This window comes from Teleopsis dalmanni, chromosome X, assembly GCF_002237135.1.
Source record: "Teleopsis dalmanni isolate 2A chromosome X, ASM223713v2, whole genome shotgun sequence".
NCBI lineage: Eukaryota > Metazoa > Arthropoda > Insecta > Diptera > Diopsidae > Teleopsis > Teleopsis dalmanni.
The window spans coordinates 13,533,407-13,677,585 of NC_051848.1; the positions used below are offsets into that span (position 1 = coordinate 13,533,407).

At 31.2% G+C, this 144,179-nt stretch overlaps 9 protein-coding genes, 2 long non-coding RNA genes and 3 other non-coding genes across 17 annotated transcripts; 10 read left to right on the forward strand and 4 right to left on the reverse strand.

Moving 5' to 3' along the window:
- Positions 1-4,141: 4,141 nt before the first annotated feature.
- Positions 4,142-47,962, reverse strand: LOC119690186 (DNA ligase 1). 2 transcript variants are annotated; one of them, XM_038105192.1, is made up of 9 exons: positions 47,771-47,962; positions 47,621-47,703; positions 13,139-13,289; positions 9,335-9,469; positions 9,045-9,235; positions 4,984-5,151; positions 4,857-4,920; positions 4,484-4,786; positions 4,142-4,411 (listed from the first exon to the last, which is right to left on the reverse strand). In XM_038105192.1, the coding sequence occupies exons 1-9, from the start codon at positions 47,834-47,836 to the stop codon at positions 4,271-4,273; spliced, it is 1,302 nt and encodes a 433-aa protein (XP_037961120.1). In that variant the 5' UTR covers positions 47,837-47,962; the 3' UTR covers positions 4,142-4,270. The 2 variants fall into 2 exon arrangements, with proteins under 2 accessions (XP_037961120.1, XP_037961121.1); XM_038105193.1 differs by lacking the exons at positions 47,621-47,703; positions 47,771-47,962 and adding an exon at positions 13,470-13,536.
- On the forward strand, positions 26,415-26,885 carry LOC119690187. Its single transcript, XR_005253569.1, has 2 exons — positions 26,415-26,508; positions 26,638-26,885. It is a non-coding gene; the product is annotated as an uncharacterized LOC119690187 (long non-coding RNA).
- A 4,274-nt stretch (positions 47,963-52,236) lies between the features above and the next one.
- On the forward strand, positions 52,237-53,070 carry LOC119661920. The gene is made up of 3 exons (XM_038071435.1): positions 52,237-52,383; positions 52,448-52,767; positions 52,826-53,070. The coding sequence occupies exons 1-3, from the start codon at positions 52,374-52,376 to the stop codon at positions 52,958-52,960; spliced, it is 465 nt and encodes a 154-aa protein (XP_037927363.1). The 5' UTR covers positions 52,237-52,373; the 3' UTR covers positions 52,961-53,070.
- Positions 53,071-56,426: 3,356 nt separating this feature from the next.
- On the forward strand, positions 56,427-58,070 carry LOC119662122 (adult cuticle protein 1-like). Its single transcript, XM_038071677.1, has 2 exons — positions 56,427-56,532; positions 57,289-58,070. Exons 1-2 carry the CDS (start codon positions 56,527-56,529, stop codon positions 57,613-57,615), a joined length of 333 nt encoding a protein of 110 aa, XP_037927605.1. The 5' UTR covers positions 56,427-56,526; the 3' UTR covers positions 57,616-58,070.
- A 1,241-nt stretch (positions 58,071-59,311) lies between these two features.
- Positions 59,312-59,494, reverse strand: Trnas-gga. Its single transcript has 2 exons — positions 59,458-59,494; positions 59,312-59,346 (listed from the first exon to the last, which is right to left on the reverse strand). It is a non-coding gene; the product is annotated as a tRNA-Ser (tRNA).
- A 3,528-nt stretch (positions 59,495-63,022) lies between these two features.
- LOC119662398 lies at positions 63,023-65,861 on the forward strand. Of its 3 annotated transcripts, none has more exons than XR_005250770.1 (4): positions 63,023-63,527; positions 64,943-65,605; positions 65,667-65,761; positions 65,816-65,861. It is a non-coding gene; the product is annotated as an uncharacterized LOC119662398 (long non-coding RNA). The 3 variants fall into 3 exon arrangements; XR_005250771.1 differs by lacking the exon at positions 63,023-63,527 and having other exon boundaries at positions 64,833-65,199; positions 65,252-65,605; XR_005250769.1 differs by lacking the exon at positions 63,023-63,527 and having other exon boundaries at positions 64,833-65,605.
- An 8,218-nt stretch (positions 65,862-74,079) lies between these two features.
- On the forward strand, positions 74,080-74,686 carry LOC119689593 (adult-specific cuticular protein ACP-20-like). The gene is made up of 2 exons (XM_038104459.1): positions 74,080-74,169; positions 74,252-74,686. Exons 1-2 carry the CDS (start codon positions 74,164-74,166, stop codon positions 74,549-74,551), a joined length of 306 nt encoding a protein of 101 aa, XP_037960387.1. The 5' UTR covers positions 74,080-74,163; the 3' UTR covers positions 74,552-74,686.
- A 3,058-nt stretch (positions 74,687-77,744) lies between these two features.
- Positions 77,745-80,991, forward strand: LOC119661930 (cytosol aminopeptidase-like). The gene is made up of 9 exons (XM_038071446.1): positions 77,745-77,945; positions 78,000-78,118; positions 78,184-78,319; positions 78,849-79,354; positions 79,418-79,637; positions 79,694-79,943; positions 80,368-80,441; positions 80,513-80,714; positions 80,776-80,991. Exons 1-8 carry the CDS (start codon positions 77,817-77,819, stop codon positions 80,684-80,686), a joined length of 1,608 nt encoding a protein of 535 aa, XP_037927374.1. The 5' UTR covers positions 77,745-77,816; the 3' UTR covers positions 80,687-80,714; positions 80,776-80,991.
- A 4,762-nt stretch (positions 80,992-85,753) lies between these two features.
- Positions 85,754-85,914, reverse strand: Trnas-gga. Its single transcript has 2 exons — positions 85,878-85,914; positions 85,754-85,788 (listed from the first exon to the last, which is right to left on the reverse strand). It is a non-coding gene; the product is annotated as a tRNA-Ser (tRNA).
- Positions 85,915-87,746: 1,832 nt separating this feature from the next.
- Trnas-gga lies at positions 87,747-87,912 on the reverse strand. Its single transcript has 2 exons — positions 87,876-87,912; positions 87,747-87,781 (listed from the first exon to the last, which is right to left on the reverse strand). It is a non-coding gene; the product is annotated as a tRNA-Ser (tRNA).
- Positions 87,913-89,465: 1,553 nt separating this feature from the next.
- On the forward strand, positions 89,466-92,712 carry LOC119689394 (cytosol aminopeptidase-like). Its single transcript, XM_038104217.1, has 9 exons — positions 89,466-89,666; positions 89,721-89,839; positions 89,905-90,040; positions 90,570-91,075; positions 91,139-91,358; positions 91,415-91,664; positions 92,089-92,162; positions 92,234-92,435; positions 92,497-92,712. Exons 1-8 carry the CDS (start codon positions 89,538-89,540, stop codon positions 92,405-92,407), a joined length of 1,608 nt encoding a protein of 535 aa, XP_037960145.1. The 5' UTR covers positions 89,466-89,537; the 3' UTR covers positions 92,408-92,435; positions 92,497-92,712.
- A 20,862-nt stretch (positions 92,713-113,574) lies between these two features.
- Positions 113,575-114,764, forward strand: LOC119662329 (cuticle protein 16.5-like). The gene is made up of 2 exons (XM_038071930.1): positions 113,575-113,685; positions 113,759-114,764. The coding sequence occupies exons 1-2, from the start codon at positions 113,680-113,682 to the stop codon at positions 114,305-114,307; spliced, it is 555 nt and encodes a 184-aa protein (XP_037927858.1). The 5' UTR covers positions 113,575-113,679; the 3' UTR covers positions 114,308-114,764.
- Positions 114,765-128,418: 13,654 nt separating this feature from the next.
- Positions 128,419-129,384, forward strand: LOC119689157 (adult cuticle protein 1-like). Its single transcript, XM_038103920.1, has 2 exons — positions 128,419-128,530; positions 128,603-129,384. Exons 1-2 carry the CDS (start codon positions 128,525-128,527, stop codon positions 129,017-129,019), a joined length of 423 nt encoding a protein of 140 aa, XP_037959848.1. The 5' UTR covers positions 128,419-128,524; the 3' UTR covers positions 129,020-129,384.
- Positions 129,385-134,905: 5,521 nt separating this feature from the next.
- LOC119690038 (adult cuticle protein 1-like) lies at positions 134,906-135,772 on the forward strand. Its single transcript, XM_038105020.1, has 2 exons — positions 134,906-135,025; positions 135,103-135,772. Exons 1-2 carry the CDS (start codon positions 134,906-134,908, stop codon positions 135,538-135,540), a joined length of 558 nt encoding a protein of 185 aa, XP_037960948.1. The 3' UTR covers positions 135,541-135,772.
- Positions 135,773-144,179: the final 8,407 nt, after the last annotated feature.

A 144,179-nucleotide genomic window follows, 5' to 3' on the forward strand; every position in this document is an offset into this window, starting at 1 on the left:
GTAACAACTTTTGAGGTGAATTAACAAGTGGTTACTAGATACGCCTTCTCACTTTTAGTTTCATTACTTATCGATTTGATTTTTGCTACCTCAATGACTATACTGACCCGACACAAAAAATTCAATATTGCTTAAAGAAGCGAATACTGAAATCAAATATCCGTAACCCACTTTACCCCATTTAAACTGTCTTGAGCCCACTTTAACCCATTATTAGCATAAATGTAAATATTTGTACAGTCAATAGTAGCAACGACCTGACATTAAGGATGGGCGTTTGCTATTGGAAGAGCAAATAGTTTAACTGTTATATTATTTAACCAAACAAATACGTATACTGCCTAGCCACAAATTCGTTTAGGGTGGCGTTTAGGGTAGCGAAGTGAAGAGGAATAGCAGGAATAATGTTGTGGGTAGGCTCAATAGCGAATTCGCTTTTTTTTGCTACTGACAACACATGTCCTAGTTTTCATGCTTGGAGGGGCAAACTGATTAATATGTATAAAAAATATGTACATTTGGGCTCATATTGAAATTTGTCAAGTGCCAATTCTGAGGTTTGAAATTTGAATTTCAATTCCGATATCGGGCTGAGTGCAGTGGTATTTATAGATTTTGCACAACTTGTTTGGATACGCGTCTAATATGTATTATTACACTGTTTAGGATGTGTGATTTGGCCTATCGAATTTTATTTTGTTAATATTAAATATTTCAGCTATATTTGGCATAACTCATGTGTGCATGCCACTAGAAGTTTGAATATTAAATAGTTCATTGTCAATGAGTTTGAAATATTTTAGCATATTTTTAGTGGTATTACATACAATCCAATATGATTTTTGTTTGGAGGATGTAAAATTGATTAGATATTGTGGTTTTGGAATTAGGCCGCATTATAACCTTAGCCCTGAAGCCGTAGGTATTCAAATAATAAAGTGCTTGTACCATCACACAATACACACCTCAATCAACAATGGCTGGAAGATAACATTACGCTTCATACTTTACGAGACTTCTTGGTCACTACTAAATTTATATTTGATGTGTTATATAACGAATTCCGGATAATTTTTGAGATGAGCTACTATAGCTCCATGCAATCCATATAAAAAATAATCTTTTTAATCTTTTAATGCAATAATAATTTTTTACTGTTTATTAAATGAATTGGGTATCATTTTCCAAACTAAACAAATTTGTAGATAACTCAAATTGGTCTTTTAAATCTTTATAGTCTTTAGTCCATAAATATCATTAATATATAGGGTTGAGCGATTGAAGTGTTACCTATTCAAACGAGATATGGTCGTTTTTTTGTGTGAAATTGCTTTGATTCAAATTATAAGAATTTGTGTAAGTAATCAAAATTTCAGAATCCATTCACTCTAGCTCGATGTGGTCACCTTTAGCCTTGACTATGGCCTTCAAACGGTAAAACAATGAGTGGCATACTTCAAGTTTGTGATCTTTCGGTATTTGGCCCATTCCTGAATAATAACTGTCTTCATACTAGCATATTTTTTTAATCCTCAACTTGCTCTCCAAAATGGTCCAGATGGAATAGTCCATTGGATTTGCATCTGACGAATTCGAAAGCTATTATGTGGACGAAATGAAGTGTGGAACATAATTTTATAATCATTCTTGGTTCATACGGACTTTATGAGACCGAGACCGGTGCCGAGTCTTGTTGGAACGTCCATGGTCCACGATTGAAATGTTTGTGTGCCCATGACTTTAAAGTAACTTCAAAAATCGTAACAACTCCCTTACTCTTTCGAATCTAACTTTTTCTTCCTTTGGTTTAAAATCTTGTGCCTTTCGGAACTTGTATGGCTTATTTTGGAATATGTGTTTTATGCTTCGCTGGGATATTTTCAGTCCTCTGACCATTTGATTACCACTACGACGTAAATTTCATTTAAGGCGGGGCTTCAGTTTTCGAACCATTTCAGTTGATGTTCATCAGGTCTACTAAAAACACTTCTAGAAACACCTTTATTGTAAGGTATAAAATATATTTTTAAAACTGTACCATGCGCAAACTATCTGATGGATAGTTTATATAAATAAAATGTGCTTGTAATTTAACGTTGTCAGAATGAAATGAAATATTTTGTCTTGATTAATTTTATAATTTTTTTTTAAATTCTTTTTTTGCTTCACCCAACAGTAAAGCAATAAATAAATTAATTGTAGTATTTTATAATAAAAGATAAATTTTGGTAGGGTATACGTCAATAATCAATAAAGTTATTATCTGTAAAAACAGGAGAAGAAGAATTGCCACAGTAAACAATTACTTCATTCTTAATTATATATTAAGGTTTATATAGCTAAACCATTTTAGAAAGTTTAATTGCAAATATTATCTGCACTTCAGCCCGTATTTAGTGATGACGTAATGCTGTGTTCAATCTCAAATAGTAATAATTTTATTTGCTTACGTGCATGTAAATCCACTTCAATTGCAATTTCAATATACAAAGTATCTACGAACTCAAAGCAAATAAGTCATTTCACTTAATAGATACATTCGACGTCAGTATGTAAAGGAGATATGAAATTCACCCTCTCAACTTTTTGTGTCGTATGAAGACCATACTCTAGTGTCCATAATTACACGTTGTTCCACATCGTTCCACCCATCAATCAACGGGTTTTTATTATAATAATCAACGATTTAATTAAAATCGTTTATCTAATGTTAATTAAGTTTTAAACGCTTTAGCGGCTGTCAGTTTATCGAAGAGTTATCAATAAATCGGCTGTTTATTTTGCATATCGATCAAGATATTTGTACAAAAATTATGCGCTTCACATTTTTGATATAATATTTATTTTGTAGGGGTAAAATATATATTCAAGTCAGTAAGAATGTTATATATTTCACTAACTTGCGATTGCAATATTGGTTTATATATATTTTTTTAGTTCAAGAGATAAATTAATTTTTGCTGTCTGAATTGTAATAATAAAATGATGAAAAACGTCTAATATAAGGCAGGAAGTGTTTATTCATGTAAATGAAAGCATTACTTGCTTTTACACTAGCTGGTATAGCTGAAGAAATAGCAATATAAGTAAAGTTGATAAAAGATTTCCTAATAATTCAAGTTACTCCTTAACACCTCGGTACTTTATCGAATTGGGTGCGTTATAATTAGACTGACTCTTACTATCATAGATGAGTACTAAATTAATTTCTATACTTAAAAAACTGTGTACTGAGATTAATACATGAAGTATGTATGTAAAAGTTTTTGTTTACTCTTAGATAACATAAGAAATGGCTCCAAAGTTAATCTTTTGTGCTGCTACAGACCCTAATCGAACAGAAGACATCCCTCTCTTCGAATGAAAGCCAAAATATAGCAGCCGTTGTTGGAAGGGGAAAGTAATTCACGACCCAGTGATCTCCAGTAGCCCAGATCAAGGCTGGAGAGTTACAAAGAATATTACTCTTCTATCTCTATTTTTCCAGACAGACCCATTTTGTTAAGATGACAACGCAGTCCGTGGTGACCCGTTAAATATCCCACTAGTAACTTCAATTCCGTTCTGCTGAGGAAGGATACCTTACCGTAATTGTAAGAAAGAACCACTTTAGCCTGACGGTTAGTCATAGATAGTCTTTAATAGAAAAAATTCAGATTTACTTTCGAATAGGAATACATTTGTACAAAGAGTATCAGTAAAAACTCATATAATTTTTGATATAACATTCTCCGTTATTTTAGATTCTACTTGCAGTAGTAATTGAAGATAATGTAATTTAGATAATAACACCATAGAAAGTTAAGTTTTAGTATTTCATGTCATTATTTAAAACCGCTGATATATCATTTAAGTATTTGTCAAACAAATACACTCGATGTAATAGGCTATTACATAAATTAATTGCGAAAATATATATTTATATTAGGACTTTCAAAGGCTATTATATTCATAGCTTTGTATAGCTACAATCTACAATCTGTAAGCAGCGTTTAAGACTATCATGACTATATAATACTATATATATCAAGTTTGATTGAATTCGAAAACCTACGATTCTCTAAAAATATCTGCTGGTTTAAAAATTTATATTTTCAATTTTTTTAAAATAGATACCAAAAATAATTAAATTTATAAGCTATTGGTTTCGTGAATTATATATTTTGTATTCATTAAAGAACATATAAAATTTTGTACAATAATTTTGTGCTTCTTAGTCATGGTCAAAATTTTGCTAAATAATCATAACATTTGTATTAAAATATAAGGTTTAATAGGATTCAGCTGAACTCTCTTCCTCTTCGACCTCTTCCTCTTCCTCCTCCTCATGTTCTTCCTCACCTTGATCCTCTTCAACAGGACGATCACCTAATATGATTTCCTCTGCAAGCTGATAAAGTTCATTAATATTCTAGAAAAAAGAAAAACGAAAATTTAAAATATTAAATGTTGTATTTTAAATATTTAAGTTCTGTGAACTTACTCTAGCTTGGCGCAATTTTGTTATTTTCACTTCTTCATAACGTAAATCCTCATATTGGGCGCGTGAAATAATAAAACCTCTTTTAATGTCTTGCGATATTTCGTCATCTAACATTTCTGCATGTGCACGAACTGACTCACTGAGAGTGCTACCCTCATCCTCTTCAAAATCATCTGACATAATTGTTTCATCTGAGTCACCAGGGTATCTACCACGTCCCATCATTGCACCATCTGGACCGGAAAGCCTATACCCACCCTCGCCATGCCTACCCATTTCAAATATTTTAGAACGACTCGTATCCTAAAATAAGACCAACAACAAAAATGCATCTATTTAAGATGATTATCCAAATTTTAATAATAATATTTACGCTAAGTTGATCTCCTAGTGCAGCAGCTGCTTTCGCAGCACGCTCTGCACGTAATTTTTCCTTTCTGAAATTTTATAAAGTTGGATTTAGTCATTCCTTGAAAATTGATCTACTAAAACCTGCTTACCTGGCCGCAATGATGTTGCGTAAGTCCTTCGGATCTGAATTGAATTGTTTCGAAACAATGTTTTCACGCGCTTTCATTTTCGCTCGCTCAGACTCTAAATAATCCTTGAGATCCAGTTCACAAGGCCGCCAATTTGCGGCTGATCTGCCATGGGGACTATAAATGTAACTAAAAACACAAAAAAAAGTATTTAGTATATATTTTCTAATTTTAAAATGATACAGATTTAGATTAAATCAGTTTTTTGTCAATTTGTTGGCTTGAATTCGACAGGAAAATTGAATCTTGCATTGCATTGTATACTTAGTAAAAAATAGTATTAAGATAAAATATTAAGAATATATATCAGATAACAGCAATGCTATAAGCGTTTCATTATACATTATTAGTACCATTGAATATTATAAAGCTCTTCCTAAATATTATATAGTGCAGAAAACCTATATCTACTTGAATTAACATCTGTCAGGATTCGAAAGTTTTTACTAATATTGATTATTAATCCGCTTTTTGGAATATACTCCGTAGTTGAAGTTGTTGAACACATATTATTGATTGTTTGTTTAAAGATAACCACATGAAGATATTTGGCAAACAACTGTAACAGCTTTTATATTAGAATATACCCGTCTTATCTTAAAAAGCACAAGTAACTAGATTGCCGTGTGGTGAGTGGAAAGTAGTATCTTCCACAAATTATGTAGAGGCACAATAGTGGAACATTTTTATCCATAATCGATAGGGTTGTTTCGAAAGCTGATATAGCTGCTTTACTCTTTCTTTATTTTTTTTATATCTCCATATATTTTAAGGACCGTAATGAAACACGTAAGGGATTTTAAAAGTTGTGCTTGAAATCATCAATTTTGTTGATAAATTTTTGTGAATTTGAGAATTTCCACAAATACTGACGAATCTATAGCGATTTAAAGTAAAAAGGTACCTCTCTCTCATCCAAAACTTAAAAACTCTAAATAGAACGATTCTAAAAACATTCACATGTCCTCGCAACGCAATTTTCTTTAAGTTTACATTTGATTTATCGCAAGCTTAAGAGTAACTCCATGTGTATCTTTAATTTAAAATAAATTCCAAAAAAAAATGATTTTTTTATAAAAATAAAAGAAAGAAATTTCTTTTGACAGCAGAAAAACAGAAATATTTTTATGAAAACTGTAGATGAGCTACTTCCTTGTAGGTCGGTCGGGCTTTACATACTCATATTTAAAGAAGTTTTAATTATTTGCATAATTAGTAGAGCATTTTTCTAAATATGCAGAGTTTATTAATAAATTTATGGGACTCACACGCTCATACACAGGATGTGTAATGCAGTGATATAAGGAGATGTTTGTCTAATATTAACAACATCCTTAACAATTTTAGCTAAAAAATCAACAACGCATTAAAAGAGATTGATGTGCATATTTATGAGATGCAAATAGCTGTCATCACTGCGTGGAGCTGTCATCCCTTATCCCTCGGCCGTTTTATAATTCTTTAATGCTCTGAAATGTATTTTATGTACTCCGCTGGAATCACGTGCCAAACGCCTTTAACGCATCTTTGAAGTTTATTATGCTCAGTTCAGTCAGTTCGGAACAAAGGAATAAAAAATTATGTGATGGGAAATGGAAAACAGAAATCGCGTTAAGAGCAGAAAGCTTGGAAAAATTTAATTAATTTTTATGTTTTCTGTGTTAGGCAAAACTCACACCAATAATAAAACAGAATGCAACAAGAATTGATAAGTTTAATAAGCTGGTCTAAAAGTCAGAAGAAGAAGTGGAACCTAAGACTGATAGCGTTCCTTGTCAACTCATTCAGTTGCTAATCTTAAAATATGTACATATCAATCCATAAAAAACTACAACATTTTCAATGGTCAAACCTAACAGGAGTATGTAACGAGGGACTATAAGTGCTTTCAGAGTAGATGCAAGTCTTTGTCGGAAAGAAAAAAATACAGTTCAACTTCCATAACTCTAAGCACCATTTTGCAAAGAAAAGGCTCGATTAATGGAGATTTCGAAGTAGAGAATTTTTTCATTTTTTTTTATTTTTGAAAGAAACTAGAATTACATTTTAAGATATTTATTTATTTATTTGAAATCAAATACAGCACAGAAGTTATAGTGAAGTAAAATATGCAGAAATAAGGGGTTTGGAATTTTATTTTCTTTTTGACTTATAGAATGCCACATTCCTACATTCCCATTGCCACGTGATAATATTTTTATTCGAGTTATGGAAGTTTGACTGTATTTCATTATTACAGAAAACTTCATATGTGGTTCAGGTTACTTACAGTTTAATACTTACAATATTTAAATAAAAAATTTACGGCAGCTCGGCTTTAATTATTAAGTTTAAATGCCAGAAAAAGAAACAAAAATTCACCAAGAATTATAAACTATTTATGGACACAACTCTTACTAATCATTAGTCCACTCTTAGTTGGTAAGATGTTTGTCTAACTGATGTTAAGCTATTGGATATTGTCCTACTCGTCCAATTGGGGTATACCAGAAACATTGTGTAATGTGTGAAGCTCAAATAAGTAAAGAGACAACTCTGAAGCTTGAGATTTTAACCAGGGCATCGAACTGGAACCGAACCGAAATCCGAAAAAAGCCGATATTTTTGTCGGAACTAAAACTGGAACCGAGCCGATATATTTTTTTGTCTTGCACCGAAACGAAAACCGGAACGGAAAAATTCCGGTTCGATGCCCTGATTTTAACCTATTAAGTAAATAAACAAACTATACCTCACTAGTGAATTTGTTTTTTAACGTACTAAAAACTAATAATAAAAAATAAATAATAATAAAAAACTTTACTTCTTCTGTGTAAATGTACAATCTTCTTAAGAACGAGAGCCTAGGTCATTGAGCAGCGAAGACTATTTCGAAAGAGGCAGCAACTTGATTTGTGCTTAATAAAAAATAATCTCTATTATCATTAAATTAATGTAAAACGTTGAGATAAATGGAAATAAATCGGAATGGGTGGGTTAATTTTATAGATTTGTTAGTTTTGTTGTTGTTTTATTATTTTTAACTTATTCTCGTACTTCGATATACAGAATACTAATATAAAGTTTATACTTCTCATCAGCTCAAGTGAATGTTTCAATGGAAAATATGTTGTTAAGAAACATTATGTGATATTTACTTTAAGCCCAATATAAGACTATTAATTTTTTAGTCAAATTTTATATATTTGCTAATTCCGTTCTTACTTTTGATCTCTTCTAACTTCTGTTTTGATAATAATTGTCTATTTTGTTGGATAATTAAGTTTTATTAATCGCTCCTATAAGTATGCAATCGCAATTTTATTTGTGTTATACAGATGTTACATATATAATACATATATGAAGTTTATACTTCTCAGTAACTTAAAAGAAATGTCTTACTAAAGTCTTGAAGTTAATGCATTGGAGCATGAAAGTATTTTAATGTAAAATATATTATATGAAATAATTTGCTGTATTGACATTTAATCCAAATATTCTTATGTCTGTTTTGAAATCTAACAATATTATTATATATATATGTATAGAGAGAGAGAGGGAGAATGTGTTAAAACCACGGTTGCCACTTATGGTACTTTAGTACCAAAATTGGTACTTTTTTTTTCGTTTGGTACTCATGTTCAAAAATGGTACATTTTTGACGACCCAACTTTATTGTGGATATTTCCAATTAATTTTTTTTATAAATGCAACTTTGCACTATTTTACATTTTGTTCATTTATAACACTATGAAAAACACAGAACGAAAAAACAAAAAGGACCTTTTTTTTACAGAAATTGTACCTTTTTAAACCAATTTTGGTACAGGAAAAAATTTTCAAGTGGCAACCGTGGTTAAAACTTAGGAAATTGATGTATAGGAGAACTTTAGGAACACGCTCTTATAAATATAAAATAGAAAGAAAGAAATGTAAGTGGGATATAACACGCTGTATTATAAATTATTATCGGATAAAAATTAATAATTTCTTTCTAGAACTAAATTTTTTTCAATACTGTTGTTTAGTTATATATTATGTACCGTAATAAATCCATTCCCCTTTCATCATTTTCACGTTGATATTGTTCCTCCAACATTTTTTCATTATTTATGCGATTCATAACTTTTTCTTCCCGTTGCTTTTCCTCGATGTCACGAATCTGACGTTCGCGCTCCCAATATAGCGTGGCCTGTCTCAGACGAATGGCATTTTTCTCCTTTGTGGTTTTCATCTGTAAAGATGTAAGTTACAATATAATATAAAAGATATTCGAAAGAAATTAAAAAAATATTAAACACTTCGACAAAATAAAAAAAAACTTCGTATTTACTTTTGAGCGTTGGAATAATATCTCCTGTTCAACTTCTCTGTTAACCACAAAAATAGGATCATGAAAGAGCTCCCTTGGCACTTCATTCGATTTACCCTCAATGATAAGCAAACGTTCACGCTCAATTTCTCTTTGCTGAAAAATGTGTTTGATTAATTATTAACAAAAATTAGTTTAGATATTATTAATTATCGCAAATAGTTGTAAAGTTTTCCAAGACTAAAAGTTTACGTCTAGATATTGCAGTTTTGATATCAACAGATTATTTTAAGGCAATGGCGTAGGTATGATTGATTGGTTGTAAGTCTCAACTTCTAATTCAATTTCTTTCCACAAAAAATGACCCATTAACATTTACATTTCTAAAACAGTGAGCAAGAGATCGATTGTTAGGTTGACTGTGTGGCATGTTGCCCCATCCTGTTGAAACCAAATGCCATCAGTGTCAACTTCCTTGGTTTGAGATGCCGACGGATTACAATCCTCACTACAGAGTTCTCGATTTCGATACATTGACTACTACGAGACGATGTGTGTATTTCCTGAAACTTAAATGCGACAAATTTGCTTATTGCTTATAGACTTCGAGGAGAAAATGAACTTTATGCAGCGAATGGTCATACAATTTCAGCTCTTGAAATAATTGAACTTTGTACGAGTTTATACCAAAGTCTTTATGTAAAATTCTCTTCAAGGAGAAGATAATTTTCAAGAGAATTTCAAGAGAGAAATTCAAGAGAATTTGTTGACAACAAGGATGAGTAGATGTTGATGTCAAACTTCGAGCAGCAGCAGCAATATTTTTAGTTTTATTCTATAACGATCCACGTTCACATACTTACTTCACAAATTCATCAACACATTTTGTTGATGGTACCTCCTTTTTATATTATTTGTAAAGTAAGTTTTTTTATAGCCTAAGTGAAAGACACAACCCTTTGGAGATATATCTTTCATATGTTCCATTTTTGGTTAAACGGAACTTGTATGGCTTTACCTTGAGCTCATTTTGGGATATGTGTCGGATGCTTCGGTGAGATATATTCAGTTATTTGACCATTTCATTACCACTACGACGTGGATTTCATTTACGTTGAGGCCAAACCATTTCAGGTGATGTTGTTTTTTTTTTTCGTCCACCACCACAACTTTTGGCAACGCTGCCTGTACTATAATATCGATTTATGGCACGATAAATAATCATTTTATTTCAGTCATTTATAACGCAATCACACTATAATGTTTGAATTTCATTTCTAATAACTTTTATTATATAAAACTTAAACGTAAATGCTTGTGGTAGCTTATAAATGACAAACATCTGTCATTCGTATGAATTTGACGTAGTTGGCAATATCAGTTGAATAGACACTAGTATACCTGTGTGTAATTGGTAACACTTCAATTGCTTAACCCTGTATATATCAAGAACTAACTCATGCAAATCAAAGTAATTTATTAGTGCTATCGGAATAAAATGGCACATATAATTTGTAGCGCTACGGACTAGTCGGTGTTCACAATTTGAATTGTGTAACTCACCGACTGAGTAACTCATCTAATGATTGCTTACCAACTGCATGCCGAAATATTCTAAATTGTTATCGAATGTGACATTAAAAGTGTCATATCAATTTGAAGTCATTTGGAAATCGAAGCCGAAGTCGAAGCAGACCAAAATACTTTCGCACGGATTACGTTCCCAAATGTTTCCATTATTGTTTGCTCATAGATTATTTTGATAAATTACTTTGGATATTAGCCAATTTTTAAATTTCTATCAGGCAGCATAAATATTTTCCACAGACAAACAAACGAGCTCAGGTCGCCTTGAATTTGACAGGTGAGGGTATGTATGACTATTGGGTTAATCTGGATCTAAGTAGCTCTGCTCAACCTGGTGTGACCTTTTACAATTTTTAAGAATATTATAATTTTTTCTTGTTATTGCCGCTGTTTCAAGGTGTTTACATTAACAACTCAATTCAATCAGGTAACGAAAGATTGGAGTTGGGTTACCGCTGAAGAGCTTTCATGTTTGCTTTACATTTGAAAAGCTAAAATCAAATTTTGTTTATAATTTTATGAAGGGTCACATTTCAATTTTATCAACAATGGCATAGCTTATGTGTTTGTTAGCATGCCAAGAAGTTATCAGTATCAATTGACACGGGGCGTGACATCTGCGCTAGTTACCTTGAGTGCAGTAGTTGCATTAGCTGTATTAGGGTTTGCTCTAAGAGACAAGGTGAAGTTTATGGTTTGTTTAAATTGCATTCAAGTACAAGTGTTTCACAGATATATAAACAAAATACTTTTATTTTGCATAAACCAGTATTTAAATATTGTGGTTTCTGCGTTTAAAAGTCAATCTAATAAGTTATCTCTACAATCATGTACGTAAGAGACAATGGTGTTATTTTAAATGATTTTCAAAATTGTTTGAAAAATGAGACTTAATATCAAAAAATATGGAAAATAAGCCGAAAATCGGAAAGATAACAGTTTTTATTGAAGAAGTACACAAGTGCGTAGATAAAATGAGCGGCCTTCATCATGCCTATGAATTTATCTTAAAATATTATTTTCTATTTATTTTATTTATTTACAGAAAGAAGGAATATTTAAGGTTAAAACTCCATTTCTAAGCTTTCAATTACTTTCAATTTACAATTCATATGTACATATTAAATATTCACACATGCTTGGGATTATTGGGTTGTAATCTGACTGCTACATTTTGAGAAACTATTTTATCTTTTACGTTATCTCTGGTAGTGACAACAGATATGGTTCTTTCTTTATAACAACAACTTTATACTGAGAGTAATTGTTTCTGTAGCCTGATTTTAAATGAGCAACCCAGTCGATTAGTTTAAAGTAGTACATCTAGCAGATAACAAAAATATAAAACTACGATAGATAATGCATTAATATAGGTTAGACGGAAATCGACTACACTTAACTGATCTTATTAAAGTCTAAGTGTTGATCAAGGTTTGGGCTAATGTTATTTATACTAAGTTAGGTTAGGTTATACCGATTATCACTAGGGGATCCAATTCGAACTGTTGGCCCATTGTGTTACCGTGTAGTGAAGAAGATCAAGAGCTCATGGTTATAAAGCCATGTCCTCAGTATAGTATACAATGACAATACTCGGACTGGAAATTAGCATCGAAAAAATAGATATAAAAAGTATTGATGAGAGGCACGGAGACTCAGTCTTCTGGTATGGTTTCTTAGTCTACAGTGACCTGTAAGTAAACGACTAAATGATTAATACCTCTGCGGGGCATCTTAGTGAAATTATTGGATTCATTTATTTTTCTGGGTAGCTCGTAATATATGTATTATTCATTGGAATCCTAAACACACCACTTTCACAAATTAGTTTAACTTGTGGATTGTATAATTCATTTTGTATTTCAAATAAAATGAATTTAAAAATCTGAAATTAATTGTGTAAGACTTAATCATAACTAAAGCTAAATCATAAAAGATATAAAGTATTGAACTATTTTTATAATTCAACTATTTTTAAAACTGTAACATAACTCTCTGTGAAGGTTTACTTATATAAATAATGATAGCAAGTAAATTGGTCATTTCCTTAATGGACCAGTATTTTTCTTTTTTTAATCTATTGCTGCTTTGAAGGCACTTGCTCGAATTGTGAACTTTGTTAAAAAAGGTCACTAGCGTATTGTTTTCCCTTGCTTAATTGAAGGAATTAAACGTCTCCCATTCATTTTTTACTTCACAAATACTTAATCTTTCGCCCTTTAAATAAAATTTACTCACCTCACGTGTTTTGATGCGTTTTTCCAACTGGTTCCTGTAGTCCTCGTCGATGCGGTCACGCAGGGTACGCATATATTCACGATCGGTCAGGCGCACAATGTTGGTGCCCATTAGCCGCTCCAGGATTGTGGTAATGCGGGGCAAATTAAAACTGTAAAAATAAATCACAAATGTTAAGTGTAAAATTATGAACACTGCAAACGTCACAACTAAGAATGCTTAGCATTAAAACTTTTATTACAACGAATTTTTTAAAGAAAATATCTAATTTTTGTATTAGGCGTTATTTTGTGTTAGACAGACGAAGGACTTTCACTGAGTCTAAAATTACCTCTTTTCGCATTTATATTTTTCTCTTGGAATTGTCACACAACCGCTTGTAACTCTGGGAAACGAATAAATATGAGTTAACAGTGCAGCGTGTATAAGTTTGGTTACCAAAAAGGATAGCAGCACTTAGAAGGCTGCCGGCTCGGAATGGAATTATAAATATTTGCATATTTTATTACCAATTTTTTTGAATATATGAGTACGTTTAGTGTTTGCACTGTGACAAGTTTGTTCACTTATACGGATTTTAAGGGTGCCGTTGCGCTTATACATGAGAACCCAGAAATAACATACTATAAAGTGGTTTTTTCTGTGTAAATTCCGAGATGGTGTTATTTGACATTAAAGCTTGTTCAGTGCTTAATCTAAATTCACATCATATTAATCATGGAGGAAGAATTTGAAGAAATTGTTAAGTTTTACGTAAACTCTTGCTAACCCTCCTCTTTGTTATAAGTAAGTTTCTTTAATAAACCAATCCTACTTTATTTTACATGTTATATTTTTTAAATGGTTGTTGCTGAAGATGACGTTAAAATCGGAAAAGACAGTCTGCAATTGGAAGTTGTGTGAGTGTGAAAGCAAATTGGTGGAGTGATAGATATGGATAGATATGATTAGGATATTTATATGAAGTATAATCCAACATACTACACTACTACATACTACTTGTTCAGCAATAAACGATTAAATCACAGCACGATGGTAAATTGTGATTTAAGGTTCTTTAATGATTGCTGTTTATGCTTGAAATTCCTTAAGTTAAATAAAGTTAACTTCCGTTACGTGTATATATTATATATAGTATAAGCTTCAGCCAGGCAGTTGCTCCACAATTTAAGGTGGTGCCACCCGCCAGATAATGCAATTTAAAAAAATTTCAGTACTTAGTATGTGCTCTCTAACTTCCTAAATGGAAATACATAAAGATCTGAAGACTGAAGCACATTTTTAACGTTATATAATGAAACGCCTCACATATATGCAGTAGTTAGCATAGGATGTTACTAAAAAAATCGCCATGAGTAGTAATGACTCAGTGATAAGCAAAATTTATGTGTTCTATATTTGTTAACATATCTTCATCATAATTAGGAACTTTAGGTTACATCTAATTAGGATCCTCTATTTATTTCATAAATAGAGTTGGTGTATGTTAGGGCGATGATCTGTATAAAAATTATTATGTGTTTTTTCGTGTATATAATGTCTCACTCCGATACTGTTCTATATCTGATCAATCGCTTTTTAGGGCAATCTTATTTGTAGTAAATGTTTATATTGGAAAGAATTAAAATTATGAAATTAAGAACATAATGCAAAATATAATGCCACTAAACTGGAGATAATTAAAAATGAGTAATCTGGTCTTGAAAAATCTATTGTGGTGAATGAACTTTTATATTGTCAAGTGATTTTTAATTATATCAAATTTAAAATTCGATTAAACATTTGATTTGATTAACGAGAATACATGTATCGCTATGAACTTTGTATTATTTTTGAAACATTCAAAGGTTCGCCACAGATACATTCAAGTATTACAAAAAGATTACTTGTTTCCTAAATTATTGCCATTAAAATGTTTTCTATTTGGTTTTCTTAATTTTATTAAAAACAAAATAAGTCTTCTACGTCTTTCCCTCACTAGGCAGGCATTCTCACTGCAAATTTGTGCTTCTTGCTCCTAACCGTAAGAAGTGATTAATCATCATAAATAGAAAATGTACTCAAAACGTTTCGTGTGGTTAAATAGAAAATTTGTATGCTTACATCCATAAATTTTATGTCCGTACAAGTACGAAGTACAGCTCGCGTACTCGCAGACCTTGAATATATTGGGAAAGACTAAATGATTTGCTAGCACATGTAACGATACTTACTTCTGCACCATAATTGTTATTAAGTCGGACAAGTATCTTGGCACATAAAATAGGGAAATGAGGTAGTTTCTGTTGTGACGCCAAGTTCAATGAAGTTCAATGCGAGTATATGGCACGACTTGTGCAGAAAATCTCAGGAATAATACATCAAAATGCTAGTTTATTAATACAATCCATTAAAAGCAATTTTATGAAAGAAACGGTAACTATATTCTAATCATATATATATATTTAAGATTTACAAACATTTAATAAAATGTATAATACATTTTAACTGAATTTGGAACTTCAAATTAAGAAATAGTTAGGTAAGAAAGCAAAATTGTCTGCTAATAGTTACGACACGAAGTTTCATGTAATAATTATCTCTATAACTATTTTTAAATCTTCAGTTATTTTTTCATATTAGTATTGATTGATTAACAACTCGCATCAAAGTAACCTTAATAACGCTTTTCCTTGATTTCTTTTCCAGGCTCATCTGTGATTTATGCCTACCTAATCTCTACTCTTATATATCAATAAATATGTTCAATACGTATGCTTCCTCTGACGGTCGTTTTTAATATATTTTTTTGTCGTTATTAATACGATTTGATAAACCTACGCTTAATTATATTTTGGTGTACCATACACCTGTGATCATTGTATACATCACTTTAACGTGAGAAAGTGAAGATCTGACGAAGTTAGACTATGTCGTGTGTAGTGTGTATTTAATATATAAGACTACATACTGGTGGCATGATACCACAAACTACGGCTTAACATATGATCTCTATAATTATATTCTTTCTTTGATTTCCGTTTCAAGAGAAAATTATGTTACACATTTGCAAATTGTGTCCCTAATAGTTTCTATTAAAAATGATTATTATTCACCACATATCTGGATTGATTTGTATGATTTATGCCTAAATATCACCTAGATAATCATAATTCTTCGTCGGGTCTTTAGACTGATACTGTTGTTATGTATATGCATAAACTTATTGCCAGCTTTAAAGATAATATTAAGAACATATTTACTAACAGTTAGCAAACTGTTTAATATATAGTAAAACAAAAATTATTCAATATATAATAAAATAAAAGTTAGAATCACTAAAGAAATTGTTAGCTAAGAGTACAAGATGCAGAGAAGTGATTCCAAACAATAATATAACGAGTATCTGGCTGCCATAAATAAATATATATATATATATGTAATTATTACAAAAAATCTTTTGTATAACTTTTCTATTATTATTTCTTTTAAAACAAACCATTTTTTTGCCGAACCTCGTAGCGGCTGAATACTGATTTTAATTTGTTTTTGGAATTATGTATATATATTATGTATATAAGTTAATATATTATATTTTTATTTAAAAAATAAAAAACATTTAATTTTTATTTTTCTAAAACGGTATTACTTTATTAACTGAAGTTATCGCTACAACGGTTGAAGCTTAACTCTATTCTGGATTAAAAATCTTAACAATATATTTCAATCTTTAATCTCTTTGAATTTCCCAGCTATAAGTGTCACTTAATAGCTTGACATCTGCGGACCATGATGTTAGATGAACATCATTTGATGTTCAGTGTTTTTTAATGAAGTGTCACTCTTTGCTTATCTACTAATTGATATATGTTGGTATATCCATATGCATTAAATATTATATTTATATTTATAGGCAAGATCGGCTTTTGGACCAATATCAGTGCCTGATATTGAGATATAACTGGAATATTAAATGCAGTGACTTAACTTATGAACTCATGTAACCTTCACATAGCATACTGGAGTAATCCTCCATTAAAGCTTTCTATTACGTCGGTGTTGACGGACAGTAATTTCTTTATTAGCTTCTTGTGCACTTAAATCATTTTTATTGGATGCTTTATGCTATGCACTTTAATAGAATTCTTCTTTTTTTTGTGTTTGCTGAACACGAAAGCGTACGAACGTACGAGGAGAGGAGAGGAAGAAAGACATAAAGTTAAAGTCGAAAAGCTGAACCAGAGCTATCGCATTACTCATATACGAGCGCACAAGACACGTTGTTTGTGTTTGTTGTTCTTGTCGTTGTTCTTTTCGTTGCTGTTTTTGTTGGTGGTATTGTTTTCTTACTGCGGACGTGGGCGCATTCACATACACCTTTCCGCTGCTATAAATCTTGTTCGCTTTCATTTGGATTTAACCTTTAAGCGCAGCAAACGGAAGCTACTTTTTAATTACGACTTTCTCAATTTGATGCGTGGTTATTGCATTTCCGTTTCATTGACATTGAGATATGCACATACACATTCACATTCGCATTCGCATATGCGCATGTAAGTGTGTGTATGTGCATGTGCGTTTGTTTTGTTTTTGTTTGTTTGTGTGTAGTTAGTTTTGTGTAGGCCTTGGCAAGTGCAAGGCTAACAATTGCGCCCATGTGGGCCACATGTCAATATTGACTTATGTCCGAGAACTTTAATTATGCAAAAATCATAAATTGCAGCTGCAGACTTGTTTTATGGTTTTGCTCGCTGCCGTCAAGGCAAACGTCAGAACGTTAGAACGGTTAGCAATAAACTTCTAATATATTCCTTCAATTTAATATATTTTCATTTTGAAATTTCAATTAAATAAGAATGAAAAAATTAAACCAATTAAAATGTGTTTAATTTTAATTAGTAGCTCACGAATAAAGTCGACTAAGTTGGCCATTGCTGTCCTTAATTATTTTTTTTTTATTTTTTTATTAGTTTTTGTTTACATATGAAAATGCACACTGCCTTCGATGCGGAATCGTATACTCCCTTCAGCCAAGGATAAAGAAAAATAACTTTTATGCATCTAAACATTTTGTTATTTGAAATTTGCTTGACATAAATTCCATGACAACAACAACAAAAGCAAATCATAACATATTTTCCACGGCACTGTTTAATGTTTTACTTAAAGCTACAGAGTGGGTGGAGTAAATATTTCTCCCTTCTCCTTTGTTCTGTATATTACATAGAAATGATTCCAATTCCAGTTAGTTTTCATTGTTTTTCCTGTCCGACACACAGTTTCTCTGAAAAGTGAGATGTGAATATGCAAAGAAACCGATATATAAGTAAAAACAACAACAGCAACAACTTCTGATTTATTACTGTTAAAATGACACATACACATGCACACACAAACTCGTTTTCATCTGTTTGCCCTACGCACGATTTATGCATTATTCGATGTTCGATGTATTCGGCAAACGTCAAATTGAACAAAAAGTTTGACAGTAAATGTCAAATTCGATTTTTAAGCAACAATTATTCACCAATAGAATCCTTTAAAGAGTAACAACTTGACTTATATGTGGTCATTTATAAATTATTATGTGTATAACTCGTTGGTTTTTTTTTGTTTTTTTTTATTGTTGCGGCAAGGAGGCGTGGAATGCTTACGTACTGCCCACAATCCGGCACCCCGGAAAGTGTATGCCCAACTTGCACGGACTAAACTACTCCCCTTCATTACTAGAGCCCTTGTCCTACCCCGGACTACGTTAGTATTACTACGAGGTAGGATCCCTCATAGTTATTAAGACTTCCATGCCTTCATCTTGATGTATCCTTGCCTTTATCTTGGTGTGATATATCTGGTTACTCCAGCTATCTTCCGTCAAGGTCTACTTTCATCAGTCTCAGTTCTTTTCAGCAAACATTTTATCTAAAGTGGTTAATGTTAGTTCACCTTAACCACTTTTCACCTGAGAAAGGCATTGAAGGTTAATTAATCAATATTTAGGGAACATTAGTTCGTTATAATAACTTCAAACACGTTTCGATATAATTTAGGTATTTACAGATCTGCAACATTTATTTGCTATAAGGTCAATTATTTAAAAAAATATATAATTTTTAAATATATTTGCTAATCATTATTTTCGATAATGAATACTACGACAATGTAATCTGTTCGAAATGAATCCACATATTTAGGGCAACATTTCTATTTCTTCCGTAAAAGGAGAAGGACGTTCTCTAACGTATTAGATATCTTTAAAATGTGTAGTATAGGTAAGGACTTCATTAGGTCTTTTATCACCTACTGCTGTCGAATGTTATTGCCTTCATTCGAATAATTTAAAACCACATATTATCCTTGTAAATATGTACAATTATGTACAGTTATGTACAACTTGTTTCTACAACTTTATTTTTTCTAACAGTTGAAAATGTTGAAGGACTAATTATGGACTAATTCTGATATAAATATGAACTAATTCTGATATAATTTTAATGAACATGCCACTGGTAATCTACATTAGATGCCATATTTCTTCTCGGAAAACATTTTGTTGAATATTTAGAATGAGGTATAATGTGAGAGAAAGTTTTTCTGAACTACTCTAAAAACTGCAGTTGTATGCATAATTATACTAAAATTTTTTTTCTGTTTAATTAACATTCCAGAATAAATCATGTAGCGCATCAAGACAGTAAAAGTCTTATATCCTCCACTTAGAATCGGGTTTATCAAAAATACTTAATCTCATCTGCACAAGGCTTCTTCGAATACTAGTTGAACTTTCAATTGATAAAGGAATATATTGGGCCAATGATTTGGAAAATATGTGTTCAGAACTGGGTTTTCAATAACCAGTTTTCGGAGTATGGATCTTAAATTATTACACAATAATATTATAACTTTATATAAACGGAGTAATTACGATTTCTCTATCTCAAATGCTAAATCGGGATCTCATGACATCTACCCACAGCTGCAATATGATATTATGTGTACTTTTTATTACGAAAACACACATATCGTTATTCGCAGTTTTGTCGTTCCATCACCATATATATATAACATATCGAACTATAATAGTTCTAGAAAATTGAATCCGGTTGTTGGCAAAATTATGTGCTTTGAGAATGGTGTTTTGACTAATTTCATTAACAATACATAACATTTTTAAAATGATAAATCTTATGAATATATTATACCACTCTTGTACGAGTAAGGAATATATTAAAACTAAATTGCATACTCAATAATAATAATATTAAAAATTATAATTTTAAAGTTTTTTAGTGGTGTAAAAAAGATGTAAAGGTTTAAGGGTAAACATAGAGCCTTCCTCATCCCGGTATTTGTATCATCAGTATCATCACTGACTGCAAATAAACAGAAGTAAGTGCTTCATATTATCATTCTTCTATTTCGAAAGTTTCGCTATCTAATTGAATTTAATAAACAGAACTTCTCTTAACCTTTTTGTGATGAAAGAAATTTTATTGTCCACCTCCAGAGTGTCAACAGTTGCCGTTTACAATTCGATATGCTAACAAGCAAAAGAGGTGGCCACTGCAGCTACATCCTAAGTGCAATAAGAATTATTAAGTACAATATTGTTTAATTTTTTGGTTTTGGTGTCAATGTACGCCTATTAGTGGCGTCCTAAGCCTATTAGTGTTACAGTCAGTGATGCCACACTTTATTTATTTGCTCATTTCTTAGCACCGATAAAATCGAAAATAAAACCAAAAAAATTTGTTAAATAGTAAAAAATAAAAAATAGAAAACAGAAATAATTTCAGTTCAGAATTCAACGCCCCTAAAACTTTTTAACAAAAATCTATTTTCTTGTCTATTGTTTTCTGTTTTCCTGGATTTATTTCGCATATTTTTACGCCATTCTTGTGAAAATTTTATTTGCTTTTTAAATCCTTCAGCGGAAAGTGTAGGCGCAGATAATAACTTTGACGTGTCGCCTCAACAATCAACGATGCTGATTTTGATAGATTCGTCCTAATAAGGGTTAGGGACATGACTGCGGCGCGAGCTGTTCGGGTACGGCGCAAACACTGGGTTGCTTTAATGCTTCGTCAAAGTGAATATGCAGGAAAAATACTGAAAAAACAGAAGATCTCACAGATACTTTTTAATCAGCTTTGTAAAATAAAATTTTGTTGGCTTTACTTTGGCGCAGTTTAGTCTTCCTCTTCTTTACTGCTTAAAAGGATTTCCTTTTAGTCAATGCAGTAAAGTTGTAGATTTGTTCGAAAATGGATGGCGATTAAAATTGATTATTTATAGAAATATTTTTTTGTACTTTAAATTGTCGACGATGGTTCTACGTGTTAATTATTTTATTTTTAAGTGGAAGAGATAGAAAATGATTTATTAGGTTAGAGCTAGTGAAATTAAAATATCTGACGCTAATTGGTTACTGTTGATAATAGTTACGAAAGTCTTTAAAGAGTTATATATCATATTTTTGATATCACTTTTCGTAAAATAAATTCATTTCAACTGAAAAATATATAAATTTTAAAATTTACATGAAGGGAAATTTGGGCATTCTTTATTTAGATAGAATACTTTCTGTTCGGTTAAGGATGTATTGCGTTACAAATGATCTATTAATGACGTAGAGCTTATCTTATTATCTTATTTTTTTGTTTTTTTAGACTTTATATATTTAACTATAAATTCTTTCAATGACTAATTACTAAAATTAAAAAGAAATGCCATAATTTCAAGATGTGAACTGAATTATGCCGTAATTTATAAAGTTCAAAAAGATGTCAGCTCTATTTACTATAACTTTTTATGTGAACAGAGAAATAAATCCAACATTTTGCCTTTTTTTATCATAATTTATATATAGTCTTACTATTACTATGCCTTTTATTAGATCGCTAAATTAGATAGGCATGTCCTATAGATATATTTCCCTGAGAAAATATATTCCTTTTCTATCCACAACTTTTTGTTGAAAATGCAATTATTATTATTATTATTATTATTATTATTATTATTATTATTATTATTATTATTATTATTATTATTATTATATTATTATTATTATATTTATTATTTATTATTATTATTTATTTTATTATATTTTATTATTATTTTATATATTATTATTATTATTATTATTATTATTATTATTATTATTATTATTATTATTATTATTATTATTATTATTATTATTTATAGCAGCCAATTCTATGCAATAAAGCTATTTGTAAATGACGATCTAATAGTATGTTTCCACTGCTTACTTAGTAAGCATAACCTACTTAGAAAATTTCATTAAACATATAAATGGCTTCCATGGTTTTTAACTTACTTAAAAATAAAGCAAGGAAAATTAGACCAAAAATGTTGAATGGAACCGTTAAAAATAAATTTCCCATAAACGAAATGACCAAAATTTGAAATATTTGTCATATCTTGAATATGTAAAATTTAAACAAACAATAGCTGAACTCTAAATAAACATACTGAGAAAGTAAGTATTTAATAAAATCATAGATTGAATATGTGTAATAGATTTATAAAATATATACATATATACAAATGATTTAATATATTAATTATATATTTAATTTTTTGTGTGATATATTATGGAATGAAATTTATCCAAGCAAATAAAATCTCTCTTGAAATTTGCAAAAAACTTTCTGACACATTAAAGCTCTTTTACATGCAACAAGTAACTAACACAAGTAAAATCACATTGGTTATAACGCAACCACTTTTTGGGCTATATATAGGAATAGGAATAAACGGGGTACCAGCTCCCAACGGAGCGGAGCACTGCGACCATGATTGATATATTGTGCTGCAACAGACCCTAATCGAACGGAAGTCATTCCGCCTTTCGAATTAAAGCCAGAATGTCAGCCGTTGAGGAACTACTAATGTAAGAAGGGCAGAGCACTTCTCGACTCAGTGACCTCCTCCTGGCCCAGATCAAGGCTGGACAGTCACAGAGAATGTGAGTGGAAGTCTCGTCTGCTTTTAAGCAGAGTCGACGATCTATTTCTACGGATAGATCGATTTCACTAAGGTAAAATATCCTACCAGCAATCTCAACTCTGTTCTGCTGAAGAAGGATATCTTACCATAACTGTAGGGTTGAAACAGCTCTTTAGCCTGACGGTTACCTGGAATGTCACGCCGGTAGCGACTTCTGATATAAATATAACTAATACAAATAGTTATATGATAACTAACATATCTTTTGAGACTTCATTTCTAAATAAATAGAAGAGCATAGGATTTAAAGCTAATTTCTCCCACTTTGCACTCTTAACATCTTGACCATCTCTGGAATACAGTAAACGTTGACTTCTTTACAGTCAATCGCAGCTTATGGTTTTTAATTTTTTTTGCTGATCTAACCTCACCTCTGATTCTATAATTACTTTAATATATTTATTTAATAGTTCTCAAATATTCTTGTAATAAACAGCTAATATATCTTTAATGGTGAATTTCAATGAACGCATAAACTGCAAGTATGTATGTGTTAACTGTAATGAGATTCTTTAGAAGGAATCTTAACAGAACAAAAAGAAAATGGATCTCAGATTATATTGAAGAAGAGAATAAACTGAAAAAATATTATTACAGTGTTGGATTGAGAAAATATTTTAAATAATCTCTATCAACTGCTATGAGTTAAATTTTATTACTTATACTACTTTCTTACTTATTACTTTTTCTTTTTTTCTTTTTTCTTTCTTTTTCTTATATTACCTATTATTCCCCCTTTTTTATCATGGTTTCTTAACATCATCTTTACAAGTCTATTAACATATGTACAATTGTAGTTAGTTGAAAAGGTCTTAATTATTAATAAATACCTAGCACATATAGAAAGCTTACAGTATATTATTACTCCTAGCATTATAGATCTTACTAGCCATTATATATCAATAAAATAATAATAATACTATAAACAATTTAAATTTATTCTGAACTTTATTTTATTTCTATAAATTTTTTTCTGATCATAAAATATCACGACATAACTTACTTTCGAAAGCACTCTAATACGCCTCTCAGATTAGTGTAGCGTGCAGATTCTATTCGGAAAAACAGTTGGAAGAGCTGGAAAAGTCTGACAGATGAAATAAACTTTTCCGTTTATAATGAAAATGAAAACTTTGTTTGTTCGAATTAGAATGTCAGCCATAAAAAAACTTTCACAAAAGGTTTGTACAACTTTGTAAATAATTGCGTATTACAACTTTTTGTGCTAATAGCAATAACAACAAGGATAACAACAATCTGAAGCGGTAAAATTAGCATGACTGAAAAATAATCGTTTTTGTTTAAAAGCTCATTACACACTTAACACGAAAGTTAAAAGTCAATTTTACAAATGACGCGGCTGGGAAGACATGCAGACAATGAGACGACATCACAAGACACTGAGAAAGGATGTGTTTCAGAGAGCTGGGTTAGAGTAATCGTTAATTCACGATGGTTGAAGCTTGATTTTACTAAACGAGTGTAACTAGTGCCACTTTGCAGACTTAGATATGAAATAGGTCGTTTATATTATATAAATATATCAAGGAATGTAGTGAAGGAGATATTGGAGATTCTATAACATATATAACATATGTGTTTCAAAAATCTGCTCATGTTTAAGATCTTCCCTTTAGTGCTTCTTGTCTAAGTGTCTAAGCATGAAAGTGTATCAAAAAGTTATTCAGAAACTAACAAATCTGGTGACATATCTAACAACAGGAATTTCAAATGTTGTCAAAAAGCACTCATTTAATTTTCAATGTTTATTCCATACCCTTCAGAGTCATCCACCTTCGATATTATGCGCTCATTGATATGATCCTGTAAAACCATTCCAGAGCTTCTGTAAAATTTCGACACTTTTCTTGAAAAAAGACTTATCTTTTGCCTTCAAATAGGCATTTGTTATGGCGATGACTATTTCATTGAACAAATATCTTTTTTCCAAATAATTTTTTTTAATATCTGCGAACATATAGGAGATGCTGGGGCCAAATCTGTATATATAATAATATAGTAAAAGCAAAGGCTAAGTAAAGTTCGTGCAATTCCATAATTTCTGTAAACGAGAACTTGACAGACTTTTTAAATTTCATATGATTTTTTCGATAGGGTCATCCTCTATATGTCAACCTTGTGATTTTTCAGCCGATGTAGTCTTGGTTCTAACTGTAAACTGTTATAAACACCAAATTGCCAATTGATTTTTAACTGAATATTCTCCTGGTATAAATTACTTTTTATAGATGGAATTAAATGACGCTGTGACAAGCGACGTGAAATATCCGTCTATCTCATTTATTCTTCTTCTGTGATTGTTAGGAAACGGATCCTATACTTTCTTGTCGATATCAATGAAATATATAAAGTGTGGTATGTTGTATCAAGAGATATTGTTTGGTTTATAAATAGATTTGTTCGCTGTAGCTTAGTAACGTCCCTGCAGTGGCAACACATAAGATCTTATGAGATCAGTGTCATTTTAAGAATCATAAATAGTAAATTAGTGATTAATAATATAACTAATTGCGTTGGGGTATTCAAATTTCGGGCAACTTGAGATAAACATATTCTTGTCGAAATTTTTTATTCAATAAGTCTGAGAAAGTGTATTATTTTGATAATTATTTGTTATATGTCACAAACAGTAACTCCTTATAGGAGCATATTTCCATTTTAATGAGATAGGGAAGTTCAATAGTCTAAATGTTGAATACTAGAAATATCATCATATTCGAAACAGAGATAAAATTCAGTAATATTAATATGGTTGTGACAATTTTATCTCTAATATCACAGATTTCAGACACCTATGGCCCGAACATTTTAAGGACAGCATATGTATAATATAATGTTTAAAGTAAATCTTTTATATTGTAATAATTATTTATATATTAATTACCACTTTCTACACATGCATTGGGCTATTATTTTAATAAATTTAACCACCCACATTTCTGATTATAAAAACTCTATATAATATGTACATTACTGTTCATTAGTGGCTGTCAAATGCATACACTTATTCAAGTAATTATTCATACTGGCCCTTTGCAGAACTTATTACCTACAATATACTTCTGAACAGCAAAATATGATGCAATCTGTTAGAAAAGTTAAGCAATATTCAAATATTCATCCAGTTCGAATTAATTAGTTTGTAAGGTGTAAGAAGTCAAAAGTAGACTTCTAATTTCATATCTAAAGTACTTCATGTTTTTGTAACACCTTTTGTATATGCAAATTGCCCTAAACCCATGAGAGTTATTTGAGGGTATAAATTGCCTCGACGATTGCAGTAAAGTTATCAGTTCATTTTCTTTGCTCAGAAAGTAAACAATCAAACTAAAAACAAAATGAAAGTAAGAAAGCGAAATATAATAATATCAGAAATCAAGAAGGATATTTTTAAACTAAATTTTCAAATTATATATTTGTGACATCCTTCAACGTACACAGAATAATTATCTAATCGAGAACATTTCTTTCAGTTCGTCATCATCTTCATGCTTATTGCTTTGGCTTTCAGTGCCTCAGCTTCAGTTATTGCTGCTGGTCCTTTGGGTCTTGGAGTTGGTCTCGGTGTTCCAGCTATTGGTGTTGGTGTTGGCCCAATCTTGGGTAAAGGTTTACACCTTGGCTGAATGGAATCCTCACAATGTCAACGCTCGATGTAACAACAGAATAGCAACAATAAAAAATCGCATAACTCAGATAAAAAACTGAATGTGCAATAAAACATAAAAAAAAATAATTTTGTAAATAAAAGTTTTAAAAATTAATTCTCAAAGTTTTATTATTTACTTTTCAAATGCTTGGAAGGGTAGAAAAAAGTTGCGAAGAAGGAGAAGATATAATATTTAATCAATAATTACTATAATGAGTTTTGCCATTGACTCGATTTAAATTGCATACATTTTTGCCTTTACAATCTTAAGACTTCTTTAATTATATTAAACCATTATGTTAAGCGTTGACTCAGCCTTTAAGCCGTATCCAATAGTTCAATAGTTGCATTCAATAGTTACATCAATAGTTACATTCTTGGCCGTATTCAATAGCCTACAGAAGCCAGTCCGAAAAGTGGATTATTGCCATCAGTTAGTGATATCGACTGGCGTCATATTATTTTTTATTTCATCCTTTGACTGAACATACGAACATTTACTGAAAGTATTCTATAAAGTATTTTGCACTAGCAGATCTGGAATCAAACACTTTTCTGTTCGGAGTATGAATAAACCATTCGTACAACTTGGCCGGTAAAGTCACTGCGTTTTAATAGGTTTACATGTGCTACTGCATCCAATTCAGTACACATTGCTAACGCGTACATTGTGTTAGATCTTCCGAAGAATTTTCCTTTCGAACACTCTTTTCACCTGGCTATTATCCTAATTATTCAAATAAAGTAGCTCAGGCATAATAAGAGACTTGTTGAGCGTGTTTTTTCGTTTACCCAGAGAAGGCTTTACGACTTTGTTCATTGTAACATCTATTGACAAGACTGTTCGGTAATTATATGGACTAAGATTTTTCTTGTTTTTTATGCAGTTTTTTATTTCAATAAATAAAGTTTTTCATAACTTAAAAGACAGAGTTTTAAACAGTGGTGTATTTTTTTAGACATTCAGGAGATTCGTTTGTTGGCATAAGTTATTATTATTATCTTATGGAGCAACCATAATATTTTGTAATTTCATCACAATTTTTAAGCAATTGAATTTTACGACCTCTCGGCGAGAAATGCATAATGAAGTGTGCAATAGCGCTTTGGACGTGGTTCAAAAGATGGACACGTACCGTTTAAGTGAGCTATTAATATATTTTCTGAGCACTACCCAAATGAGCCATAAAAATGGTCAATAAAGTATCAATTGACAAATTAAAAATAATAATTCTTTTATTGAATTGGAGCTGGGACAGCAACAGGACTCAAAAAATAAAATAAATTCAACAAAATCAGTTTTTATCTTATAGATTTGTGAAGATTGTGAGACTAATTAGTGCGATGAATTGGCAAAAGTTTACCTTCGAATAGGCTCAAAGATGCACTGCACGAAGTCCAGCAGATAAGTATCTTGCTCATTATTTTCGACTCCTGCACCAACCGCGAACTTGTTGTGTTTTTTACGTTTGCTCATGTTACGAATATCACAAGGTGTCCTTCACCCAGTTATCCGGCAATTGTCTGAAGTTGAACTATTTTCGAATTCAAATAAAACTTCTTAATCCTGCAAGTGGCACAGCACAACGGCTAAAGGTACTGACTGTTCGAGCAGCAAACAAAAATAAAATTTAATTGCTACAATTAAAGTCTACAAACGATTATGCGTTGTCGTTGCGAAATATAAGTAATTATCATAATTGAATGTCCTTACCAAGGAGTATTAACTGTATTTTTAAGCACTTTTTAATATGACTATTTTCATCTTTCCTTACGAGTCGCCGTTAAACAAACCGCAAGCGAAACTCTGCGATGCCGCACAACTTCAACACTTGAATCTGGCGAGCGTCTCACTTATCTGCTGTTTTTACCGCAATTTTACCGCTCGTAATGTTTTGGGTGTCGCTTAAGCTCTGCTGTTGCATACATAGTTAAATGTCCTTCGAAAGGATTTCACAGTGTTGTGCACGGTTGACTTTGTTGTGCATGAAACAGTCATGAAAAAGTTGAGCGGCATAAAAACCGTGACAAAAAACGAATGAAAATTCTGTTTCGAGCTGAGTTGAAAGAAGAACCTAGTAAAAAACACGGCAGTTTACAGTGTTAACTAGTAACATAAAAGTGGGGGAAAGGACAATGTAGTGGTTGACAGTTGTATGTAAATAACTCCACTGTTGTCACTGTACACCTACAAAAGCAACAGCCGTAACAGTAAAAATAAATTCCATAGCAGGAGCAGTGACGATTCAGTTTAGAATTTTTGCGATTTTAATGGCATACGCCTCCTCTGTGGCAGCGCAGCAGAAGCTTACAGGCATGGAAAGGTGCCGTATCATGTTTCATTGCATGCCAAGTGAAAAATATCTGAAGCTAATCGCAGTGACATGACACATAATGTTAAACAAGTAACAGATTTCGTACACTGAGCGAAATTATTGTATCAAAATTAAAGTCTGATTGTGGCGTTACAGCAAGCTTCCAGCAGCGCCATGAACTGTACAAATATTTAAATAATTTGCTTGATACTCTTCACCATTGGTACGACTCCAAATTCTAGAAAGAATTTACAAAGCTATCATGGCTTGGTCCGTGAATAAACTTATATGTAGGAGGTTTTGATTTAAAATCGGTCCCGTGCAGAATCGGTTCATAGTCCAGGACTGAAGTACATGGGTAACTTTCAGGTAAGTGGAATTGAATTGATATGAATTGAACTTGGTCATTACTCCTGAGCTGATTAGTTGCCTCTTTATATAGAAGAAGGTGTAAAAGCGATGTTTAGCTGTATAGATTCTCAGTGTATTTCGTAAATAGTTTCTGGCATTATAAAAAGTTTCAGGCATATAAATTAATAATACTTTGGCAAAGCTTTCTTAATTTGTGCAAACCATGAAATGTGAAGGGGCTCTTTCATGTCTTTCATCGCGTCCCTAAAGTAGTTCACTTTTTAATGTGCAGCCAGTAGTCTCTAGGTTAAGTTAGGTTAATAGATAAGATCCATCCACACAGTATTTTTTTAATAGTGTGAAATACGTTTCTAAATATTGTTGGTTATTATCCAAGTTGAGAAAAAGACATGCAGAGACTTGCTGCGTCAAGCCGAAACTCGGTAACGGGTTGTTATGGTAAAATAAGTAAGTAAGTAAGTATTATCCAATTTATATAAGTACAACAGTTCAGACATGAGAAGTGATTTGTTGATTGAAAGTACTATTTGATCGTGTGAGGTACATCCTTAGCCTATGATGATGATGATAACAAGGGAGATAATATCCATATACTGCACTGCCTGAAAATATGAACTATACTTTTTGATGGTTTGAAGTACATCATGTATGAATAGACGAGGTTAGAATACCGATTATAAAAGATTTAAAAAGATAAAGATAAAAGAAAATGAACTGTTATTAATTAATTAGAACTTCGAGTTGATATTTGGAATAATGTGAATATCTACACATACATCAACAGAAAGTTGTCTTTAGCACGAAGAGAAATATTTGAATGCGAGTCGATGATGTTGAAAATACGCAGTGCACTGTTGCTTATATATAGCTTATCTCTCAATTCATTGATTTTTATATGTCAATTGACTCAATGTACCAGAATTGTAAAGCTGTGAAGTTAAGTGCTATAGTCACATAAAGCAAACATTTATTTTCGTAATTCTGTTTATACTGATATAACTCTACTTAAACTATACCAATGTCTTTTATAAATATAAGTAACACTTATTTATATTTAAGAGAAGTCAGTTAACTGATATCATTTCTAAGTATTTAGGGAACTACATTATAGTGTATATTATATGCTCAAATTTACAATTGTGAATCCTTTGCCGTTCTTATAATGTAGTTTATACATTATTTCAACGTCATTACCGTGACATGTAGATAATCAGCTTGAGCTACCATATCTTCACGAAATCTGCACGCCTAATAACTTTTCAGTTCATTATCTAGTACTTATCATATTTTTGTATAACAAGCCCAATAGTTGCCTCATAGCAGCTAGTTACCCTAGTATAGGTGATTATTATGTTACATTGTAAATATTTTCTTTAGAAACCCTTTAAAGTTTTATAAATACGAGTAGAATTTATTTTTTCCACTCCTTTCCAGGATTTTTTCTATAAACTCATTTTTGATAATCATCTTCTTATTTCTTTTATTGGTACCCTTGTTAGTAAAAATAATAAAAAATTCTATATGCATTTCAGCTACTGAATCGCATAATTTTTTTCAGTGTAGTTTCACTTAAGCCTAAAACATTATCCGTTTCACACTACCCCGTACTTTTATAGTGTATTTTTTATTGTTATTTCCTTTCTTAATTATTTTGTAGTTCTCACATACTTTTTTACTGGAATTTTTTCTTAACACAATTTGCTTCGTGTGTGTTATAAACAATTTATTTTTATATTTCAGTTTTATATCATATTTTCATGTTTCACTACATTTTACTAAAACTTCGATTAAACGAAACACATAAATTTTAATATAATTTATTTCGGTAATTCCAAATAGAGTTGGAAAAACAAGAACTTTTAATGCACTTAAATTTTTTGGGTTCTGGAAACTATGATGATTCCACATCGAGAGAGAGAGAGAGAGAGAGAGAAAAACTCTTCACAAACTATTCTTTCCCCTACTAATAGCTTTCTCGAAGGTTCAAGCCGTATACGTACGAGTATGTGGTCCATATAAGAGAAAGTACTGACATATGTTCGTTGTTTGATTTTAGAATGTTATGTATGCTCCATGTTCGGAGTATTATAATATTTTTCAAGACAATGTATAACATACGATGATGGTCAGGGTATAGAAACAGGCTTTGTATTATGTCTTTTGTATTCATATCTTATGTTGTCCATATAAGATAAAGTACGAAACTTCGTTTTGCATTTCAGTTAAGAGTGTCGTTAATGTTACGGCTATAGTTTTTGTACGCATTTTGATATAAAGTTATTTCGGTTCAGGGCGGCATTAAGGACTAAACAGCAACCTCAAAAGTTAGGGACGCAAACATTGAAGCGCTCTAACTAACTTTATATTTAATACAGTTTATGCATTATAAGCAAATAAATTATTTTTAATATGCTTATTCATTCTAATAACTTATTAATTGTAGAATATTAACCATAATATTAACTTGTAGTCGATTTCCGAACACTACGTCAGCATTAGATCATATTTTAAGAAATTTAAGTATTGTTCTATTATGATTGATAAGTCCTCTAGCCTGACCTCTCCAGACTACTACCAGCGAATATACTACATAGGAATAGGAATACACAGGGTACCAGCTCCCAACGAAGCAGAGCACTGCGACCATGGTTGCTCTTTTGTATTGCAACATACCCTAACCGAACAGAAGACTTTTCGCTTTCCGAATTAAAGCAAGAATGTCAGCCGTTGAGCACCTCCTAGTGTTAGAAGGGGAGAATAGCTCCTCTTGGCCCAGATCAAGGCTGGACAGTCACAGAGAATGTGACTAGAAGTCGTATATGCTTCTAAATAGAGTCGACAATCTATCCCTACAGACAGATCCATTTTGTTAAGGTGATAAGGTAGTCCATGGTGACCCGAATAAAATATGCTACATAACTATTCCTAAAAATTAAAACTACTTATATATACATATGTATATATTGGGATGTCTAAGAAGTAACACCTTCGGCTATAATTTCAATTAATTTTAAAATAAAGAATGTTCGTATTTAAACTTATTTAATAATTTTATATCAAAACAAACCTACACAAAACTTTAAAGTTTTCTTATAATTACAAAATCTTAAATAGCTTCCTTTTCCGTGCCAAGAGTACAAGTTAACGCTATTGAAGATACTATATGTATATGTATATACCATACAAGTATATAAATAAATATTCTTATATGAGTTTCCATACATAATTGTTGTTGTACACAAACTTAAGTTTGTTTTACGAGTTTAGTTTTGCCTGACAATTGTTTTCTTAAATAAAAGTTACATTGCAAAGAAATGGAACAACTCAACTTAGTTTACTTTGCTTAATAGCAAAATAGAGTTGCCAACCACAGAAAATTCTACACATATACCAATCATATTCACTATTGCTATTGGCTAGTCATTTATGCTAGATGCGCTTATAGAAGAGCATTCGGGATATCCCATGATGACGACGATCTTAAGAATTTTTTATTAGGCTAAATAAGGCTCCCAAATTATAAATAAGGAAACATATTATAACTAAAACTATAATATGTTTCCATTCATGTAACAGAATTAAAAAAGTATAACTTAAGTTGACGCGGCTGAATACAAATATTCCGGAAATACCAATATCTATTGTGTGCCTAATCAAATGTCTAGAGCTACATTCTATTAAATCTCTATTTGTCAATCAATGATTTCCGCCACTATATTCTGTACTTTAGTGACGGTTTATGATGTTGATGCAGTTTCTGTACGTTAATAATATAGATCGTTTGAATGAATATTGAAATTCAATTAACACTTCAACTTTTCAGTATGAATTTTTATAATTTGTTTTTATAATAATTAAAGTATTTGTAATATGTAGCGACTAGTTTCGTATCTAATTGAAGTTGATGAAGTTGGTATGACCATTAAAGTAAACTATCCATATTTATATTAAGTTTGATGAGAATCAAATTAAGTATTGAATTGTCCTCAATTGTTGGACATCTGTAGAATAAAGTAAAATATTGATCTGTTGTTTGCCAGATTGCGTATCATCTCTTCCCAACCATGTTACTTCGAAGAGATGATTATTCCGAAAATAATCAACGGCGGCAACTCTGTTCTTAGTACACAGTAAGAAGTCTGCATGTAGTTGCTCAAGAAATTTTTGTTTTGCAGTGGGAATTTGTTCAATAAAACAGTGACAATTGTTGCACTTTCGCAGAAGTTGCACTATAGAAAATGTGAAGCAAAATAATTACAAACTAAATGAAATAAACACGTAAACTATACCAATAACGAACTGTCAGTTTGAATTCTTGCACAGATGCCAGTCCTAGTAGTAACCTGCCTGACCCTACTTTCAAAAACCCACTCATGTATAGAGGCAAATCAAGATTTGGAAGGTAAAGTAATGTATTTCTCATAAGCATCAAACATATATCAGTAAATGATATATATTTGTATATCAAGCGCAATCTCGAAACAAGTTTAGAATATAATACAACGAAAACGTCGCCTGAATGGAACCTTTTAAGAGTTCTTGAATCTGGACGCCTTAATATCACTTAATTACCTCTTTAATGAGCAGAAAATCAATAATTGGGATCGTGACGGAAAAAATAAAGTAAAACTGACCAATATCTATATAGAGAAATTTTATTTTTTCTTTATAAGAGGTATTGCACTTTCAACAGAGAAATATTATATATGTATTTAATACATGAAGTGTAAAATGATATTTGGACTGAATCTTCTAAACTGAAGTGTTAGGCTGACAACACCGATATTGAACAATCAATTTTATATTTATCATATTACTTATATTACTACGAAAGGCAGGGGGCTTTAAAGCGTATATCATGTATATCACATAATATATATTCTGTTCGAATACTTAGCCATAAGAACACTATGAAGCTTTTACTGATTGAAAATCTTCTGATTTGTTTAAGTCGGTTACTAGCTCAAAACATCTACCATAATCTAGGTTCATCGCTCTATTGGGAATCAGAATTGCGTTAATTTTTATTTCTGTTTCAATTTATTTTTCTTTGCATATCTAATAGATTTAAAATAGAATTCTTGGCTGACAACACTTAACATCTTAATTGTTACTCAAACAGACAATAGATAATTTTGGAATTATATAAGTTATTTACATTTGTTACTAAAAAACTATTTTATCTGTCGTGTCGAACTAAATACACTTATCTACATTGTAGCGCAAAAAATAAATAAAGTGCTCCAATGAATGTCAGGATGTACTGTGTTGAAACACTTTAATAGATAAAAGCCAGGAAAGTGAACATTTCAAAGTATTATTTCCTTGGTCTTCTTCCACAAAGTGGTTATGACGACTCCTGGGAATAGAAGTTTATATTGTATATTCTTTAAATTATGTAAAGAGTGTATGTATGGGAATACACCGTGTGTGCACAATATGTATAGCTGTATCTAAGAGTACAAATTTGACTCAGCTAATGTTGCTTTTTATAGACTTTAATGCTGTATAAAATCGCCATTATTACAGTAAGGATCTTTATAGCATTTGTGACCAATAAAAGATTTTGAACGTGTCAGAGTGGGCTTCGATTACTGACAGACAGTAGGGAATTGCAGTTTTTTAAACATCTAATGCCTTACATGTTTTAGTTACTAAGCTATAGAATTGGTCCTACTTAGTTGTGAAAATATTTTTAAATAATTTGAAATAATGTCGATAAATTAGCTGCAATGATTTCCATACTAATTATATTAAAAAGATATTAAAAAAATTTTTATTTTATGTATATGAAAATCATAAGCGTATAAATGCTTTTAAATATTTGTGTATATTAACTATTAAAAATTTATTTAAAAAAAAAAAATTCATCATAAAAAGTTTTTAAATTAATATTAACTGTTTCGAAAAGCAAAAGCTCAAATTGTTTCAGCATTCCATGAAATAATACACTGCACGACATAAGTATTTGTACAAGACTGAACTTCCCTAAAGTTTTGAGTCAAAAATTTTAAGAATTATTACTAACACATCCTGACATGTAACTAATAATAAGTTATATCGAAAAATATAAGCTTTCACAGTAAAAGAAGAACTGAGAAATACAACAAAAGCTTATAAAGAATATTCGAGAAATTCGAGAATACTTTTAGAACCCAGCATAAATAATAACAGATCATCTAAAGAATGCAAGGAATCTTTAAAGAACCACTCTAGGGACTTAATAGGTAGACGCACCTAGCAAATTTTTTAGGACCGCATTCCAAAATTTTTAAAACAACTATAAATATTGTTTTATGAAGCATTTTTTTATATATTAATGAAAGCATATATAATATATTTAAAATATAATTACGTACGACAATAACACTTTTAAGACTAACGAGAGCAGGCATTTTAATCTTCTGTTATATGAGGTGTTAATCATTTTCCATATTCGTAAGTTTAGTACCTATGACGCTTATATCTGTATGTGGTATATTCAGGTTTGCAATTTGTCTCCGTTGACACAAATATGTTTAAGAGTCCACACAGTGTGCAAAATTGATGGACATCTTAGGAATAGACGTGGAAGCAAACTTTAAATTTTTAAAAAATGCTGACTTATTATTCCATCCGTATCTCTAGAGACCAATAGTTCTATGTGTGGCTTATAACCAGCCAAATCGATCTAACCTAATATAAAGAGTATATTGAAAGATACAAAGTCAGTCTCGATAGCACACAAAGTTGATGCAATTGATTTACTATATGATTGAAAATTTGGTTTGATTTGAAAATAGGATACTACGCTCCTATTAAAATTAGGAACGTATTTAAGCCCAAAATTAACTGTATTAATGTATGTAAACCGTATAGTATAAATGAATGAATCCATAACAAACTCAATTTACTGATTACGTAAAAAAAATTATTTTATTCATTGGATCATCTCATTGTTGTGAGTGCCTAAAGCATATACCACAATGTTTTTAGACAAAAGTTTTAGTTTTAGTATTACTATCCCACCCTCACATATTACATATTACGCATTGTAGTATCGAAAACTACAAGTTCTCATAGCAAAAGAAGAATTTAGGAGGAGAACTCAAGCTTATAAAAAATATTTGAGAAATCACTCATACAACCCAGTATGCACAATAACATATTATCCAATAAGATCCAATTAGGTTTACATGGATGCAAAAATTATTTGAGAAATCACTTCAGTGACCTAAAATGCAGAGTAATAGATCATCCAATAGGTATGTGTAGATGCATCTGGCTACATGTTTACGACTACATCCAGTAGTCGTGCAACTCGAAAACAATATTTATAATTATAAAAAGAGCTATAAATTATAGCTATATAGCTATAAATATAAGATATATATATATATCTTATACATATATATCTTATATATATATATAAGATATAGCTATAAATTTAAAAAAATTAAAATATTTAATGCAATATAATATTATTGGTTTCAAGTTAAATAATCTGAATAATTTGAGCCAAGGAAAGGAGTATTATAATGCGTAAAGTATCAATAAAGCGCGTACTATACATCACAAATTTTTTTCAAAAATTTTACATGCCTGATTTTATTTTGTAGTATATTTATAGTTGTTTTTTTTTTGGTGGGGCGTGTTCCGAATAAAGTTTTAATGTTTAAAGTTTTAATGTGTAATAGCAAGCGACGACAAAAATTTTTGACAAAAATTTTTGATGTGTAATACGCGCTTAAGGTAATGAAAAAATGTTAAGGATTATATATTAATTTGAAAATTCCTTATAAGAACAGAAATTTCTGCTACAATTTTTGAAAAAAATTTTTTTTTTATAAAAATGCTGGAGTTTTTTCAGATCCAATAGCTGCAGATCAATTTTTGATGTGTAATACGCGCTTAAGGTAATGAAAAAATGTTAAGGATTATATATTAATTTGAAAATTCCTTATAAGAACAGAAATTTCTGCTACAATTTTTGAAAAAAATTTTTTTTTTATAAAAATGCTGGAGTTTTTTCAGATCCAATAGCTGCAGATCAACCTATATCATTTAAAAATTTTAAGATACTAGACGAAATACAAGAAGTAGGTTCAAATTATGTGCATTTGATAATAGCAATTTCTTACTGTGACCCTAAAGTTGTGTTGTATTATGGCAATTTTTCGTAGCTTGAACAGTCATAACAATTAATAAATAATATATAAAATAAACCATTATATAAGTGGTGATGTTTTTACGTTTCGCAGTGTAAAAGCTCAACACAAAAGCTATATTAAAACAAAAATTAAGCTTTTGAATATTTGTTAAAAGTTTTCTCAACTAAAAACCTGTTGTCTATCAAACAAAGCTTTTAGATTTCAAGGTTGAAATAGTGTATTCTAAATTGAAAAAATTAATTTAAATAAATAAATATTAGATTAGGAAGTAGATTGTATCCCAAAGAATTAGTTACTATTTATTAATTATATTAATTGTTGAGTTTAGTAAATAATTTTAAAAATGTACGATATTATTGTCAGGAACAGTTCAGTCTCAAATTAAACGAGTGGCTTAGGGACGTACATTTAGTGTTTAGTTCCTCCCAAAACTCACACAACATAAATCCTGAAGTCATCTTAAATAATAACAGATAAACAGGAAGTCAAAGAATAAAACAATTAAATGAGAAAAAAACAAAAAAGGTGATTATGATAAATAATAACAGAGTTAAGACCCGAAACCTCACTTTTTTGCTTTTTCCATGGTCTTAACGGACACTAACGTTTAAAGGTTTAAAAATTGTGACTTTAAAGGGTAAATAAACTGGTTAAATGTTTATTTTAAAAGAAGCAAACTTACTGTTTTCAGCAATTTTGCTAGGAACAAAAAGACACATATTTTTACTTTAGATATTTTTCTCCAAATTCATCAGCTTTCCTCTCAAAACAAGAATTTCTCAAATATATTTTAAAATCATTACTTAGGAGAATACTGCTTTTAAGAAATATTTGAATGATTCTTATTTTTGAAAAGAGTGGAGAGAATTTTGAAGAAGGACGACTGACTAAAAATATTTGTCTAAAATAACGCTTAAGATTCATATCGCTTGCAATTGGAAAATTTTTTATTAAACCTTTTAAATCCCAATTTTTGAACGTCGATTTTAACAGATTTAAATGCAGCAGAGAAACACAAACTTATTTGGAATATATTGTATGAGTACCTATATTAATAAAGATATTTATTCCACAATGCGATATTGGATGATTATAGAAACACGGTGTATGATGGAAATAAAAGTTTATCATCTTTTTATCTTTATAGCATGAAAGAATATTATAAATAATAATATAATATAATAAAATATATAAAAAAATTATATTAATAAAATATTAATATAATTTTGTTAACTAAATAAAGTTTAAGTCATTACTCAATCCATTCCCATTAAAATATAGAAGCACATTAGCCATCAAGGATATTTAATTTATTAAATACTGATATACGACTTAAGCTTATAAGACGAACGATTTTCAATATGCTATTTTTTTCAAATCTTTCTGGATATATCTTTATTTGATATCCTGTATCGCGTTTTTAGGACGATTAGCAGAAAACGATGCGTGATATGAGGAAATCTATAAAAAAAATCTTCGCATAATAAAAGAAAGGAAGAAAGAAAGAAAGAAAGAAAATTGAAAAAAAGGCTCATTCCCGAAAAAAAAAATAGAAAATTTTTAATAAAATAAATGAGGTTCAGCCTTTCCAAAAAAATAACACAATAGAAATTAATGGACTAAAAAATCAGATATTGCTTCATCTATTTGTGAAAAAATTTAAATTTTAAGAAACTGAAGAATTTTTTGACAGAAGACATTTTTTGGTAAATTTTTCCTCAACACCCTGTATTTTGTGAAGCATCTTGGAGCACCTCTACCTCGCCTAAGATTTTTGTTTGTTCTTTAGGTATATGTCTTCACTTGTTATTTTCTAAGCAAAGCTTCTTTATATGAAAAGTTAAGTAAGTTCTTCTTACAAATGAATAAAGGCACAATAAACTGCAGATTCTCTTTTGCTTATAAGACAGCAAATTGCTAACACGCTGGATGTACACTTAACGCAGACACAACTTCATTTGATCAAATTTCTTGATAAAATAATTTTATATTCTATGTTCGGTTCCATAAAAAATAAAACTGCCCGATATTATGGCACGATATTTCATGATTAATATATTCACATGATTCACATATGTACATATGCATATAGGTGGTACTTTCACTTACTTGCACTTTATGAGATCTGTAAAATCAGCTGGGTTCAAAGCATATTCTGGATCCAAATCTAAAATTTCTTTTTTTTTTTTATTTGAACGTTTTCGCGTCCTTTGGGCACTTGTTTTTCTTTCTTTGGCAGAGCTACACAAATTTTGTTTATCACTTTGAAAGTCATTACTTGCCGGTCGACCGTTAATCGGAACCGTGCTCACTTCGTGCATAGTCCCGCCATCATTAACCGGGGTGGTGACGTTGTTGCGATTTTTACCACTATCAATCGGATATGCGAGATTCGCATCTTCGTTTGGGCTGGCGTTCTTCTCAACAAAACTGTCGCGCCGCCAAGAAGGTGTCAATGTGCGTATCCTATTCTCGGTATCATGATAGCCCTCGTAATGGTATCGTTTACGTAAGTTGAGATTCGATAGAAATTCGAGAGTCTGCCAAACATTCATAGTGTTCGTCTCAAAGAAATGCTCGTCGTCGACTGACCAATCACTCCGCGCCATACGTTCCGCAAGCATCATCGTGACGGTGGCATAGTTAACATTGCCTGTTGTTATCGCCGTCGAATCCATAGAGTTTGGGGTGTCAGGCATGTTTTTAATTTCTTTTTCAATTTAAACTATATTATAGTTGTTGCTATCGTTGTTATTTTTCAATTTGTTTTTGCCAATAAAGCAATACTTGCACTTGCACTTGTAAATTCTCACTTCATATGTGCACGATTCCAAAACAAATGAAAAATTCAATTAATTTATTTTTTGTTTTTAGTTTTTGTTTTTTTTGTTCTTTTTATTGTTTTTGTTCTTTTTACATGGTATGAAAAATGATAGGCAATTAAAGTTTCAATTCAAAAATCTGAAGTCTTGTGCCGGTTCTTTGGGTAACTCGCTTTATCGTGCTGCACTCTCGTTGTAGTTGCTTTAAGGTCTGACGACGCTATGACAGTTCAATTTTGTTTGTTTTCCTTTGGGGCATGGCATATGAAGTACAACTGGCGTTTCACATATGTGGAACGCCACATATCCTCCTCCCTGGTATTTTGATATCCAAAATGCGCATATTATCTCCTTTTATTATAAGCTATTTAGCAGCAAAATCGTTGCGTGGTAAGTGTTTGTATTGTTCGGATATCGGGTCTCCATCAGGTCGCAAATTATTCTTTCAGTATGCGTGTGTGTGTGTATGTTTGAATGTATGTTTGCAAGTTAGAAGCAATACCATCTATGGAGCCTCAGTCTATGTGCATGCAGGTGAGCATTTAAGTGCTTTTTTTATTGGAATCGTTACCGAGTTGGCAAATTAAATTTGCCATATTAAAAGTCTATCAAAATGATTGACTGAACTGGATCAGCAAGGCAAACTGAAGTGTCAATTTGTATTACTATTTTGGTTTAAAAAATGACAATGAAAAGGTTGACTGCATTAAGATACTCGTGTAAAAAGGGATTATAGTTAAATACTTAAAATAATAATCATATGTTTAACCATAATATCTCTCAACAAATATTAAGTAATTAGTTATCAAGACATTGAGAGACGAAACACCTTAATTTATATATACAGCGCTATCATATATTAAATTTGCCCACTCAATAAATTTGGGGTCTATCACAGCCTAATAATTGCTGCAGCTGAGGAAAATAATAATTCATTTTTTATAATTTATCAATTCAATAAAAAAAAAATTTCCCAATCGAGTTGTTTTATTCAATTTATATTTTTTATCGCATACTTAAAAATAAAAGACTACTCTAAAAGACTGTAAAGTATTGGAGGAAAGGATGGATTTTGAGATGTTTCATATGGATGTGATGCATATATTTTTTAAAATTTGTAAATTTCTCAAAATTTCTTCTATCTTCAGCAGCATAGAGAGCAGTTCCTATCATAGCAGTGGATCCTTTCTACAGAATATCTACTTACTACACTGCACCAATATTTAGAAACAACGAATATAAATTGTTCGAGAAATTCTGGCTCAAGTCTAAATATCTAATCTAAAGCAGTCCAAAAAGTTCAATCGAGTCAACAATAATAATGTGAGCAGGTCTTATAATCTAAATAGCTCCGAACTCAAATTAATTACTAATGCTAATGTTAATCACTACATTTTAAAGGTAGCATTAAATAATATCGTAATCTGCGGAAGAAACTTGCATTATTTTTCTGAGATATAATAGTATAAATAATGATATAAAGGCTTGGGGGATTACATAGCATTCGATGATAACACTTTGTCGAAATTGGAAGTCAGCGATAAAGTTAGTCTGTGATGATGACATTTGAGAAGTTATGTTGTGATTTCTTTGAACCATAGAATATTATGAGGGAGATTATGACAATAGGTGTAAAACATGTATGTTAAAGTAGTTATCACACACATTGACTACAGATCTAGAATAAAAGATAAGGTTAGAGAAACAATATGTCATCGTTTGGAGACATATCTTTTATATACTTCTGCATACAAATCTGTTCTGCAATTGTGTTTAGTTGTACGACTTTACTTAAGAAGTCTTAGGTCTTCTTGATTCATGTTTTGGAATTGCTAACTGGAGTATCTACACTCGATATGGTTGTTAGTTTTTACTTTAATATAGTGCGGCTGTCTGCATAACTGCATATTGTGATGGTGATTGCCTTTTGCAATGAGAGGATAGTGCTCGGATGTGTGCCTTAGCGTTGGAAAGTTTTAATGCCTTTTCGAGTTCAAATTTTACTAAGCTCTTAAGTATCTTTCATGATCCTTTTGAGCAGTTGGAATTGATACTACTGATAACGTTTTAGTGTAGTTTTAAAATAATATTTTCTTTTTAATGTTAAGTTCATGACTATATATAAGTGGGTGGAAATGTTGGAGTGTGTACAGTTTAAGTTTTTTGACGTGGATGTAGTTTTTAATAAGACGTTTTTGTTGAAAGTATATTTCAGGTCGTCGTTCCACTCTATGTGACCATTATTAAAACATTATCTCGGCTTATGCTGAATCTGTTTTATATTGATGAAGATAGTTTTTTTCTTTTTTTTAGAAAAAAATGCAGACGAGTTTCGAAAGATTTCTTATTTATGTTCCTGACTCGGACCGAGTAATGTTTTGAATGACACCAGTTTTTTTTATCTAATCATTTATTCTTGTGAACAGTACTTTTAGTTGAAGGACGAATGTTACATCCATTTCAAAAAGGATAGAGGAAAGTAAAATCATATTGTTTACTCAATAAATACAACCCATTAATTTGACTTTTTCTTTCACACTTAGTCTTAATGTTTTGTTTGGTTTCTAACCAATGCTACTCACACCACATAAAAACTAAACTATCTATAATTCTTGAGACTGTCAATCATAATTCATAAACATTTGGCAAGTGAATAAACCTAGCGTGACTTTACGTGACTAACGTTAAATTAGCACCCCGAATCATAAAGAACTACAACGTCAAAGTAAAGAAAATAAAACACTCTTACCAAAACCAAAGGAAAGTGAAAGTTTATGGCCCAAATTGTTATTATTGTTTTACTTAGCAGAACATAAAATGGCAAGAAAAACCCATTTCCATCGTTAGAAGTTTGCAACTGAATTTTCCAAATTTCCATAAATTCGCTTCACTGCGCTGAGACTACGTGTAAATAGCAACAGCAACTAAGCGGAATTGGGTTTGTTTCTTCGTCCGAGATTTTTGTTTTTCAGTTGTGGCCAAACTGCAGCTGCTCCAGCACAGTAGCACCAAAAATACTTCTAGCAGTTTTCCTGTACATTTTTCCTATTAAGCTTGGACCGATAATTTATGGTTAATGGTTTATGGTTTGAATTAGCTTAAATAGCGAAATATGATATACTTCGCTTTCCTATGACTATTTTTAGTAAATCTTAGACTTGCTCGCAAAAGCTATGATGCAATTCTTGCATGGTATTGCATCGCACTCACAGCCAACTTGGATAAGAGACTTCGGGCATTCAGGCATTCGGCATGCTGGCCAACGCCGCGCACTGCTTGTTGGGTGGAGCAGCAGTTGATGGTGATGTAAGAAAAAATTGCACATGACAACAATAACAAATACCTCGGCGCTTTCAGATAATTGCTGCTAGAAGATATTTCATATTCTCAACTCTAATAGACATGCTTTGCATTTTTATCTTGTAAATTACAGTCATAAACAATTTAAGTGGTTCAACCCAACTCAGCAAAAAACTATGGAATTTATCAAGAATGTGGAATGCTTAATGCATTTGACTTCCGAGTTGAGTTATGAGAAAAGGTACTGTAAGTACAATTTTGATTTTTTAACTAAAGTATTTCAGATACTATGAATATCTTTTTATCAAAATTGAAAACAAGAAAATTATTCTTAACTCCTTTGAACTTTTTATCAAATAGACAAAAAGGGGTTTTTGTGGGTAAAGTCGTAAATCCGAAAATTTAAATTCTTATTATAATATTCTTATTCTTATTATATAATATATTATCTAATATATCTAATATATTATCAACAGATTTTTCTAACCATTTCCGAAGAGCTTAAGCAACCACTGTTTTACTCTTGGGATATAATCTCGCTGCTGGAGCCTATCACTGGAATTTGAATTAGAGTTCACGTTATTTTCAAGCCATATTTAACATTAAAAAGATTAAATAGGTTTCTAGTTATGATTCGATTATTATGCTGATATTCATGATTAGACTTGATGCACAATTTACTGCGTATAAAACTCAAATAATTTAAAATCATTTTGATATGCTAATGAGGCCTTAGATGGTGTTTAGAGAAAAGCGCTTTCACTGATTTAGATTCTACGGAGAGCTCTTTTTGCAATCTTGTATTCAGGCTTACATATCGCGTGATCAACTATAGATATACTACAGGTATATGTTATCCTACATACAAGATTATTACAAAGCAATCGTTCGTTCAGAGGTGGAGATTGAAGTAAAATATTGCTAGAGGACTTCTTTTAGATGGAAAATCAAATAATTTTCGGTGTTCTCTAATAAAAAATTTAGTACCATTCAAATAAAAGTCAAATTATTATTATTATTTGTTATTATTTATTTATATTATGATCAGTCATACAAATGTCATACTTTGATTGTGATCAAATTTTCAGAGAAAGTCTATTAAGTTTGCACAAATAAGTCCATTAATGCTCAGTACCCTATGGTACCCTATGAGTTCCAGTTCTGTTGTGTTGTTATGATTTATTTCCAAGGAAATTTACATTATGTGTATTCCATGTGGTACGTGAAACTTAGAAGGTATTAGTGACCGGGAATAGTTAGATCGTGTGAAGTGATAGGAATACGAAAACCTGTCTAATACTGTAGACAATTGGATTTTACAATAGGTGGTAAGCTGTTCAATTAATTTTTCTAATATTGTAAAAGGTAATGGAAGAAAACTGCTTTATCTGTAATCCAATATCGTATCTGTTGGTTGATTATACTTTTTGTAACCGATTCATTACAATTTATTTTTGAAATATTTGTTTATCAAATTACAGATCTTATTTGAAATTTATTTCATCGTCCCAAGTAAAGATTAATCCTTTCCAGTGTATTACCTAACATATGAAAATGGAAACATTTGTTAATCCTAATAAATACTTTTAGTGAAAATAAAAGTAGAATATGTCATTAATGTTCTTCAGTAATAAAACTTTTTAGATAGGCAGATATTGACACTACACTCTTCTATTTTTTATAGCTTTCATGAAAGTTAAATGCCATTTTCTATTAAAAAGGGTACTCGTATATGCGATAATCCCTTCCACTAATATTTTAATAAAAACAGTAGCTCAGGATGTCGTGGTTTCATGCACGGGAAAAGCTCATAAATACATTAAAATAAAATATATTTGGTTGGTTGTATATAGGATAAATGCATGTTATATGATTTACTGTGCATAAAATATTAATGGAAACACATTAGTTGAACGTAGGTTCCATTAATGTCCTCGTAAAAATTGTCTGCGGCATAAATTTGCTCGAAAGCATATACGTAGGAGTTTTGCTCAAATAGAAATGAATTTTTTTCTAATATTTTTGAAATAATTTGTTTAACAAAATATGACCATAAAGTATTGCAATCCAAGCTATAAAAATGCATAAATGAATACCTTAAAAAACGTTTTTATGGTATGTTGTGCCTGGTAGGAAAGCAAATAACGGGTAAATAATATGACGTTTAGGTTAATTCAATTTAATAGATATTTTCAAAAAGAAAAAAGTTAAAGCTTAATTTTTAAATACTGAACAACAAAATAAATAAATATTTAAACTCCTTAAAACAATTCGCAAATTGACGTTCCAAGCTTAATCAGAATAGATACTTATATCAGGGAAAAAACTTTCGTGATAATGATGAAACGTAGTACGACTTAAGTGGTAACAATCGTTTAAAATGACAGGTTGTAAAAACCCGAATTTTATACAATTTGAGAAGAGAACCAACAGAAATTAATTCCCTCTACACACACAAATTCTACGTGTAAATTAAATTAAGCCGTATTATTTTATAGTGATTGCGCTGCTACACAAGGACGCCAGCTTGTCGTTATCTCTCAACTCTAAATATGCCCTCTCTAGCAAGAATATATGCTTAGTTCTTTGATTTTAAAATGATTTATTCCTTATCTTTAACATTCTAGACGGAAGTAGAGACTTTAGAGAAATGAATTTAAAGTTTCGAAGGTTTTTAGTTTAGATTTCATGTAAGCTTGAAAAACTGTTTTTGAGAAAGATGTTTCGTTTGATTACATTCCTTCTGATATGATACCATAAAACTTATTATTATATATAAAACTGATGCAACTATAATAAGCAGTGCCTAAACATAATAGTCAAATAAATATTACGAAAGATAAAATAACATTGAAGGACAATGTCTATGAAGTGCTAGAATATACTTGGTATATACTTAGGTATTTACTAAAACTGTCTTACTTCAGAAAGTAAACATGGAAAACCTCTGCATAAAGTGTATAGACTATATATAAAAACTGGTGAATAACTATTAATAATAAAATAAGCATTGCATGTTATAAAATATTAATGAACGAAGAATGGTTTTTATGTTAACATTTTATAATGGGTAGGTTGATTTGATAAAAACTTATCTGAAATTTATCTAAATATCATATACACCTACTATTATTAGTTAGCATGCCTCCAATAAAATTTTTTCTAGAATATTTCCAATAATGTTATTAAGAAATTCAAATCCAGTCAGTCCTAAAAAATATATCTCTCTCTTATCTTTTATACTTTTATTGTTTTACGGATTTGAACTTTTTCTAACATTTTTTTATATAATCCATGATTATTTTGTTGATCAGTTGGTCAGAATGATAATATTGTCAAAAAAGTATAGACAATTGAATATTATATATGTATTAATATAATTATGTTTATATAATATTACATATATGTATACAAAGAATTATATATGTTTAATTATATTATCACATATGCAATTTAAGTTTTATGCCCAATGACAAAGTGCATATTCTGTACTAAGATAGTAAAGATAACTAAGTACAATTAATTTTTAATTAAGTAAATTTTTGGATTGATCACACAACTATTTCAAATGTCAGACCAGGGGTCTAAATATTTCCAACGACTACTGGTAGTAGATATATAGAAACTTTCGCAACAGCTTAAAAAATTAATAATATAAATTTTTGCTGATTTTGTAATTGATTATTAATCAACAAATATGTATTTTAAATAATTTTTACTTTCATTAAAAATTTGTTTTAAAAAAAATAAACTATTATTATTATACCATATAGATAATTACTTCAATACCCTTTCTTATAGGAAGAAGTATTAGAACGATAGTTGTTATAAGTAAAAATTGTACTCACGCAACGATAACATCTTCCTCCTCGAACCAATGTCTTTCGCTGGCGTCGGTGGCCAAAACAATACTACGCCATCCTACTCTGCGCTATTATTAGATTTAACCACTATTAACTAAAGATCATATATGTGACAAATGTACAGATAATATCTACCTTGGCACGGGCACGGTCACGTGCTCTTATTGTTGCTTCAGGCTCATCAGCGAATAAAATACCCATTTTGATTTGAAAGACAGCCGAAAAACTCAACAAAAATTAAAACTTCAAGTGTCTTGACGAAAACGAATTGAATTGCGATTTAAAGCAAATTAATAAGAATTTATCGTTCTTGATCTTAAATTAATAATTTTTCTTTTTCAATGAAAATGTTTCGAATTATATTTGAAGTAAAATTTAAACTAAAATCAAAAACATGATATATTGATATGTTCATGTGTTCGCATGATAAATTACTTTTTCGGTCAAAATTTTTAATAAAATGGAATTTTTATAAGTATTTTTGATTTCATCTTTAATGGTTTTAAATTTTATCTATGAAATACGAATTGAAACCGAATTCTCCTTACCTGGTTCTTTGTAAACCGGGCAGTGATATTTAACAATTGTGCTTTCTAACTTTTTGTTATTGCATGAGAATATAAAGGAACCTTTTTAGATCCTATTGTCACTTTAATATTTATTTATGAAATATTGCTCACTAATTGTTTGGGTGCATCAATCAGGGACATGAAATATCCAATCAACATATTTATGTTTACTATAAAGAGTGACTGTTATTACTCTTTTGTCATATAGATTTTAGACACAAAACTCACCACTCAATTTAAACATCAAAGTATATGGAATAAATGAAAAAATTGGAATAAATGAAAAACATCATTTACTAAGATAATTACTAAGATATTGTTGCTCTACATACATAACATCTAGTTTTCGGCAACAGGAATTTATAAATTCAGACATATTTTTTATTTGTGCCAAAAAGTTGGAAGGAAAATCTTTATCTAACTTAAATATTCAAAACATAAATACTGGGACGCTAGAAAAATTAATACCATGTATGACAAAATATACTCCTAATACCTATAAAATACCTATAAAATGTATCACACGAAATAAGCTGTGAGGTCAGAATTTCTTCTTGAATATTAATATTTTTGTTAACTTTTTTTTTGTTTTATAATAAAATTAAACATTCTTCAAAGTTATATATTTAAAACTTTCGATTTTGAATAAAATTTTGAACTTTTCAACTAAATCTACAAAAATATTGCTTGCACAAAATAAGCGTGAGCCGCTGTATATTGCTTCTGGACCATTTGTCAATCTTGGGTATCTATACAAGCGATAGTGAAACTATGGCACTTACGAAAAAATCTGGTCTTTTCTTGCTTTTTAAAATAATTCAAATTTTTTGAATAACATGTATAATAAATAAATTTTTTATATATGGCATACATTTATAAAGAGAATAGCATTCGTTGATCTATACACTCTATACACTATATCTATGCTGTCAATGCTTTGTCAGTGTGAGACTTTTATCCACCCCAATGTATAACGAATAGCACTTGAATCACCAATTTGGTATTTCGTCAAGAGGATATCTAGAGCACTAAGCTTTAACTATAACTACATATTATGTAGTTCGTTTCTCTTCTATATGGTGTGGTAGTTTTTGGCTTCTTAATTCTCTGTAACTGCAAGTGCTTACTGATTTGCAGTAGTGGCGTTGTACGCTATATAGCCTATGCCATAAAAACAATCCATACTATCTATGTTATCTGCACTATACCATTATTCGTTCTCAGAGATAATTCAATGCAAGAAAGGAATAATTTTTTGACATATGCGGAGCAAATCACAGACAGAGCAATTCTTTTTTTTCAGAATTTATAGTTAGAGTTATGGAATAAGACTGAAATATTTTACGTTATCATAAATGGTGAAATTCTTAAAACTTTATCAGATATTTCGGCACTTATTATTTGCTTGTTTGTATTTCGCAATGTCTTAACAAAAGCTTTATTAGCAAATTACAAAAGTACCCGAAATAGTGATCACTACTAGTTTATGGGGCAAGAAAGGAAGGAAGTATTAGATAAGAAATGTCACATATAATGTGAGAAAAAAAAAGCTTTTGTGGATATTGGTTAAGACCACTATAGTTCAGTATTTGTATTTGTTCCAGTAACAAATGGAATATTAATGTCATGGATTAAAAATTGGCTTTGAAAAATATAGCACATAATAGGCAGTGAAGGAATCAAGAATATAAACAGAGTATAACTTTAGTTTCACGACTTTTAGTTTATGACTCAGTAAAAACGTTTAAGGTAATCAAATGTTTTAAACTATATATCTTAAACAATTTAAACAATAGCTGTACTTAATTAGGATTCTTAGTCCACAAATTACCACGCATAAGTAGTGCGGTATATAGTAGTTAAGCTTTCACCATTGTACGTACTACGTAGGAGTGAAAAAATCCATTTGCTGAATAAATTTGCTGAAATTAAATTATTTGTGGCCCACACTTCGAATTCAAACTCATAGCAGCAAGCAAATTAAAAATAATTCTGTGGTGTGATTGTATTTAATAATTAATAAATGAAAACAACGAAAATTACATTGCCTTACACTTCTCGCTGTAACTGATAGATACATTTGTATCTGCATCCGCATGCTCTTGTACTGAGCTGTCAAACCAATTATCGCAGCGCAATTGTCAGTTTCGATAAGGAAATATTTCGTACGCAAGATAAGCGTTGCGATATGCAAAATAAATCGTTTGCAATTAGTTTGAAAGAAAAAAATTGTAAAACAAATCGCACTCAATAGAAAAAAATTCTGATGAAATTTAACGTCAACCAGACGCCAGCGAAATATCTGCGATTAATTGCACATACGCCAAATGACGGTCTATGGTAGACGGTCGACGGTCGACGATAGACGGCAATTGCCATTGCTCCACATCGTTAATAACTTAAATAACTGATATTTATTAAAAGCAGAAAATCGTAATCAAATTAACATTACAAAGCCACACTCCATACGAATTATTTTTGCAATGAAAAATAATAAACGACATGGTTATCACTATTGCACCCCCTCCAACTGGAGCTCGAAAAGCACTGCAAACTTATTTAATTGGAGCATTCGCAAGATTGGCTGTTGTCAAGCTTTGAAAATGCCAAGCTGTCTGTCTGTCTGTCCGACTGCTCATTTGACGTTTGCTTATGGATTTACTTCACATATTCGTAGAGTAGTACTGGACATTAAGTTTCATTGAGTTTAGGTGTCATCTTCAACATGCCCATGTTAAGGATGTCAAGATCCTAATAAAATTTTAGTCTGTATTTGAATCATCGAACTGTGTCTCTTGGTCTTTTGCTTTTGTTCTACGGTTTCTTCGACTTAGTTATATGAAATGATATTACACAAATTGAGTAGTTGTGATTTTTATACATATCAGTCATGGAATTATTTATTGCGAACATTACATCACATTATTATTACATTTTGTAGCATGAGATAATTACGTATATTCCTAATTGAACATCTTAATTACACTAGATTAAGATAGTAGGTATATGTTTATACTTGAACACTGATCATTCCATTTATACTTCGTCTTCCTCTTCTACTTCAGTAAAACAGCTAAATTAATCTAAATTATCTGATTAATCCAATTGATATTAATTGGAAACCTTTTTTCATTTCTTAACTAACCCTTAAGGTATCGTTTTATAAAATTCTGATTTTTTCGTCCTTACTATTAATAGTAATCCCAGCAAAGCATCCGCACAACTACAGATCTCCACGATGATATTGTCTTGTGTATGAACGACGATTGAAACCAAGTACATTCCAAATGTTTTCCTTTTAAGACAATTTTGGCAATTCTCTTTCAGCTAACCACAATCTTTCGAAGTACAAAAATCTTTCGAGAGATATTTCATAAAGCTCTTTTCGTCTCTCGAAAGGCAAAATGAAAGTTATGGATTGGAAGATGAGATTTTATTTGTGTTTTTCTTGAATAAAATTTTCCTTGTTTTAGATAAAATACATAAAAATTAAAAATAATGTTGTAAAAAGGGACTCATTTTTTCTTACTTCGTTTCCAATAGCAATTATAACAGGTGTTTAATATCTAAAGATTGCATTTTGCGCAAAAACACTACTCAATTGCCATAGATATTAGATACAAAATATATGAATGTTCACCTCCATAAGAATTGACCTAGAGCACTCACATTTTCATAAATTGTATACTTTGGACCTCAAAATACGAAACTTACACTACTAGCTTCTGGTTTATAATAGCGTGCTAAAATCCATCTGGAGTTATCGATTACAGCTATGACAGAATGTGTCAGATAAAAATCTGGCAATAATTCAATAATTCTATGAGTCTTTATTTCGCCCATGCTCAGAGAGATTTCAAAAACATAATACCCCAGAATATAACTCAATTATATATTAGGTGGGTTATATGTCATCTCATCTAAACGGAATATGTAAAAACTATTGTAATCACAACAGCATTGCCACATTTTAAAAATAATTTATAAAACAGAATCGAGTTGATTTCATTATAAAATTTTTGTTTAGAGATATTGTTTCAAGAAATCTCCTATAATTTTCTGTGACTATTTATAGTAGATTTAATACTGTATACTACATAGATATTTCTGCATTGCAAGAATTACCTCGAATGAGAAATCCTGAAATTCAGGCAAAATAAAAACGAAGTATGGACAGTGGTGAGTATAATACTTTGTAAAATATTCCAATAGAAATAATGTTCCTGTTTTCTGTTTCATGCAGATAAAAACTTGAAAAAACTATTTAAGGATGAGTTTGGTCATGGCAAAAAGCGTGGACTGCCCAGGCGGTTCCCACGTAAACGCACTCCCGCAGCTGAGCGTAAAAAAATCAAGTTTCCTGGACGTCGCCAATGCATTGATAAGCGTCACAAAGTTGGCAAGGGTAAGCGCTCGCCTGGTATTCGCCGTCGTATCGCGAAAGATGTACGCCGCCGTGTCGCGAAAAATAAACGCCGCCGTAAAATCCTGCGTAAAGTCAGACGTGCGGGATTAAAACGCCGCAGGGCTTACGGTAAACGTGCTCAGATGCGTAAGAATGTGGTGGGTTTTAAGAATTTTTCGCTGAAAATATCAAAATAAATATTTTTTTAATAAATAGATACGCTCGGAAGCAGTAGAATCTTCAAAAATAGTTCCATCTGGTCCTGCGTCAGAAGCTGGGGTGTTTATGGAAGTTGTGCAACAAATAATACTACTGGTTGTCTGTTTCGTTCTATACTTCTATGTAATTTAGGCCATTATTTCAAAAAAGTCTCTAAATTTTCGTATCTAAATTATTTTGCGATCAAAAATAAACTCTGTTATCAAATTACACTTTTACAATAAAAATTAAAAAATTGAGAGTCAGCAGATAATTACTGTGTTTTACAGCTTAAAAAATTTATAAATTAGGTTATAATTAGGTTTGTGAAATATATTTAGGATCACTTACAGTCTATTGATTATCGATTGTTTACCGTAGACTTGCGGTGGAGCTTATTAATATCAAAACCATTCATTGAAAAGGAGGTACAGCCAGAAAAATTAAATATTTTCGAATTATGATAAAAAACAATTTGATTGTGAATAAGTGTCCATCCAACACTCCACCGCTTTCACTGTAGTTCTTAAAAACCAATGTGATGTCATATAACGTACATCTACTGGTGAATATTGTGACAATATATTATGTTAAGCTACACAAAAATTTTATTTGTTCTAACGAACGATCCCGGCATAGTGTAAATCTGACACCTTCTCCGAAACTGAAGATTTGATTGCTATATAAGATTGTTATAAGAGGTATACATATATTGGAAATATAATTGGTGACATAATAGAACTTTGTATGTTTAATTTAAGGTTTATTGTTCCTGAGTTTGTACATCCGCCTAACATTTGGTAAGACCGACACATATTTAAGTAAAACCTCAGTTTGCTATGATCTGTAGCGAAAGTTGTTTATTTGTTATTCTGTTTATTGTCTGAGCAACATCACCAGCGCCATTAGAATCGGGAAGAACCTCTCCGAGCCGTTTGATATCAAACAAGGTTTTAGACAGAATGACTCAGCAACAGATTTAAACCGCACTGGCACAATATTCTACAAAAGTGTAATGCTGCTGTCGTATGCCGATAATATTTATATCATTGGCGTCGTTAGTGCGGCATTTTCAACAAATCCTTTGAGCATCTTAGGATCGACGTCACTACTGACAATTATAAGTTAGAAGTTGTGAAAGACCTTGTTTATTTAGGAGCCAGCGTAAACGGCAAAATTGACGTCAGCCTAGAGATTCAACGAAGAATCACTCTTGCCAACAGAAGTTAGTTCGGATTAAGTAAGCAATGAGAAATGAAGCTCTCTCGATAAACAAAAATCACGCTCTACAAATCTCTTATTATGCCGGTCCTGCTTTATGGTGAAGAAACTTGGACAATTACCAACAGTGATGAGAATGCGTTAGGAGCATTCGAGAGAAAAATTCTTCGGAAGATCTATGGCCCTTACGTGTTGGCGAGAAGTATCAAATTAGATGGAACTATGAGTTGTATGAACTATACCGCGGCATTAACATAGTTAAGCGCATAAAAATTCAGTGGCTTCTCTGGCTTGGTCATGTCGTGCGAATTGATGAAAGTGCTCCGGCTAGAAAGGTATTTGATTCGGTACTCGCAAGTGGTAAACATGGTAGAGGACGTCCGCATCTTCGGTGGAAAGTCTTCATGACCAATGAGGCACTGGCTAGCGGAGAGGCTACTCGACGCGACCAAAGACGACTGACGTCTCTAATAGGCAATTAAATAAGTAAGTAAGTTTGCTGGCTTGAGAAATTGTTTTGCTTGTAATTTGTCAACACTATTAATATAGTGACCAAAAAATTTATATTCCTTCTATTTTCTAATCATTTGAATAACCTTTGTGAATCTATAGAAAATTTCATGTTAACATTTGTGATTTAGGTTAGTTTATAACCTTCGTGTCCTGCATGTTCTGGGCACCATCCTAATACTTCAGTATTTAAATTTCATAACGTATGTATTTCCGATGATTTCTGAAATAGTTAATATAGATAGGCTTCTCATGTTGTTTGATTTTCTTATAATACATGAAGGTGCATCATTTCAATCCTATTGCAAAGAAATTCTTTCAAACTTATTTCATCTAAAGAATTATTGGGTAGAGACCCATCACGATTTTTTGTAATTTTGAGTCAGACCCCTGTTTTTCATTATTAATTGGCGTGTATTCTGATGTAAATAACTATTAAAGCGAAATATTTGAATTTATTCTTATTTATATAAATATAAAGTATTATTATTATTATTTACTGGTTGGTCTTCTACGGAAAAATAATTGGATCTGCTCCAAAAATTTAATATGATTAAAGTTATATGTAGTAAGGAAGCGGTGTATTTTATTTAATATTCATTTAATCATAAGGCCCTACTTCGGCTAATCCTTCACTTCGGTGGGGCCACTTTCTGAACGGTGCGCTGTTTCACCGTCCGACAATATATAATCATCAGACCTAAATGAACAGAATGAACATGATGGAATTAGTATTTAATATAATAAAGAAGCTTTGCAACGACTGATTAAATGTTGAATTTAAGTGGATTCAGATATAGCATCTGAGAGATATGATACTAAGAACTTCCGCTAGTAAAAGTTCAACATTCTCATACATCGTCAGAAGAAATTTTCCATTTCAGATCCACGCGTGTGAATTTATTTAGTTTGAAACTTAAAGATCTTGTTTGGTTTCTAATTATCGAAAACAAAAGTTGAACAAATGAAAGAGAAACTAATTCTCAAACCATGTTATGTAATGTGTTACCTAAAATGGTTTCAAAGGTATTTTTTTGAAATAAATTTTTTTTTAAAACGAATTTTTATGTCACGTTTTTTCTTCGTTTGAGATACAAATCTTTCCTGTGAGCTTTGTCTAGCGAAGAACCCGCCGAATGACTTGTGCACTTAATAGTCTTTTGGTGCAAATCACTTCAAGTTGATTCGGATCGATCATGTCAATGGAATTATCTTGTCGTCGAGTGTTTCGAATTGTCGCGTACCAAAATCACATGCGGTTTAATGAGTAAAAAAAAGAACAACAACATGAGTAGAAAACAAATGTGTGTTCGCATATTTTGTATTTATATGATTTTTTATCGACTTAGATTGTCTTGATTGACTTGACTTGATTTGACTTGAATTGGGTTGGATTGAAATGATTTAGATTGGAATTAAGTTACGAAATGAGCATTATTAAGACGATAATAACAAAGGTGAGGGCGTTGCAGTGGAACGCTTAAAGGCATTACGATGACAAGGTTAAACTGCCGGGTTGCTGCCATTGCGCACTTATGATAGCGTATGTGACAGTGGCAGTTGATTTCCGCCTTACGCCTGAGCCATTAGCATTTAATTTGGCTTTTAATTTATTTAATAAGCGCATTAATATGAAGAATAAATTACAAATAAAAAAAAACTGGATTACATTATGTTAAATATTTTATTATTTATTATTATTATTTCATTTGCTAAATTTCTTACGTAAATTATTATGAGAGTTTCGCCTTAATTGTCAGAACTCATGTGCTAGTACTGATCGTACTGATATTACTACTGAATATGTTGTTCTAAAACAATTAACCCAATATTAATCGATATGACAATTGAACCCGAGAACAATTTTGAGCTCGAGTCTTATTTCAAAATTGAGTATAAAAGGTTGGATCAGCACTGTAGATGTCAGTAGTAGCATTTCCAACTTCAAACAGTTCAGCAAGTTGAAAAAACCAAATCCAATAAGCAACATGAAGGTAAGACGAACAACAGAGAAGTGAGAACATAAATAAAGAACATTAAAACATAGAAAGTGTAAAGCATAGATAGTGTAATTCAATAAAAATCATAAGATTGTGAGAACATAGAAGTGAAGAGTTGCACAGTTAAATGTGACATGTGAACTATCCTTTTTCTTAGAGATCTTTGAAATATGAGGAAAAGTCATTTTTCTCATAACTTTTGTTGATCAAAATCTAAAGATTATAAATTGTGAAAACTCATTGGAAGATTTTAATAATCAAACGGATTCAACGATTTTTTTTTACTTTTCTGTGTTTTTAGCAATAACAGCTATTAAGACTCAACTCAATTGGAGTCTTCAAAAAACGGACGCACATTTTTAAATAAATAACTCATACAGATTTAGATATGACAATCTGTCATTTTCGTCTTCAACTCTTTACCGAGAGCTATTAAAAAATTATCCATCAGCAAAGTGTTTTTAAATTAAAATTAATAGTCTTTCTGGAACCACTTTCCACTTTCTTTTACCACTTTCCACAAAAATTGATTAATGAACACATATAAACCAATGAATTCAAACATATTCTGATACTTTCTGAATATGTCTGTCTATATAAATACGCCATCTAAAGTTAGACACTTGTTGAACTTGCTCAAGTCACCAATGAAGCTCTCTAATGCATATGAAAACTCTCACATGATGTTATTTAATTCTGTATCATGTATGTATATATATTCGTTCATCTTCATTTTATTTCTCTTTACAGTTCGTCATTGCAGTAGTCTTGTTAGCTTTGGCTTTAGGCGCCCAATCATCAGTGCTGCCACTTTCACTAGCCGTTGGCCCATCTGCGCTCGCTCTATCACCTGCCGTAGCTATTGGTGCCCCCGTTGGACCATTGCAAGTTGTATCAGGTCCATTGGCAGCCGGTGCCCTTGCACCAGCAGCAGTTGCTGTTGCCGCTCCAGTTGCAGTTGCGGCGCCAGCCACATACGTTGCCAAGACTCGCGGTGCCGTACACGTTGCTCCTTTGGAAGGACACATTAGCTCAGCTGCATCAGTGAACTTGGCTCCAGCACCAGGCACTTTGTAAATAATCTCCTTATTAAAGTGATACTACTTTTTTCTTGTACCAAAACGCACTGTTGACGAATATCTGCCTGTCCCCAATATCAAAGAGAATGATTTTATGTGAACACTATAATCACTCAATAGTTAATCAAAAAGTTGCAACGCCCAAAAAAATGTAAAAAAATTATTGTTTTATTTTTTTTTTAATTATTTTTCGTTTTGTTAATTAATGATTTTCGGTTTGACACAATCACTAGCATTTTATTACCTTCTTATCTTTATCATGTGATATTTTTATTTTGTTGATTTCTAAGTCACTTATATTAATTACATAACTGCCATACTATATCCGTTTAAGCATCTTATATCTTATCCTCTTTTTATCCTTTACGTTGTAAGCATATATAAATATCCCCAAAAGATAAAAGAAAATTTCATTATCCTTTTGTTGCCAACTGAAATTATTACGAAAATATATAAATAATGAATTGTTAAATACGTTAAAAATTAAAAATTTGTTTTTGTTTTCTTTATTCACCTTATTCCACGAAAAAAAAGACGATCAATCAATCATAATTATAAAGATTAAACTTATACTTTATAAGTTTAAATTCAGTATTGAAGAAAGGATAGAAACCTGGAAAATAACATATAACAAAAAAAAAAAATAATTAGTACAAATGAAGGCTTCTAACCTCTCCATTAAGCATGTAAATAAAGAGGTTTGTAGTACATGCATGAGGGATCAAAATCAGTGATCAAAAATGCAATTTACAATTTGTCACTAATTGTACTAGAATATTAACCAGATAATCTATTTTAACAATCTAGAAATATACGAATATGTGAGATCATATTTATTATAATTCAACACCTTATCAAGGATAAATCAATCCTATAAACACTATATCGTCAGATGGAAGATGCACGTTCTATTTACATATATTTTATGAAAGATGTTGGTCAACGGAAGGAAGTTAGTTGAAAAAAATGTCAAAAATGGGATCTTAATTTCATACACCTACCTCTTTCCTAAACAAATTAGAAAACAAATATGCAAGCGAATCTCTTCCAAATAACATATTTCAGCTTCTTCTTGAAACTCACCTCACTTGGCACCTTGAGAATCTTTTCTTTTCGGAAAAACTAATTTGCTGATAAAATGAGACTGTTTGGAGTTGTAAAAACTTATATCGAAATACTAAAGGATATTCTGGATAATAAGCTAAATAAACATCCATTTGACATTCTAAATATAATGAATAGATTATGTCAGGAACTCTTCTTATTTCTAATATTAATATATTAATACTTTATACATATAGACTCACTATATCAATATCAGTTAGCATTCACAATTAATGTACTTGCATTAGATGACTCAAACAGTCAAAGAGCGTTTTTATTTCGACGAAAGAGATGTCCCCATTACCATTTATGCAGTCCAAGTTAAAATAATGACAAGCATTACTAGGAAAGCACTTCACATGCATTTTGAATTTGAAAAGACTGAAATTAAAAAAAAATTCCTCTTTCGTGTCTGAAGCCATTTCCAAATGCATAAAAAAGCTTTATGTATTGATATATTTTGAATTAAATTGGAATCAATTACCTATCACAAATATATTATCGTATATCTATAAGTTCGAAGCTTAACGTAAATAAGAATATTTTTTTTGTATAAAATTAAAAAATATAATTAAAAAACAAAAAACAATTGCCTCAGGCGGGATTTGAACCCGCGACCGCAGATAACCGTGCCGCTTGCATTTTAATAGGTCCACTCCTACTACCAGAGAAAAACCTGCAGAATTGAATCCACATATGCCACCGCCATATTTATCCGCTTTGATTGGTTGCGACATTCCAGCCTACCGCTCTACCAGCTGAGCTACCGAAGCTATAATTTCGGTTTATAAAAATTTGATTAAAGTTAAAATGTTTAAGAAAGTGTACATGAGAATTATAAATTATTTTTATTTACATATATGTACACAAGATGTTCATGGTTGCATTGACTTATTAATAACTTTTTCGATACAGAAAAAAAAGTGTTTAAATACGTTTTAAGTAGTTATCCTATTTAGTTTTAATGGTTTATTCCTTTGTTGATTTAATGCTGTTTAAGAAGATATATCTGTTGGTATCAGTTTTATTCTACTTTTGATTTTATTTATCGATATCGGTGTATTCTTAAATCTACTGAAAATTAGTGGATAGTCGGACCTAATAACTGTTTGTATTTTAAAGCGGACGTCCTGTTGTGAAGAGCTTTACTTAATATTTATGATGATGTCATCAATCTAGAGAAACCTGGGATGTTGTTTCTGTGAAAATTTTTTTAATGCTAAAGAAATCACGAACTCTAGTTTACATTTGGCGAAATCAGCGTAAATATTACTTTTTTAGTGCTTAGCTGTATCTCATAAGCTTCTGAAGATGTGCATTCACTGCACTTGAATGCATTAAAATCGATGCAAGTAAAGAAATCCATTAAAAAATTATTGGAATTTTGCTTGAATGTCTATTTGTCTAATGCAATAATGCGCAAGACTCCATTGCGCAATTGATACTACTAGACTATCTAATATGAGTTGAGGTCGTCTGTCTGTATACAATGTATTTATCGGCTACCTTTTAAGTAGTTCAAGGAATAAAATCATTTGTTGAAGTTCATTTGTGTAGAAACTAGATCAACTTTATATTACTGCACATTATTATGAAATAAATAGTATAAATTAAAATAAATTAAAAGAAAGTAAAATAAAATTAAATTATAAACAAAAGAAAATATTTTCATTATCAAGGTTTTATGACTAAATATTTCCTTGAGTAGAGTTTCTTGTATTTTTTACAGCAGATGTTTTTTGCTAGAAGTAGATCAAGTTTCATATGTTTTCTAGCTGTGTGTTTGCTTCGACTTTATTTATTAATACCTATTTTTAAGATTTGCTTATGTTTTTTCTTATTAAACGAGACATTCAGTGGTGAATCCAACAAAAAAAAATAAAATTAAAAAATAAAATTTTTATTTAAAAAAAAATTGCTTCAAGCGGAATTCCAACCTACGTCCGTAGATGTTTACGGAAAGAGAGACTGCCATAATTTGATTTACAACGAGATACCAAGATTGTATTCGAGCACATACGCCATAAAATGCAAATATTTATAAGAAATATTTCATGTGGTGCCATAAGAAGGTTTTGAGAATGAAATTTTTTAATTGTTCCAAAATGTTGTCCATGCTTTAACTCACAATGTTGATATTTCCTGCTGAACGAATTCGTTTTTGACCGATTGACCGATTAGACGATTAGATCCTTTACACTACAAACACTACCATATTTGACCTAACTTCTTCAATTACATTACGAATAGTAAGCTCTATAGGTCGGTGATGTCGAACCACATACAAATGTCAATTTTAATGGGAAACTAAAAAAAGAACGCTATGACATTTAAGAAATGTGTAATGTGTAAGTTTACCATGTTTATGAAATCTATTCGAATATCAGATCTACTTAGCTCTATGTGAAACTATAAATTAATGCATGATTCTAACATATGATTACCATATTTACCTCTTTTTTATTCAAGATAGTATCTTAATATTATGACAAGTACATCCAAATACAATTAGTACACAATTAGTAATCTCCTAGTTGGAGCACTCTAATCTTCTTTATAATTAACATGTATTATACAAGCCAGTAGAGAGGGCTTGAAGGACTGTGTCTTCCTAAGTTTTTCGAAGTACTACTTGTATATTTATAGATATGTTTATACATTATTAAAGCATTATGAGTACATTTCTGGCTATAGACTTGACACTACATATCTTAATGTGATTTATTAATTTTTGATGGATCTGTATATGTTGCGAAGTTTGCATAGTATTGCAAAGTTGTAGTCAGTGTTTTTCGCTATGAGTGGCCAGTATTTCCTGATATTTATAATAACTAAAGGCAAGAAATGGGGACATTCATTGTTCCCACATATTTGTGATAATAATTGTGTTAAATTGTGTAGGGTTTACCACTTCTTTGAGTGAAATACAAATTGCTTGAAGCGACAATAGAAAATGTAATTCAGTGGAGAATATTGTGTCAGTAGTGAAAAGATAAAGTAGAGGAATTAATGACGGTACTATAAGTATGAGTCTGAAACAAAAAGTGTATGGTACTGTTCCGAGCTCATTACGGTTTATTAATACTTTCACACTTTTAATAATTCCATAAACGATTTTATCAAGTTCGAAAGCTAAGGTCTGTTATATAGTTCTTCGATACCATTGACTAGATTTTATTAAATCTGTTTTAGTTTACTTGTCAGTTTCCGAGTGTCTTATGGTAATGTGCATCATATTTTGTTTTAGTATAACTCACTTACTCGCTTCTGTATTCATAAAAAATAATTTGAATTAATTAATTGTCTTAATGACTAATTAATATGATCAGTGTGTTCATTTTGCTTGACTTGTCAGCTTACCTCAAGAAGTGCTCCAATTCGATGTGTGCAGGTGGCAACAATTAGTTCAGCTATCAAATTAATGTCAGATTTACATTCGAATCGTTCTCAGATATTATCATCATGATAAAGCAGATTAAGAAACGACTGAATATAATTAAATAAATTTATTTTAAGAGTATTCTAAACGCCATCAATTTACTCCATGCTGAAGTGTATTCAGACGGGAGTATTGCTTTGGAGGAATAAAGTGTGAAAATAATTTAAAAATTTAAATCTCACGAATTTCTAATAAACTAAAAGAAACCATTAAACAAGAAATAAGATATAATATCCGTGCTTCACAGATACATATAAATATATATGATGAAAGTTAAATCGTTCATTAAATCAACTTCATCGTTGATTTATTCATATATATGGACTTAACTTGATGCTCTGATATTTTTTTTATTTTAAGTTTATAACTACTTTTAGCTACTTTTTGAAAATGACCTAACATTATGTTTTATTACTCTATTCAACGCCCTCCAATGTTGGATTTTCGTAGTATATAGAAATTTGTAAAATTGCAACCCTGGAACATGCTTCTTTGCGAAGTTATAGCTGTCTCTTTCAGGCGTAAAGTAAGACTTTTTAATACCAATAAATTTGTTTAAATTTTTATTTATTTTGTATATGTTTAAAATTATCGTTATTTCAAAATATAAACATACAATCGTTGAGAAATTTTTAATAAGTTTTTAAACCATAAAAGATAAAGAAATACTTTTAAAGTGACAGAAAATTTAAGTTTAGTGCAAAAGAGTCAGAAGAAGTGTAGTAATTCGGAAAGGCAATCAGAATGAGTGAGAGAGATAGACAGAATGCAGAATTTTTTTGCGAAAAATGTGAAATAATCTTTCGTTTTTAGAGTAATTTATATACATATACTTACACTCCATCATCATATAATTGTCATATTACGATATATAGTTATAGAAAATTAAAAAAACATTTTTTTTTATTTGAAAAACATTTTACCTCAGACAGGATTTGAACCCGTACCTGTAAATTTTAGCTAGTAAAAACTGGTGTCTTATCAGTTATAGTCCAAAACTTATAGGCACAGGTTCGAATCCTACACAGTAACCAGAGCCATATTATTTTTAATAACTTTGGTGAAATTGCATTTTTTAAAAAATTTCACCTGAGAATATAAAAATTGACTTTGTTTTTACTGTAATATCCCTTTGAAGTTACGAAAATAAACGTAAAAAAACATAGTGTCATTGAGATTTCCCTCAACTTTCTTATTTTTATTTTAATATATTAATGTTACTTATGAATTTTCATTGCCATAAATACGACCAACGATTTGGGGGCACTCGCTACTACCAACTGGCGACAGCAAGCAACTAATCGGGCTGACTGGCGGAGGCTACTCGACGCGGTCAAGGTCGACTCACATCTGTAATATCCAACTAAGTAAGTAAGTGAGTAGATGCGACAGTTTTGTTATAGCAAGCCTCATCACTGAAATTTCAACGCAGAAATCGGCTCCATGTCTATTGTAACTTTTCTTTCTTGTATTAAGCGGTTGTTAAACGATACGGTTTACAATAGATCAGATTTTTGTAACATATGTTACTGAAACAGAGCTGTCAAGTTAGGACCATGAAATAGATAAGCGCTGAGCTTCATTGAAGAATAAAAAAATCACGCGGAAGATAGTTCACACTTTAATAAGACCCTGTTTGGCTCTTGTTTTAATTTTAATTATTTCAATAAATGTTGTCTTTTTTCTAAAACTTTATTACTTGTTTTGTATGTCTTGTGGATTTCTCCTTTTTCTCTTATCCTCTTATTTAACTACTATCATTCACAACTCACAACAACTCCTATCTTCTTACGGAGCATAGAGGGACCCTACCCTAAAGTATTCCCGATAAAGTTCCAGGGTAGAAATGGTAGGACACACGAAGAGGATTGTGTTTAGTCCATGCAGACCGGACATACCACTATTGTAACAATATAGTGACGATGCCTTAGGCACTTTTAAACTTACTCTAAGCACAAAAAAAAAATATATAGCATAGAGCCTCGTTTATGAACTTTCTTTTGGTTTTTTTTTTATTTTAAATATAAATTTCTACATTCTTTTAAAATGAATTTCTTGTAGATAATCAGTAGATTACTTTACCCTTTACCTACTATATTTTGTATCAAATTATGTGCTGGTGTTTTGTTGATGCGAAATATGTGGTTTGGTCAGAAAAGTTCGCCTCGATCGATCGTTCTTGAGGTGATTTGCATACAATCCGCTTTTGTTACGGGTTTTTGCTTGATTTCCATGTCCAGTTTTGACTGCATGCTCTCATTGTGGGCGCAACCCGGCTTACAAGCAGTGTACGATTTATTATTTTATAAGATGTTGTCCGTCCACTTGTCCGTCTCTCAGCCTGTCCATCGATCGTTTGTTAATTTCACAGTCTATTGGGCTTGGCCGCTGCAGTTGTTAACTCATTTATAATAATTCTGCTACAATGTTTTTCTTTATTGTTGTTTTAGTTGCTACAGTTTCCATAAAATTCGCGACTGTTGTTTTCCAGTTCGTAGGACGGCTCTAAATCGGGCAAACTTGTTGCTGGCATGTGAGTTTGTCTGTGCGCTTGTAACCATTGTGTTCGATTTACACTCAATAATAATAAAATGCAAAGTCCATTTTCAGATTGAAATAAATATTTATTTTAATAAAAATTTAATAAAATAAAAAAAAATCATGTCATTGGCAAATAATATTTCATCATTTTCTTTTTTCAAATGATCTGCTGTACTACTAATACCTTTCTGCACTTCCGACTGAACATATTAATTGGAAATTGATATTGTATTCTACATAGAATGGGTTTGATGAATGCTTAGACTGAGCTGAAAAATCGATTCAGTTATACCGGCAAATCTAAACAGCGATGCTATACCGGCCTTGTTATCAAAATTATATCACAAGAATATGAATGAATTGCAACTTCCTAAATCAACACGTAACAGAAGAATAACAACAAGTCGGATATACAAATTCAAATACGATAGAAAAGGGCTAAGTATATATAATAGGAAAAACGAAGGTGATCATTGGGTTTCAATTCTTTTAAATTTTGTACGTATTTCATTTTTTGATGCTAGTAATAATCATTCGTGTCCTTCTTTAGCTAGAAGAAGATTGAAAATCTTCGGATCCCCTTTCCTCGCCGATCTAACTGAGCTGTCATCCTGTAATGTTAGAAGCCTGGCCAAGTTTATATAACTGTCAGGTTAGTTTTCCTTTACCTAATGGGTGAGTCGTTACCTTTTTCGGTGTTTGCTGTATACTGATTTAAATATTTTTACGTACTACTGCTATTCCTATCGTACCACAATGGGTCATCATTTGAGTTCAAGTGGGCTTTTACCTACCTACTTACCTACCGAATAATCATTCGTGAACTTAAGTAGAAATATATAGCTTTGACAACAATTTCTTCCTGTATATTAATTTCATCCCAATATTTTCTGCACTCATCCGGGTAATTTTTGAAGGTTTTTTTATATTACTTTTAACTAATCCATTATTCTTTCTTCTTGCAGGCTTCAATGCGTTATGTGATCTAATTGTGGATAATAATGTTGCAAAATTTAATATTTAACGAACACTTATAATAACGAACACTTAGAAATTTAAGGTAAAGTGAGCTTTTCGAAGAAGAAAAATAATTTATAAATATTTTTTATTGTAGTTTAAGTTCAATTCTATTAGCAATAGTTGTTATTTAATTGGGAAACTACTCATAACATCTTTTTATATAATTAATAAATTTATAAAAGTTTAATAATAAAGTGTTTAATACTTGTTCTTCTCATTCCCTGTCATTTTGACGGAATATACAGCCTCACAATTTGTAGTACTCTTACTTAAGTAGGCAGTAGATATTCTTAGGGAAAGAATACTTTCTTAAAAATTTTTATTTTTGTAATTGAATCCATCAAACTATTAGCTATACAAACTTAATTGATATTCAATAGAATTATTAAAAAAAATTCACATTTGTAATAGGATCTGCGCATATATGTCTAATTATTGTTCTGGTTTGGTTCTGTAGTTTTAAGTCTACACAATTTAATAACATTTAATAACATTTAAAACAAAATTAATTTATTCCAATAAAGAATTTTTGTTTTAATTATTGTTTATTCGATTATTGAAATGAGATAGGTGATTCAAACATTGAACAATTTTAAATTAATGCAGGAGGCAATAAAAGCTATAACAGAAGTGAGGAAATAATTCTGTTTGATTAATGGGTGCAAATCGGAGATGCGTGGCGATAGTTTGTAAAGAAGGGTTATTTCAAAATAAAAAAAAACTATTATTTAATAACTTTGACTCAAAAAACTAACGCCAAAAATAAGTCAGATTTAGTGAAGATAAACTGAAAAAACTCTATTTGTGAACAACTCAAATTGTGGAGGAAAGCTGAATACTGGTTATAATGGTCCAATGAAAAGTGGATGGGAACTGTTGCCAAACTTACTAATAATATTACAAAAAATCATTTAAAATATGTCGTAAAATGTTCACGAATCTCTAGAATTTTATAGATTATTTTTAGTTGTTAAGAGTACATTTGTTGTAGCAGTTCATTATCAACTCTTGGAGAATTGTAGAGTTACGACACTCTAAAGTAAATTCGGTATATATATTATATTCCTTATCCGCCGACGAGATATAGAATAAAATGAAAGCAATTAAAATTTTTGTGAGTGAATATCTGCGCGCAGTAATATGAATTTGTAAATCGTTACAAAACAATCAACTAATCATACAGAAAACTGTAAGTCTAGATCACGTCTGACGAAAACCGGGAAACGTGATCGCGTAAATCAACCGGGAGTGCCAGCTGATACTTGTAGAAGTATCAAGGATTGATGACAACAAATTATTTCGAAATTAAAATCTGTCAGGAAGCAAAAAATAGGAAGCAATAAAAAATAATGGTGGAGACAGTTTACTACAGAACAACAATCCTAAATCATTTCATTTACTCAGGATTCTTGAAATCTCAGGATCTTCTTTGTGAAGCCTAATAATTTTCATTTACTCTGCATTCATTATATACTACTTATCAGTTTAATATTTTAATCTTGTATAGTAGATGGTCGAACTGTAAAATATCATTAAATTACTTTTTTGGTAAAAATTCTGATTAAAAAAAAAATTATTACGTTTTCATTTTTCTATAGGTAAAGTCATCTTTTTTGATAACTATGAAATGGGCTAAATGGGTGCTTAGTTCTAGCAGAATCCTAACTAATTGAGATTCAAGAAACAAAGCCAACATTTTATAAAGTCTCTTTTGTAATATATGTTACCACCAAACCACATCTGTCGCTATTAGAATGATGGAAAGTATAGGATTTGTACTTTAGTTAAGATTCCAAATTGCATTCCCTTTGTTTAGAAGTGGTATAAGTTTTGCAAGAGCATTGTTCTGAAGTATTAGTAATATATTGAAAATTTTTTGATAAGATATATATATATATATAAATATATATATCTTGAATAAGATATATGCTATATGTGACTTACTTGAACTTCTGTGCACTTTTACCTCAATACAAAGATTCGTGCTTGTAACTCTCTTAGGTTGATTAATATATATTAATATATAGTTTCTTTGGTTTATTATGTTTCTTAAAAACTTTTATAATTGTATAGTTTATAATAGTAGTTCATTTATTAACGCTTGTTCATTCAATATAGTTAAGGATCTAAATAGGTTTAACCAGGGCTTTCTAACAAACAAGCCCTTCAAAGTTATCTGTCAAGTAAGAAATTATAGTAAAGAAAATATAAATGGTTTTTAGTGTCAACCACATTGCTGCGGATCCAATTAGCTGTAAATGCTACCCTAGAGATAAGATAGTCGTACTTACCTGTGATGTATGTTGTCATAATAAGCAACATAAAAATGGCTTGTAATGACAATCATTGTATCAACGATTAATAGGATAATATACATTTGATGTTGCTAAATCGATAATGGGGACCATGCTGAGCTTCATAAATAAACCAGACGTTTCTACCAGTCCAGTATGTAATCATAATAAATAAGAAAGGATGGAATCTATCTTACAAGTATATTAATTACATGCTTTCATATTATTCATGGCTGTTGAATTCAAGTCTTTAATCCGTTCTTCTCTTAAACATTTGAATTTTCGGCAATAATAGGTTAAACCTAGGAAACTGATAGATTAGTTAATAAAAAATTTCTTATTTTAAAAAACAAATTTTGCGCGTTCTATAAACTTTCTAGAAAAAAATGAACATGCAATTTTATTTTAGGCTTCCTCACCCAAATTTACCTCTTTTTCTCCCAAAAGTTGGTATTTTTTAAATATTTCTCAAAATATCTGTTAAAAAAAACACTTTTCTCTTTCAAAAGAAAGAAGGGCATTTGCGGATTAAATTAACCCTTTTAAGAGAAAAAAAATCAAGATTATTAGGGATTCTTCCCCGTTAACTTATTGAAGATCATTAAAGTTTAAGGTTTTCTTGATAAAAGAAGCGCCGTGATATATTAAAGAATTGATTTCCGGAAAATTTGAAAAGGTTCCTTTAATCAAAAAATAGTAAATAATTTTTATTGAACTGTGATGATACGTATTTGCCGTGAAACTGCACCCTAAAAGTAATTGCATTGTAAGATGTTAGCCGCTGATTATTGTAATTGTAACGACATCTGCTCTGAAATGATTTGCAATTTAATAATGAGTTGCAATGAATATTTGAATAATTGTTTATGTTTCTGAATGCATTTTTAGTATAAAAGTTCAGATGTGAGCATCTGGTATCATCAGTCAACTCTTCAAGTTATTGCAGTTAAGTGAACTAAGCAAACAGCAAACCTACCTTCCAGCCATGATGAAAGTAAGCATTGCAAAATCTCAATATTGTATATTTTCATCTAATTAAAATACACATCAATTAAATTTTCATACCAAGCTTCTCGTGTTTGCTATTCTCCTCATTTTGGCTATTTTGACTATTGTGGCTCAAGCCTCGGTGATACCAGGATCCGTGGTTGTGAATGGTGTACCACTCGGTTGGCCAGCAGTTGGACCAGTCGTTGTTAATGGTTGGCCTGGCACAATACTTGTCGGCTAAATGATAGTTTGAAATAAATAGAAAGAAAAATATGATGAAATGACCAAATGATTTAATTGCAAACAAAGAACTAAAAGGAAAAAAAAATTATAAAAAAAATATCAAGGAAGTGAAAATATCAATGTTAATATGTCAATAAAATATTGAATATATATAGAAGTTTTTAAATGTTTTATATAGATACATATTTACATATTATCAGCGGGATTATTTTTTCAAATTTATTTTGACTAATTATTGTTTTAAAACTGACAGTCTGGGATATTCTAGTATCCCTTAAAAAAATAGTGCAATGAACTTCATTTGATGAAAGCTGTGATTATAATACCTTTTCGATAATTAACTTAATAACAAAATTTGATTTTTTCTAGAATACCTCAATTCCATTTCAGGAATCAGACACAAAGCTTTAAGTTAGGTTCCAGTTATATACACATATAAGTGGATATATAATATTTTATATCAGATATATCCAATCTGTACAGATTGGAGGGTCGCAGAAACAAATTCATACGTTCATAGTCGTTTTCGACAAAAATAATAATACGGTTATAATGTTGTGGCCGTGGGCCGTGCTTTTGGACAGGTCTGTCTTATATACTTGTAGGAATATGACTTGTGACTTCTTATTTAGTTTAAGAATCAAATATACATATGTACAATTAAATACAATTAAAAAAGAAATTTTTCAAGCCAACCGTATAAATAATGAAAAATATTATTCATTTAAGGTTCATAGTTGGAATGTCTGACAGATTTGTTAGTTTGCTTCAATAGAGAAAGGACCTGATTTGGTCCTATCTAAAAATTTACACTGAAATTATTAATTGGTATAAGTAGTGCCTTGAAAATTATGTTGCTACACTTATTAATGAAATATATGACTATAATATATAGCTGTTGGCTGAAAGAAATCAAATAATCGTACTTCTTCGTGTGATATATGACCATAGAGTTTAGAGTTCAGCTGAGTTCGTCTCTTCATATTCTTAAAGCACTTATTTATTATTAGTAGCGGGCATAATGGACGTCCACTGTGAAAAGCATAAGCGAAATTCGAATTATACTGGTATAATATATCACAATTGATAAGTGTATTAAAATATTGTCTATTCGAAAAGTGTCATAGGTATTTAAGAAAACAAACAGTTTGAATTATAGAATCTAAAAGAATATAAATGATCGATTAATTAACTGAAGATATGCCCACCTTTTTAAAAATTAATAACACCGATTTTTACTTCTTAGATTTTATATTAAATTTCAAATATTAAATTTTAAATATTAATAAAACGTTTCACAAACTTACGAATCCTTAAAATGTATCCTTCTGCTCTTATTTCTGCAATATAATATTCCATTAGACTATTCAATGCTCATAATTAAAGTATTAGATAAATACTGATTAGCTAGGCTTCAATATTATGAAAGATTGTTAAAAAACATCAGGAAATAAGTTGAAGTATATATAGAAAGCAACTAAATCTCTAAGCACATTATTTGGTTCAACTTTTGAAAAAAATGTTTTTGAAATTATCTTATCAAGTTTATACAGATTTTTTTCTTGAATTTAATCGGAAAGATTATAATTATCTTTTAAGAATATGTACATATATGTATTTCCTTCAACTGAACTGAAGTGAACACTTGGAACATTTATTTAGCAAAACGCACTGGCTTAGTGTCACAAATATATGATGCATTCGGTATAACTTATGTCTGTGATAGCAGTACTTTGATTTGATAGGTTTCACACCTTCTATCAAGGTTTTCCATGCCAGGATACCATAGCAGGATTCAAATGACCTACACTTTTGTCACTGAAAGCATATTACTCGTATCATATGATTTGAATGATTGCTCGTTGTTAACTGATATAACTAATTTAGTTGATGTGGTTAAAATTGACGTCACCAAGAGAAATAGAGTGGCACAGTCTTTAACTGATTTATTACTAACACTTAACAGTTTCAATGATTCTAGCGTTCTTAACATTACGGATCATATTATCATGAGATATATTTAATAACAAAATCTTAAGAACGCGTCGAAATCGGTGACCATGAATTGAAAACGATCTATTTTAAATTCTCCTTTAATATTTCACATACTTTAAATTACACAAGGTAGTACTGTAAATTGAATTCTTATTGAGCTCGTAGTATAGAAAGTAGTTTTGGTTAAATTTTTTTTATTATTCCGAACCAGCCTTCCGCACAGCCCGACGGTTGTTTCTTTAATACTGAATTAGACACTTATAGACTACAACCACACCACCAATTCATTATGTTCAGAGTGCTTTTCAAAGGCACAAAGTTCAAAAATTGGGTAAAATACTCAAAATAGAGAAATATGGATTATTGCAGAGATAAACTTTACACTCATATCATTTGATGGTTTTTTGAAAACATTATCACAAGCCGAATTTAATCATTAAAAGATAGTAACATATATAGGTATACAAATATTTGTATTGGAAATAAACTAGAATCATGAAAACCTATTTATTTTTTTTATAAATGCTTCCATGTAATTATCCAAATTTAATCCAATAATTTTAAGTTAAGATTTAAGTTAACTGGCAAAAGTCATACTGGACTTCTTCTTGTTTCAGTCATTTACTCTTGAAAGTGTGCGATGAAGTATTCGAAATGTATATTATTTTTTGCGGTTAATGATTTTATTTATCTGTCCAAAAATTTCAATTTCCCCATTGATCCAATCGTCAATCCTCCCTGTTTTCATTTTCTTTCGTTTACTTTTTCTCCTACAACCAATTCTTCCAAGACTCGTCTTTGTCTAATTAACTGATAAAACACATCACACAAATGTTGAACATTATTTCGATAAGTATGGTTTAATGGCTATGCTTAGTTTCTCAAATATAGCCATGGAACTCAACTCTTGTACTTGTTAATCTTTTGAGAGTCAATGCTTCGACTGTATTGATAGCTATTGGGAATTTCTAATCGAAGCTTTGTCATTACGCTCATGATTATACCTTTCCATGATTTTGAAAATTCTGTTCAGATTGTTTTCTTAAGAAATCTAAAGTACTGTAAATATTAACTTAAAGCCGCACATGCCGATGATTTCAATTACCCATACAGACAGAACTTAAGCGTCGCAGATCTCATGACTTTGATTACCAGGCAACGGTTCTATATACTTCAGAAAATTTTGATTATCACAAAATTCTTTTAGTAATAAATCGACAAATTCAGTTAAAGTGCGGTGAGCGGTACAATCTCATGTTAAAATCTAAAGACTTTTAGATCATGTTCCCGTACTTTTAGGAACGACATGAACGTTTAACAACGTTTGATAATAGTGACGCTTTCATTTTCTTTATTTTACAATAAGAATTATTTTTCTAGATGTGTTGATAGCTAATGGATCCCTATTCGATTTTTTTTAATCAAATGCAAAAATATTGCTCATCAAGAAAGACATTGAGGCAGACACAGCCATTGTGAAACTAAATTTTGCGGTGAAAATATAGATTGATTTCTAATTACTCAAGTCTCCGTTCCCTGAAATTGCGACATTAAAGACAATCATCCCGCTTGTATTTTTGCGCTAAATGTATCTTGCAAATACGTAGATATCAAGTTCTACTAAATAATGCTGGATCGATGATTGTCACTATTCATCCATCTAATATTTAAAGAGTTAAAGATAAATTTGATGAACTGCAAGTTTCTTAAGTAACAACAGGTTTTAAAGCTAAGATTGTTAATAAAGTTAGATGTTTAAATGGAATATGGGCACATCTCTCAGTTGTGAAAAAGAGTTGCGAAGAATTTGGAAGTGGTGTTGTTATAACATATATCTTTTCGTTTGGCGATTTGTTGTGTTTTGTGTTGGTTAATAATGTACAAACATAATGATAGTTCTTCGTCCTTATTTTTTTTCATTTTTACTTATTTCAAAAAGTTGGGTATTTATAGACCATGGTTTTCATTTTTTCAATTTCAGTGAAATTAAAAAATTTACTGAAATGTTTTGAAGAGTGAAGAAAACGTGGGCATATATATATGGGCTCCAATGAAGATCCTTTTTGAAGGAAAAAAATTCAAGTGTAGTTAACCATTTAACCCGTTTAATTTTTGAGAAACAACTGACACGACAATAAAACTAAAGTCATTTTATTATTTAAAATTTTTCCTTTATTAAATAAATTTCCTTTACAGAGTTTCTTTGAACATTTTATTATTTATTATTATATATTAGTTGTATTTACGAAATAAATGATTGTTTATTTATTAAAAATTTGTTTAAGAATTATTAAGAATTTTTTAAAATTATTCTTTAAGTTGTTTTATATTAATTTGTAATATTAGCTTAGAATAAATAGAGTTATAGATCTCAAATGTTTTGGTTGTAAACCTTAAAAGAAAAAAAATTGATTACCTTCTATGCTAACCTCGACGAATTAATATTGAACTTAGAGTTTAATTGAATGTCGAGTAAACTGCTTTGTAATTGTCTTTCATGAATATTGATTGTGGGTTATTGAAAAAGAATCAAGTTAAGTACTACTTACAGAACTAGCCATGCTCGCAGCAGTCCAAGATTAATTTATGCACACTTAATTATTTCAATTGCAATAATTTAAAGAAACGATATGCAAATTAATCAAGCGCCAAAAGCAATTGGCAGTAGCATAGAAATGGAGTGTAGTACAAAACCACTTTCAACTTACCACTTTCGGTTAGGTTCTGGTCTAATTCATGTATCCATTACTGTTTGCTTACGTCTTCCGCCTATGCTACTTTTCCCAGACAATGCCAACTGCACATTTCTTCAGAAGTTTCACTTCTACTATAAAAACTCCAGACGCAGTTGCAGAAAGCGTCAGTTCAAGTTTAAACATTAAACAGTAGAAAAACAAAAAAAAAAAACCAAAAAATCAAAATGAAAGTAAGTAAAACTACAGGATATTGAATACATCCTGAGATGTTCCTTCGTTCAAACAATTTTCATCGAACTTTTTTATTTTCAGTTCGCAATTGTTATCGTTGTTCTTGCTTTGGCTTACACCGCGCACGCTTCAGTGATTGGCAGTCCCTTGGCTCTCGGCGTACATACAGCTGCTGTTGCTCCAATTGCTGCTGCCATTCCTGCTGCCGTCCCAATTGCTGCTGGCCCAGCTTTGTTAGCAAAGGGTGCTGTGGTAGGTGCACCAGCTATCGGTCTTGGCGGTATTGGCCTTGGTGGTATTGGTCTTGGCGGTCTTGGTCTTGGTCTTGGACTCGGTGGTCATGGTCTCGGTCTCGGTCTTGGTGGTCATGGACTCCTCTGAATGTCCACTTAATATGTTAATGTTATAATGTAGCGTAAGATAATCCTGCACATTGGCTGCCGACACTATCTACTGTTAATATAGACAAAAAAAATGGACAAAAGCGATTTTGTTTAAAAAAAATTAAAAAAAAAACAAAATAAATCCCTTAAAAATACCTTAAAAATATATATTTGTTTTTATAATTTAGACAAAAACTTTAACTATTTATTATCTGAAAAAAAAACAGCCATATAAGAACTTAAGCGTATAAATGATCGGTATTCCAATTACAAGCACAAGCCTGACGGCAAGCACTTTTCCAACTCTTTCCACCAAAATTACTCGCATCGACGAGTACCTCACTCGCCTGAAGGTGCCTCACCCGGCTACACAACCTCCCATCTGATATCTTAGCACCTAGCACCTTCTCCGCGGACCTCGTCTAGACCTTACGCCACAAATCCCTCCCTCCATCCCTTTACCTCGTTGAGTGAGACTCTGATCCCTCCATCATCCTAGTTTTCAACCGCGGCTGTAGTGACTACTGGGTTCAAATCTCACATTATGGCTTGCAATGGTTTCCACATACACCAAAATAAAAAACTAAATGTTGAATAATTTGAAAATAACAAGCAATGCACATTGCTACACACCTACGAGTATTATATTTGTGTTTGTTTGCTTGCATTCTGCAGAATCTTGTTCACATACATTATCATTTCCTCAGAAAAAATATTAAAACTGTTAATATTTAAAGTTCACTGGAACCAAAAAAGTTTTTCAACGCAAATGCATAAGATAGATTAAAATACTTATAGAAGAGCTTACATAGATGAATCTATTCCTTATAACAATCAAAAATAAATATACCATAGCTGGTCTGATATCCACTGTCACTTCAATTACACCTCAAATATCTAAAACTGAATATATATTTCAGAATATTGCCAATAGAATATACCTCTATTATATACATAATTTGACACCTTACTATTTTTATCTTCTCCACTTTTAAAATAAGCACGCTTGAAGATAAGGAAACCATTTAGAGGATTGTTTCGATATACTGACGGACATATCGGCCAATGTATGTTGGCATTTTCAATAAAACGAGTTAATTATTCAAAAACTCTTTTTTTCTAAAATTAATATATTTATACGTTGAACATATATTATTAAATTATAGACTCAATATATATGTTATATCAGTTGGCATTTACAATTGATGTACTTGTATTAGATGACTCAAAGAGCGTTTTTATTTCGACAAAAGAGAATATCCCCTTTAGCATTTACAGTACAAGTTAATATAACGACTTTATAAAAATTCAAAACATGTTAAATGCATTCTGAATTTATAAAGACTAAAATTTCAAAAAAAAATTTCTCTACGTGTTTGAAATCATTCCTAAAAGCATAATAAATGCCGAATGCAATTTTATCCCCCATCCCCTAGAGAGAAAGACCCGCGGAATTGAAGCCACATATGCTGCAACCATATTCACTGGTTTGATCACCTGGGACATTCCGGCTTATCGCTCTACCAGCTGAACTACCAAAGCCATACTTCGAGTTTATAACAATTTGATTAAAGTTAAAATTTTTAAAAATTGCACATGAGAATTATAAATTATTTTTATTCACATATACATACACAATATATTCAGGGTTGACTTATTATTAACTTTTTCGATACATAGAAAAAAGTATTTAAATATGCTTTAAATATATATCCTATTTAGTTTTAATTGTTTATTTCTTTTTTGATTCATATAATAATATTCCCATATTCATTTATGTTTAAGAATCAAAAATCATTTAACTATTTTAAATATTTTTATGATACCATGTATATACTTATCATAAACTATGGGTTCTGTAATCTTCCTAAGACTCGCTATATTCAATTCAAAATGGACTTGGCTTTTAGTCTTTAAACTTTTTGAGCGTTTTTCCGCCATTTACGTCAAATAACTTTTGATGGGATTTTTAAATAATATTAAGTAATTAATGGAATCCTTTGAAGGTTTCAAATAATATTATATAGTTACAATTTTTCATCTCGAATAGAAGGGAATCAAATAAAATTTATTAAATTTTGACGTACTTTGAGGGAATGTTGCATCTTAACGACGTGCTTCCAAACAAATCACTTCATTGAGATCTTCTATATTTTATGGACGATCTCTTTTATATTAAGTTAAAATGTAAGGACATAATTTTTATTGCGTTATTACATAATTTGGGTTTCATCCAAGATTAGAAGTGACAACGCAGAAGAAAATCCTTTTATTGTTTACTTATTTGTCTAACAACTAGATCTGTGTGCTTAGCTTCATGTCCAACTATGATTATAGCTCTGATGTATAAAATGTTAAGTATCTGTCTATTATCAATCCTAATCGATGATTTGTTCTTCTAAATCGAAAATTTCTACAATTATTAGAGCACTTTAGGTATATCAACTGGACATCAAGAATATTTTAATTTTAGTCTCAATCTGAGGAAAAAACTATCCAATTGCTCAGTTTTATGTTTAGAAATCGAAAATTTTGGAAGTTATTCAACCAGTAACTCCGCGGACCTTACGATCTAAGTGAATAATTTCATACAGTCTATTCTCTATTCATTTCCTACTTCTATCCTGAATATCAAAATTGACTACAAAGCAGACCCGTCACCGGGATAGTACAGAGGTTCTATCAAATAATTACAATAACGCATCTCTCAACCTAAAGTGACCAATTATATCACTTAGAAAAACTTTTGATTTAATTTTGGTCACGGTGTCGAGTATTTCTGCGTTTCGTCACGGTGCTTAAAATAGTATAGCTCTCTAAAAAATGTCAGTATTTACGCCTATTCGGAGTAAATATGTGTATTTATATAAAAACATTACCTTTCACATTTTAGGCACAAATAAAACGTACCAAAATAGTAGTAAGGACAGGCATTTGACAATTGCTATATAATATTATTCTCCAAAAAACAAGCTTTTTCCTTGTGACTCTCTTTATAAGATGGCCCTTACTTTCATGACATCTATCGCCGTCTTCACCATATTACAAACATATTAATAAACTGAATAGATGTATATCTCTTACTTTACTCATTCTACAGTGAAAAGTATAAAATCAAAATTTAGTAGGCTTTGCTTTTTTTAAATAAAAAGTAAAAAATATTATGGTTCAAATGAAATATTGTACGTTCATAAAAAAAAAATATCAAGAAGAAGTATATACTCAAAATCGTCTGGAATCAAAATTTATTGTGAAAATCTAAAATGGCTTTTAGTTCATTTGTGGCTTTACGTAATGCGGTCCGCTGCCATCCGCCCCACATTTTAAACCTTTTAAAAGCAGTCAATGTTTCGTCTCGCTTCTTCTCTGATGATGGTGGAAGAAAGCCTAATGTAAGTTTCTCAGAAATGCCACGCCACTTTGAAGCTTAATATACTTTTTTGTAGTTAAAAGGACTCGTGCTCGGCTTGTATCAGGAGGAGGAGGGTAATCCTCCAAGGCTTACTAGCAGCGGAGAGAAGTTTGACGACCGTGTCAAGGGTAAGATCACCGAGGTTGTTAAAGTGTAAGTTCAATTAGAACAGAAGTTTATAGTTAATATAATTTATATCATAAAATATATTTGCACAGATGTGAAATGAAGGGTAAGGTGGGAATGGGAAAAGTTTTTAATAACATTGACACCGAATTCAGATCCATTGCAATAGTCGGATTAGGTCGTGAAGGCATTGGGTTTAATGAGCTGGAGATGATTGACGAAGGCATGGTAAATAAAATAAATCTTAAAAGCTTTTTAAAAAACAGTTTTTGAGACCTTGCGCAAATCAAAAATCTGCAGAAAAAAAAATTTTTTTTCTATTTTTTTTGACAGTTGACGAAAATGTCAAAGTAAAAATTATTACATAAAAATTTAGAAGTTTTGATTCATTCTTAATATTTTTAGAAGTGTAATAAAATTAAATGATATATATGACCTTTAATATTAAAAGACTATTCCTGTCATTGATCGGAATGAATTTTTCTTTATCTCTTAAGAAAAAAAATTTTATCTCATTCAATTCCATATTACCATTATTATTTAATTCGAAGAAGATAGAAAATTTTATTAGAATAAATTTATTTTGGAACGTTCGATATTTTGATTAAAAGTATATGTGTATATGTGAATGTAACAAGTTTCTTATGTACCTTGAACGACTTGTATAACATATATAATAATACTTTCTCTGCGATATTGTTAAAGTGTCTGCATTTATTATATTTATATTCATTACTTATTCGTTCCGAAAATCAAGGAAAATGCCCGAGTAGCAGCAGCAGTTGGCGCTCGCAGTTTGCAGATGGAACAGTGTTCCGAGATCTATTTGGATTCCATGGAGTATCCGGAACAAGCGGCTGAAGGCAGCTCGCTTGCAGTTTGGAGATATAACGAGCTTAAAGATAAAATGCGTCGGACAAGAGTACCTAAATTGGAAATTTATGATAATCCTGATATGGATGCATGGACACGCGGCCTATTCAAAGCTGAGGCCCAAAATTTAGCACGTCGTTTATCAGATACTCCGGCCAACCTAATGACACCTACTATCTTCTCCCAGAACGCTGTCGATGCGCTATGTCCTTGTGGTGTAACCGTCGAAATAAGAACAATGGATTGGATTGAACAGCAACAAATAAACTCATTCTTGATGATTGCTAAGGGCTCATGTGAACCACCCCTAATACTGGAAGTCAATTATTGTGGCACGGCACCAGAAGATAAGCCAGTTTTGTTAGTGGGAAAAGGCATCACTTTTAATAGGTAAAATAAAATAATATAATGGTTGAGTCTTCTTGCATTTGTATTCTATTTTCATATTCTCAGTGGTGGTATCAATTTACGGACCTGTAAAGGTATGGATGAATACCGCGGAGCTATGAGCGGAGCTGCAGTCGTGGTGGCAACACTACGCGCTGCTGCCGCACTCTCACTTCCAATTAACATATCCGCCGTTATACCATTATGCGAAAATATGCCATCCGGAATGTCTTGCAAGCCTGGGGATGTTGTCAAGCTACTCAATGGGAAAAACATGTCCATTAGGGTTTGTACTTTAAAACATATTTTAATACTTTTGAACCTATTTATTAATCTTTCTAGGATATTGACAAAGCTGGAGTTGCCGTTATGGCGGATCCCATACTATATGGGCAAGCTACCTACAAGCCGAGATTGGTTGTTGATGTTGCAACATTAGGCTATGGTGTGCAGAAGAGTCTGGGTGGAGGGGCAACCGGAATTTTCTCAAACTCCCATTTCATATGGAAGCAGTTCCAAAAAGCAGGGGCACTAACTGGCGATAGGGTGTGGCGTTTCCCGTTATGGCAATTCTACAAGAAACTAGTTACTAGTAAGTTGAATTCTTTTTAAATAACATACAAAATTATCAAGCGATTTAAAAAATTGAAATGGACATTGAGTCCGAATCAAGTGATCGTACAGAATTCTTACAGAAAGAGTTCTGCATAGATAAATTTAATTTTAAAATGCATTAATATAATGGAATTTGTTGTTATAAGATAAAATATGTAAACATGCTGTGGTATGCACAGTTCATACTGCCAGATGAGGTATAGGTATAGTGTTCTATGAGTATGAAAATTATTAAAAATCCAATTTATTTTAGAATGATGAAGGCACTTCACATAAATCATAATTTTACTAATATTTTTATATGCAGATCAGACTGATTAATTAGGAAAAATTAATAAAACTGTATTTAAGAAGTAAAAAATATAATAATCATTATATTAATGAATGCAATTAATCTCTAGATCATATCAGCTTTGACATAAGTAACAATGGAAGCGGACCAGCGTCATCATGCTTAGCCGCTGCTATTCTTCATGTAAGTTGTTCTTAACGGGCACAGGAACATTATAATTAATAAAATGATTTCTTATAAAAATCCCCAAACAGGAGCTGCTGCCCTGTGTAGATTGGGCTCATTTAGACACACGCGGTGTTGGCATGTTGACTAAGTTTGGTACTATCCCCTATTTGTTGAAGAATCGTATGACTGGTCGCCCCACCCGTACTGTGGTTCAATTTCTATACCAAATGGCTTGTCCTGATGCAGCGAAACATTCATAATTTTCTTTCATATGTTCCCATTATCACAGTGAGTACTAACCCTAACCCATAATATAGAATATTTGGGATTAATTGATCCTTCGATTTAGCAATATTGAAATATGGATAAAGTGTGTGATGGTTCACATGTGCATGTGGTGTGTAAATCTTAAACTTTTCTTTCTAAACGATGTCCTTTTGAATGTCATTGAAAAACACGCTCCAATGAGAAAAGATGAGTGCTTTAATTTTAACGAAAACTAAACTTTGGATTAAAAATTCTACTACTTGAATATGCTTTTAAAACTGAATTCGTGAATGGATGGAATAACTTTATTGAAGAAATCAATATTGTATGTATGTTTATTTAGATACAGCCCTATAAATTAAAATTATTTTTTGGTTAAAAAACTAATGAATTATTTAATTGTATAATAAAAATTTATTTTTGTTATTATCCATGTTTTGTTTTATTAATTTATACAAAAATTGTGGAGAAATTGTTAAGATTAGCACATTGAATGCATATTTATCGGAGGCGTTCAGTAAGACGTTGTCTTCTAAAAGGATATTCAGTTGTGTTAACTTAAAGCTCATCTGTCATTTAATTATAACTTAGACGAAAAATGTTTTGTATTATCAAATTCTTCCATATTCAGGCGTAATAAATATGCGAAGGGGTTTCTTGAGCAAGATATCTCAAAAAAATTAAACCGAAAGGGAATCAGTTTTTACTGAATTAAGTTCAGAAGTGACTAGCCATTAAGAAATCAATCATTATATAGAATCAAAATCGGGAAACAGTTATCAAGCACAATTATCTAGGATCAGGGAGTTTTCTCGATTTGAAATTAAATCTAACAAGACATATTTTAAAGGTTGAAAAAAAGATCTCAGGTCACAACACATACATAGCTTAAACTGTAATAATGAAGTAATATGAGATGAAGAGTTTTTTTATTAATTAATTATTGGATAAGTGAAAGTTCATATAAAATATGGTTCTCGTGTTTTTATATGTACGGAATATATAATTTCCAATTAAAAGTCAATTAATGACATTGACAATTTTGGATTTAAACTGTCGGACTTAGACTGGAAGAACTGTTTTAATTAGGTAGTTCCTTGTTTCTTAATAGATATCTAGTTTTTCTAGATTAAAGGTGAAATTGGGTTGCACTGCTTTTCAGTACTCTCTTTCAGTTTCTTAACATTATGGACAGTATTTTCAAGGTTTGAAAAATCAATTTCATGATTTGCTAATGCCATCTTTTTAAAGAGTAATTCTAGAGAGCCTTACGGTCATTGAGGCTGATTTAAGATCAACATTGCTAAACAATTTATGTTTGCCATTTGTCTGGCTAATAAAGTCCCGAAAATTCCTTGAAATAATCTTCAAACTAAATGGAGGGACTCAATTGACCCTGACAATATATTCTCATGACAACGCTACCATAGTAAGTTTAAAATTTTCTTGAAATCCACATAAAATTTGTTCATATCCGCAAAATTAAAATCATTACCTTAATTTCGTTATATGAGAACATTTAAATTATCTTTATAAAGTTCTTTATGTTATGATAAAAATTTTAATTTGATAAGTACCAGATAATTATTTGTTTAATATTAATATAAAAAATAGTATATATTAGTATATTAAAATACTAATATAGTTTGTTGTCACAATTATATTTGAATTTTTGAAATGTATAAACTCGGCTATTTACGGTTTATATGATCGCCTCTTCAATCTACCATATTGTTGTATTAAGCTTGGTTAGATAAAGTAGCTATCGCCATATCGATACATGACACGCAGATCTATTTGGCTGGTGTGATGTCATCGAATTTGAATTAAAAGATCCCTCATCTGTATCCGTGCAACCAACCAAGAATCTTATGCACGCTAAAGTGTATGATAATTTAATTTTGGAGACTTTGTATAGTTCACCCAGAGACACCTTCCCTACTGTACTCATAGAATTTTTCTCGAACTCTGCACATCTTCAAAATCATAGTAACTTTCATACAAGTCATAACTCTCTGTACAGCATGGTATGATATCATACTACATGATAGGCAAAATGGTATCACTGTCTCACTATAAACAGGCAGTGACTTTTATCAAACTGTAAGATCGTACCTACTACGCTGCTCACTTCTGGTCATTTCATATTTAATTAATTGTATATAGAAAAATTCCTACATCTGCAATTCACTATTTCTTTCATCTTACTTTATTTTTCTAACTTTTATTATATTCTTTTCGGGTAGAAGTTCAATGATAAACTTTGTTCAATAACTTCAACTGCAATGCAGTTAATATTAATGCAGCCATTCAAGGTGCATGGCTCTTAAATCAAATATTTCTGTAAGAATTTCTGCATTTTATAATTATTTTCGAATTAAAAACAGACCACCTTTCTTCTGGAACCATTGTTTTAGTAAAAATACTGCCACATCAGTGCCAATTCCTTCTGTCCGATATACACTGGAATGATTCAGATGTCAGAAGAACCTTTCCTTTGTCAGATTATCAGGGTAGTCTGTTTAAAGCAATCACCTGCCTTGGTCCTTACATTAAATAGGACGGAGTTTCCAATCCTCAACTCTACACTGAAAGGATTTTTGTACTAAGCGCTGCAGCGGGAGAACAACTCAACATGAATGATGGAGAGAATACCTTCATAGTTGTTCTATGGCCTTCACAGAACTCTGATCTTTATGTTATTGAAAATGTTTGAGGCTTCATGAAACATAATAGGACTATTGATCCAAATTGATCCGCAACTTGGAATTGAATCAATTCCAGCTAGGTTGCGGGCAGTTATTGATGGCAAAGGTGGTATAACTAAATAATAATTATATTAATTAAATAAGTAAAAAAAAATTTCAAAAAAATTTATTAATTAAGAAGAAGAAATTGAAATTAATGTTTTGTGTAAATACTTTTGATAACTAATAATCATCAGTGCATTTGCTTCTATTTTTGTCAAATGAATAGTTATCTTTCCAATTTGGTTTTAATTTGGTTGTACATAGATAAAGCTTAATGACAACAAAAATTTTTTTACAACTTATATCCAACAACAACAACAAAAATCTGTTTTAGTGCAATATGCACAAAAATGTTCGTTGTGTAAATACTTTTGATTAGGACTCTAGTATAACATTTTTTGCATAGACTATAAAGGGTGTTCAATCATGAACATGAATTATTATATTATATTATTATAGTTTATTATCATAAGTCTGTAATCGCATAAATTTCTAGAATTAAGAAACTAAAAAAGAACTATATTTGTAAAAACAATAGAAGGAAGAATCCCAAATGCCGGGACTTCCGTCCTTTTTTTTTAACCTTCTATGAAATGTAATTAAAAATAATACAGTCCACTAAAATGAGCAATAACAGACAACATATTATTTTAACCCAGATAGTAAAACTAGTTAAGTTAGATTTAAGGTAATTTTGTATAAATGCAGAACAATGTTCTAAATAATATTAGTAATTTCAAAATACTCACTCGTTGTACTTTAATAATTTAATAGTACAAAGTACAAAGGGTTAAATAGGGGCTATGAACACTGCTCAATACTGCTCAGTGTTTTAAATACTAAAATATTTTTAAGTTAGAAATAGTTCACATTTCTATGGAAAAATATTTTTTTCTATACTATTTATTTATTGTGAAGATATTATTTCGTTTAGTATCAAAACTTAGACATTCGCATGCAAAGTAACATGAGCACTCACAGAAACAGAAACAGAATGATACATATATAGGATTATGGGATATGGGATTATCATAATAATTATAATATGCAATAAATAAAGCTTACCTGATAGTCATTGTCTCCTTCATCACATTACAAACACCTCAACAAATATATATATCTGACTTTATGTGCATCTCAGGATAAGAAAAGGTCCTTCGAAGGTCTCATATTTAAAATGCAAATTTACACACGTCATATTTTCACTACTAAAATGAATATAACAAATGTTTGTACTATATATCTATATAATTAAATAATAGACTCTGGACTATTGTTTGCAATACATATCACCGTATGGCGTCCATGGTGGCATGAATATTGGCTTCTAAAGCTTCAAGAATTGCTGATTTGTCGGTTTTCGGCATAAACTAAAGACAACATAGCATCACATAAAGTAATCGAGAGGCACTCAATGGCACAAACAAGGGGACCAGTTACAATTAACAGGACCGTTTCTGGGAATAAAGTTGTTAACGATAAATCGATTCTGAAGTATGCCAAGTTGCGCCGTTTTGTTAAAACCAAAATTCGTCGATGTTTAACTGATTTATTTTTGGAAACAAAACTTCAGTCAGAATGGCTCGATAGCGCTCGCCATTCACCGTAACGGCAGTCCTTTTCTTATTTCGAAAGAAATAATGACTTATGATACCGCCTATAAAAAGTCACTTTTAATGGATGTAATGGTGATATGTTAACAGCTTGAGGATTATCTTCGCTCCATATATGGGGTTACTACGAGTAGGTCGTGGAACAGACCTATTATATCTGTTAGAATATAATATATAAGAAGAATTAATATATTTTTAATAGATGAGGCGAGTAGCTTTTTTATCTCAACAAAAAAAAAAAAAAAATATTGCTATTACCATTTAAAGTACAAATAAAAATAATGACGAGCATTGCTCTCAAGACATATAAAATGAACTTTGAATTTTTAAAAACAGAAATTCAAAGAATTTTTATTCGTCTATCTTATATTATACTATCCACTCATATAATTTTTAATTTGCATAAAAAATTTAAAATATAAATTTTAGTCAATTATAGTACGTCATTTTGACATTCCATTGCTACAGCCTTTCCATAGAATAATATTTATGTGAATCTTTCTATTATAATATATCCATTCATCAAACTGTTGTATAATAAATAAATCAATATTTATAGTATATATATTCATATATTGTATTTTAAATTGAATTTGATTCTTTTAAAATGATTACAAGTATATAGTAGTATATGTAAAAGTTTGGAAACTGACTTCAAATTAAAATATTTTTTTTTATATAAAATTAAAAAAAAAACTGCCTCAGGCGGGATTTGAACCCGCGACCGTAGATATCCGTTATCACATATGCCCAGCTTTCTATGAGAAGGACTCGTAGAATTGCAGCCACATTCGATTCTGAAATTGGAATCTCAGCGATTATTCCGGTCTACTGCTCTACCAGTTGAGCTACCGAAGCTATACTTCAAGGTTATAAAAATTTCATTAAAGTTAATTTTTTTAAGAAATTCCACATGAGAATTATAAATTATTTTTGTTGACATATACAATATATATATTACACAGTATGTTAGGGTTAGCATTGACTTATTAATAACCTAATTTTTCAATATAGAGAAAAAAGTATTTAAATATGCTTAAAGTATATAGCCCATGCTGTTTGTTTCTCGTTTTTGACTCATATAAGAATATCCCGCTTGTTCTGCGTATTTGATAAATTCACCATCTTGCTTTTTTGTTAAGGTTGACAATTTGTCAAGGTTTTGGTATTCTGTACTATTAATAAAAAGCTTTTTTATTAATAAATTTCCAAGTTGACAAATGCTCTTGTCAAATAAAGTACTCTGGTATTGTTTGTACAAAATTGTTATTTGAATGCATAATAAATGTTTAAAAAGCATAATAACTGAATTTATAATTATTTATAAAGTATATTAGAAATGTAACAATAAATATGATAGACATTACGTAAAGATATTATCATTTCCTTGGTGTATTTACAATGTATTTATTATTATTATAATGTATTTATGTATCATACTTTGGATAAAGACACCGCTCTTAGTAAGAGCATAGGGCGAAGACTTCCGTTTCTTGGGTATAGTTGCTTAAGTTTGTGATTAAATGACAAAAATATTGGTATGTAATCCGGTCGGGTACCATAACGACGCGGCATGATGTTTTAGGTAACCCCGATTCACTGAAGTTGTAGACTTAGCTTAATGCACTTGTTCCTCCGCCACAGCCTTACACCGTTGTTTCCTGAAGATGTCTACAACGGTCTTCTAACCCTCGTTTTCCTTCTACCTTTCGCTCCACTTGGGTTGGTTACCAAATCTTTCAAAAGGTTGCTAGGATTAACAGCAACCTAAATTTAATTAACAAAAATAATTTCTCTCGGGTTTTTGTTTATTTTATATATTTTATCAGAAATAATGTGTGTTTGTATAAAATTTCAAAATAATTAGTTTTTCTGCAAGGTAAAGTTAATTAGCAATGAAAAACAAATTAAAAACTTTGTTGGAAATATGGATCAAAATCTTAATAATGTCATAGGTATACTCGACAAATCTTATGGCAGCAATTTTTGAGAAAAAATAGCCATGAAGATTAATAGCTTAAATCCATCAATAAAGAGGGCAAGGACAAGAATAATCTTCAACAAAAGTCTTGCAATAATTTTTAACACATTCAATATAAATTACTTTTAACATTTATTAAATACTCAGAATATATTTTAGGTTGGGTTGATTTAAATATTATTACAAACCTAATGAAATTCAAATCAGTAGTAGTCCGTCCATCACATGGTGAATTTTAATGAGCCCAATGATCCTAAGAACTTTGAAAACAATTCCAGGTCGATATTTTATGTGAACACAAACATATTAGTTACAAAGCTTATATTTATCAGTTTTGAAATTCCGATTTTGTGTTACATTCCAGAGATTTGCAGCATCCCGAGTTCTTTGTCTCTATAAATGTAGATCAGTATTTTTGTCTTCATTCTTTGAAGAAGAAAATCAAATATCTGCTGTTGAAATTTTTTACATTCTTTATATAAATGTTTAATACAAAACACAAAACAAGTTAAATTGAAGCTGCGCGTTTCAAAATCTTTAAACCATTCACAAAAAATTATATTATTGTTTATCAAGTGTCATAATACAAACTTGCTTGTTAATCGAATCAGTCTATCAATACTTTGATGATTGCCACTTCTACCATAAAATCGTTCTAAGAATATCTTTTTTGTATAAAACATAAAAAAAAAATATGATTAAAAAAAATTGCCTCAGGCAGGATTTGAACCCGCGGCCGTAGGTGACCGTTGTCACACAAACCCCCGGATCTAGGAGAATGACTCACAGAATTGGAGCCACATTTGATGCAGCTTCAAAATTGGAATCATAGTGACTACTCCGGCCTACTGCTCTACCAACTGAGCTACCGAAGCAATATTTTGAGATCATAAAAATTACATTAAAGTAAAATTTTTTAAGAAATTACACATGAGAATTATAAATTATTTTTGTTGATACATATATGTACATAGTACATTCAAGTTGGCATTGACTTTTTAATAACTTAATTTTTCGACACACGGGAAAATCATTTAAATATATGCTCCAAGAATCATCAATTATATTTTTAAGATACAATAAATAATGGGTTCTATTAGCTTCTTAAGACTTACTATATTGTATTAAGGAAGGACTTAGTTCTTAGTCTTTGAGCTTTTCGAGCGCTTTTCCGCCATTTACGTCAAATAACTTTTGATGGGATTTTTAAATAATATTAAGTAATTAATGGAATCCTTTGAAGGTTTCAAATAATATTATATAGTTACAATTTTTCATCTCGAATAGAAGGGAATCAAATAAAATTTATTAAATTTTGACGTACTTTGAGGGAATGTTGCATCTTAACGACGTGCTTCCAAACAAATCACTTCATTGAGATCTTCTATATTTTATGGACGATCTCTTTTATATTAAGTTAAAATGTAAGGACATAATTTTTATTGCGTTATTACATAATTTGGGTTTCATCCAAGATTAGAAGTGACAACGCAGAAGAAAATCCTTTTATTGTTTACTTATTTGTCTAACAACTAGATCTGTGTGCTTAGCTTCATGTCCAACTATGATTATAGCTCTGATGTATAAAATGTTAAGTATCTGTCTATTATCAATCCTAATCGATGATTTGTTCTTCTAAATCGAAAATTTCTACAATTATTAGAGCACTTTAGGTATATCAACTGGACATCAAGAATATTTTAATTTTAGTCTCAATCTGAGGAAAAAACTATCCAATTGCTCAGTTTTATGTTTAGAAATCGAAAATTTTGGAAGTTATTCAACCAGTAACTCCGCGGACCTTACGATCTAAGTGAATAATTTCATACAGTCTATTCTCTATTCATTTCCTACTTCTATCCTGAATATCAAAATTGACTACAAAGCAGACCCGTCACCGGGATAGTACAGAGGTTCTATCAAATAATTACAATAACGCATCTCTCAACCTAAAGTGACCAATTATATCACTTAGAAAAACTTTTGATTTAATTTTGGTCACGGTGTCGAGTATTTCTGCGTTTCGTCACGGTGCTTAAAATAGTATAGCTCTCTAAAAAATGTCAGTATTTACGCCTATTCGGAGTAAATATGTGTATTTATATAAAAACATTACCTTTCACATTTTAGGCACAAATAAAACGTACCAAAATAGTAGTAAGGACAGGCATTTGACAATTGCTATATAATATTATTCTCCAAAAAACAAGCTTTTTCCTTGTGACTCTCTTTATAAGATGGCCCTTACTTTCATGACATCTATCGCCGTCTTCACCATATTACAAACATATTAATAAACTGAATAGATGTATATCTCTTACTTTACTCATTCTACAGTGAAAAGTATAAAATCAAAATTTAGTAGGCTTTGCTTTTTTTAAATAAAAAGTAAAAAATATTATGGTTCAAATGAAATATTGTACGTTCATAAAAAAAAAATATCAAGAAGAAGTATATACTCAAAATCGTCTGGAATCAAAATTTATTGTGAAAATCTAAAATGGCTTTTAGTTCATTTGTGGCTTTACGTAATGCGGTCCGCTGCCATCCGCCCCACATTTTAAACCTTTTAAAAGCAGTCAATGTTTCGTCTCGCTTCTTCTCTGATGATGGTGGAAGAAAGCCTAATGTAAGTTTCTCAGAAATGCCACGCCACTTTGAAGCTTAATATACTTTTTTGTAGTTAAAAGGACTCGTGCTCGGCTTGTATCAGGAGGAGGAGGGTAATCCTCCAAGGCTTACTAGCAGCGGAGAGAAGTTTGACGACCGTGTCAAGGGTAAGATCACCGAGGTTGTTAAAGTGTAAGTTCAATTAGAACAGAAGTTTATAGTTAATATAATTTATATCATAAAATATATTTGCACAGATGTGAAATGAAGGGTAAGGTGGGAATGGGAAAAGTTTTTAATAACATTGACACCGAATTCAGATCCATTGCAATAGTCGGATTAGGTCGTGAAGGCATTGGGTTTAATGAGCTGGAGATGATTGACGAAGGCATGGTAAATAAAATAAATCTTAAAAGCTTTTTAAAAAACAGTTTTTGAGACCTTGCGCAAATCAAAAATCTGCAGAAAAAAAAATTTTTTTTCTATTTTTTTTGACAGTTGACGAAAATGTCAAAGTAAAAATTATTACATAAAAATTTAGAAGTTTTGATTCATTCTTAATATATTTAGAAGTGTAATAAAATTAAATGATATATATGACCTTTAATATTAAAAGACTATTCCTGTCATTGATCGGAATGAATTTTTCTTTATCTCTTAAGAAAAAAAATTTTATCTCATTCAATTCCATATTACCATTATTATTTAATTCGAAGAAGATAGAAAATTTTATTAGAATAAATTTATTTTGGAACGTTCGATATTTTGATTAAAAGTATATGTGTATATGTGAATGTAACAAGTTTCTTATGTACCTTGAACGACTTGTATAACATATATAATAATACTTTCTCTGCGATATTGTTAAAGTGTCTGCATTTATTATATTTATATTCATTACTTATTCGTTCCGAAAATCAAGGAAAATGCCCGAGTAGCAGCAGCAGTTGGCGCTCGCAGTTTGCAGATGGAACAGTGTTCCGAGATCTATTTGGATTCCATGGAGTATCCGGAACAAGCGGCTGAAGGCAGCTCGCTTGCAGTTTGGAGATATAACGAGCTTAAAGATAAAATGCGTCGGACAAGAGTACCTAAATTGGAAATTTATGATAATCCTGATATGGATGCATGGACACGCGGCCTATTCAAAGCTGAGGCCCAAAATTTAGCACGTCGTTTATCAGATACTCCGGCCAACCTAATGACACCTACTATCTTCTCCCAGAACGCTGTCGATGCGCTATGTCCTTGTGGTGTAACCGTCGAAATAAGAACAATGGATTGGATTGAACAGCAACAAATAAACTCATTCTTGATGATTGCTAAGGGCTCATGTGAACCACCCCTAATACTGGAAGTCAATTATTGTGGCACGGCACCAGAAGATAAGCCAGTTTTGTTAGTGGGAAAAGGCATCACTTTTAATAGGTAAAATAAAATAATATAATGGTTGAGTCTTCTTGCATTTGTATTCTATTTTCATATTCTCAGTGGTGGTATCAATTTACGGACCTGTAAAGGTATGGATGAATACCGCGGAGCTATGAGCGGAGCTGCAGTCGTGGTGGCAACACTACGCGCTGCTGCCGCACTCTCACTTCCAATTAACATATCCGCCGTTATACCATTATGCGAAAATATGCCATCCGGAATGTCTTGCAAGCCTGGGGATGTTGTCAAGCTACTCAATGGGAAAAACATGTCCATTAGGGTTTGTACTTTAAAACATATTTTAATACTTTTGAACCTATTTATTAATCTTTCTAGGATATTGACAAAGCTGGAGTTGCCGTTATGGCGGATCCCATACTATATGGGCAAGCTACCTACAAGCCGAGATTGGTTGTTGATGTTGCAACATTAGGCTATGGTGTGCAGAAGAGTCTGGGTGGAGGGGCAACCGGAATTTTCTCAAACTCCCATTTCATATGGAAGCAGTTCCAAAAAGCAGGGGCACTAACTGGCGATAGGGTGTGGCGTTTCCCGTTATGGCAATTCTACAAGAAACTAGTTACTAGTAAGTTGAATTCTTTTTAAATAACATACAAAATTATCAAGCGATTTAAAAAATTGAAATGGACATTGAGTCCGAATCAAGTGATCGTACAGAATTCTTACAGAAAGAGTTCTGCATAGATAAATTTAATTTTAAAATGCATTAATATAATGGAATTTGTTGTTATAAGATAAAATATGTAAACATGCTGTGGTATGCACAGTTCATACTGCCAGATGAGGTATAGGTATAGTGTTCTATGAGTATGAAAATTATTAAAAATCCAATTTATTTTAGAATGATGAAGGCACTTCACATAAATCATAATTTTACTAATATTTTTATATGCAGATCAGACTGATTAATTAGGAAAAATTAATAAAACTGTATTTAAGAAGTAAAAAATATAATAATCATTATATTAATGAATGCAATTAATCTCTAGATCATATCAGCTTTGACATAAGTAACAATGGAAGCGGACCAGCGTCATCATGCTTAGCCGCTGCTATTCTTCATGTAAGTTGTTCTTAACGGGCACAGGAACATTATAATTAATAAAATGATTTCTTATAAAAATCCCCAAACAGGAGCTGCTGCCCTGTGTAGATTGGGCTCATTTAGACACACGCGGTGTTGGCATGTTGACTAAGTTTGGTACTATCCCCTATTTGTTGAAGAATCGTATGACTGGTCGCCCCACCCGTACTGTGGTTCAATTTCTATACCAAATGGCTTGTCCTGATGCAGCGAAACATTCATAATTTTCTTTCATATGTTCCCATTATCACAGTGAGTACTAACCCTAACCCATAATATAGAATATTTGGGATTAATTGATCCTTCGATTTAGCAATATTGAAATATGGATAAAGTGTGTGATGGTTCACATGTGCATGTGGTGTGTAAATCTTAAACTTTTCTTTCTAAACGATGTCCTTTTGAATGTCATTGAAAAACACGCTCCAATGAGAAAAGATGAGTGCTTTAATTTTAACGAAAACTAAACTTTGGATTAAAAATTCTACTACTTGAATATGCTTTTAAAACTGAATTCGTGAATGGATGGAATAACTTTATTGAAGAAATCAATATTGTATGTACGTTTATTTAGTTGGAGCCTAAATAAAAAAATTATAATTGTTTATTTGGCTTTAAAATAATTTATGTATTTATTAAATAAAGTATTTACAAAATATTTGATTCTACAATAACATGTCTTTGTTGTTATCGACATTGTGAAAATCCCCTATGAAGAATTCATCGATCTTATGTATCGATTATATAATATGATAATAATATGATACGATTTATTTTATCGCAAAGAAATAAATACTGTATTTAGCTGATTGATGTGTATCGGCAATAAAGGGACCATGGAGGAAAACATGATTTAAAATGCATCTTTCAGAAACGTTCTCAAAAGCAAGCAGGAATAATTTTGTCGAAAGGTAGGTTTAAATAGTTTACGTTCTTGAATAAAAAGAAGTAGTTATTAGATAGATATTAAACTATTATCTAGGGGTCTGTAGATATTAAACTAACCACGACTGAAAACTGACCACCTAGATTAACATCAGTATGTTAATAGAATATGTTTATAGCGATCTAGTACATGCTTATATTATAATAGATGAATAATGTACATATACCAAAGTCTTTTCATCTGTAAGTTAAAGATAACACAGATGAATGCCTCAACAAAAAACATCAATTTCTACTTGCTATTTAATAAAATTAGTGTAGAGTATTGATAAGCGTATTAATAGGGGATTGTTAGCAAACCTATGCTACTTCTTTAGAACAAAGAAGGCTTTGACTTTGAAGACTTGATCAAAGGCTCAGATAACAAATACTATGTTATAAATACATAGTATATAGATTATATGTTATATATTGAAAATTTTGGCTAAACAGGAAGATATAGCAATAGGGATGTAGCAATTGAGCAGAAGTATTCTTTGGTTAGAAGTGAACTCGCTTAAAATAAGTATCAATATATCTCCAATAAGTATCACTAAAGTTTAGAGATCTATGTGTGGTATTAAAAGGCAAACTAGTACGGTATGATTATTTTTGCTTCTGACTTTTAAGAATAGATACTGTTTGGTTTATTACCCATGAAACGTAGCAAAGGTTCTACATTAAAAAAAAGGAAATTCAATAAATTGATACATATTTATAGTTATAAGTAAGGAATGTTGAATGTTTGGAGAAGTATATGTTACCCTGTATATGTTACTGTACGAGTATTGACAAAGAGTAGAAGTTAATGTTTCGTTTTTGTTGGGTTTTTGTGTGAGTTTGGCTCAATTTGCTCATTTTTAATGAAACATGATCAATTAAACATCTTTATTGTATTTGTGTATTTGTATTTCAAACTCAAAGCTGATTTTTCTAAAAATGATATACAAGATTTCTATTGTTAATAATAACAAATTGTGTTTTTTGCAAAGTGAAATTTATTTATAGTAAGCCAACAAAGAAAATCTTTTAGTTGTTACTTAAGTCTTGCAATTTAATGGGCGTGTACCCTGGCTTCAAAATATCTTTAATTGAACCCGAGAACCCGAACTTGAATCACAATCCCAAACAGGAAAGTTTAGTGCAAAAACAAAGTGATGCAATAGTTCAGCGCCATTAAGCCATGTTTGATGACGTCCAGTAAAACTGAACTGCAGACATAAAAGGTTTGAAACGACTATCAACTGAAATTGACACAGATCTGAGTTCGAATGGTACTGCAGGTTTTTGTTAATTTTTTTTTTCAATTCACACTAATATATATGTGGGAGAGTAATGAGTTGAAGTATAAAAAGCCACCTGACCTTTAGAAAAGGTATCAGTTCGTTTTCTAAGTGCAGAGAATAAACATACAGAAATCAAAATGAAAGTAAGTAATACAAATCGTAAAAAATATCATTAAGGATATCACGTACCTTTGGGTTATATTTACTCGTACGGTTATGACGTCCTTTAACATATTTTCAATCCTTCAACCTTCCTTATTTTTAGTTCGTCATTGTCTTCATGCTTATTGCTTTGGCTTTCACCGCATCGGCTTCGGTCATCGCTGCTGGTCCCTTAGGTATCGGTGTTGGATTAGGTGTTCCAGCGCTTAGCAGCTTACAAATTGCTGGAGTTAATCCACTCTTAACCAAGAGTGTGCTTCTCGGTTGAAGCATTTCCCTCTACATAAAACCATCAATGTAATAGATTATATAATAGCAAATGTAAAAAATCGCATGAATCGGTAAAAAAACTGATTATGCAACAAAAAAGATTTTAATAAAAAATAACTAAAAAAAATTTTAAATCATTTTTTTTATTTTTGAATGTAATATGAAATGAAAAGGATGAGAATTTCAAGACAAATTCTAAAAAGAACGTCCTAGGCACTAGGCACGTGAGCTTTGATATTTATAAAGGCTTGTCCAGCACAGCAAAAAGCTTTTTGCTTGATAAAAATCTTGATTAATTTTAAATACTTAATAAGTTTGTCAAGTTCACAGAATAGGGGGGTTAATGAACGTTCAATATATCTAATTGCTTTTTCGGATAATAGCAACTATTTCAAAAATAAAATGAATTCCCAATGTGTTTCAGATTTTTCAGAGGTTTTTTTAATGCAATGCATCTGAAATAAAAAATTTTTTAAATTATTTTGGAATAAACGTCTTGCAAAATTAAAATGATATTCATCTGTATCTCGTTTATTAGAAGTCTGCACAGAAGAAACGTAGAATTTGATAATTACTAAAATTTCCTTTCAAACCTCTATAATATTATAATAATATTGAGATCTCATATTACAGATCTATTGTGGCACTTCATGGATTGATACTTCTATTAATCTATCTTCCATAATAATTTGTGATTTCGAACTCCAACTTCTGCATCCAATATAAAATAGCTTCCCAAGTATCTTTATCGTTTATGCTTCAGTGATGAGCAAGCTTCCAGCAAATACTTTCATTCCTTATAAAACCTACAAAGTCCAGAATTGTAAATACCGAGAATTTCTGTATTGAAAGTTAAATAGTATTCATTTAATCGTGAATCCTTAAAATTCTGTCTAAATGAAAAAAAAAAACTGCATATTCGTTAGCCACAGAATGGTTCTGAGTTTAGTAGTAGCGTGGTTGCACTATTCTTGGTGAACTTTTTCGCAAATTCATTTTCAGAAGTTCTAGCGTGATCATGAAAGCGATGGGATTTATACCTGATAAACTCTTAAGTTAAGGATAATTAGCTTGTTAAGGCATCTTATAAGTGTTGTAAATGCTTTTAGCTCTTAGCTCTAGTTAGCTCTGAGTAGTCATTTGAACCCATTTTTTTTGTTTGGTATTTTCTTCTTTAAATGCTCTAATAATGCAAAAATATTCAACCATGTTGTTTTTCTATCTGCACTAAGGTACGTCGAAACCAAACCTCCCAAAATTTGGAATTTTGATTGCTTTTAATGACTTCATTCGATTGTTGTTTTTTTTCCTTAATTACAGCTATTTGGGCTCTTAAGTAGATTAAAAGGATCCATGTTACCATGCATACATTAAAGGGATCAGCAATGTGTTCATTAGCTGTGAGCAAACTCAAATAGTAAAATGGTATTCAAAATAGTATTTACATTGTTTGCTAAAGCGCCAATTTTCTTAAAATATACTTTACAATCTTAAACTTAAAAAACTCTAGAAAGAAGAAAAACCATATCAGAGCTACTAACGTTTTTAGGTGATACTTATTATTTTTTTTTATGGTCGTAATTTGGAGCACTATGCATTCATTTTAGAGAGACACGTGATTAATAAAGAATATGCTTTCATAAACTAGAAGATTTTTAGTAAAATAATCGCATTATAAATGTCCAGATTTGTAGAAGAAGTGTGACTAAATTTGAGATACAAAGTGCAATAAATATTACCAATCAACTATCGTATTTATTAGATTTGGTCTCGTGGCCCTTTTTTTCATCGTTAGCAAATAGTGTCGTTGCAGGGTCTTCTTTTGATATGATCGATTTCATGAAGGATCGTTTCAGGCAGAAGTTGATAATTACTCTGGGATAAGTTTCTAAAACATGTAGCGTTAAATACAATATTGTAAATCATAGTGATTTTCTGGTAATTTGAATGTCAGAAAAGCAAATCCATTTAGAGAATTGACTTGATTGATTTTGCTTTTCTGCAAACACTTCTTTTTGTTGACTATGCGTCTTTCCTTAAAGTGTTTAAGTAATACTCACGTCTCGCATAAAAAAGTAAATAGACTAGGACTTACTAAGAGGAATGTAATATAATAAATAATAAAATATTTCACGGAAAATTAGCGCTACGCTCCATTCATTAGTTGAAATATCAAGCTCTTAAGATAAGAGAGAAGACTTCAATAATTTTTATGAAATTCTTTTATTTATTCCGATCTTTTCGACATTTTGTAAAATATAATAGGGACTGTAAAATAATGTAAGCTCTCTTGTTAACTCTATTTTTAACTGAGTTTGGTTAGGTTATTTTTTTTTAAACTAGTGGTGTAAATTCGACCAACAGCCGGTGCTGCGTCAAAAGAGTCCTATTATACCAAATTCACTTTTAATTACGCAAATCCTACTAAAGTTTTATGAACAAAGTCCAAAACTAAGTCTCGAGGAGAGCTCTTAGTATGTACTGATGACAGAAATTCCATATGAAACATGTTTCTTCTGTGCACTGTTAAAGCTGGACAATCACAAAGAATATGCATAGTTGTCTCTTTTTGAGATCTTTCAGGCATAATCTGCATTCCGGATTAGCAGATAATTGAACCTTATGTAGATGATTTTTCAAGCTCAAGTGACCTGTAATGAATTTTTTGAGAATTTAACAATGTTTTTATAGAAAAATTGTTTGATCAGTTGGTTAGGTTATATCGGCGACCCTAGAGATTAATTTAGACCACCGTATAAAATTTAGAGATTTTAAACACCAACTTGAGCCCTTGACTAAAGTAAGAATTATGTTTTATAAATCTGAAATCGTTCCATTTATTCTATTTATAGAAGTGATTTAATGCTACATATATATTTGACGAATACTTACTGATGAATTACGTTAATCTTAAATGTTTATCTGAGATTGAAGTATATTTTTTTTTAAAAAATGCATATTATAATTTGCTTAATGTTTTATTGCCAACGGAATACTTAAGATATCCAATTGTGATCATATGATGTCAAGCAAATGAGGACGATACATATTTAAGAATGAGGTCAACTATCACAGATTTTCAGTCGAGAGAGGTAGAGGGGTTTCGATCTACTTTAAACGAAAAAGTCCAAATACACATACGGCAGACATGCTGAAGATGCAGATTCCGTTTTTGTATGTGGTGAATATGGAAAAGTAAATAAAAAAGGCGAAGCTAATAGTTATATATAATTAAATAAATAATATGACATTAAATATTTAATGTTTGATGATATTATGTAAATATGTTAAGTTAATGATTTTTTCTAAGAGACTAATTGATTTTAGGCCAAATATATACTCTATCTTGTATTCTTGCAAGTGCCTCAATGAATTTTATTTCTAACAACCCAACAGCACCTTTCTCTGACGGTATCTGGTATGGTAATTTACATAATTGAATAAATTGCTTTTGCTGTGTTAGTATGCAAATTTTCCAAAAATGTAATCACCTCGTTAAAGATATAAAAGGTCGCTGCCGCAGATCAAAAGGTATCAGTTAATTTTCTCAGTACAGAAAGTAAACAAAGACTAATCAAAATGAAAGTAAGAACATTAAAACTAACGAATATGAAAAAATAAAAAAATATTTTACTAAAAATCCTTATTTCCATAATCTTTCAGTTCGTCGTTATCTTCATGGTTCTCGCTTTGGTCCTTGCTGCCTCAGCTTCGGTTATCGGCCCATTAGGCGTTGGCATTGGTATACCAGCCGTTGCTACTGTACCAGCGATCGGTGCTTTGCCACTTGGTGGTGCTCTCATTGGCAAAGGTGCCATCCTTGGTTAGGACATTTTCCTACCGTCTTTTTTTTTCTTTTTTACAACAGGACCTTAGGAGCATTGAAAACCGATCAACGTAACAGTTTAAAACCAGCAGCAATGAAAAATCATATATTTTAGTTAAAACTGAAATTGCAACAAAAAAAAAAAACAAATGTATAATAAAAAATTCTTTTCATCAAAAATAATTTCTTTTAATTGTTTGAGTGATCGAGTTTTGATAGCAAATGTATAGTTTCAGGTTACAAACGCACAATATTAACATTCTTATATTTTCTATAAATTAAAAATACAATAATTTTACTAAATTACGCCTACCCCTCATATGGATATTCCCAATAGTTGCTAAATCGGTTAAATTGCAGGGATTGCTATAAAAAATCGATTAAAAACTTCTCTACCATTGGGCTATCCATTAAAAGATTTGCAGCAGTTAACGACGAATATACAATCTACGATAATAATTAATAAGGATATTATTTGTATAAACAGACTTTTCCAAGAATACAGAACGCATTGATAAGCCTTTATTCGGATTAAACTTTACTTTAAGTTTCCCACTTGAAGAGGAATCATGAATATAAGCTTTTAAAGGTTGGGTTTAAACTTAAAAGAAATACGGTTGCAGTTCGAACGCCTTACACTTATGAAGTAGTCCACTTAAGAAGTAGGATACTTTCAATCAACTTGATATATAACGCTTAAATATTACAAAATGTTGTCGGACACTTAAGTGACAGAACTTGTAAGAATACCACACAAATGATATCAAATGTTTATTAGGAAAGCATTAAAGATTTATAATTATAGTTTATTACTGTTATATGAACTAACATAAACCTCATTTTGAAGGTAGTGTAGAGCATACATCATTAATGTTATCAGAAAACAAGAACTTCAGTTCTCTAAAGGATGACTGCATCAGTTTTTGGTTTACCGTTCTCTATGTAATGAGGTAATGACTCTATCCATAGCTTTTTCTGACCCCTCAAGTGTTATACTTTCTTAATATATAATATATTGATTGCAACTTAATATGCAACTTTACAAGTCAGAAAGAGAATTCAGAGCATTAGGACCAAGCTGGCTGTCAGAGTAAATAATAATTCTCGAGCCAGACGAGACGACATTTTTTAATGATGTTGGATCTCACGGATAAGTTGACTGCGTGAACTTCAGCTAAGAAGACGCTCGGGCATGTGCCCAATGCCACCGAAATTCTGGTGTTGGGTCCACATACACCAGCACCAGTGTCTCCATATATTTTCGATTAGTCTGTGTACCAAATCAAACTTTTTGGGTCAACCTGTAGGCCTCCGTTATCCCATGTTGAATGTGATGATAAGTGAACCTCAAATTTTCTGCCAAAGCGATGTACATTTGTCATGTAGTGTCCATCGCGCTGAAGTATTTTATGTGCTCCAATGTTTTTAATTATTGTTTCATGACCGTAATCATGGAGTCTTAATCGGAGCGCACTATATATAAGCGCAGCTCCGAACTTTAACTTAGAAGTTAAACTATATTGAGTTTATCTTTGGCCATTTGCGAGTTAAAAGAATTTATACATACGAGTATATAAAATGTATTCCAACATTTACTATAAGAGCATTGATTAGATTGAGAAGGGCCAATTAAAATTGAAAATTCTAAAACTCATCTAAGAATCTAAAAATATTAGCTCTAATTGGACAGATTATTTTGTTGTTAGATAGATTGTTAAATAACACTTAAATTAATTTTTTTTCGCGACAGAGAATTAACTTTGAATTTTATTTTCTAATAATAAATATGGTTAGGTTCTTCAGTCATTAAATTTCAATTTAAAAATAATAAACTGTTGTCATTTTGCCATAAGCTCTTATAAATGATCTATTGAAATGCGAGTATCATGGCTCCATTTTTCAGTTCCATAGTTAATAGGAACACCGTATTTAACGTGTTAAATCCAGCTATTACCACTATCAAAGTACCAAGATAAACTAAAATTTTTTTATCTGAAACTAATTGTGTATAGTTTCCATAATCACTCTTCTTCCACTTTTTGTTTCTCCTTCTCCTAAAAGTTATTGCTCATGCTGTAATTATTTTTTTACTGATTCTATAATGTGATGTTCTTTGATCCTATTACGATTAGGATAGGAATTAATATTACCACTCGTATTAGCAATTAATTGGTAGTTACATTTACGAAGAGAAACCTAAAGTTTAGTCCGATTTTAATATAGGTAAATCGAATTACAAACATTAAACCATTAAACCTTACAATAAATCATAAGTGAACATAATCAATGGTTTAGATTATACTTTAGGAATGTACATATATGGTTCACAGTTCTATGAACAATTCGAGTACTACTAACTCGGTTAAGTTGTTAAAAAACATCTAAAAAGGCTTACGATATTCTGCATATAAAAGTGAAATAAGCATGACTGCCTGTAAGCTCTTTGTGAATTGTCCAAAATGTACTTAAAATTTCAACAAGAGCTAGAAGTTAGCAACTACTATCTTATATCACACCCGGTTCCTTTGAAATATTTATTTGTGCTTTCTACTAAAAAAATGTTTTTTTGTTATAATATTAATGAATGTTAAATTCCGAAACAAAGACTCCGATAAGATGAGAAAAAGACCGAACATTTTCATACCTTAGAAACTGGCGTCAAGCTGTTTTGAGACGCAAAAAGAAATCTTAATATTATTGATAAACATTTTCCATAATTGATTAAAAAAATGCAAAACTATAATAAAAAACTTGCTTTCAGCATTTCTGGATTTCTAGCGATCGTTTAGGCAAACCTTAATCACCTTTCTTCATAATAAATATCGATTAAAAATGCAGCTTACTCAACAATTTGTATAAACGTGGTCATACCTGTGATCGGCTATATGTTATACGAGCATGTCTGCCAGAAGGGAATATTTTAACTATAAAAGTCTGTTTAAATCAAAAGAAAGCATTAGTTACCTTTTACAGTTCTAAGCGTAAAATACCAAATCACAATGAAAGTAAGTTCAACAACTATTATAGATCTAAGGAAGAAGTCGTCAGATATTTCATTTCTCCTCTATGGAGTAGTGTGGAATAACTAAATAAGTATTTCAATCCTTTCAGTTCGCGATCGTTATTGTCTTGCTGGCTTGTTTAGCTCTCTCAGCCACTGCTTCTGTGATTGCCGGATCAATTGGTATCGGTGGTGTTCCAGTTGTCACTGCTATCTCAGCTGCTGCGATTCCAGCTGCTGTGCCAATTGCTGCACCAATTCTAGCCAAAAGCGTGATTGTCGGTTAAATGTTAGTTATTTCTTTATTTTCTTTGTTAATTTTAAGTTAAATGAGAACTTTATCAGTTTCAATTAGCATAATAAAAATACTAAAATCAAAAAAAAAAACTTGAATACTTATGAAAGCCTAATAAAAAAAATACTTATATACGTATATAAACCAAATAATATCGTTTTTTTAATTCCTTTCGCAACTTTTGTTTAGCATTTGTGTTATTTAATAAGACAACTTTTTAAAAAAATAATATTAAAAATTGAATCAAAATAAACTTTCATCTTGAAAGAATCATCTATAATCAAGCTTCTAAAAAGTGCATTGATATTCTACATGGGTGCAAACCCATCAACTGTCTTAAGGTTCTGCAACTAAAATATTACCACTTTGAATCTAATCATAGCCAGACTTTCATATTCAAAATATTTACAAACCATATTAGTTATAGAATTGTTAGAAGTTGCAAAACCTTAAACTCTAAATTACAGTTAAAACGATCGAAGTGCGAACTACTTCTAGACGAAAAGCACATTGAACATCACATAAACATGGTGTGATGTCTTTGCAGTATGTTAATTGGAGATGAGATGCATGGACCCATTACATCTTGCATTAAAATTCGTTTATGGGGCACACATATTTTACAAGAATATTTTATAACAAAGAAAAAACAGAAGAGGCTATAATGCCCCGTGCAGATAACAATAGCAAAGAGAAGTCGTAAATCTATAGTTCCGCAGAGTTCAATAAGTTGTGCAGTTATGCTTGCGGCTATCCGAAAATTCGGTGACTAAATGTAATGTAAGAGGAAATTTTTTTATTTGTATACTCAAAAAACTTTTTAATAATTTTAGGGAGTGTACTTCTTTTCCCGAGATGCCGACAACTTTTTTATCACTTCTTTAAACGTATTAAGGCAACAAATTAATTCAGCACTACGCCAATTTAAATTCACATAGAAGGATTACTTTCTAGTAATATTAGAGTAGTAGGTAGTCTCTACTTCTTAATATTAAGTTAATCTCTAGTAGCAAGTAGTGAGAATATCAGCGACAGTCTCAAGATTAAACAATTTTCCTTAGCTGAATAGATCAAATATATTATTTTTATCAATTATTTCATCTTTGCTTGGAGTCTACAAAAGTTTTAAGTTATTCAGTTTGCCACTTTTATTTACGAAAATAGGTGTGTACTTAAATTGATAATTCTGATAGGTGTAAGGATTAATATTATTTCTCTTATGATAACAGTTCCTGCATTTCTAATAAATGTCCATTTACTATAAAAGTATTAAGTCCTTGTAATTATCTAGATTGCTATTTGATATCCAGATGCCATCATCTAGTTTCGACTGAGTTTTTATTAACCATCTGATTTAAATAGCTCATTAAGTTCGCTAATAATAAAACATGCAATATAGTCTAGCGGAAATAAAAAGTCTAGAGTGTGTTCTTTCACATATAGCATAAAATATTATAGTTCACGGCTCTTCTCTAGGAACCATTGACGGTAACAGTACGATTCACTTTTTTATTGGAGAAATGCGGCTCAATTATGTCATCATTGATTATTTAGAATATCAACATATTAGTTGATTAGAGAATCTATTAAATAATATAAAGAATATAAAGTTAATCTTTTGACAGCATAAATTTTAAACCAGAGTCTAAAGAGTCTATTGAAGATACAGAATATACAGCTGACTTTATGGTATCTTAGATTATATTGTCAACCAGCATCTGAGATGTCTTGAGAGTCTACTAAAGGCACATTATTTAAATATATTAAATATAAGCATTTCTCCTTTGTCCTCCTCTGATAATAACATACTTCTCATTGCATATTTATGGAGAGGTAAAACTATTTCCGTTGCATATTTTAAAACAATAATTTTATCTTAACAAACAATGCAGAATTTTAATTTATATATTTTATTTTATATTTCAGAATGAGTTATTTTCATTCTTGTCAGTGGGGCAACAAAGTTAGATAAAAGAGATAGTTCACCTTATGTTCATATATTATATTAAAGAAATGAAATGTGTTGCGCCCTCTTGCTATAATCTGTTCTACAAGATTTAAGAAAAAAACTAATAAAAATATGCATTTACTAATATTTGAATGATTTGTTTCTAAATATAGGTAAGAGCATTATTATCTTCAAAAAAGTATAATTTTTTTCCAATTCAATAAAATTTTTCAAACCACATTTGTCCACTCTTTTACTCCAATCCTAACTATTGACTTAATCTTTAGTATAATTCATTGCACCTTATATTATTTTTCTTAAGCAACTGCCTATTGTATCTAAAATTTACTAAAATTACCATTGAAACTGTGTTTGGTTCTCTTCGGATTTCAAGCACAGATGATGCAATTTTTCAATAAATTAGAACATGCAATATGCAAATCATCAATCAAAGACTTAAAGCCAACTAAATAAATTAAAATATGTATATATTTACATATTTAAATAACTACACTAAGCTGACCAACTTGACTTCTGAAATCAATAATTTATGTTATTGAAATATATTTAATAATATAAAAAACAGAAATGATATTATTTAAAAGTCTTTAGAGTTCTTACAAGGCCACAAGACTTACAAGAAAGCCATTGTCTTAAAAAGCAATTAAACTAAATAATATAATAAAAAGATACTCCCCCAAACTGGACTAAGAATGTGACTGTGACTGTGACTGTGACGTGTCTTGAATATTTTACTACAATTTTATTTATTATTTTCTGCACTTATCTATGCATGAATCCATTAACCCTACAACAAAAATTAAAATACCTTCTGCGCTATAAAAGACCAAATAAACTATACGATAGACAACAGTTTATTTTCTTAGTTCAGAGAGTAAAGAAATATCAAAATGAAAGTAAGCATTAATCATTGGAGGCCCTTTTGCAGGACAAAGGTGCATACATAATTATACAAAAAATAATATATGATATTTTTAGTTCCTAATTGTTATTGTATTACTTGCCTTGGCTTTTGGTGCTCAAGCTTCACTTCTTGCCGCTAGCCCATTGGGTCTTGGAGTTGGTATTGCTGCCGTTCCTGCTGCAGTGCCACTTGCCGGCCCTCTCCTGGCAAAAGGACCCCTCATTGGAACACTTGGACACCTTGGTTAAACGATTTTTTTACTTATATTTAGTTTTATTTGAAATAAGGATTTTGTGAACAATATTCTGAAGAGAAAGACACCTTATAAAATTAAAAAAAAATATCAAAATGCTTAAAATGTAAAAAAAAATAAATATATTTACAAAAATAACACTAATTTTTATTACTATAAAGGAACAATACATAGACAATATTGAAGATAAACTATAAACAGAAGATTCCAGGAGATTCCAAATCAAATTCGATAAAATGAACGGAAATGTGATTGAAAAAAGTTTCACAGAGAAGTAGCTATACCTCTTCCGATGTAAGGGAAGTAAAAATATATATCAAGAAGACTGTCTTTGCAAGGCTTAAAAAAGCATTTAAAAAATCTAATAAATTTTACTGATAATTTAATTTATAGTTGGTCATCTATTTAAAAACACAATTTTTGGTATTAGGGAGTAATTTTTGATTTACTCTAATTCCGAATTACCCTCCTCCTTTATAATACGATCTGATAATTACCAACTTTCGGGTGATTTAAATTTCCTAAGTTTTACAAACGTATTTTGGAGAATCTAAATTTTCGTTACTTTAACTTTTCGTTACTTTAACTTTTCATTACTTTAACAATCTGTTTCTTACTAACAACTAGTAATTATTTTGTAAATAATAATAATCACTAAAATAACTGAACCCCATACAGCTATTATAATAATAAGTGAAGTATATTTAATTTTTTAAAAACTGTACCCAATCTCTGTGTGGGTTAGGTCTAAGATTTAAAACCTTTCCAACGTTGCTTTTGCTAAGATATATAACATAGTATATATAGGTATTTAGAAGAGAAGACGGCTTAACCTTTCTGTATATCCATCATTGATTAATTTATCGATTAATCTTAGCTACATCTGAAATATTTAACTAGAGTTTCCATAGTTGTTCTAATTGGTGTATTTTACACCTATGTTGCAATGGTAACTCGTTTAAGACAGGCAGGTCATTGGAAATTATGGTATAGAGCACTATTAACTAGCGCAAAAGATAAAAATTTGTTGTAAAATTATATGAATCAGTTAAGTCAGTTAATAACTATTAGCATAATTACAATGATCGCCTAATAGTGATGTATAAGAACTACAATTAGATGGAGTAAGGATTTTAATGGATGCAAATATATCCACACTACTTGGTATCAAAATGAATTTACTATTTTTTAGATTGAGTATTCTAGAATATTCTAAATTTAATATTCTTCCGTTGCTACTTTGAATATGTTTTGCTTAATTAAAACGCTTTGGAATCAAGTCCTTATAGGGAAGAACTAATTGCACCCAGCTTTGTAAATCGCTTTGTAGATAGCGTCATAATATTTAATAAAGGTTTTGGATTTAACTATTAGAACTTTTAGAACTAATTAACCATTTCAATATATAAATACTTTTAAACGTTTATGTACTATACTTTGCTTGAAGATATAGAGGGGTATAACTTTTTACTGCAATATTCGATTAGCTTAAAATAAAACTATTCAGGGGTAAACTTTATCAAATTTTATAAATATTTTTTAAATTAAAAGTTTTGTCACTATAGTCTTTATTATTGATTCTCTTATACATATCCATAATTTCCATTCATAATCTTAAAATGTGTATAAAAAGTGTAATCTAAGCAAGCAAAAGATTACTTTGAATTTCGTTCGTAGATATCTCGTCTATAGCTTTGTACTATACTTTTGTAGTTTCCTATATTTATTTCTTTAATAGTTATTTTCAACGGCATTAATACAAGATACAGACTTTCTTTGAATCATGAAATAATAGTGTACAGCGCTAGTATTTTCTTGATGACTACATCCTCCGGTCGACGTAGTGTTCTTACAACCGTCACGTACGCTTGTGATTGTAAGTAAAGAGAGCTGTTAACATGAGAGTTAAAGAGACTAACTTTTGTTAAACTGTATGCTTCGATTTGGATCAGTTACTTCGCTTCATTATCTTTTATTACTAAAACATTACATTCATAAGTTAAAACTAGGCGAACATCATTCTTGTAAAGTCGTATCTTTGTTGGTCTGTTGAAAACTTAGTAAGCATTTATGAGTTCTTATTTTCTTAGTAACTGTACAGTTGAATGCATGATTCATTTAAAGGATATCGAAATCTGTTAAACACGACTTCTTTGTTTGTTTGAATGAGTTTAAATTTAATTATTTATAAATTAATGGACTTTTTGGAAGCAGAGTTTAGATATATTAAGATATATGGCTTTACAGAAGAAATTATAAAGGGTTAATAAAAGTGTGATCATAACCTTCTTGTGTTAGTTGATAGAAGCAAACATATTGCGTAGATGTAGCAAATATGATGACTGTAGGTTATTCTAAGAAAAGTTGGCCGTAAGTTCACCGTAAGAAACAATTGTCATGACTCGTCATGACATAACTCGTTTATTAACTTAAGAATTTCATAATTGCTTGCACTTTATTCACATCTTAGGTTCTACAACAGCTAACCAATATTTTGTTGATATTTGTTGATAAGGTCAATATTAGAGCACTTTTAGATCGTATGTATAAGAGGATGGTATTCTGCAAAAAAAGTCATTGTACAAAATGCTCATATATTAAAGTTGTAACCAACACTTCACGGACTCAACATACCACCTCCATCATCAGCTTTAAAGTAATAACCGCTTTGAAAATTCATAATCATCAGCCTCATTAATGGTTGTGGATCCACATAGAAGTCCTTTGATCTACAGTTCTAGGTATGATATAAAACTTGTACTTAGAAACATAAACAAAAAGGGCACACATGAAATTACTAATGAAAGAGGACTAATAATCATTCCAGTGACAGTAATGAAAACCATACTTCTTGCAAGTATCACGGTCACGCAATGAGATATTTATAAAGTAAGAGGAGTATTACCTCCTGAATCTACTAACGACTGACTACGCTGTAAATACTTTTAAATAGAGCTTCTGAAATTAAATATCCCCAGTGGTATAGATGGTTCCAGTATGTATTGTTAAAGAGAGAGAGCATAGTAACCAATAATTACATTACTAACGATGTAAAGAATATAACTTTCATGTTAACCTTAAATCGACAAGCAATATCGATCATTTTACGGAAACGATGTTATAGTCAATGTAACTGACCAGTTTGTAGTAGGTGGGAGATGTGAAAATTTTTTAGTGTGTCATAATAAATACGCCCACAAAATTCTTCTTTGATTTTTAAAGTAACTGATCTGCAGTGTCGATGATTTCATTTTAATCAGTTCAATATTAGCGCAGTTATCGAGTAATGATAATGAAATTCATAATTTATAATTATTGAGGCAATTAGGCAGAAACTGTTCAACTGCAAAAAAATAACACTGGAAAAACATACTACCTTTGAAGGTAAACTGAAGTGTGCAACTGGCATATGTCCATACAAGCACGACGCGATTTTGCTTTCCCTAAGTATTGACCATTGTACTTCAAGTCAAAATACAAGCTAACTCAAAGAATTTATTTTAATTTTTGCACTTCCCTTACTGGTTTGTTCTAATTATGCATTCAGCTTAAGAACGAATTAATTTAATTGTCATTCTGGTCAATATGTAAATCGGCACGAAGAAATTCTGCAATGAGTTTAGTATAAAAGCTTTCGGCAGCTGAAGAAAATTAAATCAGTTTGCTTTCGAAACTTGACCAAACACAACACAAATCACTCAAGATGAAAGTAAGTTGCAGATACCCTTGGAGATAGTTTACATACGTTTATAATCCTTGTGTAATTTCAGTTCGCTATTGTCTTTATGCTCCTCGCTTTGGCCTTCACTGCTCACGCTTCAGTCATTGGCGCTCCTTTGGCTGTTGCTGGTGTTGGTGTTGGTGTTGGTGTCGTTGGTGTGCCCGCCGCCGTTGCTGTTATACCACCAGCTGCTATTCCAGCTGCAGTCAATATAGTGTCAGCCCCACTCCTGGCTAAGGGGATACACGGTTAGATTTCATACTTTAATTTTAAGGACACGTTTTTTTATATTAGTAATACAACAAGGATTAAATGTCGACATTGAATTATCCGCTGACAACAGCAAAAACAAAAGTTAAATAGTTTGTTTAAATGTAAAAAAAAAATTAAAACAATAAATAAAAAAAATTAATAATTAATAAAGTTCTTCATTAATTTTATCACTAAATGGTAAGGGAGAATCAGAAATAATATCAACATAGCAACAGAACTGGAACGACCTAAGCTGCTGTATCACAATTAACTATAGTATATAATCGTACTATAATATAATGTTGTGTGTAATCATTAAATGATTCAACTTATCTTTTTTTCTCGCCCCCTCTTGGATATAATCAGGTTTCTAACAGAAACCTTAATATTCTTATTTGAACACCTTTAGTTAGCTTTCTTAAATCGTTAAATTGAAAATCTCTCAAGGAGTTAATCATTTGTCTGTACAAAGCTGTCAATGGTATAATAAGGGTTCAGTCGTTTCTTCTAAGCAGCTTCTAAAAAAGTCACAACTCGTGGAGCTACTCTAATTGTATAGAAACCCATTAAAGCCACTACTTCTTAATCTTATAAGACTCTTTGCTCTATTAGTTATTCAATGTCCAATATTATAACTGTCTTTTCTAACAAACTTTGTGAAAGGAAGGAATTATGACATCCATCTTACAAATTTTGGTACCTACCTGCTCTAAAATATTCAGCAAAATAACTGTAGGCCAGAATCTTAATTAAATGATCGGTGCTTGCTATATTCATCTCATTTCGAGATAGATGTCACGACATTTCTACGCTTGTACTCGTAAGCGATTTGATTAAAGTTTAGTAGTTACCTGAACTGTAGGCAACGATATGTCGTATTATATCTTATCATTTTAACTGCCTTACAGATGACTTTAGCTTTAGCTTCGAAAACATTACTTAAATCTGGTCATCTACATCTAAATTACGTATTGAATGTATATCGGAATACAGCACCGAAATATATATCGTCCATATATTTCTGGATTGACTTGCTGCTATCTGTTAGAAGGGAGTTTCGTTCTAGCCTATAAGATATTAAAGTTTCGTTTATATTATCAAAACTTATGGTATAAATGATATAGTTAAAATGCGTTTTTATATTGTTGCATAATTACGGGATAGATTAAAATTCACTACTATTCACTATCTATTTTAGCTACAAAGTCGAGGACGGCATGTCGATTTTTATTCTCCAAATCTAGAAATTCCAGTTCAATTTAAGTTGAAAGTGATTTTAAAAAAGTGCAAAATCCTTTGAAGAATCTAGCGATTGCTACTGTAGAATAAATACGTTAACGTTGCTGGAGAGGTATCAGAACTCCAGATGTACCAGATTTATTAGATCAAGGTACCTGACTGTCTCCCTAAAGCTCTGATTCATGTGAAATCAAAAAGGGTTCGACTCTACCATCTTTATGAGAAGGTTTCCTCTTATTCTGATATCAAAAACGGCAGTGAGTGAAGCATTTATAGCAAATTAAGTGCAAGCGTACTATCGAAGTAAGGAATTCAATTCAACTCAGACTGCAGATACTGTAGAGAAGAAATAGAAACTGCATCCCATGTGCTTGGGTAGTGTTCGGCACTGATGTACCGGAAGGAAGAAACACCTAGGAGGGCGTTTCATGGATCATAAAGATTCAAGGCTAGGGCTCTTACTGTCTTTCATTAAAGAAATTGGACTTGGAGAAATACTCTAACCCAAGTAAGGGGAACAATAGATCTTTTAGGTCGCAGTGCATAATCCCTTCTTTTAATAATAATAATAAGTGCAAGCGTATCATTTTAAATGGAAAAAATGTTCTTATATGCCTGCGTCGTAGTTTTTTCTTTATGGAATTAGCATTATGAGATAAACGAAATGTTTAAGCTCTTACCTTTTAAACGAAGAAGTCATTATTGGATGTAACTAATAACTTCAACGTTATTGCAGATCTTGCTCAACCCATAAATAAATGTTTTGAGATAAATGAGTACTTCACCATATATTGTAGCTTTGAAACCGTCTGTCCATCCTTTGTTACAGGCGATTATTACTGAAAATCTTTTATTATTAATATAATATATACTTCAGGAGAAGACTTTAAATAAAATCGGAAAAATTATATACCATAAGTTAATCTAAATATTTTAATAACAATAAAGTCAAAAGATTAAATGTGAACGATTATTTTGATGAAGATAGAAATCGGAAAAATTATAAACCATAAGTTGGATGATTAAATTTAAACGATTCTTCTGATGAAGGCAATCCAATTACTATTATTATTAGGGAATGTGGCACTACGACAGTCGAGTCTCTTCCAGTTGAGCCCCCTTCTGGATTTAGAGTACGTCTCTAAGCCCTGTTGCGTCAATAAAAAGTAGTATAGATTTTACTTTATAGAGTTTTAATATAAGGAAGCCCAATAGGATAACATCTTTATTTTCAATAAAAATCAATTAAATTTAATTGATGTAATTGATGTATCTGTGTTCATACACAGATACATTATATGCACAGAAAGATTGAATATAATATGCTTAGCTCATATTTTACATAGTAAAATTTTTTCTAAATAAAGCCTGCGGTATTATACCACTTATATATATATTAGTTCCCATATATCCTTTGAGGAGTAAAGAAGCACAATTAGATTCTTCCATTCCGTTTAATTGGATGCAACTGCCTTCCCTTCTCTGCAGGTTTTAGCAGTCCTAGCAGCTTTGAGCCCAAATTGTATGCGCCATGTATTATTATCAAGTGTGATAACAGCAACCTATGGGTGTAAACCTTAAATCAAACAGTAGTAATTTTAGTAATAAATGTTGAAAAGCATTTATTTGCAATCGACTCAAACCGAAGCTAAAAACTAGAAATATATAAAGTGTTCAGTGCAACTAACAGTGTTCAGCTCTAAATTGGTAAATATTTGGTAAATTAAGGAAAGTCATATGTCAAAAAAGGATAGTTGTCTACTATGAAAATGCGAAATAGGACTTTTCAGCTTAAACAAGTAAATTTTTGAACTAAAATTTATAGTTATCCGTCACACTTAAGGCGACTACACACAGGTATACGAGTATCTGTCAAACTGATATTGCCAACTACATGAAATTCATACGAATGACAGCTGTTTATGTCATTTACAAGCCACCACAAGCATTTGCGTCTAAGTTTTATAGAACAAAACTTATTCGAAATGCAATTCAAAGATTGTAATTTGATTGTGTTATGCTTGACCGGAAAATCACAACTAGATATTGTTCGTGAGGTCAAACCCTTCAAAATTTATAAAATGATTATTTATTATTTATTTACCATAAATTGTTATTGTAGTACAGATAGCGTTGCCTAACGTTGTGGTGGTAGACGAAAAAAAACAACAACACCACCTGAAATGGTTCGGAAAGTGAAACCTCGACTTAAATGAAAACCACGTCGTAGTGGTAATCAAATTGCAAAGAACCGAATATATCTCAGCGAAACATATGACACATATTCCAAAACAAGCTCAAGGTAAAGCTATAGAAGTTGCAAAAGGCACAAGATCTTACACCAATGAAACAAAAAGTTGGACTCGAAAGAGCAAAGGAGTTATGCTTGCACAAACTTGGCGAATTGCCAAACATTGGGTTCTCTGATGAGAAAAAATTTGAGGAGTTCACTGACGAGTTCACAAACTCTGAAAATGATCGTGTTTACTCAACTGAACTCACTGCCGAATATTTGAGAATACGAATACTCACTCGAAGTAATTTTCCATCTCAAGTAATGATATGGGCAGCTGCGACCGCCGATGAATGCTATCCAATCGTTTTCATCGAGCCTGGTGAACCATGTGAACCAAGAATGGTTAAAAAATCATATTCCACACTTCATTTCGTCCACACAATGGCCTTCGAATTCCTCAAATGCATTCCCCAGATGGGACGTGGTTAGTGCCCCATTGTCCACCTAAGTGCCCTCTACTCCCAACTGCCGTTTCCAACACTTTTTTCGTTGGTATGTCGTCATTTATCCAACAAACCTTGATAATGAGATTAAATTGGGGCACCCTAACCTGTTTTATATTAAACCTATTTCAAGGGCTTCTACATTTTCTGCAAACTCGTATATTGAGTTGGGCAATAGCAACATTGCACACAAGATTCATATAGTTTCTGACTTCAATTGTAGTCTTTACGTAATCAAATGTAATTAAAATCTGACATGCGCCAACGAGTTTCGATAACGAAAACTTAGATGGAAATCACAGAATGCAAGGTCAAAGCCAAGAACTCGTGCGCAAGCGCAGCGATTACAAGTGTAAGTACACAAAGCGACCGCCTAATCTAGTTTAAAGTGTTTTATAATTAATTTATGGAAATTAAAATTTATTGGCGCTACAGAACCACTTAACAGCAGCGTAAGTTTCCGCACTTTTCTTGAGATATGCAAAACACTACAGAAGCTGAGAAACAGTCGCTTGCTCTGAATTAGTTCTGGAGCAGTTTTCAGTTGACCGCAATCTACTTTCTGCTATAAAAGTTTGAGCCAGTCTTGTTGTTATCATTAGTAAGGTTCTTAGTTTCAAACCGTTAAGAAAGTAAACAAATTCTATCAATCAAAATGAAGGTAAGACAAAAAATGAATCTAAACTTAAAGTTCCAGATATTTTAATTAAATTTTTTGTGAATATTTGGTATAGTGCGTCTTTGCCGTTGTCCTTCTTGCCTTGGCCCTTGGTGTGCAATCATCAGTTTTGCCACTCGGTCTTGGTTTAGCACATGGTCCTTTAGTGCTCTCTGGTACACCACCAGCCACAGTTGCCGTGCAAGCTTCGGTCGCTTCAGTACCCGTTGTTTCAACTGCTATACAAGCTTCCGTCGCATCCGTACCTGTAGTATCAGCTGCCGTTCATGCTGCCCCAGCTGTTGTTGCCGCCGCTCCAGCAATTGTTGCCGCAGCACCAGCCATTTCAGTTGCTGCTGCTCCAGCAGTCATTGCCGCAGCTCCAGCCATTTCAGTTGCTGCTGCTCCAGCAGTCGTTGCCGCTGCTCCAGCCATTTCAGTTGCTGCTGCTCCAGCTGTTGTCGCAGCTGCTCCAGCTGTTGTCGCACCTGCTGCCGTTGCTGTGGTACCCGCTGCTGGCACATATGTCGCTAAGACTCGTGGCGCTGTCCATGTCGCACCATTGGCTGGACATCTCAGCTCTGCTGCTTCCGTTAATCTACAACCCGCGCCTGGCACACACTAAGTTGAATGCGAAATTTTTAATTTATTTGTGTGCAATGTAGACGAATGATGATGGCCTGACCGCATTTTCAATTGACTCCAGCTGCATGTGAAATTTAGTTATAACTTAAAACTTAAAGTTGCAACACAAAAACAAAATTACATATAAGATTTAATTTTAAACTTATTTTCTTTTCTTTAAATTTTTCTTTTTCGTTTCCTTTTTGAGTTTATTTCTATCATTCTTTGTGATATTGGTTCGCCACATTTATGCTCATTACATTCATATCTGCATTTATGTGATTTATCCTTACGCTCTTCTAAGTCACGAATTCTATCTATTTATCTGTCCTTTCATTATAATAGTTTCCGATCTTTAAGACAAGCATTTGAAAACATTCTTAAAGACGAAGAGACTCCCTATCCTCATGTTGTCAACTAAGATACTTTGAATAAAAATAAAATAAATATATTTTTGTGATAATCATTATTTTATTATAAACAAAAGTAGTAGCTGTTATAGTTTACATTGATTTGTCAAAATTACTTTCAATATCTTTCTTTTTAGCCTAAGTAGACCATTAATTATGATACTTAACAATTCCTCTAACATCACTTAATTTTGATGAAATGATATTAGAGCCGAATTAGTTCAAAATAATGCGGAAGAAATCAATATTGCCTGAGAGTGTATGATGTAGTACATATGCATGTGTTATTTGTTGAACATCACCGACCTCATTGCCCTTTTTAATTCTAGATTTAATATAAGTTATAATTGCTCTTATTATAATTCAAGTATATTCACAAAAACATTGTTTGATAATTCTTTTTTTTTTATTAGCAAGAATAGGTGGACCTTTTCAATTCTGACAGATTACTTTTTTATTCCCCTCTTCGAATTGAGCTAACATTAGGGTATAAAAGCTCGCAAGGTGTTTTTTGTATTATTACAGAAGGTTACGACGTGCTGCAACTAGAATAAATCTGCATAGCCTGAGGTCTTACCTTATATATTTAGGATATTAATAAATATTTGATATTCCACTATGTACTATATACAGTGCTGTACTGTATTCTTTACATTTAAACTCGGTTGTAGTTTGAAGTGAGGAGATTGCTTCGGTTCATAGAAATCTTTTTGCGTTTTCTTTTCATAAGCATTTCATCTTTCATTATTGATTATTTTCCATTCTACAAGGGCTTTTCACTTATCCTTTGATCCTTTGATTTGATGGTTTTGAAAAAATTAAGTTCACCTATCACTATTTTAGTTCTAATTAAATCTGATAACAAAAAGTACTTCCTGTTAATCAACTGCGGTGCTGTGATTCCATCAACATATACCATATTTCATAACTAAACATTGAAAGTAGTAAGAAACTTTCTAGATCAATTAGAAAATGCCTAAACAGACAAAACAATTTATTGTAGAGACTCAATGAAGAATCTCTTTGTTAATAGAAGTCAGAATAGAAGTTAATAGAAGTTAGAAATTTGAATAATGATAAACTGTAATAATATCCCATTTGGAGTGTCCGAGAAGAGAATTCTTTAAAATATCTGTGGTTTTGTATAGATATGGGATATGTTTTGAAACTGGCTATTAAATAGTCGAACCAGAAGTATCTTATGAAGTTTTAAGATATTTAAATGAAAAACTTTTATTTTTCAGCGATTTTTATTTGTAAAGATCATTTTCAAAACAGAAATATCATGTCATATAACAAAAGCATATATAATAATAAAATAGCAGGTTGTATGTACAGCAGATAATATAAAGAATTTGCTTTTGTAATTATCAACATTGCGTCGGCAGGCACGTTCCCTTTTCACTCTACGCTAAGAGTGAGATAATTATCATGAATAGATTACATTATGATAACAAACTAAAATGCTAAGAATATAAAATAATTAATGTCATATATCATATATATGAATAATTAAAATTATATTAATTATTAAAATTAAAATTATCATATATATTAAGAAAAGTATATATTAAAATTTATCATATATATTTGAGTTTTAAAATATTTCAAACTTCGGATGAGTAACAATAAAAAATATAGTCAATGTAATTTAGGGCCATTTATGAAAAACAAGTTTAGATAAATATTACAAAAGCTTTATAAGACATTAATCCTCAATACATATGATTATTTTTGCAATAATAATTCTTATTAAAACTATATACCAATAATATAGGAATATAATTATAGCGTTGTTTTCATAATTTTATGGCAGAGCCATTAAAATAATAATATATCATAAAAGAGACAGATGGTATACGAATTTTAATGAAATTTAATGTCAAATTTTAATGTTTTAATGTTACATCGAATCTCTACTTTGTCAAGTTTCCATTTGTATCTGGACCAGGTCTTCCTCGAGAACCAACCACTAAAATCATTCAATTAAAGTTATTTTTATCATAACTCTATACACGTGTATACTTATTAGTTTAATATGGTGGTGATCTCTTTGAAAGAAGTGGCACAATAATGTTTCAAGAATTGATTGAACGTAAGATTTCAAGCTCAAACCAGTAGTCTATAAATAGCCCTAACAATTTAATATAATATGTATATTAAACTATGTTCAATAAGTAAAAAATTATAATGATAAAAGGAATTGGAAAAAATCTTGCAGGTTCAATAGAGATACATTGAGGTACATTTGACGTAATTAGGATGATTTATCACTAAAACCATTTGCCAATTAAATAAATTAATAAAAAGTTAGCAGCAAAAGTTTGTAGAATATATTCTTATCGCTTTTATATACCTTTTATAGTTGTTGAACATTTTTTTATAAGGGAGAAAGTTAAGAGACTTCAATGTGACAGTAAAAGATTTATATACATATATATATGTATATATATATAATAAATGAATATATTAATAATGTAATAATGCATTGAAAAACAAAGAAGTAGGCATTTTATTCTACTCTTATTAAAATCGGTGACTATCTGACATTAAATAGGTTTAAAAATTAAGGGACATATGCAGCTTACCTAAGTAGATTTTTATATAATCATTAGAATCAATTATGTTTCACATAAAATTGCTCTTACGTTGAAAAGATAAACTATATATTTTAAAATTACTCATCAATCAATCCCAAGATCCATGTTTCTTCAGGATATAATTGACTTTTTACTATGAAAGCAAACTTAGCAGAAACTAATTTATATTCTATTGCCAGTAGAGAGTAAATGAGTTTTGGTTTCTTTGGTAGAAAACTGAAAAGATGTGCTGAAAAACTACACTATTAACAGATAATAACCGTATATGGAATGATCAACTTATAACACTGAATTTAAAGATTGTAAAATAGGTTGTATTCTCAACTGTACTCATAAAATTATTTCGCGTCCCGTCTATATCATATGTATATATAAACACTTTAATAATGTAATAATCTCTTAAGCAATTTTAGTCAATTACTTTCAGGTTAATACAAATTCTTAAATTAATATAAAAATTAAGAAATGTTTGTCAATGTTTGATGCAATATTTATTAGAGAGCAATTTTAAGGACTTAAATACCCACTGGCCTTACCATAAAAAAAATTTATTAGATGGAAATTTAATCGCTAAGTGCTTAGATATAATGTGTTTGGTAAGTTGACCCTTTACAAGAAGTCGTAAAGATTTGCGACAACAGAAACGCATGATGCAATATTTCAATAGAGTTAAACCATGTTCACATAGTTGCCATAACTAATTGCTTGCAGACCATAAAGACAACAACAACGGCATTAAGATTGGTAAGTTGACACATTTCTGCTTTCTAATTTCACACATAAGGTACTACAGATCTCTGCAGTATGCAAATTAGTTCTCCTAAGCTAATTACTATTGGTTTAGGGTATAAAAGGTCTTGTCAACAAGAAAGAAGTTATCAGTTCAATTTCTTAACTCAGAAACTAAACAGACACATATCAAAATGAAAGTAAGCATTATAAGCTAATTTCCAAAAGGATTAAATAAAAGCGTTTTATCCTAGTGACTTACTGCCACTACTACTACATCAAAACTTCTAGATTGGACAAATATCTAATTGCTTTGTTCTTTTTTTCAGTTCGTCATTGTCTTCATGCTTATTGCTTTGGCTTTCAGTGCCTCTGCTTCAGTTATTGCTGCCGGCCCATTGGGTCTTGGAGGTATTGGTCTTGGTGTTGGCCTTGGTGTTCCAGTTGCTGGTGTAGCCGGTGTTGGAGTTCCACTCTTGGGCAAAGGTGCAATCCTTGGTTGAATAGATTCCTTGTATCATCAATGTTCGATGTAGCAGTTAAAACAATAGCAACAATGAAAAATCGCATATCTCAGAATTGTTTATATATGCAACAAAAAAAAAAATTAATAAAAATTTAAAAAATTATACTTCATTGTTTTTGGATGGAGGTAAAGATAAACATGTTAAAATAATATTAAAAAAAATTGGGTTTTGAAGACAATGTAGTCGTTCAAGATGTCAGAATATTAATAGCTACAGCCTTTGTGATTGTTTCAAAAAGTAAAAGATTTCTGCAAATGCTGCTACTACAAAATTAACTATTCAGAATGGAAAAAAGTGAGTAAATTAAATTTATTAAAGAAATAACACTATTTCATTATTCAAAAAGGATAATAACCCCGTAGGATAAGTAAAGGCAAAATTGTACATAGCATTCGAGAAAGGTGTCTTACATCTTTGTAACTCAAAGTATATGACCCTCCCATTAGCTGAAGTTTGATAATTGCTAAGAAATGTCAGTTGTGCCGGATTATTAAATACGTGAAAAAAGACTTCCAATTATTATCAGATAGTTGAAGCAAGTGGGTTTCAAGGAACTTTATTAAGATCTCAACAAAAACGTATAGACCGGTGCTCCTAGAAAAAAATTTATGGAGACACCAATGGCGACTAAACCTTTTGCTTTTTCATTCCTATTTATATTGCTATGCAGGAAACTTAGATGAATGTAATGTCAGCGGCTTGGCTTAGAATTTCAATTTCCATTAAACATTCTCTGACTACATTTTTTGATGAAAGATTATAGAGCATTAAATACCGCATTGACTTGTCTTCGATAATAATCAATAAAAGCCATGTTATTCAAAGAGTCATGGTCAAGTCAAATTTAAAATTGTTGATGATAAAAATGTAAATTAAGAAAATGAGGATGAGAGAAAGAGAAATTTCGGTTTACGCTGGTCGATATAGTGTTGCTCAGTAATAACTGTCAGAATTTTCACTTATTAGAAGTAAATATGTGTATTTTTTTATGGATATGTTGGCATATCTAAAAGTAGGAAATTGATAATTGTTATATGAATGAGTCTCTGTATAACAGCTGAAAAGAAATGGAACTAGGGAGCTACATATGCTGAGCAAAAGTGCCATTCGACTTGTTACAGGGTTTCTCACTGGGCGTTGCGGAGTTAAAAAACATCTATAGAACCTAGGTATTACTAGAGACAATAGTTGCAGACTTTGTTGCGAAGAAGAGTAAACAGTAGAACACATTCTGTGTCACTGTGATAGTCTCGTCAGACTCAGACTTCTGTACTTATCCATTGCCTACCCATTTATAATGGAATTAGGCAACATCTCTCCAAAGGACATAGTGGCGTTCTCAACTACTACTTGTCTATGGAACTACAGTGGGTATGTCACAATAACTCTCAAAGGATGTAGTGACATGGTGACAAGTTGCCAACCTGTTTTAAAATCTAATATAATCTAATGTCTGCGCATCACGTGTGTATTGTACTATTAAGCAATTTTTTAATTTAAATAATTATAAAATTAATTATAAGTTACCTATTAAATTATTTCTGTATAATATTTTAATTAAATAATTATTAAATACTAATTTTAAGCAAATGTATATACATACAGCATCAACTATTCATTAAATAATCAAAAATTATGTAAATTTTAATGATTAAATTGCGGAAAATGACTCACTCACTTGCAACAATCAGTGTTTCCTACCAAGTGCATTTAATACACAACATCCCTGAACTTGTACGTTCAATGCGTGTACAGACGTAAATTCAAAGCGTAACACAACAACATCACCCATACATAAGACACAACAGACACAACCGCAACAGCAAACACAAATTTCTTAATTGATTTTACAGCTTCAAATAGAAAAAAAAAAACAAAATTGTTTGGTTTTTTTTTGCATACAATTTAGACCAACATAACATTAACAACAGCAACAACAAAAACAAGCGTATAAAAGCTTTCGCACGATCGCATTGAATGCATGCATAAATCATAGATATGCGTGCTTGCGTCAACCAATTTCAATTGGTCTGCTGCCGGCCACCATTGCGCGACTGGGCACGCGACTTTACATTGCAGACACACATTTAAAAAAAAATCCAAAAACACTAATAAACTCAATTTGAGCATTGAACTTTTTGTAGGTCAGAATTACTTGTACATTGGAAGCGACAATTGTGCGTAAACTTGAACTTGAACGATCATTTGTGTGTGACGTAGCTAAGTTGACAAGCTAAGTTTGTACTAAAAGTGCTGCACTTGACTTATGCACACACACATTCATATGTATGTATGTTGCACATTGCCAGACTGTAGTTCACGACTGTAGTCGTTTGAGTATTAAAATTTTACATATGCGTTTACGCAAAGCAATTGCAGACAAAATTTGAAAAAACAACAATAACAATAAGGAAAAAGAAAAAGAAAATGACTCAAAAAGTTGTTGTACGAGCTTTAGTTTTGGTGTTGTTTATTAATGTATGTATGCTTGTGTGCGTGTTCTATGTGTTTTTATGCATTTGATTAGAGAATAAAATTGTTTTTGCTTTCAACTTTATATTCAAATTTTTATGCCTCTACACTGTAAAGGAACATTAATTTTTTTTTTTGTAATTTTGTTTGTTTTTTTTTTGGTGTTTAATAGTTTATTTTATTTGCCGTTAAATATGGAAATTTAATATTTTTAATATTAGTTACGTATATACGTATGTATGTACAAGTATGTATATATGTACACAATTATAATTTATTTAATATTGCATTGCTTACATTTGATTTTTGAGTTTTTGATATTGAAGAGATCTTAGTCTGAACCTCTTTAGTAGAGCTATGAACCAATAATATTTTATTTAGCCATAGATTTTCTTTAGTCAATCACTTTAGTCATAACAACAACAAACATGTTTTGTTTTGTTCGCTTATGTATGCCTATGTGACGTCAATTAGTTATTTTCGTTTACTCATTAGCGCAATTTCAAATAATGTTTATGGGTTTAAATAGGGTTTAATTTGTAATTAAAAGAAACTTAATTAAGTAGAGTTTAGTAGACTTATACGCATTATTTGGCATGTATCGACACAAAAGTGCGTTGTTACTTAAAATTTTTATTTAAATAAAAACAAAAGAAAATAAAAGGAAAATAAATTGCAAAATTTCCTGAGAGTTGCATTTATTATATTCTAATTTAATTATATTAATTAAAGGTAATATAATTAAACAGAATATTATTGAAATCTAATAATTAAAAATAAAAATATAATTAATTAATTCAATTATTCTACAACTGGTTTATGATTTCGTTCTAATATAAACACAGTAAGTAAATTTGTTAATAAAACTTTCACAGCAAGTTCATATAATTCCAGATAAATATGTAAACATAAAAGTTGGTTAAGTTAAGATGCGCCGACTCTGAGCTTCAAATTGGGCAGGGCACGAGTTCGATTCCTGGTGCTTGCAGTATCAAAAAAAACTATTTATTAATCATTAAATACAAGAATTATTTCCAAGACCACTTATAATGGGTATTAGGCAATACTCAAAACAACAGTATGATCAATCAAAAATACAATTAATTAAAATAATATAAAATGAATTTTTGTTGTTGTTGTTCACTACTATTCGAAAAAGCTCCTTCTAAAGTTTTTTTTAAAAAACAACATCACATGTTTAACTTAATTGTAATGATTAAATAAAGTTAAGGATCTCTTATTTTTCATTTTGTACTGCTGCGGCTATTGTTAGCTCGGTGACATATGGTACTTCTAAAAAAATCCCTTAGTGCACTTTATTGCTGTAATTGTTCGATAGTCTGTGGGAATTCCAATATACCAAAATGTAGAGACTTTGTATTTTATTACAACTGAACTAACAGAAATGCGACGAAAATTCAATTATAAATATTGTAAGGACTATTAATTCTGTCATTTGAAGTTCTTTGTTTTCGTCTAATCAAAATTTGTCTTAAATTAAAGCACACAAGAACTATGTTGTCATATTCTCTTCTGCTTTCCCATCTAGTTTGCCATTGGTGTTGTATACAAAATATTCTGCAACGTTGCTAGATTTAATAATGCTACCACGATTGTTAGAAAATGAACATTTAAGAACGAAAGTCTATTATCGGTAATTGTACGCTATTTCGCAGGCACATGGCATTACAACTCCATATGGTAGGTAGGTAGGTTGGAATGACGGCCTTGTTTTCAAAAAGCCCACTTGAGCTCCAATGATGGCCCATTGTGGTGCCATAAGAAGAGCAATGGTACGTACATAGATTTAAACCAGTATACAGCCAACACCGAGAAAGGTAACGACTCGCTCATTAGGTAAAGGAAAACTAATCAATATTTTAAGTGTTGCTGAATCACTTAGTAAATTATTATTTATTATTAACAATTAATTTCTTTTTTGCGGTCCTTATTACCACAATTTTAATATAAGAATTTAATAAAATTTCTTACTAGATATTAGCAATAGATGAAAACTTTTCTACTCAATTCATTTCTTAAGTCCATATTTCGCTAGAAAAAATGTGAGCACAAACATACAATGCAAGTGTTTTAAAAAAATATATATTGTGTCAAGGTACATAACACTAGAAATGTTTGGTAATCTCAATTAAAACCTTTTACCCTTTTTTTCTAAGATCAACTTAAATTGACAGGTAAATAAATCAAATATTGTGGCTCCTTCGGTACTACATTTAAAATTACAACAAATGGAATTTAATTAAAACGTCGCAATTAATCGGAACTGTATGTGCAAGCGATCAGAACACAACAAAACAGTTTGGCAGCTCTACATATACTACATATACACACATCCGCATAGGTATCCATAACAGGGCGTTGACAATTTGAAAACAAGACCCCAAAGCTAAGCAAAGTATTACGTTGCTACCGGTGTGAACATGTCATAAGATTAATACACGTTCTTACATACATATGTACAATTCTTACATACAATGTGCATATAATGCATATAATATACAAGTACACGTCTATTTATAATTATTTATCAATTTCAATTATTTACTGCTGAATGGCATATGGCACAACTGGTGCAGCACCCATGGCACAATGCAGCCAGTCCAATGGATTGGTGCCAAAGCAGCGCTAGCAGATTGCCTTGATCAATACCAACAATTAAGTTAAATATGAAATTTTCAAATAAAAATAATTGAAGTTTAAACGTTTATGGCAGTTTTATTTCATATAATGTATTTGACCACAAAAACAACAACAAAACAAAGTACGAAAGTGAATTAAAATTTCAAATTAAAAATTCATCCTTAAACTGATCACATACTTGTACTTGCTGAACTTCAAGAGAACTCGTACTGGAATTAGAACTGAAACTAACACTAGAACTAGAGCTCCAGCTCAAGCTCAAGCTCGAGCTCGAACTGTAACTATTTCAAATATGTTTTAATCATTTTAAATAGAATTTAGTTTTTATTGAATTTTTTGTGTTATTTTTGTATTTTAATAACTTCAGCATTCATGTGAGGTAAATCGCAAAAAGTGGTATCTTGGATTTGCCCACGATAGACACGCCTTTGCACGTTCCGCAGAGATCATATTTCAAATTTTATTAACTGAAACTGAATTAATATTTTTCATTTTTGTTATGAATTTTTGTAAATTGAGTTAACTTTATGCTGTGACTATGGAATCATTTAATATCATTTAATATACGAGATGTTGGCAATGATCTTGCGACCGGTTCCAAATCAAATATGACACTAGCAAGTGTTGCTGCTGCAGTTGTGGCACCAACAAGTACCAACCTTAGAGACATAGCTTAACAAAATGTTCACCAGCACTCTTCCAACATGAAGGGACATTGCTTTTGGTAGAGCAGATATCCATTCCCATACCCAGTCATTCGCAGATAAACTAAACGCTGTTATTCTATGCAGCGTTTACGTTCAGAAACACAAGAGTCCAGCCTTCAGCTGCCAGAAATGTCCACATGATCTCTGATCCAATATAACAATATATCATTTTAGCTGTGATTTTAACTCCAGCCTAACTAAATACAACAATAACAGGTGAGGCTTGGTGGGGTCAAGTGAGTTATTGGTACGATAATTGTAATTGTAATAAATAACAACAGCTTTTACTATCACAGAAATTGATCGTATTTCTTCTGAACACATGTTCAGTTACTAACTTACTCCGCATTTTACCATATTAAGCTTTGATATGTTAATTTGTTGTAATTCAAATTCATTTTAATCCAACCAATTATTACTACAATATTTACACTTCAAATTGACTTTCCGTTAAGATCAATTATTTCATTCATATTAAGATTAATTCAACTTTAGCTTTCTTGCCACTTAAAACCGCAATTATCATTAAGCTGCTGTTAGGCTATTACGAGTTTACTATCTATTTAATCTAACTTTTCGATTTAAGTGACTGAAAGCAATTAAATATTATTATGGATAGGTTGTCCTTAAATCATTTCTGACATAAGTTCAACTAAAGTCTTGCTAAAATTGTGGAACGATTAAAATTAACCATGACAAGTCGGAATAAGAGATATACAGGGTAATTTGTTTTGTGATTTCAGAACTAACTGTAAATGAAACACACATTATTGAGATTTTGATCTCATTTTGATTGCATTGTTAGGATGAAACAATACTTAATCTCTTCGTAAGTTCTGACTTTGTATCTAAATTGAAGTACTTTGAAATTCTTACTTTCAATAAATGCCAATAAATAAATGCTGGGAATGGGGAGTCGAATCATAATTGATAACTTGAAATCACACCAAACACAGCATCACTAACAATTCAGGTCTTTCACAGTTTTTTGCGCTTCATCCTATTAACTAACACTATATTCATATAGCAGCATTACAAGTAATCGACTTTTCGTCGCTTGTATCAGAGATTTCACAAATGGACTAATTTTATTCCTTTTCCATACTGATTCACAGATAAAAATTAGATTCATCTTTCATATCGAGCTTATTTTTCTAATGAACTTTATGTAGGTAAATGATTCAAAATGATAGCACCATCATTAGTCAGATTTCTTGAACCTTATCGAGGAATCGTAAGACAATTGGTCTAACAGAGGGAGAAATAGCTTTAATTATCAAATTCCTGCAATAAGATAAAGTGCACCATCAAAAATAGTTCCAATGTTTTTACATACTAGTATTGTATTCTTCCATCGAAGTAAAGAGTAATAAAATGTATAGACTGTGTGTAGTATGGAAAATCCAAATATATCTTATTATAGAGGCACTCTATAAATGGCACATCCACACATAGTCACCCTTTCAGCTATCAAACGTCATTTTTTACATAGAGAGCGAGGTAACACAACATCTTCAAATCTGAAAGTTGTCAGGAAAAGCCTACCTTTTACTCTAAATATTCAACATGAGTTCAAGTTCTATCCTACTTCTTTGATATAGCAATTTTTAAAAAAAGCAAGTGCAAGAATATTAAATTTGTGGGTGTGTTTGATTTACTGATAGATCATTAATTTTATTCAATTATTAACGTTCTGAATGGCTGTCGACATCGCATTCGCCTCTGTCTGAAGACTCTACATGACTACTGGGTTCAGGTATGCAGATCCGTTATCAAACACATCTTCATCCCTTCTTTTAGTATCTACTATGCAGATGCTATTGTTCAGATCTATTACTGCTAAAAGAACTTGAGTTCTCGGAATAACTTCATTGCATTCCTGATCTACTTGCAGCAATTGTGCTAGCTGCACATCATCATCGCTCTCATACTGATTAGAATCTCAGTTGAAAAACTTTGACCAAGTTTTCTTTATAACTCTTTGTGGTACCGCATTCCAAGCTTGTTTCAATAGTATTATCGCTTTGCGGATTGAATGAGATTTCAAACTATTCTTTAGTGCAGTAATTAATTGAGAAAGAAAAATACTTCTATAGTTTAGCTTAGTTAACTTAATAGGATTGGTTGTAAAGCTATTGTCACATTTGTAGTGGAGCAGAAAGCCTTCGCAAAGAGCCTTTCCTAAATATTATTCTGTTTGATGCTGTTGTGCATATATCATTCCATATATGCTGGGTGTAGACTACCTTGGGGGTTTCAGATGAAACCATGGGAAGGTGATATCAATGCGTATGACCAATCCACTGTCATTTGCGTTTCGTGACCTTGATTTTACGTCTTTTTTGCTTACGTATTTTTATAGTTCTTAAATAAAATGAGTTCTAGACAGAGTACTTTACTGATATATTGCATATTTTCGTAGTTTTGAATTTCTTTTATTCACAAATTACTGGATTCCACATATTACTTAATTGTTCAAACTTGATTTCTGTCATTATTTAACTACAATTAATAAGATCAAACGACTCTAACGCAGTAAATTCTGCGAAATTTGTAATTAAATGACCACATAACTTATCTTCTTGGATATTAGTGGGATTACTATGGAACTGGTTAACTATCTTCAAGCGTTTTTACTGCCCGAAGAAAGGTTAAGCAACTTCAATGCAGACATGTTTTAAGTTCATCATTAGTCCAACATAAGTTAAAAGATCCGGGGATATCACAATAGATCCCATATGTCGAATGCATCATTCTTTTTTTTAATAATAATAATAATCATCGCATTGTATTACATTGCATTATAATATTATTATAAAAGCAATAAGAACACGTTGGATTCACTAACTTTTAAAAGAGTACAATATTAAAATTACAATCAGAGTTCAGGATGATTTAATATCATAAAACAAGAAAAAATGTATTAAAAATCTTCTCTAATGCAAGATCAGCTTTAATTTTCTTTAATACCCAAATTGAAGATAACCAAGTAAATAATCAATTAACCTTTTATAGCGCTTTCCTGACAAGGATGGAGAATTAGATATATTAACTTTTCCCAAAATATGTGTCAAATATAAGTAAACGAATGTTGGTTGTTTCTTTAAGATTGTTAGTTCAAATTACCCATTTTCTTTGCTTTCTTTGTTTTTTCTCTGTCGGTTTCTTTATCTCTGCCTGTCTTTCTAGCTTTACCTGTCTCTTTCTCTGCCTGTCTCTTTCACTATGTGTAATAAAATGAAGTAGAGGTGTATCCCTGTCCTTTTCATTTTCCACTCTACGGAAACATGCATAAAGTCAACTCATTTTGTTCAGTCTTGATTTTCCAATAAACTAAAAACTTCTCAGAGTAAAAAAAATATTACAGTTAAAATTTTATAGGTCTAATAACGCTCAGGAGTTATTTTGCGAACATAACGTAACATAAGAAAAATGTTATAGTATTTTAAGACATGTATCAGAATCCTGGATGAGAGCATTTATGATGAGTCATTTTTACTGACCGGAGTTTGCTATATTTTATCCTTAAAAATCGTATTTAAATTATAACATTTTTTAATGCTTTTTAACTTTTTTCAAATAAATTTTTTTAAATTTTATTTTGGCACAAATCGTCCAAATTCTTTATGCTAACGATTTGAGCTGCACGCCCGCTAGTAAACCTGAGCTCAAGCTCAAGTAATTCATAGCAGCAAATCAATTGCATTCTCGAGAACTACAATGTTGCAGCAGGGAGAAGTTAACCGTACATACGCTATTCATAAGCTATGGTAAGTGAAAGGTTACTCGCAGGCGGTGTAAACAACGCGCTGAACCCAATTATAATTAGAATATCATTAACACTTTTATCCGCCGGTGCCATTGTTGTTTTCGTACTTTGAGTTGTGCTCCATTTTGTGCCGATTTACATTGTTGCTCTGGTTTAATGGTGAGCACTCGAGGTTCGCTTCGTTATAATTGTTGGTGTGAGAGATTAAAAGTTTTTAGTATAAAAGTTGCCAATATTGCATTGTCGAAATCAGAAAGAAACTCAAGAGCGTTCGTTGAACACTACTGAACAGTTCAATAAATATTTTTTAACTTTTAATCCTTATCTTAAAACACAAAACACAATGAAAGTAAGTAGAACGATATCTTCTACAACTACATTGAGACTCTATGAAGTAAACTTTATTTTTCAATATTTTCAGTTGGTCATTGCTGCAGTTATGTTGACTCTCGCTGTTGGCGCTCGCTCATCAGGTTGGGATGGAGCCTGGGACGGTGCATGGGGTGGTGCATGGGATGGTGCTTGGGGTCATTCTGGCGCTGGTTGGAGTGGTCACAGTGGTCCCGCCGCCGTTGCCGTACATGCTGCACCAGCTGCTGTAGCGTGGGGTGCTAGCGGTCTTGGTCATTGGGGTGGTGTTCCCGGAATTGGATTGGCTCAAGGTCCAGCACATGGTGCTGCTGTCATAGCTGCTCCAGCTGTTGCTGTGGCGCATGGTCATGGTCATGACGGTGTATACGTTGCCAAAACCCGTGGTGCTGTACATGCTGCCCCATTGGCTAGTCATATCAGCTCAGTTTCAGCCATAAATGTTGCTCCAGCTCCAGGCACGCATTAAATACATTCAATTTTAATATTATTTGACGACACTCACCGCTGACAAATGCAGATGAATACGTATTATAGCACACCTCACTTCTCATCCCTACGAAAACGGCAACAACCCAAACAGTGGTTATGCTATCTCATTCAACATGTTATACGACATACTTCCTGGTACTTCGTAACACAGCAACAACAACAACAACAAGAAATATTTAAAAAAAAATATCTTTACCATTTTCGAAAAAATTTTAAGAAATCGTTTTTCTCAAAATGCAATATTGCTATCTCTTTAACTGTTACTATCTCTATTTTTCTACAACGCTCTTCCTTTTTCTTTCTATCACTCCTACTTAAAATTTTGTTTTGCAAATGGTAAAATAAGAATATATATATTATAAAAATATAAAATCAGTTTGTTTTTCTTTCGATTGTTTGAATAAGGGACAAGTATTGATCTATATTCATCACTTACATATTATATAGGACGGGTAAAACAAATGAAATGTTAACTCAAGATATAGTCAACTGCTCCGTAATTTTGTTCAATTTTCATTAAAAAACTTTTTAATGGATTCGACAGTGCTATGGGAAACAAATTTGGCGCTCTTATTTGATGTAGACTATTTTGAGCAAGCATTCAATTAAATAAACTATTTACAATATAAATGAATGGAAGGATTGACACGTACTCCATAGCGAGACTTCCAGTACTCGCACTCAATATACAGACTCGAGGATTCCTGACATGTAGTCTTCGCATATATATCACATTGACTGTTCTAAAGACATTAGTATAACAAGTATGCTCAGTGCTGTAAATAAGCGATTATAAGCTTTCCTTAATGACGACAACATAATACTAATTTGATATAGAATCTGCTGCAGTTGTTGTCTTAATCAAGCAATTATTTTAAAGTTCATAAATAGTAAATTACATATATATATATGGATATATATATATATGGATATAAGCGTTTATGTACTTCCTATCAATTTATATACTATTATCATAAATAGTAAATTCCATATGTATATATGGGTATATATATATATATATGTTAATAAACAAAATCAATTTTACAAAATGAAAGTATTCCACTAGTGGAGAGGACAGAGGATATCGAGGATATCGAGGTCTTTGTAAGTTGTTAGATTCAAGATTCTTATTTCAAGCAACATTTATATTTTCTCCATACAATGAAGGTGACATTTATTTGACACCTTACAAATGTATTGGTTCGGTTATAAAGTGGATCCTATAGATTTACTTAAGCTAATTGACCTAAGGCTGATTACTATTATTAGCCAAATTTGAACACAACTCTAAGGTTTTTGATAGTAGATTCAATAACAAATACTCAAAGTATCCGTCCATGCCGTTTTAGTTTTTAACTTTCCTTGCTTGAAGATGTAGCCTATATTTCAATGAAAGCGCCGTTTATAGTATACACTAGATATACTCTACTAAAGCACAGACTATGAGAATTATTTTTAAGTTCTCAAAAACATTACGTTGATTGGTTTTTAATTCGTATTTATATGTGTATGTTAATATGATTTTCAAAACTCTCTCTGAATTGAGTACTAACAGTCGTTAGTACAAAGTATATGCGTCAGTATGTGATATGAGGTAATGTTTAATATAATATCATTGTTTATAACTTGGATAAATGGCTAATATTATAGCTTCGAGTTTGTTATTTACAAAGCTATATACGATTGTACCGAGAGTCAAAAATATATATTTGTACCTATGGATTCTTGTACTAACTACGAAATTATAAACTTGAACGCTCTGATAATTTTGGTATTAACTTTAGAAGGAGATTAAAAGAAATTAGTTCCAAATACCATTTTTCTAAATATAATTTATTATCGTTTCAAACTATATAATCTCCCAAACACATAAATTTAAATTTATTTAAATAGATTCAAAATTCAACGCTCTATTTTGAAGCAGATTAATACATTTTTACACTTTAAAAGTATTAAGTAGAACGCTTAATAAGTTGAGACTTTAATATTATTATTTTACTTGTTTAAAAGGGACTGTCATACCACATAAGCACAGCTTACTACTCTAAGTACTTAAAATATTTTTAGTTTTGGATCTAATCTGGTCATTGTCAAAGAATAAATCTGAGTGCTTCAACTTAGATAAGAGCAGTTTGTAAAATAATTTTTTGTGTCCCTATATAGCACTTCAGTGTTCTTTGAAGCGCTTTTAAAGTTTTGTATTATAAAAGCGTTGTTCCAACTCTAGGGAATGTATTATTTTAATATATTTAAATTGTGAAGTATTGAAAGATAAGGTTTGGAGCTACAGAATCGTCTGACTTGCATATACTTTTCGTTATGGTTCTATTCTGCCATTGGTACTGTAAAAATTTCATTTGTAATAAGAAATATTCGATTTATGGATTTAATTAAATATCAAGATAACTCGATTTGTGAGTTATCTCTATTTGATAAAATCACAGAATATCTCATTAAAGTCTGATGAGGCAAATGTGTAGTGTTTTCTGATAAATGAGATATAATATCAATTCTTAAAAATTTTTGGTGGAGAGTTTTCAGTAACTGTTTACGAAATTTCGTTTCAGCTATATCTAAAGCCAAGCTTTTTACATGTCAACTTTAAAAAAATAATTTGAATAATTGAAAATGTCACTATTTTCTTATTGAAATACGACTATAAAAAAACAACAAAATTAATAAACTATAGGTTCTACTTCTTTTATAGAAATACGATTTACATAGTGAGATTTGTGGAACTATCTGAACGGGATCTAGGTACTAGATACAATATAAAGGTTCTCTAAAGCTGTATACTGTTATATAATACTAAATAGTATCATAGCTTATTTACTTACTTACTTATTTGACCATAACAACCCATTATCGAGTTTTGGCCTGACGCAGCATGTCTCCCCAGGCGTCACTGTTGCGTGCGCGCCTTCCCCAGTCTCGTACATCAAGTCCATCAAGTCAAGTTATAAAGCTCGTACAGCCTGTGATTCGTTCGTAAGCGGTAGCCGTCGCCAGCTCGTAGAGAACCAAAGATCTTACGAAGAACTTTTCTCTCGAACACTCCCAGCGTTGCTTCATCTTTCTGTGACAACGTCCATGCTTTTGCGCCACACAAAAGCGCAGAGCGATCTATTGAGCGGAAATTTTGTTTGTCGAGGAATTGCTTACTGAGTCCATAGTAGCACCTATTAGCAATGGTGATTCTTCGTCTGATCTCTAGGTCGACATCATTGGTGTTCATTACGGCGGTGCCAAGGTAGATGAAATTCTTGACAGATTCGAAAGTATAGTGGCCAACCACTAGCTCGGTGTCCGAGCGACGCACATTTCTACCAGTAGCCGACATATACTTCGTTTTGTCCTCATTCACTGCTAAATCTATTCTTGCAGATTCCTTTTCAATAGCAGCACAAGCAGTGTGACATCACTCTTGCTACGTCCCATGATATCAATGTCATCGGTGTAAGCAAGGAACTGTATTATTGTTGCATTACGATGAACACCTGCCCTGCGCATGATCACTTCCATGACGAAATTGAAAAGATCACATTATCACCTTGTCTGAAGCCTCGGACGGTATCAAAAGGTTCAGAGAGACTCGATCCTACCTTGATGAAGCTACGGGTATTTCTCAACGTCGTTCTGCAAAGTCAAATTAAATTTGCATGGATACCGAGCTCAGACATTGCGGCGTAAACACGATTCCTTATAGGGCTATCAAAAGCTTGTTTATTATTGACAAAAAGGTGGTAAGTGTCGATGTTATGTTCGTGCGTTTTTTCCAGGATTTGTCGCAGTGTGAGTATCCTGTTCCTGTTTCTATTTTTTATTTCTATTTTACTATGTTTCTATTTCTAATAAATATTTAGGTGTTTCATTCGACACTCTGCAATTCAAATCGCTTTTTTACAATAAAATGTGATATCAAAAAGCTTAAGCCAACGACGACGGCCTTTAACCTATTTTTACTGCATCTTACATCTCTTTGTTTGACGAAGTTAGCTAGTTTAGTTTATTTATTTTCAAGTGATTCTGTTGAAAACAAATTACATATTATTAATATAATATAAATAATATATATTTATACAATGCAATGCATATGCAATAATGCATTGCCTCTCATGAGAGCTACAGAATTCTGTCTGGATATTGTGATGCTTCCAAATCGTATAACATTCTTCAGTTGGAGACATGTTAATATTGATTCAGATGTTATTTATGCATTCCATATTAATATATCGTATATATTTTTTATATTTTCATAACAAAATAAAGCAGTTGAAATGTATTTTTGTTTTAAAATTTCACAATCGTCGTAGTTGTGGGTAAAAGGATGAGCATATTATAACCAACCGGCCTTTTTGTTAAATGCAAGTATCTAATCAATTGAAAATATAATCAATCGAAATTGAAAGTATCACAAAGTGTGTTACAAAATGGGGCGCCCAATAGCTTATGTCTGGTTCTGAACAAGCTCGAACACTGTTCAGCCCCGATGTCTTGTCTTTAAGTGCTAGAAAAGGATTGTTACTATTGACTATTGCAACATAGATCTATAATAAAATTTTTCATCACAATTCCATCATTCAAGTAAATAATATTATATTCCTTCCGAATAATTGATTAACAACTGCTACACACCCCAAGTTGAGTTTTTCTAGGATTTTAGCGCATTTTTTTAAAAGATTTTGATTGAAACTTAATAATAGGCGTGTCTTCTTAACTGTAAAGTTTAACTATTTATAGTCAGGCATTAGCAACAGCTCAGTTAAGCTAGCAGTGGCTTACGCTTTGGTAGATATGCGGCACCACCCAGCAATTAACTTCGTAAGTTATCATTCAGACAGCCCGAGTGTCATAAAATATGAGTTTTGATTGAAATAATATTAGTTGCCTTTCATAAAAAAGTGAACTTAGCCCATTTAATTCATAATTTATCACGGTAAGTTACCTTGCAAGTTCAAGAAGTTAACACCTGTTCGTGGCTAATTGCGGCGAATAAAAAATTCCCATTAATAGCGAAATTATGTGCAATTAAAAGCACAATAGCAAAAACTAAACAAACAAAGAATTAAGCGTTCTTTTCACTAAACTCCTCCACCTCTCTTTTCAGCGATTGCAACAACACCTATTCTCGTTTTCCAATTCACTCCCAAAAGAAAATTAATATGTGAAACGGCACTTTGACAAGCGTCAAGCTCAAGCATTTTCAAGACAAGAGGCAAGAGGCAAGCGGGAAGAAATGCAAGAATGTCGTACATCTGTTCTATCCCCATTATAACAACAACAACAACACTTTTCAATGAAAACATTTAGTAAATGCAATTGTATTGTTTTCGTTTACTATTTTTCGCCTGTGCACCTCTGCCCGACAGCCAATCTGTTAGGCATTTGGTCAATCGTGCGATTAACGAAACACACTCAATCGGGCTTTCGGGCTTTCGGGCCTTGCTTATAATTCGGATTAGTGCAGTAAATACTCCACGAAATACTCCAATTCTTTGTGCTTTTATTAGATTGCGAGCATTTTTTTTTGTGTATGGGAATGTGTGTGTGAGTGTGTATATGTTCGGCTGTATTTACCTTGTTTTTGTTTGATTTTTCTAATATTTTTTGTGTGTAAATTTTTAGACAAGTTTCGGTTTTGAATTGTTTATTATTGTTGTTGTTGTTGTTGTTGCTACTACTGATATTATTGCAGTTGCTATTGGCATTGTTAATTGCTTGTAATACTGTTATGTTAGCAGTTGTTGTTGTAGCTGTGGCTGTAATTGTTATTGTTGTTACTGTTTGCTTTAATATTAATGTTAAGCATTTGCGTTGTGTAAAGTTCAGACAATTTTTTAGTATAAAAGTTGGCATAATTTCGATGTCCAAATCAGAATCAAAACCAAAAGCGTTCGTTGAACACAGCTTGGAACAGCAACTTAGAGATCCTTTTCTTCTTCTTCACATTTCTTCTTCAAACCTAGAACATATCAACATGAAGGTGAGTGTTTAGAATTTAGTTTGATCTAATGTTTCACATATATACATCTTCATCATTTTTCCTTTTTCATCTTTCAGTTCGTTGTTGCCGTAGTCATGTTGGCTCTTGCCGCTGGTGTGCAATCATCATTGTTGGCACAAGTTGCTCCAGGTGTTTCTTATGTTACACCAGCTTTGCATGGTGCGTGGGGTGGTGCCTGGGATGGTGCATGGGGACATGGTGGAGCATGGGGTACTGGACTTGGTTTGGCTCATGCACCAGCTGCTGTTGCCGTGCACGCTGGTACAGCGTGGGGTGCAAGCGGACATGGTTGGGGTGTACCCGGCATTTCTTTAGCTCAAGGTCCAGCACATGGTAGTATTGCTGCTGCAGCTCCATTGGCTCTAGCTACCGGTCATGGTCATGAGGGTGTCTATGTAGCTAAGACTCGTGGTGCTATCCACACTGCTCCATTGGCTGGTCACATTAGCTCAGCTACTTCAGTCAATGTAGCCCCAGCTCCTGGCACTCATTAAATTCACAATTTAAAAATAATTAAAATTCACTTTGACGACAGCAATGCCAAATGAAGATGAATACGTACCGTCACACACTTCACACTTCAATCCTGTTCACTTTAGCAACAACCCACCACTGTTGTATTAATAATCTCTCATTTTCTTTAATCGTATTTTTAGTAAAAGAACTATTACTCAATCTCCAACAACAATTACTACGACAACGACAACAACATCAACAACAACAACAGTAAGAACAGCTAAAAAATTGGAATCGAAATCGAATGAAATTATTGAGTATTTTGAGAACATTTTATAAAACTCTTACTTATATATCACTATATGTATTTCTATCTTCCTTCCCTCCTATCAACCCCAACTTATTGTAACATCTCTGTACAATAATTTTAAGAAAATGCAACAATTGTAAAATTGAACAAATGCAAAATAAATAAAAACATCAATGTTTTTGTTTGTACAAAAAAATATTTTATTTAATTATTCAGTAAATGTTGGAAACCCTAGCATGTAGCATAACAACATTCCGATAGTTTTTTTTGAAGAAGAAGAGCAGGGAAAATATATTTGACGAAGGTAATTTCATGTCTTTTTCATTTTTCTTTTATTTCTTATTCGTTAATCGGCGTGGTAACTTCAATTTGAACAAACGGACTAATATTTGTTTATATAAATATAATATATAAAGTATATGTCAGATAGTACTTTCAAAACTTAATAAAATATGTATGAGAAATATATCCAGGTATTTTCATCTAAATAATTTTTAAAATTTTGAAAAAAAATTTTTTTTTTCTCTTCAATTGTCTTCTTTTTTCACACAACTTTTATTAAAATCTTGTAGTACAGTTCAGCTCTGACTGCTTGTTTATTTCTGGAGTTTCACGCGGACGAAGTATGCGAATTTCAGTATGCTAAACTCCTTAGTAAAGTATTGAGGAGTTATTCTAGATTCAAAACTTAACATTAAAGTAAGATTTCTAGTGGCACATGTGCGGTCACTTATTTGGTCCAAAAAACGTACCAAAACAACAAAAAACGTACCAAAACAACGTGATCGTTTAGTAATGCCCAGAGTTTGACTATCTCTGTCAAATAAAAGTAGGCTGACCAAGAATAAATAAACAAAAATAATTTATAGGCTAACTGAACTGCAAAACATCAGCATGCCTACTTTTTATACTTATTGTACTTCAATTATATACCCAATATAATGCTTCACTTACTCTCTATGGAGCTATTCATTAAACAAAATGCCTTTCTCAGTCTATAGAAACTTAATTATATAAGGCACAGGCGCTTTGTCTACATTTTCTGGTATTCATTATAATATGTAATAAAATGTAGACCCACATTTAAGTTTTGATAACAATTTTGTTATTCATAAACTAACAAACAGAATTGACACTGACGATTTCAAAATTATTTACTGTACACGATCCAAAATCTACTTGGTACTTTTCAAATCCTATATAAATATATATAAAAATCTTATCATTTCCATAACTACACCTCAATAGTTCAATCGAAAATGTTTGACATATCGGGAGTCTGCTATTTCGCTTATGACTGCAACCATTATGATAAGAGGTGGATGGTTTCATAAAAAATGAGATTGTTATTAAAGGTATTGCATGGTTTATATAGTTCAAGAGGTCAGACTAATTATTAGCTCATTAGTTGAAAACGTATATGTTATCCTATTTTGGGTTCCTGATGGAGTATTTAAAATTAAGAACGAGAAAATTGAGGATCTAGTCGATATAATCTTTGTTAATAGTTCTTGTTGCTGTATTTTATAAACAACTGTCACTTTACAATTACTTTTTTGCAAAAGAACGAAAGGAACTGTTCAAATATCACCTCAGCACCCATTTCAAGAGGACATACCTAGTCTACATACTTTAAATGTGATACTGTAGTCATAATCCATAAAAATAAGAAAGTAACTTTTAAGATAATGTTGGCTCTCTTGAGAAACTGCATGATAGAATAATAATAAGTTGGAATGGGCTTCCTATATCCTATTAGGTTATGATTTCACTGGTGGAACTAGTGTCGAAATTGATCTTTAATCAGTTTTAACCGCATGAACGCACATTTCTTTAATTCATTTCACAGCACCTTGAATCTTGAAATCAGTCATATACGTGCACTTATTAATATCTCCGTTAATTTTATGATAAATCATATATATATATATATATATATTATAGTGTATATAATACATATAGTGTGGAGTCAAAAAGGATTCTTAGCTAATTGAAAAGGATCGTCATATATACACTTCGCCTACTCATCAACTTATTTATTACAAAATTTTTTAATTTTTAATTATGCGTACGAAGAGATATAAAACTACCAAATTCCCAGTAGTAACTGGTTAATCTTATGCTTAAGGATGATCAAGTCTGACTGCAGTAAAATCTTTGTATTTATCTAGTTATCTGTGTAGTATTTTGAGTTTATACACCAATTCAGTTTCAGTTTATATATCTAATATATCATTGCTAGGGTTAGATTAGGCGCTTATGTTACTATAAAATAAATATGTATCTAAGTAAATATATCTATATCGGATGAATGCTGACACTCAAAGACACTCGGTATTCCTCTTTGAAATGCCGCATGTAATTGTCAAATGTTTAGATCTTCGTTGGACTCAGTATTGAGTTATAGAAATGTTCAGATTAGCAGTGACTGATTAAAAGAATTTGAAACTCAAGAAGTGTTTTTTTTAATGATATATCAAGCCCCTAAGGCTTACAAGGATCATAATTCAACAATGCAAATTGATCTTTGTAGTTTCAGTCATTTCACAATCAAATCGAATAAAATAAAGTCTTGGCAAAAGGTCGTTCCTTTTGAGTTTTTGAATACAAATGATCGATAATGTTTACACCTTTCCCTTCTGTAGAGTTTTTCTCTTATAAGCCCAAAACTATTTATAGCATCATTTGAATGGCGCATGTTCAGCGTGTCCGAAAACTAACTGACAGTAATCCGGAACATTTATTTGTGGTTAAATGCTTGAATTGACATTTTTATTGGCGTAATAAAATAAAATTTATGCCGAATGCGAGTGTCATTAAACAGAAATGCTAATCTATTTATGCTAAACAGCAGTAAAATCAGTAAAGTTTTTATGAGCTAATATTTTTTTAAAAACTTCGTTATCGTTAACGGTTTAGTTAGCTTTAGTTTGAATGGTGCATGATTAATGCGCTATGAAAAATAACGCAGAGTTCAAATTGTCGCTCATACGCCGCCGCTGTCAGAGGCGCAAAGTTAAGGCGTTCAGCGGTTCCAGCGTTCGGGCGTTCTAAGTTGAACCGTGAACAATGCAGCAAAAATTCGAAATGCATTTAAATTGTTTGAACTGCATTCAACTTAAGATACTCGATGAACAACCAGACAAACGCCAAACATTCAAAATCTTTATGAATTCACATGAACCGCGGCTCTTTTTTTCTTTGAAAGCCTCAAGTGCGGATTTGTTTATTGATGGGGCGTTGGTGGAGTTTAGAGTTACGACTTTACACTTGCAATAAGAGCGAAATAAATCCACTAAATAAATTGTAAATATTTTTAATTTGTTAATATTATTACAAAATCACTCAAAGCACTTCAAACAAATCTAGAGCAGCACAATCAAGCATAACCTTTTGTAGTTTTCGCTGTGGTTCAGAGTAGTTGAAATGAAAATCCATTTACCATTTCGATTATTCAACTGCAGTGGTGTAACAAGACTTTACATGAGGATTGGAAAAAAAATAAACGAATAAGTGATACTAAATAAAAAAAATATATAAATTTGTTTATTTAATGCCAAATTCTCTTTTTCTAATTTTTGCAATGAATTCTTTTTTTATTTCATATAACTTTGGACGCTTTTTAACAAACCCGAAGCCGCCACCCACGTCAGAAGTGTCGCAATCACGTTTTGCGATTGTTTTTTTAAAACTCGTTGGTCTTTATTTAGTAGGCGAAGAAAATGGAAATGCCAAAGATATTCGGAAAGTATAAAGTGTAGACCAAGTATAAATGATTATCTTTTCAATTGGGTTAGATGACCCGATGCACGTAAGGTAGAGATCAAAGATCATTCGGAGCAAAAGTGTGCCAAAAATCTCTGGAACGAAATAAGAAAAATATGTAGAAATAAATGAATATTCAGTCCGTATCACCACAAAGAGGCAACCTTCCTTAGTAGATTTACGATTGGGAAGAGGTGACCGGATAGGGTAAAAGTGTAAGTTGTATAGGATCTAAACAAAAGGAGCCGTCCAAGTTAACAGTTGATCATCTTTGCCAGCAAATCAATGAAACTACTAATATCATTTGTTTTCGATTTAAAGCAGGAAGAAATTATATGATCGGATGCACCTATTACCTTTTGATATGAGTACTTATAGAAGAGACATTCTGACCTTAATTTGAAAGGCTGAATATATGCCCCATTTTTGATGTGAGTCAGTATTAACACAAAAAAAAACTGCTATGGAAGCAATGCTTACTCGGAGATTAGAATACTGCAAGTTTATATTCTATTTAATTTCAAATAAATATTATACTCACATGGGACTTAAAGTCGCAGTTGATAGAATCTAAAAAACGATTTATAACGAAAAAAGTTTGGAAATTGAAAGTGTGAATGGACGACCTGAAATAAATAAAAAAGTTTTACCTGTATGCATGGAGGTATATGGAATTTTTAGAGTCTCCTAATAGTAATCTTTTAATAATCAACATATGTTTTAAGGAGTGATTCGAGTAAATTGTGTTAATAGAAAAATACCTTCAGTTGAGTAGTTTTCAAATTACAATCAAATCGAAAGTTAATTTTCATATACTATATCTTCTTTCTACCCTAGATTAAAGGTGGATTTTACCGGAATACTTTTATTAAGTGCCGTAATTTTTTTGTCAGAGATGATGTTCTGACACTATCAACAAACTCTTTGCAGTGCGAACTCAGTAAGTCTCTTAGATGCCCTCTACGTGATTTTGGTAAGGAAAAACTCGATTAAAATTATACGCTTGCTGAGCTAATTGCAGTGTTTTTGGGTTACACAGACAAAGTCCAGAATCGTTTCAACAATTATTGTAGAAGTTGTGATTGCTCAACTTTCGATAATGGAAGCAACGTATTTGTAAGGAAGTGTTTCCTGCAGAGCTTGTCGGAATGAAATACTTCCGTCTTATGATATAGGATGTTTTATTTTTAAATGAAGATGTTGTAGATGCTTCTCCTGAAAAAACATTAAATAATCATTAATTACAAAAAACGGAATCTCGTATCTGCTGTATAGCCACAGCAACTAACCAACCCACCATCCAACTGCGCCCATAACAATTTTTTGGCTTCTAATTATGGTATATAGCTATTTCATTTTTCATCAATTGAGATAAGATTTTTACTGAGCTAAGTTCTCTATATAATATTTATATATTACAGCAAATAGAGGATAAAACTGCAATCATAAGCAAAAAATTGGAATCAGTCTTGTTGACATATGTTAAAACAAATTATTTATCTATCAATTCAAAGAATTTTTGCTCATTTACTTATAATATCCAATATATGATTATATTTACTAAGATAGGTATATACTGGTATATACTATTATGTACTAGAAGCTGTATCACCTCAACAAAAAAAAAGGATGTAAAAGTTGAGATATATAAGTTCACATATTTAAACAAATGTAAAATAGTCCAACGAACGGACGGGAAATAAATTAATATATGTAAAATAAACCGTATTCACGGATGTAGGTGTGTACATGAGCTCGAATCACCATACTATATATATTAGCACGGGAGCATAAGATTTATAATAGAAACGAGATCAACTCTACTCAGGCAGTAAGTTTTATAATCACTGTTCAAGACAGAGAAGTGTTATTTCTTGATTTCCACCTACCAAATCAGGGAATACGAGATAAAAATAAAGGCAAAAGGTATGGGTGTAAAATGATCATACTACCTCGTAAGCTAGTTTTCCTGCAGTGTAAGAATATAAACTGCCTCTGCACAATATTTCATAAATAATGCATTAACAACTTGCTTTGGATCTTCTTTTTATTACAACGAAAGCTCGTATAAGCTTTATTGGCACGGAACTCTACTCACTAATCTCACTGTAATCATCATTGTATGAGATATAATAGATTTCAAATAAGTATAGAAACGACGTCTTTAATTAAGGTGTCCAATTTTATAGAAGTACTCAAAATACTTACTTCACATTAGTCTTAGCATACGCTCCATTAGTCTCAATCATAATATCTGCTACCGGATTCGTCCCAAACCAGCTTTCTAAAATGTTAGAAATTTCTGTAGCCATCGTAATTACATAAATAGATTATATTACTTTATATCTGTTAAGAAGCCACAAGACTCTTAGTAACTTAAAGGAAAAGTATTCTATGAGATAGAATCTCGAATATTTCCCAACAGAATATAATGTCCTTGCCAATATTTACACGGAATATGTGTTCTCCAACATAGAAATCCAAATCATCTATAAATAAAGAAAATTTATAATAAAAATATGTATATGCTGAATTTATATATATGGTATATAAATTCAGCAAATACCTAAGACATATCTCTCTTTGTATGCATATGCGAGTATGTATGTATGTTGCATGCATTGAAGAGATAACATAGCCCACATCATAACTCAGTTGGAAAATTTATTAGCATTGCTAGCAGAAACCATGTAATCCAATGTTAATAATCTGGTTTATGTAGTTTTTATTATATTTATGGCACCTGAGTGAATCAAAGCAATATCAACAACAGCAACAACAACAACATTAAAATCGTTTTATTTTTTAACAAATGACAATATCGATCACAACAACAAATTCTGTGTTTCATATTCAAAACCGTCATCAATGATAAGAGCAACAATAAAAACGCAATGAACTCAATAGCAAGAGTAAGGCAGCATTAATGCACCTTAACGGCAATCGGGCATTTTTACACGTAGATAAGTGATGTCGAACGAGGGATACTTCCTTAGTTCCTTAGTTCTGTAGTTTTTAAAGATGTATAGAAAATTTGAAATGAGTTTTAAATAAAATTTTTAATTAATGCTGATGAATATTTTTGTACTCAAGATTATTATAATTTATAAATATTTGTTTTTTACTTATTAATTCTTTTTTAATACAATTTTATTTATAAAATATAATTATTATGTGAAAAGTCTGCATTAGGCTACCTGAAACATTAACCATCACAGCAATGGAACTCTTAAATGACCTTAAATGTATTTTTCTATCTCGAAGAAATACTAAGTTTAGTTCGTGCGAGTCGGACGCTTTCTTTCCGCTAGATATACATAAACACAATAATAATTTAAATTTAATATTAGACAAAACATAATAATATATAGTATTCAAAATATTATAAACTATTTTTGGTCTCCAAAAGAAATTCATTAAAATCTATAAAACAAAAATTGAAATATATATAAAAAAATGTTAACATTTTAAAAATATTAACAACAAATTATTATCTATCATCATTTATATGCTTATAACGTATATAAAGTGTGTGTATATGTATATATACGGACCTATTCTGTGCACTTGGCTGATTTGTCAAATTCTTTCATAAAATTTTTTTATTATTTTTTTTTGTCTTGACAAATTTCAGAGCTCAAGTACCTAGTGCTTCTCACCACACTGTGGTGTAAAGTGTTTTGTATAGAAAACTGTTCGTAATTGTTCGTAAAAAATGCTTGTGAAAAGCATATATTTTAAGTTTTTAAAAAGCATTTTTCATGCATTCAAATAACAATAAAAAATATGCTTGTAAAGAACGTATATTGTAGTTAAGAATATTTGTCATGCATGCAAATAATAAAAAATGCTTAAAAAGAGCATATTATTATAGTTGTCAACAGCATTTGTAGTATTGACAACTAACAAGGAAAAGAGCTTTTTATTTATGTCATAGAATACCAAAACCTTTACAGCAGTCAATTTTGACAAGCGTCAATGTTTGACAAGTTTATAAAGTGCTTAGAACAGGTGTGATAGTATGTGTAAAGTGTATATAATATATAGTATTTATAATATATTTTTATTTTAATTTTTCTTAAAAGATTTATTTATTTATGTTTTTTTGGCACTTAAAGCGTATCTTGATAGATATACGTATCCGCTATGCGATAAAGTATTTTTAGCAACAACATCAATCTGTATAAACAAGAATGGAGGGTACCGTACAAAAAGTTAGAATAGATTTATGTAGCAACCCGACAAGTTCATACTATTCCTTAATACAGAACCTTAGCTGTATTGTTTATAAAATCATATTGAAACTTTTGTAAAGTTTCTACCATGCTTCTGCACCATACAGAAGCAAAAGTAGGACCTATAGACCGCGAGCTACAGAGTGTTAATTTTGTTTGTCGAGAGAGAGCTCCACATTCCAACTGCACAGCATTTTAATTTTAGACTGCCTTAAGGCATTCTTAGGAGCAGAGCAACGCGACCATAGTTGATCTTTTGTGCCGCTAATTACTTAGCTTACATAGTTGTAGACCTATATGCATACAATACCAATTTGAACATACTATGTCACTGCGAGAATTTTCATTCATTTGAATGAATGGTTGT

Excerpts from the sequence above, each read along its gene's own strand:
- LOC119690038 (XM_038105020.1), top strand. The coding sequence starts at position 134,906 with ATGTCCAAATCAGAATCAAAACCAAAAGCGTTCGTTGAACACAGCTTG. Across the intron at positions 135,026-135,102 it reads TAGAACATATCAACATGAAG|TTCGTTGTTGCCGTAGTCAT; the intron begins GTGAGTGTTTAG and ends TTCATCTTTCAG.
- LOC119661930 (XM_038071446.1), top strand. The coding sequence starts at position 77,817 with ATGGCTTTTAGTTCATTTGTGGCTTTACGTAATGCGGTCCGCTGCCAT. Across the intron at positions 77,946-77,999 it reads ATGGTGGAAGAAAGCCTAAT|TTAAAAGGACTCGTGCTCGG; the intron begins GTAAGTTTCTCA and ends ACTTTTTTGTAG. Across the intron at positions 78,119-78,183 it reads ATCACCGAGGTTGTTAAAGT|ATGTGAAATGAAGGGTAAGG; the intron begins GTAAGTTCAATT and ends ATATTTGCACAG.
- LOC119661920 (XM_038071435.1), top strand. Across the intron at positions 52,768-52,825 it reads CTCAGATGCGTAAGAATGTG|ATACGCTCGGAAGCAGTAGA; the intron begins GTGGGTTTTAAG and ends TTTAATAAATAG.
- LOC119690186 (XM_038105192.1), bottom strand. The coding sequence starts at position 47,836 with ATGGGTATTTTATTCGCTGATGAGCCTGAAGCAACAATAAGAGCACGT. Across the intron at positions 9,236-9,334 it reads TATTATTCCAACGCTCAAAA|ATGAAAACCACAAAGGAGAA; the intron begins GTAAATACGAAG and ends ACATCTTTACAG. Across the intron at positions 4,921-4,983 it reads CGCAACATCATTGCGGCCAG|AAAGGAAAAATTACGTGCAG; the intron begins GTAAGCAGGTTT and ends ATAAAATTTCAG.
- LOC119689394 (XM_038104217.1), top strand. The coding sequence starts at position 89,538 with ATGGCTTTTAGTTCATTTGTGGCTTTACGTAATGCGGTCCGCTGCCAT. Across the intron at positions 91,076-91,138 it reads AAAGGCATCACTTTTAATAG|TGGTGGTATCAATTTACGGA; the intron begins GTAAAATAAAAT and ends TCATATTCTCAG. Across the intron at positions 92,163-92,233 it reads TAGCCGCTGCTATTCTTCAT|GAGCTGCTGCCCTGTGTAGA; the intron begins GTAAGTTGTTCT and ends ATCCCCAAACAG.